Source organism: Lutra lutra, chromosome 9, assembly GCF_902655055.1.
Source record: "Lutra lutra chromosome 9, mLutLut1.2, whole genome shotgun sequence".
In the NCBI taxonomy this organism is placed as follows: Eukaryota; Metazoa; Chordata; class Mammalia; order Carnivora; family Mustelidae; genus Lutra; species Lutra lutra.
The window spans coordinates 34,428,811-34,572,989 of NC_062286.1; the positions used below are offsets into that span (position 1 = coordinate 34,428,811).

A 144,179-nucleotide genomic window follows, 5' to 3' on the forward strand; every position below is an offset into this window, starting at 1 on the left:
CCTTTAACCTTTCTTCATGGGCCCGATTTTCCATCCCTTTAATCATCCCTGTCACTTTCTGCTGGATGGCCTCCACTCTCACCACATCCCTCCCCCAGGGTGGAGATTCAAGCCAGCTGGAATAACGGGCCTCCTGACTCACGAGCTGCCCCTTCCCCTCCACACACTCCAGCCCGCCAGGCCGAGTTACTGCCATTCGGGACACAACCGGAGAGCTTCCCTCCTCATGTGGATGTTCCCCCTCGACCAGAACGTCACTAACATCCAAGGGTCTCCTCTGAGGGGTCCCCACAGGTCCCTTCCCCTCCATTCCACTGCCCCACCTCCACCCTGTCTAGACCCCAGCCTATCCTGTGGACCCTGAGAACAGTCCCCCAACCCCCCAACCCCCTACCAGCTTCCCTGCCTCCATTTGGCCCCCCTCCCCGCCAAGACCATTAAAAGCCCACTTTAGAAGTAATTTTTTTAAATCACATGTCATTTTTATCATGTCCCTCCCCTAATCTAGAGCCCTTGGTAGTTAGCTCTCTGTTGCTTTTTGATAGAGCAAATGCAGACATTTGCCAGATTCTGGCAAATTCTCTCCCCACCCCCTTTCGGCCTCTGTAGAGATCCTCATTCAGAAAGCTTTCCCTAGTCAGTCTTCTCACTCTGGCTACACCTTTGCCAGCCAGCCATCCCCACAACATCTTGTTAGATGCTGTTTTGGGTGTATTGATAAATATATTACATATATATGTAATATATGACAGAAAACAACAGAAGCCAACTCTCACTGGTTTAAGGAACAGAAAAGGCTAGTTTGAAAATGACAGCAAAGTTGGCAGAATTAAAGACAAGGCTGGACCACAGGCCTAGGACACGACAGAATCGGGGAGCTCTGAGGTCTTTTCAGAACACTGTCATCAGGTAATCAGCTCCAATTGTCTTCTGTCCTTATTTATCTTTGCTTAACATTCAGAGTTTCAGGACTTAGGATCTAGACAAGCTTTGTGACCAGGGGTGGGGAGCCCTGTGATTGGCTACCCCCAAGACCCACATAGGGTGGGGAGAGTTGCCAGATTTCTCAAATAAAAATATAAAATGCCTGGCTAGGTTTGCATTTCAGATGAACAATGCATAATTGTTGTTATAAATGCAGTATTCCCTGAATTTGTCTTCCCATTCTTGCCCCCCACCAGTCCCGCTCTGCAGCTCCCAGGAAGGTAGGCATCCCCTCGGACCTGTGCCCACCTCCCCTCTAACCGCCACAGTACCCACCTGTACATCACCCCTAACACATTTCTTCAGCCCATCCTCGAGGTGGCTGTGGATTTTACTTCTTTCCCTCTAGTCTTTGTAACCCAGCTGACATCACCTCCAAACTATACATTAACTGAGACAAATAAAAAGGCTAATGTACCCTTTGGCAATCATTATTATTTATTTCCTCTTTACCTCTATCGAGGAAAAAACAACTTTCTTGGCTGTCTCTCTTTTGTCAAATGCTTTGAAAACAGTCCAAATGATATTGAGCATTCTTTATAACTTTTTACAGCTTCCCACACATTTCCACACTCATTATTTTAGTCAGTGTCATAATTGTAATTAGTGAGCTAAGTGGCCAGTTGGCCCCAGGAATACAGTCTCCCATTTCTCAGATGAGACATGAAAACTCTGAAAGGTCCATTATAAAAACAAGTATGGATTCCAAGTTGTGTGATCCGAGGCTTAGGACGACATGTTCCTTCCTTGATATCAGGGGTTAGCAAATAGTAAAGGAGCAGGAGCAGATAGTAAATATGTCAGACTTGTACACCATATGATCTCTGTCACAACCACTCAGCTCTGCCACTGTAACACGAAAGCAGTCACAGTCGATACATAAATGAGTAATGGACGTTCCAGTAAACTGTATTTACAAAAGGTCACCCACCATATTTAGCCCACAAGCTGCAGTTGGCTAACTGATGTCTCCTCTACACAACACAGTAAGCACTCTTTAGTCTTTATGAGTCTATCAAAGTTTGCCTCCAACTGGGATGCCATGACTTTGACCTGTATTAGTATTAGATCATTCTACTAATTTTCTCTCTCTTTACCTCTTACATGTCTGTTTTGTTTGGATGATAACTGACTTGGCCCCCCACTAGCCCCTTGATCCCTCCTACACTGTGGCAAAGTTTTGGACCTTTGTGCTGTGAATATGCCCAGCTAAGCCCATCCTTCCTCTCCTGGATCCTTCTTTACCTGCATGTGAGATCAGTTCTGACAGGCCTTGTGAGGAGGCACCTTTCTGGGACAGAGCTTTCCCTGAGGCCCCCAGGATTAACTAGGATTAACCATCCTTCCAGCTTCCCCTCACTGTGGGTTTCATGTGCCTCCTCCTTTGGTCCTTTTCCAAGTTTGTCCCTAGGAAACGCATGCACTGGAATGGTAACTCCATGACAGGTCTTCCCACAGCCCTCTTCAGCTCTGGTCCATGGAAGACAGAGACTATTTAGTCCATCTTCTGCCTTCAGAGTGGGAAGACTGGTTTAAATGCTCCTCCCAGAGAGAACAGGAACTCCCTAGAGCAAACCAGCTAGTTTGGTTTGTACCCTTCGCAGTTGCAGATCTGGGACCGTGAAAGGTGGTCACACATTTACTGTGTGTAAATAGCATTCTCCCGGGCTTAGGTGAGTGGGGTTGCAAATCCTCAGGTGTGGTAATTGCCCACCTGGAACCAGATTCTGCATTGTAGGAGCCAGTGGGAAGTGACTGATACCTCTCTAAACCATTCGAGGTCTTTAAGCGGGCTTCTAGGTGCATGTGTGCATACACACCAGCTATAATGTCAGAAAAGCTTCTAGAGATCATGTTACCTAAATCCCTCATTTACAAATAAGAAAATTAAGCCCTGAGAAATCACCTTATCATGATGCCAGGGGATAAGGATCCACATTGTCTTTATAAACCATAGCCATAAAAATGGTGATGAACTTGATCAGTGAAACCGAAGTTTATAACTACAAAGCTTTCCTTGAATATCTATATCTATATCTATATCTATATATATTTTTTTAATTTAAATAGGAAGCAGAGAATATGCTCAGCCCAACATAGCCCAAAGCCATGATAAGATCAACTTTTTCAGAAATAGTTGAGATTTGGCTTTCTCAAAGCTTCCATGAGTTCCAAAGGTGGAGTTTCCCTGGGAGCATCAACAATCTCCTCCAACTTTCTTCATAATGTCTTCTAAAGAGTCAAGAGAAGTAACAAAGGGTAGAGAGTACAAGTAACACTTGGGATCTGAATGTCCTGGCTCCACCATTTAGAGGTTGTGTGACCTTGAGCAAATAATTTATTTTTGTAAGCCTTGTTTCTCATCTGTAAAAGAGATATAACAATAGCACTTACCTCAAGGAGATGAGGTAATAATTACATGAGATAATGGATACAGAGTGTCTGGCATAGGTTGACTTAATAGTATCTATTCAAGAAATATTCACTATTATTGCAATGTTGACACCTCAGGTTTTTTGCCTAAAACCCAACTCCGATTTTGAGTTGACCACTCTGCCTACTTTTCCAACTATGAAATAGGCATAATAATTTAGCAGGAGAGATGGATAACTGGAAGTTAGTTATGACCGGGTGAAACACATTTGCCTCCTTTCCCAGACCACAGTCTGGCCCAAATGACCTCAAGGCTAAGAGACAAGGTGCCTTTCTGAGCTGAGTCTCCTCTGAGGAGAGTGGCCTCCAAGCCAGGACTCAGAATCCCTGGAAGAAGAAGTAAGGCAGAGAAGTTCAGAGAGACAGGGAAATGTGAACAAAGCTAATGCACAGCTTTCTTTGTGGATGATCTTTCTGGCATGATTTTTGAGTCAAACTGTCATCCTCATCCTTTGGATGAGGGCAAGGAAAACTAGGGGATTCCTACAACAAAAAGATGAAGGGTCAGGATAAATCTTGGATAAAAGTCATGCTTCAGGACTACTTCAATAGACCAGACTGTAGTATTTGCAGCATCTCCAAAACTATTTAAAAAAAAAGGAAAAGAAAAGAAAAAAAAAAAAAGCAGACCACCTAGAACTTCATTTTTCTGGTGATAGAAGAAAGGTGCTAGACAAAACAACACTTTCTCCTTTTCCCTGGATTACTTGGCAGGAGCAGAAAACTCTTTTTTTTTTTTTTAAGATTTTATTTATTTATTTGACAGAGAGAGATCACAAGCAGGCAGAGAGGCAGGTAGAGAGAGAGGAGGAAGCAGGCTCCCTGCTGAGAGGAGAGCCCGATGCGGGGCTCGATCCCAGGACCCTGAGATCATGACCTGAGCCGAAGGCAGCGGCTTAACCCACTGAGCCACCCAGGCGCCTCCAAGGAGCAGAAAACTCTTGACAAGAAGTTCCAGAAGGGCTCGATATTGGGTTTGAAAAGTACAAATTCCCACAACAATCAGGGACTAAAGTATCAATATTTTAGCCTTTCACAGGAATCTGGTTATTATTACCATTAATGCCAAGTATCTTGTTTCTATTCTTTTTGATTTAAGGTAATTTTCTTTGTAAAAGGCCTGCTTTGTTAAGCCCTACACAGTTACATTGGCTTTGGGAGAAAGAGAAGTGGGCATGGTGGGAAAGTATCATGTTATACTGAAACTTTAGAGGGCCCGGTTGTGAAGACTCCCTTTGTTTCTGCTCTGAACCTGATGCAGTTCTCCAGTCTTCGTGTTCTAGTCCAGGGCACGAATTTCAACATTGCCTACTCTGATGATGGTATCTCTACTTGAACATGATCATTTCCAAGGAAGATCTCCAAAAGGCTGTACCTACCTCATCAGGCCTGGCTGTGACCTGGGCAAAGGAGACCCAGGTCAATGTTCATGTCTAGAAAGTGACCCTATGACTCAGGGTCCATCTTGTAGACAATGAAGAAGGACAGATATCAGAAAGTAAAATGTCTAGCTCAGTGCTAATTTTGCCCTCCTGGGGATATTCAACAATGTCTGGAGACAATAACAACTTTGGGGGATGAGGGAGTCCTCCTGGTATCTAGGGGATGGGGGCCAGAGATGCTACTAAACATCCCACAAAACACAGGACAAGACCCACAAAGACTTATCCAGCCCCAAATGTCAATAGTGCTGATACTGAGAAATGCTGAGACAGAAACCACACAGAACCCTGCATGGGCTGGGCCCTGCCTACCTCCCTCTCCATATTTTGCCCCATTCCCACTCACTCCGTGAACACCAGGCACACAAACAACTTCCAGTCCCTTGCTGCACTGTGTTCCCTCAACATACTCTGTTCCCTCTGCCTGCCAGGCTGTACCTTCTCATTTTACCTAGTTTAATGCCTTCTCACCCCCTAGATCTTGTCCAATAGATACTTTCTTGGGAAGTCTTTTGAGCAAGACTAAGTCACGTCCCCCATTACATGCTGTCTCCCCTTTATTCTTTCTTTTTCCAAGGGTTTTCAAAGTGTCCTTGTGGTTTTTTTAGAACTCCCCAAGCTCCTTACCTCTTGGTTCTCAAATGTCTGGGCTAACAGTACTAATTGCAGCCAAATGGCTAGTATTTGAGTCCCCACTATGGCATGTTCTAGTTGTAGGACCTTGGACAAGTCACCTACCATGTACTTGAGTCATGCTTACCTCAAATATGAAGCCAATCACTACACCTAGCTTGTGGGGATGCTATAAGGATTAAATGAGAGATTAGAACAGTGAGTTCCATATGGAAGTTTGTTTAGTTATTACTTTAAGAATTGAAAACTGCTTTTCTGAGACTTTGAGCTCTATTAGAGAGAGATGTAGTATTTTCTCTTCCCAGCAGCATGACCCTCACACTATCTTTTCTCTACCAGAGGAATCAGAGCTCAAATCATTTAAGGCGGGGGAGGGGGGTGTCAAAGTCAATGCTTTGTGTTTACAGATAAAGAAACTGAGACCCAGAGGGGTTAAGGGATTTGAAAAAATCACATGGAAGGTTTCTTTCTACCTGATCAATCTTTCAGTCTCTCTCTCTCTCCCTCTCCCGACCCCTCCTTCCCTCCCACCCCTACCAGCCATCTCTCTTCCCCAGCCCCCACCCCCATATGAAGTGATAACTTGTATGATTCCTGATCTACACTAAATGAATATCCCATAGCAACTATCTCCATCAGACTACAGGTCCCCACTCCCCAGTCTTTCTACAAAAGACCTAGGGGTTATAAAATCCAAGCTTATCAGAGCAAAGCACACCAAACAGAACCCTGCAAGGTTTCTAATCAGAGATTTAAGGTGCTTACCCAACAGCCTAAAAAAGAAAATCTAGACCTGACAAAAAAAGAAAAGAAAAAAAAAAAAAAAGAGAGAGAGAGAGCGAGCGGGAGAGAGAGACCAAGGGCAAATAATAACCTAAATAAATTAAGAAAACAGTGAGGCAGTCTCCTGAAGTTTTCAGCCATTACATCATTGATCCTGAGAAGGGGCTGGGGAATGTCTCCCCAGGGCTTCACACGCAGGGCCATATCTCATTTGTTTTAACTCCCTCAAATCCTATTCGATTCTTCGACACCCTCCCAGCCTCTCACAGCTGTTCTTATTGTTGTTCTAGCCTCTACACATTTTTGTAAGTTCGCTCTTTGCCAACCCTACAGTGTTTTTTAGCCCTAACTGTTGCTGGAGCCTTAGACCTCAGGGATAGCAATGTGACGTCTGGCTGTGGAGTGACAATGGCCTCTAACCTTCTGGTCTGGCCACATCTGGGGAACCCAGCTCTGTCAGGGATCCTACTCTTTAGGAAGGACATGAACAAACTGGAACAGCATGAGAGAAAAATTTAGAGGGCAGAGAAGACCTATGAGGGGGCACAAGAGTTTAAACAAACTGAAGGGCCTTTCAGAATGACCTAATGTAAACTTCCGATTCCCTACAAACCCACACTGGTAAAACATAGCAAAAAAAAAAAAAATTATAAATACAGCTAAGCTCAGAAATATAAATCAAAATCTCCAGGTACCAGGAAAGAAGAAAGAAAGAAGGAGGGAAGGAAGGAAAGAGGAAGAAAGAAAGAAAGAAAGAATGAAAGAAGAGGGAGGGAGGGAGAAAGGGAAGAAAGAAGGAAGAGAGGGAGGAAGGGGGGGGAGAGAGAGAGAGAGAAGGAAAAAAAAGAAAGAAGAAAGAAAGGGGGGAAGGAAGGGGGAGGGAGGAGGAAAGGAATGGGACAAAGGGAGGAAGGAGAGGAAGGGAGGAAGGGAAGAAAAAAGGAAAAAAAAGAGAAAAGAAAAGAACAGAACAGAACTTGCAACCAGAGTGGCAAGCTTCAGTTGACACCATGGTCCAGGGAGATACTGATCCAAAAATGGACCCTAATGGCTAGAGGCTGGGGTTGAAATGCACACAAAAGAGCAAAAGATGGAGCTTGAAGGCCCTGAAATGGAGAATCCAGAAGAACGAAGTGGAGACCCCAGGAGGATAGCTGCTTCCTTTAAGCCTTACTCCCAGACCCAGGGAAACCCCAGTGATGTGTGCCTCTTTCCAGAGTTGCAGGTAGAGAAACAAAACTACCCTGAGAAACAAATCCTCAAATCAGCACTGAAGACAGATATGTTCTCCAAATTTATACTCCTTACTTGGTAGATTAGTCAGGGTTCTCCAGAGGAACAAAAATAATAAGGTGTGTATAGACAGAGAGAGATCCATTTGTTTTAAGGAATTGGTTCAGGTAATTGTAAGGATGAGATGTCTGCAATTTACAGGGCAGACCAACAGGTTGGAGGCCCAGGGAAATATTTATGTGGCAGCTTGAGTCAAAGGCAGTCTGGAAGCTGAATTTCTTCTTCCTCAGAGGACATCACATCAGGTTTTTTTTTCTCTTAAGACCTTCAACTGATTGGGCAAGGCCCAGTCCCATTATGGAGAATAAGTGGCTGTATTCAAAGTCTGCTGATTTAAAGGTTAATCTCTTATAAAACTCACAGCAACATCTACACTTCTGTTTGAGGAAAAACTGGGTACCATGGCCTAACCAAATTGGCGCATAAAATTTGGTTTGTGAATTGCCAACCAAAAAATTAATAAAAGAATTGGTCCTGGGCTGCCCCCTGGAGTGGAACAAATGGAAAACTCTTCAGAGAACCCTCCCTATCCCAAAAGGAAAGAAACAGCTGAAGATGTCCTTACAAACAAAAATTACAAACCACCGTAAGGAAGACTGGAAGACAAGTAAGAGGATTATCACCTCAAAAATTTAAAATAAAAGAACAATTGGAAAGAAACCATAACATGTTTAAAATGTTAAATAAAAGCATGACTAGAAACCATAGGGAATAATAAAATATGGTTTTAAAAAAGGTATTTGAAAAAAAACTTCTAGAACTTCTAGAAATAAAAGATACAAAGGATAGAGGAAACAGCAAATTAGACAAAACTGAAGAGAAACTCTTTCAAGAATCAAATCTTAGAAAATTATCCAAATCGCCTCATAACATAACAGAAGACCTTTCTTCATCCTCATTACTTAAGAAATTCCAGGGTTTTAGAAGCTCTGTGACATGGGATGAAAACCAAATATATATTTCTTTTTTTTTTTAAGATTTTATTTATTTATTTGACAGACAGAGATCACAAGTAGGCAGAGAAGCAGGCAGAGAGAGAGGAGGAAGCAGGCTCCCTGCCGAGCAGAGAGCCCAATGTGGGGCTCGATCCCAGGACGCCGGGATCGTGACCTGAGCCGAAGGCAGAGGCTTTAACCCACTGAGCCACCCAGGGGCCCCCAAATATATATTTCTTATTATAAATTGCAATATCATAACTGTCAAATGCAATCCTCAATCCCACATTATGTTAAAAGTTTAATGATAAAAACTAAAATAAGAGAATCTGAATATATATAACTTTTAATACAGTGAAAGAATAAGAATACTCAGTCAATATAATTAAAGGCAGGAAAGAAGTGGTTAAGAAAACAGGACAAAAGGCCCCAAATGCAAATGCTTATGCTAAGCCCCACATCACCAAACCAAGACTCAGTTACAGCTTCGGCTGTCCCAGAAACGGAATCTTAAACTGGTCAGTGAGGAATCCTCTGATCAGCACTAATTAAGTAATCTGCCTGATAGATCCCTGCCATCCCCTACAGGAGGGTAACCTGGCAATAACCAACCACTTTCTTGCCTGGGTATAACTTCCTTTTTCCCCGCTCCCTTCTGACTATAAGAGTCTCTCATTTTGTGCAGCTCCTCGGAGCTCCTTTGTAGGTTGGATGCTGCCTGATTCGAATAGATTTTTGTTCAAATAAATTCTTAAAATATTGGGGACACCTGAGTGGCTCAGTTGATTAAGCATCTGATTTCAGCTCAGGTCATGATCTCAGGGTCCTGGGATCGAGCCCAGGTGGGTGTGCTCCATGTGGAGTCCTGGGTTGTGTCCAGCCCCTCATTGGCCTCTGTGATCAGCAGAGAGTCTGCTTGTTCCTCTGCCCCTCCCCCCTGCTTGTGTACCCAATCTCTCTCTCTCAAATAAATAAACAAAATCTTTTTTAAAAATCCTTAAAATTTTTGAGATGCCTCAGTTTATCTTTTAACTTAATGAGGCAAAGAAGCTAAGAAGTTAAAACAAAACATTAATATATTGATATATACTGGTAATAACTGGATTCCAATAATAATTCATTTATAAATGAAAAGGATTAAAAACACTCATTAAAATATAGAAATGGTAAGATTAAATATGAAATTCAGTATTTTGCTTTATCTGGTAGACACACAGCTTTTTTTTATAAAGATTTTATTTATTTCTTTGAGAGAGAGAGCACAGAGGGAGAGGGAGAAGCAGGCTCCATGCTGAGCAGAGCCCGATGCAGGGCTCAATCCCAGGACCCTGGCATCGTGACTTGAGCCAAAGGCTGATACTTAACTGAGTGAGCCACACAGGTGCCCCTAGACACACAGCTTTTTGCTTTTTCCGTGTTTCTTCTAGAACACAGAAAGATTGGAAACAATGAGATTAGAAAGAAACTACCAAGGAAACACTATCCAAAAGAACAGTTGATGAAGCAATACTAAAGTCAGAAATAATAAAGGAAATGTTTACAAAATAAGAAAAAGAATTCTCCAGGAAAATACAACTTTAAAACTTGGATATACCTAACAACATAGTCGAAAAGTGAAAGAGAGAGAGAAAGAAAGAAAGAAAGAAAGAGAGAGAGGGAGGGAGAGAGGAAGGAAGGAGGGAAGGAAGGAAGGAAAGAATGAATTGCCAAATTCACCATCAGAGGGAGAAATTTTATCTGAAAGCAGTCTGAGGCAAAGAGGAAATTACAGAAAGGAAGGACGTGGACTCAACCTACACAGGAAGTTTTTTTTATTTTCAGAGATGTCCAAAATTGAAATGGGCTGCCTGCAGAGGGAGAGCTCCAAAAACATGGAGGTTTTGCAGAATCTGTATGGCACTGCATGAGGCTATTGCCGGAATTTGCCAACATCAGACACATTGCTTATAAGGGCAGAGACTCTGTTCAAAGCTGTATACCCAATGTCTAGAGCAGAGTCTGGCATAGAACTGGTATCAGTAGGGGGTCTATTGAGTGAATGAATGAATGGTCCAGATAAGACAATGGATAAAATAACGTCTAGAGTGACTTCCAGTTCTAATATTCAATGATTCTTACATACCCATGGCTCTGTTCTTTGTCCTTCCTTCATTCTGAGGCCCAGGGTCACTCCAAACCGGGAGACTTGAGGCTGGCACTGAGAAGCAAGAGCAGGGTTAGGAATGGACAGAAGAGTAACACAGGAGCCCAGAGGGTGGAAGCCAGCTCTGCAAAGAGCTTCCAAGAGTCTTCCTGCCACAGAAATTCCACTTGGCCACAGCAATTACCCTGGCCCTGGGCCTGGAGGAAGGCGGCGGCTGGCCTGCCCAGGGCCGGGCCTTCCGTCAGCACATCTTGTTTGTGCTGCTTACAAGGGTGGAGGAGGAAGAGTGGGAGTAGGTCACTGGGTCGTTCAGGTCCATGAAGCAAGTTTCTCCCACCTACTAAATTCTGGGACACACAGAAGAAAGGGAATAGGGTCCCAGGTCTAGGGATTTCTTAGATCAAAGAGGGAAAAGGTCCCTGTACTTGAGGAAGCTCCAGTCTGATGAGACACGGACCAGCCCTCATGGAACCTGTGGGCTGAATGTTTTGTGTCCCTCCAAGTTTCAAGTGTTAAAATTTCAAGCCCAAATGGGATGGTATTCAGAAGTGGGGCCTTTGCGGGCGATTAGATCATGAGGGTGGAAACCTCATGGATGGGTCAGTGGCCTTAGAAAAGAGACGCCAGAGAGCTCCCTTGCCGCTTCCACAGAAGACAACCATCTGTGAGACGGGAAGAGGGCCCTCACCAGACACCAGCTCTTCCTGCACCTTGACCTTGGGCTTCCAGCTCCAAAACCGTGAGAAACACCTATCTGTTGTTTAGAAGCCCTCTGTTGCTGGTACTTTGTTAGAGCAGCCCAAACAGGGGAAGACAGAGCCACTAGAGTGAACGCTACCGGGAGTCCCTCTCTTCCAGAAGAAAATCAGACCTGATCGAGGATACCTGGCCTCAGCCCTTGTCAGAGCCTGCTGGAGCTCCTGTCCCCCACCCTCCATCCCCATTCCTGCAAGACAGCAAGGGAGGGAAGTGGCAGGCTCAGGGATGGGCCCATTTCTCTGATGAATGGACTGTGAGCAGAGTGCCAACAGGTTGTGGGGGGGGCGGCGGTTAGCACGGGGGCGGGGGGGCATTCCCACAGCCTTGCTGGCAGGGCACCCTTCCCTCCCTCCTCCCCACCATGATTCCTGACCCATCGGAATAAATCCTGAGCCCTGGGCCTGTTTCTAAGACAAGAATTTTGGCCCCTTTGTCACAGCCTGTTTTTACTCTTCTCTGTTTTTGTTCCTTTTCCCACCCTATCTCCCCCTCCCCGACCCCCATTTCCCAAACTTGCTCCTGAGAGACCAGACCCAACAGCCCACTGGTGATCTTGTTTTACATGAGACATTTCCAAAAAAGACCAAAAAATCCTTCTCAGGAAAATGCCATTTTTAAAATTCAGCTCCAGACACAGCGGCAACATTAGGAAAACAAAGGACTTGGCAGAGAGGATTTCTGAATCAGGACTTTCTCTCTAAAATACCTTTTCCAAATTGCCTCCAGTGGGAACAACTCTGAGGGTCAGCCCTGGAGCACCCAGTCAATTCCAGATAGACCGAGTCTCCTGGTTTTTATCCCATCTCAGCCTTTCTTTACCTGGGATCACCCTGAGACCTTCTTCCAGGCTCAAGCAGGGAGCCCCTCTCCAGGGTCGCCAAAGGAGGCAGCGGTCTCTGCAACTTCAGGAAATGCTGCTGCTTCCTCCCTTCAGAGGATACTCCTCAACCCCTCCCTTGCCCCCATCACCAAGCTGGGGGGCCAGGCAGCAGATCTGAGAGACAAACTGAGCTCAGTAGGAGCTGTCTTCTCTCATTACCGAAGTGAGGGAGAGAGATGATTTCCAATGGGGCAGACACAGGGGTATGTACTCTCCTGTTGCACAAACGAAGTATAATCGTATTGATGTTCTAGGTATATAATAGTAATGGCCATTATTTATTAAGTGCTTGCTATGTGTCCATCACTAACCTATTTTTTATATTTACCTACCTCATTTAACCCTCCTAACAACTACTATGTGCTGAATTATATCCCCTTCCCCCACAAAAAAAGAAAATTCCTAGCTCAAAGTCCTAACTCCCAGTGCATCTGAATGTGACTATATTTGGAGATAGGGTCTTTAAAGAAGTAATTAAGTTAAAATGAAGTCTGTAGGGTGGGCCCCAATCCAATATGGCTGGTGTCCTTATAAGAAGAAGAAACATAGACCCAGACACGCGCGCTCACAGAGGAAAGACCACGTGCAGACACAGCGCGGAGGCAGCCATCTACTGAAGGAGGCCTCAGAAGAAAACAAACCTACTGGCGTGCTCATCTTGGACTTCTAGTCTGCAGAATTGTGAGAAAATTAACTTCTGGGTTTTTTTAAGCCCCCCAGTCTCTGGTATTTTGTTATGGCAGTTCTAGCAAACTAATGAAATCACCCATAAGATTAATATGGTTATTATCACCATCTTATAGGGGGCAAAAGAGTCTCAAGATGTTATGAAACTTGCCCAGCAAGCACATAACAGAGCTAAACGTCGAGAGTCAGCTGTCTGACTCCAGAACACATTCCCGCCCACTATGTATGCGCATGTTCCACTTGCTTCTTGCTGCGTAACAAGCAACCTCACAATGTGATGGCTTGACACAGCAACACTTACTTTTTTTTCCCATCCATCAGTAATTTGGGACAGGGCTTGGTGGAGACAGGTCATCCCTGCTTTACTGGGGGTCAGCTGGAGTGGCTCTAAGGCTAGACCAAATCACCTGAAGTCTTGCTCACTCACTTGTCTGGTGACTAATAATGGCTGAGAGTTGAGAGCTTAGCTGGGCCAGCTGGACCAAACACTTCCCATGGCTTCTCCATATGCCCTGAGCTTCTTAACACAGCAGCTGCTTCCAAGAATGAGCATCCCAAGAGACAGAGCTGGACAGAAAGCTGTATCACCTCTTCTAACCCAGCCTGGGACGACTCACAGCACCACTTTCACCCACATTCTCTTCCTTAGAAGCCAGTCCTGAAGTCCAGCCCACGTTCAAGGAAAGAGGAATTTGGTGCTAATTTCTGATGGGAGGCGTGCCAAAGAATTTCCAGATTTGGCTTAAAACCACTACAGTGAATGCAGCATGGACACGGTTGTCCGTAGTTTATGTCAGGTGTTTATTTGCCAGCAGCACCATATATTGAAAGAGCACTGAACTAGGAATCCAAAGCCCTGAGCAAGAGCCATTCAGCTGTAAGGGACCCGGATTCCAAAACCCATGTATGAAAAGAGAAAGACGTGCTTCTGGTTCAGTCACTCTCCTGTGTAGGGGACAGAAGTTATCTAACTCCACTGCAGTCTCTGACATGCTGATCTCCATCAGAAGTAACTTGAGGATGCTGTTCCTCTGATGCTTCCCGTGATTCTCAGTTGTGACAGCCTGAGTCTTGCCTGGTCCCTATGCCTGAGTCACTGTCTTTGGAACACAGCAATCCACGTATTGAGCATCTCCTCAGGGCAGGACACCACCGTTGGTGCTTCATGTTTCTTATTTCATTTAATCATCATCTCAACCCTATGAAGGACGCAATGTTATCTAGCTCCATTTTCCAGATGAAGAGACTGAATCTCAAGGGAGGTAAGTGACTTGCCTAAAAGTGAGCAAAGGCCAGAGCCATAACCATAGGCTGTGCTCTGGCCAGCCCCATCTCCTCCAGAGCCTGGCGTCCTAGCCTTGGATCCTGACCATCATCCAGGGCCTGCATCACCCAACTGCCTGTTAGGACATCTGACATTCTGGATTGTCCATCTCTCTGCTCTGTTCACCTTTTGGAGCCTTGTCCTGCTACCTGTTGGACTTTGGCCAACCTCTCATGAGACTCCTACATGGGGATGGCCACCACCCTGTGTTCACCCTCCTAAACTATGACCCAGCCCTTCACACCTGCCCCAGCCCATCTTGGTGATTGGATGGCACCCTGGCATGGCTAGACAGCAAGACCAAGCAGGACAACCTCGTGAATTTAAAAAAAAGCAGAGACCCTAGAGTCAGACCAACATAGATCCAAGTCCTGACTTCACTGTGTATTACTCATGTGTAAAAATAAGGAGGTCCACGTTGCCTCATTGTGAAGATTCTAGTTGAGTTAATACATGTACAGAGCTTGGCACAGTTCCCTAGTACATAGTAAATGCTTAATAAATATTATCTATCTTCACTGTTGTTATTATCAATAATATTTGTAAAAGATCCACCAGAGAGCCTAGCATATGGTAGGCATTCAAAAACGATAGCTGTTAATCTCATTGTTTAAGTCCTGGAAAAGCTACAGGAATTCAGAGAAGGGCCAGATAACAAGGTAGTGAAGACAGAAAACAGGCTGCCTGAGCAACTGTGCAGATCTGCAGATCTCTGCCTAATCCTAGAGCTTGGGTATGACTGGCCTTGATTAAGTGGAAACACCTCCCTACAGAACTGCCATCTTCATCTGCCTCGATTAGGAGATGACAAGAGCTTCTTGAGCTTGGAAGTGCTTGGGAAAAGGAATTCCAAGAAAGAAAACCAGGAACACACTCTGTCTTTGCTCCTGCCCCATGTGCCCTGCTGTGGCAATGAAAGCCACCGGACACAGATTCCTACCCTGCTTGTCCAGTTGTCCTACAGCTCTGTGGTTTCATGGGCTGAGGCTGTAAGTTCCCGGAGAGTTGGTGAACATGGACAGAATATGTAATAGCTTCCCAGCCTCATGCCCACCCCAAGTTGAGCCGTTAACAAGAATAACAAACAGGTGGACCGAAGATAACTATCAGCTTTATAACAGATGAGCCATCTCACGCCACACACACACACACACACACACACACACACACACACACACACACACACACATCCTCTGAGAATTTGGGAGCTGCAGTATTGCTATTGCCTTCTCCCATCCTATTTTTCCTGCTGCTACTTTCCCAGAATCCTCACAGCCAGATCCACCAGGAGCTCACAGCTCCCAAGCCCGTCTAACCAAGCTTTAGCAGGGGGTTGGGGGAGGGGGCTGCTGGTAATCAAGTCTGAGGAGACCTGATGGCTTAGAATAATGTCACCGGCTCAGTTATAACTGCTTGGCTGCTGTGTTCTTCCTGATTTTCCTTCAAGCCAGATGATCAATGAGGTGACAGCTACTTCCCCCAGACCACTCTCATTTCCCTCTTCCAATCAGACAAGGATCTGGTGCCCTCTGGAATGACCTCTAAGAGCTGACATTACTGCTCATGTTGCCTCTGAGTCTGAGCTCTTCTTTCCCTGCTCCAGGCTTGGTCCACTCTGATACAGCTGGACTTCTGCCTTGGTTCATAGCCCCTAATTGTGCTAGAATCCAGTTCTCCTCTCTATTAGATAGTGTGGTGAAAATACTATGTAATAAACAACACCCCAATTTTCGTGTCTTATAAAAAGTTTTTTTTTCACCCATAGTCTGTGGATTGGGTGGAGTGGCTCTGATCCAGTCTCTAGGTCAGGTACAGGTCAGTTCCTTATGTCATTCACTCTGGGACCAGCAGCTAACAGGCTCTTCTCATTCTAGATGGGGGAAACACGAGATAAGGCTAATGAAAATTTCCTGACTCTTAAGGCCTCAACCCAGAACCAGCCATTGTCAAGTCTACTCCATTCCATTTGCCAAGCCAAGTCAACTGGCCAAGCCTCAAATCAGAGGGATGGGAACATATGTTCCACCCACTCCAGTAGAGTGTGTACAAAGTCATACGGCATAGGGCATGTGGATAGTTCTATTACAGCTAGGGAGTGAAGAACTGGGAGTGATAATCCAATCTCCAACATCTCTTAAATATTTATGTCACCTGCATCTCTTGGTGTGATTTACCCACCTGATGGTTTCTCCTGAATTCTTGGAGAAGTCTACAGGCCTACTTAGCTCCTCAGTCCCTACTATATGCTGGCTTTGGACAGGCTAGAACCAAGAGCTGGAAAGCTAGAAAGCTACTGGGGAACCAAGGCAGCTTCTCCCTTCTTTCACTCCCTCTTGCTGTATGCTTTCTCTCTGTTCTCTCTGCACATGGGCTTCGTTTTTCTCTCTGGACACCGGCTCTCTCTGCTGCTCCACTGACAGGGGGGAATGGAGTCTGTTCCAGCCCTGGGGCTTCAGAAGCTCCCATTTCTAGCACCACTTCCCAGCTGAAGAGTATTCCAGAATCCTACTTCCAAAATCCCAGAGAAAGACCCCAGTCAATCACAGCTGAGGTCACGCACCACATAGTTACTCACTCTTCTACATGGAAGAAAAGAGTGGTGTGGGCTGCCAGACACACACACACACACACACACACACACACAATCCCAAGACTGCAAACTGGAGTCCTCTGGTCTGACTCTGGTGAGACTATGTGTTTAGTTTGGCCATGGGGTTTTTAAATGTTTTGAATTACTTGACAAAATGTGGAAGTTAAGAGTCCATATGTGAATTCAGAGGTTTTTTTCCTTAAAAATGTAAAAGATCTCAACTGGAAGGGAGTGTGAGGGTGCCCTATGGGGCCTGATCGTGTTCTGTTTCTTGAGCTAGCTGCAGGTTATGCCCCATATTCCATTTGTGAAAAGTTCATCAAGCTATACACTTTAAATACATACACCTTCCAAAATATATAAAACATCTTATCTAAATTTTAAAACTTTAGAAGATTGGCAACACTGGAGGCACATTCCAGTGTGAAATATGCCTGAAAGCAGGATGAGTCCACTGGAACTGGGCAGTTTTCCATTTTGCCACACTCCCTGCCTCTCCTTATTCTCTGCCTGTCACTGAGACTGAGGGTCAGTAGTCATTTAACATCTTGAACTGTTTTCTCACAAGAGGGTTAAGAAGAAAGTAACCTTATTTCTTTCACATCCATAACTCTATTAAAAGCAGGGAAATAAAAGAGGCCAGAGAGGGCCATGTGTTTGCAGAAAAAAGGGAAAGGCTTTTGTTTGTTTGTTTGTTTGCTGAAGTTAAAAATATTCTTCCAATTTTGTCAAGCAAATAAAGTGGATTGGTATCCAAAGAATCCAACCAAAAAGGCTGTGACTACTATATAGAAACTTAAGGATCTAAAAACAAAGGACTGAAGTTTCAACACAGTTCATTTTTCAATGCAAATAAAATAAGTGATCCAACTGTGAAATGAAGTTATGGAGTAAAATAGGTGAGAATACTGCTCGGGCACCAGAAACATGAATGGTGGGTTTGTGAAAGAGTATCTACTGAGGACAAAGAAAATTCATGCCTCAAACAAAAAAACAAGTATTTGCAAATGAAAGACTAAACAGAAATGCTCTTGCTCAGCAAGATGACGACATGGCTGAGAACTTACAGGACAGGTTGTGTGAAAAAGTTCAATCATTTGTGGCATTTCCTAGAGAGGCTTATAAGAGCACAGTTAAAATAATACCACCCAGTCAGCCTTATTTATTTATGGTTCCAAAGAGACTTCAGTGTGATTGGAGAACTTTTGGGCATGGTGTCCATCACAGGCACAACTTCAGGAAATGGCTTGGCTTTGTTTGTTGAGAAGTCTTGAAAAATTTAAAACAGACAGGTCAAAATTAATGCGACTGGCTGTGAAACAGAGCTCCTGAAATGGTCAGCACTGACACTGACCTTGTTATCAAGCTTAAATCCAGAGTGGCAAAATTTACGCAATGGAGTAGCTAAATAATTCACCAGGAATTTTGCTGATAAAATAAACAAAATGGAACATATCTTGGGCCTAGTGAATTGGATTCACACCGATGGCTAAAAGCATAGAATTCAATGCTTTGCTTGATGCATTAGACACATGATAGTCATAACATTCATCCTTTCTGATAAATTAAGGGTAGCTGGTGTATAATATTAGAACCTCTTATTTGCAGATGGGAGGAACAGTTGTAAAATAATGAACTGTTCATATCATCTAAAAAACAATACTTACCCCAACTCACCAGCAAAGATTGAATCAAAGAAAATATAAGCAGGGAGCCTGGGTGGCTCAGTCAGTTAAGCATCTGACTCTTGATTTTGGCTCGGGTCATGATCTCAGGGTCGTGAGATGGAGTCCTGTACCAGGCTCCCTGCTCAGTGCAGAGTCTGCTTGAGATTCTCTCTCTCCCTCTGCCTTTCCCCCTGCTCCCGCTTTCTATATCTCTCTATAATAAATAAATAGAATCTTATAAAAGAAAATATCATAAGCCAGCTAACCTATTTGGGTACTTCTCTGCAAGAATCTTTACAACTATGCAAATACGTTATCAAATTTGTTCATTCGTAGTGAAATTATATCTTCAGGAAACTCATTTGGCAAAGAGTAATCTGGCTCACTTTTCCATGCTGAAATCAATTTTCAGAAATGAAAGTGATCATTTAAATGGTTCTCCCAAAATTGTGGGGTTGAAGACAGGATTCCAAAAATGTTTCTAATTTTATGAAAATAAACTTTTGTTATTCAACTCACCTTTCTTTTTTTTATAAGTTTATATTTTTTTAGTGATCACTATCCCCAACGTGGAGCTTGAACTCAAGACCTGAGACCAAGAGTTGCATGCCCCACAGACCAAGCCAGCCAGACGCCCCTCAACTCACCTTTCTTAATTAATACTGTGGCAAATGGAATTTTTGAACCACAATTGAGTCCTCAAAACTAAATTTTGCAACATTAGGATGCCAAAATTCTACAAATATCTTAGGAGTAGTTACCCTAAATATAAAAACCATCATACAAAGATTCTATCCATGTTCAGCTGTGAACAGCTGTTTTCCATTATGAAACTAAATAAAACTATTGCTCTCAGTTAAAGGATTCAAGGCTGAATTCTATACAACACATAGCAACATGAAATGCAAGACCCGACATTGACATGTTGGGGTAAAAGAAAAAGTGTCACATTTCTGGTTATAAAGCAAAGAAGTAATGAGCTACGAAAGAAAAATAATAATAATTAAATATTTCTATTTTTTTAAATGTTATGTTTTTCCATTTTGAACTTAATATATAATCTCCAATACCATACATGTTTGTATTATGTTATGTTGCTTATGCAAGGGTCAAGTAAAAATGAAAGAAAATTTGATTACATTTCTACCAGTTGATTTTTCTTACCCATAGCCCACCTTCACTCACTTTTGTTGCATTTCTAAATTCAGTAGAAATCTAAGTTTGCAACCTTTAGGGTATACTATATATTATGTATTATTTTTTTAATACGTGCTCACTTGCTCAATGGTGAAAATAAAGAAAATCCAAAATAGAAAAACAAGCCCACTTACCACCTTGAGAGTGCTTATTAAAAACAAAAACAAAAACATGTTGGGAGCGCCTGGGTGGCTCAGTGGGTTAAGCCGCTGCCTTCGGCTCAGGTCATGATCCCAGGTCCTGGGTTCGAGCCCCACATCGGGCTTTCTGCTCAGCAGGGAGCCTGCTTCCTCCTCTCTCTCTGCCTGCCTCTCTGCTTACTTGTGATTTCTGTCAAATAAATAAATAAAATCTTTAAAAAAAATGCATGAAATCATACCACAAATAAAATTTTTATCAATTTTCCATATTTTAAGTGTTCTCCAAGTAAGATTTTAATGGCTGCATATTATTCTGTATTTGTAATATGATTATCTTAACATACTTGCTATTATTGCATATTTAAGTCATTTCCCAGTTAAAAAGCATTGGTCTTTTAATACCAATTTTGGTTCCTTCTTTTTCTTAAACATAGCCATGTTTTTATTCATATATCTTAAACCCAGCACCTCAGTTTCCATTTGTAGTTTCCAATGAAGGCTAGAATTGGATCAAATTAGTATTTTGCAATCTTCTGACGAACCTAAAAGTATATTTTAAACTGTGAACTCTTCTTGAGCCTGAAAACCCCTGACATTTCCATTGACCCTCAGCTGCATTTTTCTGAACACTTAGTTGGAGTCTTTTATTTAGAAGTGAGGAACAGTTGTAAAATTGCTAACTTGTTCACATCATCCCCCCCAAAATAAATAATTTATTATTATTATTATTATTTGCTCAGAGGATAATAGTTTTTTTTTTCTTTTTGATTTTATTTATTTATTTGAAAGACGGAGATCACAAGTAGATAGAGAAGCAGGCAGAGAAAGAGGACGAAGCAGAGAACTCGATGTGGGGCCCGATCCCAGGACCCTGGGATCATGACCTGAGCCGAAGGCAGAGGCCTTAACCCACTGAGCCACCCAGGCGCCCCAAGGATAATAGTTTTGTATGATGAGGGGTCTCGGCTTGGTTCATTTGCTTATAGAGACTCCCTTGAAGAGAGCCAGAGCTATTCCAGAAGGATAAAAGCCAAGCCCTCCAAGTCAGGATGCCTAAATATGGTGAGAGACAGCGTCTCTCTGAGGTTAGAACCAACAGCCAGCTGCGAGCCAGCCAGCCCAGATACCACTGCTATTTTTACCTTCTTAGGCTTGTGTCACCTGACTGCCCTTGCCTCCAACCCCACTCCCACCAATCTTTGCATTCATTACTAATGTCCAAAAATCTCACACCTCTTAGTCCTAGAAGAGATATAGGAAGCCTCCAATCTAATCGGGGATGCAGTCCTGTCAATAAGGAAGTCCTGCTTAATTATGAGATCATCATCACATCCCTGGGAATCCCTAGTTTGACAAGGTAACCACCATCAGGAAGCCACTGGCTTGATGAAAGAAACCCAGTTTGCTGCCATGATCAAAGGTTTCCTAGGGCACCTAGCTGACTCAGTCTGGTGGGGCATATGACTCTTGACCTTGGGGTCATGAGTTCAAGACCCATGTTGGGTGTAAAGCTTACTTTAAAAAAAAAAAAAATGTTTCCCAGAGAATGTACATTGAGTGAGCAGTAAAAATAAGCAAGAACTTGCAAAGTTCTTGGGAAAAGACCTTCAGATCACCTGCGTGGGCTGACGCTTCAAGACAGCAGAGTGAGACAAGCAAAAAAGAGTGTATACCTTTTGCAGATGGACAAAGGACATCATGAGCTGACCAGAGAAAGAGTCTCTAGAGTAACTATCTTTGAAAGAAAGATAAAGATATAAATTGAACAGCTTAAGAGTATGTTTTTAAGTAAAAGAAGAATCAAAATTTTCTGGCAAAAAATCACATGCATTCACTTTTTCTCCTCTGTGAGACCCCGTGAAACCAAATTTTTTAAAGATATAAATGCTTAATAAAGAAAAAAACAGGAGGGGTCCTTCAGTGGTTGAAGAATTTCAGCCCATCCCTGGAAATGTTAACAGCAACAGAAAAGAATTCGCTGATGAAGCAAAGCAGGTGGCAGTGTAGTTCTGACCTCTAGAGCCTTCCTGGCCACATTCTGGGAAGGGTCAAGACTTGGAAACATCAGAGAAGGTGGGTGTTTAAAGTGAAAAGTGAGAGATTAACTTATATCCGTCTACAGAATGGTGACTGACACTCGGCTGACAGAATGGCCAGCAACCAAGGCCAGAGAGGGGAAAGGGGGAGGGGCTGGGGGTTGTGGGTGAAGAACAGAGGAGAGAAGAGTTGAGGAGAGCTCTTCTCTAGGGAAATTTCACTGTCTAGGAGAATAAGAGTAGCAAGGGTTGTTGGTGATACCTCAGAGTAAAGAAAGTTCCACCGTCCTAGGATTTCAGAAACCCTCAGCATAACCCTCAGCGCCCATCCCCAGCCTCCATTCTCACTCTGACTAAAGCCTTCCAGCGGCCTCAGGCATACTGTTTAGTCCCTCATTCTGTGATTAAGTGACAATCAAGGATCCCCAGATACTGAGGAAAGCCTGCAACATGAAAGAAAATTAATAGACAGCTAGATCCTCATCCACCATAACCAGAAGTCAAAAGATAATGTCTGAAGTTAATAAATCAAGGAAGAACGGTATAAGCATATTATTTAGAACTAAAAGCAGAAACAGATAAAAGTAGTTTTCTCAGTAGCAAGACAGGAGATAGGGCAGTGAAGTGGGAAGGTTAGGCATCTGTTGCTTTTTATCATAAGCCCTTTGATACTATTTGGCTTGTTTTTTTTTTAACTTTTTAAAAATATTTTTAAGAAAGGGTCAGATTATGAAGCTATTACCATAAAAGGACACATCAAAATAATTCATCGCTATGTAACTTAACTTTTTGCTCTTGAAGTTTCGTTTTTTGCTCATGAATTTATTTTAAGCAACCAATGCAAATGGAGATTCTCTAGCAGTTATTTAATACATGTCCATATCAGGTAGTAAGTACTTTAGGTTTCAGGGAATTGTTACAGAGAAGGAACCAGATTATATTACCCCTAAGTAATTTAATGGAGGGGTTTTGTTTGTTGGTTTGTTTGCCAATTAAATCAAGAAGAAAGAAGAAATAAAGATTTAAAGGATCAGGTCAGAGTCCTCAACCACCCCCAATATTTCTTGAGCACATACTATGTGCCAGGCAATGTTCTAGATGATAGATATGGCATAATGACTGGACAGACAAGGTACTGTCCTAAAACTAACATCCTAGTAGGAGATGGAAGACAAACCACAAAGAAACAAATAAATAAGTGGAGATCTCATTAGATACTGTGAAGAACCATGAAGAGGATTCAAATGGTTTGATGATAAAAAGTGGTTCAGTAGCTACGTTACTGTAGATGATCAGAATGTCATTACCCATATTTGAGGGATGACATTTAAGCTGAAATCTAAATAAAAAGCCTTGTAAAGACTGGGGGCGGGGTGGGAGAGAGGAGAACAACATTCCAAGTAGAAAAGCTCTAAGTGGGAAAAGGATAGAGCTTTAACATGGCATATGTATACATTCTAAGAAAAGAGAGAAGGCCATTCTAGCTGAACTTAGTAGACAAGAAGGATGAGAAGAAAATAACAGGATGATGTAGGAAATGCAGGAACCAGATCATGTTGGCTTTCTAAGTCATAGTAAGGAGTCAGGATGTTACTATAATCATAACATTGCATAAGGAGAGCCTTAGGCAAAGAGAGACTTGATCTGATCCTGGTTTTCAAACCACTTCTGATCCTAACTGCCCAACCTACCCACAGAATAGTGAGAAAGAATACTTTGTTATTTTTAAGTCAGTAGGCTTTGGGAGTGGTTTGTTATACAGCAAAAGCTAACTGATACAAGAATACAGAAAAATCAGTTTACCTCTCACAAGGAAAATATTCTCAAATCACACACTTCGGGCTCAGGGCTATCTCCCTCACTGATAACTTTTGAAAAGTTTCCATCTTTTTCTGCCTAACACATCATACATCTATTGATTCTCTCTTTGGACCCTCACCTATCCCAGGGAACAAAATATTAATGGCCTTGTTCAGGGTAAGAGCTGATCCTGTCAGAGGTGTGTACAAAGGGATCTGAGCAGGCGACAATGGAACCCGTTAAGCATGGGATGACAAAGAGTAGATGCATTGCAAATGCTGGGTGGGACCGACAGGAGTACCAGGGAGGAAATCTTCTTGAGCAGCTCTGCTCTGAACCCTGCCCTATCCAAGAACTTTTCACCCAGCCAAGAGATCCACCACCCAGTGGAGAGTCCACAGGCTTGGTAAGAAAGCGTTTACAGCTTCCTTCCTCAAAAGTCTCCAAGATAAACAGAATAAACACCAGTTGGTCTCAGCTGGTCGCACGTTGGCCTGCCTGGAGGAGGGGGATGCCAGAGATAGCTTCTTGAGGTTGCTTCCAGCCCTGCATTTCTAGGAAATAGACAATTATGAACAACATGGATTTTATTATCGTGACATCTCTAAGGTCTCTGCATAAAGCCTATATTTAAAAATATAAACATGTAAGTGAAAAAAAAATGTCAGGGGAATAAATATTTGTCTTAAAAGAGACCATCTGTTTCAAATTTTTATTTTAAAAAAAAAGCAACATGTGTTTTATTTTAAATTTGTATGTGTGTTGTTATCCTTGGGTTAAGTATTAGGTAAATAGACAGAAGCATTGAGAATCCATTTTCCAGCAAATTTTGGTTAGAAATCCTTGCACACGTGATGCAGGAGATAATTTGGGAGCTAATTGGAGCTTTGTGGGCAGCCAACCCTTTGCAGCCCTCTACCCCACTCAGTCCCTGTGTGATGGGGACGAGGGTTTCTCTGGCACGGCTGTTTGTTTTGGACAAAATGACATTTTACACCTCAGCTGACACAACACATTGCCGGCTGCTCCCGGGACAGCCGGGAGCTTCCAAATGTGGGTGCGGCCGGCATGGCAGAACCGCACAGCTCACTTTTGTTTGGACTTCAGATGCAGCCTCAAATCTCAGTCAATTTGGACGCAAATCCTTTTTGGTTGCTGTAACCAGGCTGGCTTGGTGGGAGAGTGGAGTGTCAAAATGACTGTGAGCCGGTCCTGCCAGGCAGATGGGCAGAAACACGAGAGAGGTCATTTCAGAAAGGGGATACAGCATAGACTTGTGATGGAGTCTGGTATACTTTGGGAAATGGCATCCGTTTGGGGGGGCTGCTGCAGGGTAAGGAGTACAGGGAGATGAAACTGGAGTGGTGGCTGGCAACCGTGAATGTTCGCTTTTTGTCCCCGCCTCGTTCCTTCCTACTAGGAGCTGCCTCTTTCCCCGTTCATTCCGAGTGGTTCTGGGGGTGCTGCCGAGGTCTCCATTCAGAAGATGCCATCACCACCACCACCCCCGGACGCAGCCATTTGCCGAAAAGTGCTCATGGGACCCAGCGAGGGCCAAACAGGGTCCTTTTCAGGGGAACTCATAGAGGTCCATGAGAAAAAGCTCTTTCCTCCTAAGATGCTGGGCTGAAAGGAAGCAAGGCATCTTTCTCGTTTCCCTTGTACAGAGACCTCCTGCTCCTGAATTAAGACCAGCAGAGTGAAAAGGAAAGAGGAGAGAGAGGAAGTTGATTGATGTTATTTCAGCTCCTGGAATTGTTTCCATTTTTAATGAAGAGTGGTCAGTGTTGTGTTTCTGTCTCCTGCAACTAAGAAATTATTGGCTAATCCAGTTGGAATCAGAAGCAAAAATTAAACTGGCAACAAGAAGCAGACAACCCCACCTGATACAGTCAAGAGTCCAGTGGTTCCCTATGGTAGAGAGAGCCAGCTGCCTACCAAAACATTCACTCCCACTCCATCACAGAGGGCTGTTCCTGGGAACGGGATGCCCAGCTAAGATTACATTTCCCAGCTCCTGCTCCTGCCTTGTATCTAGACATGGTGTAAGAGGCCTGGGGCCTGAAGGCACCACAGCACAGAAGGAGTGTGTACCTCTGACACATCACACTGAGAACAGTCACCACCAAAAAGGAGCATCCACTCTGGACAGCTAAAGTCAGTGAGAAATAAATTTCCGAGTTTGAGCCACTAAGTTGTTTGGGATCCTGTTGTTACAGCAGCTCATGTTCCCCTAATTAACATGTCTCCTTCAACATTCTGGAAGTTGCTTGCAGTCCTCAAAGTCTGTGCCTCATTGCTTTACTCATTAGTGCTACTCAGATCAGCGACTACTGAATCTGTCACCACCACATCTGTTAGTTTCACACATTTGCAGAGCACCTACTATGTGCCAGGTCACATACCAACTGTTCAGAGTTACAAAGGTAAATTAGGCCACATTTCATTGACTCTAAGTCTCCCTTGATTGTGAGACTCATCATTTTTCTAGATACCGCTAAAAGAAAGTCTCCACCACAGAGAAAATATATTGCCAATAAAAATATGACATGTCATCAAAAGCTACTCTAATTTCAGAAATGTGATTGAGTGGAATTACAATCACAGAAATGCGATTGAGTTTAATGTGCATCTTTAAAATGAAGAAATGCAGTATTTCTCACCTTCGCAAATGGAAGCTCTTGTGGGGGTGAGGGGCAGATAAGCAAATAAACAGGTACCACGTGATACAAATGCATGAACTGGTATGTAGACCATTCAGCTGGAACTCAAAGAAGCAGGTGACGTAGCCACAGAAATGGGGAAATCTTCACAGAGATGACATTTGAGCTGCATCTTGAAAGAAGAGGAAGGGAAAGGAGTGCCAGGAGTCTCCCCTGGGACAGCCGGGCCAGCAGGTCTTCGAGATGCCTTATCCAAGCCTTGGGAGAGGCTTTCATGATTCTTCAGAGACTACAATGGTTTAGCAGAACCTCAAAATACTGTAGCAGTAAATTCCAATCTGACAGCTTTATTTTCTGGATAAATGGAGGCTTATCCTTGAGGTGCCAAGGCATAATTTTAACTGGATATTTTTTAGTGGAAATCCTTCCAAAATGTACCATAGTAAACCCCTGGCATCTGCAAGGGGTACCACAAGGGGTCTTGGTGAATCTCCAAATTCACAAGGGGTCTTGGTGAATCTCCAAATTCACAAATGCAGCTAAGTCTGGACAGACTCCTGGCTGCTCAAGACTCACATTTATATGAAAAGCCCCAGGCTGCCATGCAGCCTGGCACGGCACATCACCCATGGGCTCACCAGGTTTCCTCTTGCTTGATGAGCAATTATATGTAACCAGTACATGGGGCACGCATGACTTATGATGTAATCAAAACACAATCTTATTCTCGTTTCCCATTATCCCTTTAAACCTGATCCCATGTGGGTAGTCTTCCTGTACAGCCAAATAAAAACTCCTGTGGGTCCACGACTTTTTAGTTCAGCCTTGGGTGGCTGACACACGAAGTCACTTGAAATGACAGACACGGTCCTAATTCAATAACTCCAGTTCCCATTTCTATCTAATAATTAAAGTTAAGAACGTGCCTTCCTCCTTCCCTCCTTGTTCCACTTTGCTTTGGGCCAGAAGCTGTCTTTGGAAGGGAGGGAGTGGATGGTGTCTCTATCTGCTTTGTGCGTCTTTTACAGACACACACACACACACACACTGTGGGGAAAGAGTCCGAGCACTGTAACCACTCTCTCCAGAGAAATCTGCTTTCTGATCTATTCTTCTCTTCACTGCCTCAACCATTTTACATTCTCAAGATGGACAAGATGGTGTCAGCAGTCCCGTTCTCTTTGCAAATTCTGCCAGTGATGAGCTAAATAGGTCATTGTGCATCTATTGTTTCTTGATGTCTCTCATTTTCATTTCTAACACCCTACGGGATATATTATGTTATGGACTGAATGTTTGTGTTTTCCTTCCAAAATTCATGGTTTGAAGCATTATCCTCCAACATAATGGTATTTGGAGATGAGGACTTGGAGAGATAATTAAGGTTTGATGAGGTCATGAAGGCCCTCCCTTCATGGGATTAGTGGCCTTATAAAAAGAGGAAGACCTCTCTCTCTCGCTCTCGCTCTTGCTCTCTCATTGTCTCTCCCCCTCCTCTCTCACTCTTTCCTTCCCCACCTCCCAACAACCCCACTCTGCTATGAGAGGACACAGCAAGATGGTAACTGTCTACAAACCCGGAAGAGGGTTCTTACCAGAACCCAGCCCTGTCAGCACCCTGATCTCAGGTTCCAGCCTCCGGTGAGAAAATAGGTTCCTGTTGTTGAAGCCGCTGGTCTGTGATATTTTGTTATAGTGGCCCAAGATGACCAATACAGTTACTAATCAGAGGGCTCATTGAAATCATTTTACAGACTGCTTTCTCTAGTTTCTGTGTCAGGCACATAATAGAGCTCAAAAATATTTATAAGATGAATGAGTGACAGTCCAGAAGAATGACAGAATCCCTCAATCCAGATGTCCAAGCCACTGTGTCATGTCACATTCCATTCTACATGTGTGTGATTTTTTTGTCTTTTAAATACGCAAATAATACAGGAACACATTCGTGTGTGTGTGTGTGTGTGTGTGTGTGTGTGTGTGTGTGTGTGTGCTAAACAACATACAAATAAGTAGAGGAGAAAGTAGACACTGCCCTTCACCAGTCTCGGCCCCTGCCCATCACTCTTCCCCACTAAGACAGCACGTGCACACCATTAGCGTGACCTGTCTCTTATGGACCTGCCTCTGTGTCCACCTGCCAGGAAACCCACATGGCGTGTGGCATAGTATCACGCATGCAGGTGGTGCTGCAACTTTCTTGTGTATCCAGTAGGCCTCCCTCTGCCAGCATATTCCTTACCCTTTTAAGTGGTGCATCATGTTCCATAGTGGAGACATACCCATGAAAGGTCATTTCAGGTGTTTCTAAGTCTTTCCTCCTACAACGTTGCCAAATACATCCTCTGACATGCCTCTTTAGGCTCAGGTACAAGTGCTTATGTGGGTTAGAGGATTTATGCACTGGAAGTCTGGATTGCCTCTGCCACACTGCTCTCCTCGGGACAGGGTTGACACCCTGGGCCACCAAAAATTTCCCCCACTCACCCAATGCGGAATATTTTAAGCCTTCCCACGTTTTTATCAATCTGATGTTAGAAAAAACATCTCGTTTTTAACCTTTTAATGCAAATTGCCTATTCTTATTCTGTGCCCATTTTTCCATAGGGTGGTTTGCCTTTTAATTGTTATTTTGTGGTTATTAACCCTTTGTTATATATGTTACAAACCCTCTTTCCTAGGCTGTCATTTGTCCTTTAATTTTGTTCATGGTGTCTTTTTTTTGGACAAAATCTTTTATTTTTATGGAGTCAAATATAACAAATATCCCTTTTTGGCTTTCTTTGCTACTTCCAAGATAAGCAAAATATTCACTGATATTTTCTTCAAATATTTTGAAAGTTTTTGTTGTTGTTCTTCGGGTTTTTATTTTGCTTAGCTCCTTATTCCACCTAGAATAGATTTTTATATATGATGGGAAAGGGGGGAGCTAATTTTTTCCTAAATTTGCAATGGTCCCAATCTCATTCATTAAGTAATCTAGCCATTCTCCCCATATTGGCAATGTCACATTCCACTGCTCACTAAATTACTACCCAGGGACATGCACACGTGTGTATGACTGATACTCCACACTAACTTTTCCCAAATATCTCTTTTCCTAAACTTCTTCAGTTCCTTCGCTAGCATCAGGAGTGGGCTTTGGGAAATAGCTCCTTGGCTTTTTCTCATGGGTACACATACATCGAAGATTTTTTTCATGTCCATGATGGAAAACACAATACAAATGTGTGAGACCATTAGGAAGAGGCTCCTTCCCCAGACCAGGTTTGCACGGTCAGCACACCAAATGCATATTTCAGCAAATACTACATTCTAACATGTCAGGGAGCATGCAAGCTATGCAAGCTTCAGATGCAGTTATTCCGTCCCAGCCCACTGTCACACTGTGTCCCTAGGGCAGATCAGATTATGTTCCACTGTTGTTGACCTGGAATGGACCCTGGTCTAAGCTGCTACTTAGGATTTGGACTGTTGATACCAATCTAGAACACCTCTGAATGATGAGAATGACCATCCAGGCAGTGGGATTCTATTTCTGGCTGTAGAAAGTGTGCAGACATGTCATAGAGGGATGTGTTCTGGAATTGTCTCTTTCTAACTTGTTTCCTAGGGATCTCCTGGATATCCAAGATGCCAATCCCAAACTTCCCTGCTTCCATGCCGAGCAATAAGAGGCATTCTTGTAACTTAAATGATGTTTCACTGTCTCAAATTAGAGGCAACCTGAAAATAAATTTGCCATGCCAGGCAATGATTTCCAGAAAGCCCTCAGATCAGCTGTCCTAAAAACTAAACATGTTATCTCTATGAAGCATTCCACATTGTAACCAATTCCCAAATAACAACCCAGTACAAGTTACCTCATTTAGTTACCTTGGCACTAACATAGCATTTGTCTTGGATAGGGTCCTGACAGTAGCGTTGCCCAAAGCCAGGCATGCTCTGGTGTTTTGCCAAGATTCTATTTGGCTGTGGCAAGAGTCTGGTTATACCAGTCTTAAACATTCTTAGCTATGGGCACTACTTCAGCCATGTTCAATGAGGTAGGTTTTGGGGGCCCAGTTTGGCCATTTATTTATGCCCAGGAATGGGCTTGAGGCAACTCTGGAAGAGAGTCCTGGTCTTGCTGGTGGCCAGTGATAGGAGGACTCCGTTTTTCCAAGGGATGCCAACCTCCCCCCACCAATACTCAACTATCAGTTAGGACATGTGGCTAGGTACTCAGAGGATGGCAGAGAAAGCTGCCCTTTAGGTCCAGCTGGGAAGTGCAGTGAGGACACCCCACCACTGAATATTTATTTAAAAGCCCTGCTGAGAAAAAGCACTATCCTGAGAGGATTGCTGGGAGGATAAGCAGCTCATCCATGCTTCCAGATTTTATAAACCAATCCCAGGATCCCTCCAGAGCAACCGCAAGGCAGAGACCTGGAGCCCATCACACTGGCCCCAGCAGAATTGCCTCTGCTGAGCTGTTCTTGGTGTAATGCCATCTACATTTCTTAATGTAATTACAAGAGCTGGTCCCATGAAAAGCACCATTATATTTGGGGTAACAAGGCTGCTGAAGACATTGTTCATTACCTCACATGGGTGTTTTCCTTATTAAGTATCCTCAGGGGTAATTCCATCTGAATCTAGTACTCAGAATAGTGCTTCTCCCAAGCAACTGGTTCACTTGTATGTGGCACGATTTTCTAGAGGGTGCTGTCAGGGATTCTAGGGCAAGGGGCAGTTAACTGGTGTTCCAGGAAAAGGGGGCTCCATAGTTGAAAAAAGAAAAAAAGTACAAATTTCTAGGACAAAATTAGTTGTTTTGTCTTTACCACAGAACTCCTCTGCGTCCCTAATAAGTTAATGTGCTTTATATAATGTTACAAAGCATAACATTCACTTGGTGACTGGTGATCGTAATAACAGGCCAGTCTTGGGTCGGGCTCTGACCATAGAAGCCAATATAGATGTTTAGACACCACAATTACCTTCTCTCACCCACCCCGAGACTTCTGACTCGCACTGCCCAGTGTCCTTTCAGCCTGGTTAGTGGTTCTGAAGTGTGACATGATGACTCTTGGGTCCTCTCACTTGCTCTCTCTCCCTCCACCCCTCCCCACACCTGACTCCACCCCAACACAGGCACACACGCTGGAGAAACTTCTGGGTCCTTGGACGGTCCACTGCTGACCTGCAGGGTGGCTGTTTCTCTGCATGATCACAGACTGTCTCGGTTCCCATGTCACAGGCTGTCTGCTCTTGTCTCTAGTCTCCCCTGCTCTGGCTTGTCAGGGTCTCTCTGTTTCTTTCTTTTCTCTGGTGTCACCCAGCTATTTCTGGCAAATTTGGCAAGACTTTGAGGGAAAATGCTGACATTTTATAGACATCACTAGGTAGTTAAGATTCTGCTGTCCTACTGTGCAAGCAATAGACTCATAGAGGACATAGTTTCCTCTTGGGATACTTTGTCAAAAATTTGTGCTCATGTTTGTTGGAGCTCCAAGGCTGCCACTTTGCAAAGAGGTCGTTTGTTCCTCTCTCCACCACTGTCCATGACCCACCCGCTTTCTGGATTCAAGATTAAGGGAATACCTCAAGATTCTAGAAAACTACATTTTGATTATGACAGACTGTCACTTATCAATTCCCCTCTCCCTTAGCAATAGAACCCCCAAGTTTTAGGTAGCATCTAGCCACCTAGAATAAATAATAGAATTCCCAACCAGTTTTGCAACTAGAAGTGAACATGTGACTAAGTTCTAGGCAGTGAGATGTAAGTAGAACTGACATTTGTAACTTTTAGGACATCTTTAAAGGCTTGCCTTTCCTAATCTAACTCTTCTTTCTGGTAGTTTGAATGTGAATGTGATGGCTGGAACTTTTGCAGCCATCTTAAACTTTGAGGTGACCCACCAAGGAAAACAGAGCAGCAAATGTAAGGAGACTAGGTCCCTGACAATTATGGACCCACCATATAGCCCTACACTCCCTAATTCTAGACTCTTTATGTGAGTGACAAATATTCACCTAGCTTAAGCTTCAGTTATTTTGGGTTTTTCTCTGTCTTAAGCCATACTCTGTCCTAATTAAAACACTGGGTAAGTGCAGTTTTACCAGAATAGGAAAGAGCCTGGGATTCATAGCCAAAACTTAAAAGGACTCTCAAGAAGGAACTTTCTAGTTTTAAAAAAAAAGAGAGTGGGGCGCCTGGGTGGCTCAGTGGTAAAATCCTCTGTCTTCGGCTCAGGTCATGATCCCTGGGTCCTGGGATCAAGCCCTGCATTGGGCTTTCTGCTCGGCGGGGAGCCTGCTTCCTCCTCTCTCTCTCTGCCTGCCTCTCTGCCTACTTGTAATCTCTGTCTGTCAAATAAATAAATAAAAATCTTAAAAAAAAAAAAAAGAGAGCATGTGAACAGAGAGTGAGAGGTAAAGCCACTTTGTCCACAGAGGTAACTGACCAGAGTCGTGCTGGGGGCCTCTGTTACTTCAAGCACAGTTCCTGAATCAGCACCATCAGTATTTTCCAGGAATTTATTAGAAAAGCAGACTCTCAAGCCCACCCCAGACCTATTAAATCCAAATCTGGAGAAGTTCTCTAGGTCGATTCATCTGCACACAGAAGCATGCATAGGGGGACTTTGATTTCACATAGAGACAAAAATCAAGGCCACAGTTCCTATTCATCACAAGGAGCTGAAATTGGAGACACTGGCTGGCCACCCCAGAGTGTGCCCAAGGGGAAAGAAAAGAGTTTATGAATGAAATTGGAGCACTTAGTCTGTAAATGCTAGGATAAAACCTAAAGTCTCACACTTCTTAGCAAGAATAACCAAAGTCAACAAAATAAAGTTAGACTGGTCTAGAAAAGAGAATTCTATCATGCAGAAACTACCCCAGAGGGATATCTCCAAGTCCTAGAGAATACATAGAAGCGGCAGAAGACATTTCCTGCTGAGGATAAGTCAAAAGTTACAAAGCCACAGGGAGATGCAAATGTTAAAAGTGAGAAAAATCAATCCAAATGAATTCCTGAATATAGAGCACTGTGAAAAGGAATTTAAAATAAGTTTGCCTAAAACATTCTAAAGCTAGAAGAAGAATGTAATCTATAAAACAAGCACAGAACAGTATGGTTGGAAAAAGAACTGAAATGAAGTTCTAAAAATGAAAAACATAATGATTCAAATTAGAAAACAACAATTTCTAGGGGCAGGTTACATTGTCCACTGACACAGATGTGGAGAAAATCAGTGACTTGAAACACAGATCCGAGAAAATCATCCAGAATACAACACAAACATAATAAGGAGATTTTTAACATTTGAAAAAGAAAAAAATATATGGAAAAGAAATTGAGAAACATGGAGAATGTGTTTAATGGTCTGTCTCTGGGGCACCTGGGTGGCTCAGTCCGTTAGAAGTCTGCCTTTGGCTTGGGTCATGATCCCAGGATCCTGGGATCAAGTCCCATGTCTAGCTCCCTGCTCAGCATGGAGTCTGCTTTTTTGCCCCTCCCCAGGCTCATGCTCTCTCTCTCTCTCACTCTCTCACTCTCTCACTCACTCCCTCAAATAAATAAAGAAAATCTTAAAAAATAATAATAATATTCTGTAATTGTCAATTGGTGCCATAGACAAAGAGACAACACAGAATAGAGTGAAAGGTAAAAGATTTTAAGACATGAAGGTGAAGGACCTTCCAGATTTGCAAAAGAGGTTCTTAGCCTTGGGTTGGAAAAGCACACAGAGTAAGTAAAAACAAATACACACTTAGACACATGCTTATGAAACCACAGAACATCATGGGAAAAAATAAGACTTTTAAAGATACCAGAGAGTAGAACAAGATTATCTTCAAAGAAATGTCTATCAGATTCATATCATTCTTCCTATTGCCAACAATAGCTGCCAGAGACAGGGGAACAATATCTTAAAAGTGCTAAGGGGGGGGAAGGTCCATCTGCAGCTCTACATTCAGCTGACCCACATCTGAGACGAGGGACAAAGGGAAGATACTTTCAGAAAAAGATTAAGAGTTAACTAAACGCAGATCTTCACAGAAGGACTACTAAAGGAGGACTTCAAAAAATGAAAAGTGAGATGGCATCATAAGAAGCAATTGTGTACAAAAGAAATAATAAGCACATAGGTAAATCTAAATAGGGACATATTCTAAAAATAGTAATAAAGACTAATGGTGAGTAAAAATATGGTGAAACAAAATACTAGACCAGGAAATTTGGGGGCACAATTAAAGAATCTTAAGTTCTATGTCTTACTAAGGAAGAGAATAGAGATATCAATTAACCTAAAATTTGTTCACAAAATATGAAGTAAGTATGGGTGTTAATAATGTTAGGGAAACAACAAAAATAATAGAAATACAACGTGTAGTTCCCACAGTGGAAGAAATACACAGACTTGACATGGACACATACTCATAAAGTGAGTGCAAAATCATGGATTGAAGGAATGCACATTGATTTCATGATAAAGCTTGTCTCCAGATGAGACTGAAAGGCAATTCAAAGAAGATTTTAGCATCATCGGTACCATTTTTTTTTCTTGAAAAACAAAATCTGAGCAAATATCCAAGGCAAAATGTTAATATTCACTTAAACTTAGCAGTGAAATGGTGTCGTCTTGTTCTCTATACCTCTCTGGAATTTAAATTTATTTTTCTCAATTTAAAAAAAAAAATGTTTAAAGGAAGGACATACAAATCCAAAGGGTTTCTTGTATTTGCTTAAGGATGATGAAGGAGGGACTAGAGAGCCCACCTCTGCACTAGAAGAATGATATCTTCTATCCTCTGGGGAGCATCCAGGTGTTACAGGGATGGGAGAGGTTCCTGGGCCCTGTCCCCACTATGCCTTGGTCTTTGCATCTGCTTGGTTTTATATAACTTCCCACAACAGCCTGCGCACACCCTGCATGAAAACAACAGACCTATAGGGCTTACTTCTGGCCCCTGTAGATGGTGTTCAGGGACCTCATGAGATGCAGCAAACTCAGTAGGGGGCAAGAGTTTGTTGGTGTCAATGGAAGGTGGGGTCAGAGAAAGAGGCCTATGCTATGTGCCACATACACCTTTGTATCAATTATCTCATTTCATTAGAACTCATAAACAGCTCTTTAAGACAAGTATTATTGTCTTCACAGAATTACTATTTTCCTGTGGCCTCTCTTCCCCATGAACTGCAGAGTTGGATCTGCAAATAACAACAACAGCAACAACACCAATAATAATAACAAAACAGCAATAATAACGAGCCATGTGCTCTCACTAAGGCCTCCAACTCTGCTGTCAAAGCTTGCTCATGTTCCCTCTGCCTCCCCAATACCCCTGTCCTCTACTTCTAACTCTGAAGGACTTCCTGTCCCCTGCACCCATGTGGCTGGCCGGCCTAAGTCTTCACAGTTGAGCTGCATAATCAGCCCTGGCTGGGCCACCGACCCTTCACCAGCTCGATTTACCTACAACCACCAAGTTGCTTATGTAACCTTGCAATTTACCCAGGCTAGGAGTGGAGCAAGAGAGGTGAAGCCAGGAGGTCCCACATTTATCGCTTCAGTGTGAAAGCAAGTATCTGTAGGACAGAGATGGGACCTAACATCTGCAGCATGTCTGCTCTGTGCATTGCACTGGCAGCTTTGCACATATTTGCTCATCTGACCTTCCCAACAAGCCCACAGAGTATCATTAGCCCCATTTTAGATGTGGAAAGAGAGGCTCATAGAGGTAAGCAACTTCCCAGAATTTAGGAGTTGTTTCCCTGCTGGAAAGAAATGAAGAGACATAGGCTCCAGGATCCTAAATACATGACTCATAACCTTCCATGGCCACCCTTGGGAAGTCCTCCAAGGGTTACAGATGTCCCAGGATGATGAGGAGGATGACGACGATGATGATGACGATGACGACGACATAACAGAAACATTTACTGAGTACTGAACACATATTATGCACATTATATACATTACATTGTGTTAATATCTATAACAGAGTTACCACATAAGTACCATAACGACCCTCATTTCACAGTCAAGAAAACTGGAGGTTGTAATCTTAAGGGTTAAGTCATTTGCCCACACTGAAGCCTATACAGTTATGGGGTGGGATTTCAACCCAGGTTATCTGACTCTAAAAACCAAATGTGTGACCACTGGAATAGTTAGGGTTAGGTCCCGTATGTGAGAGAAAATTCCAACATAACAGTGACTTAAACAAAACAGCTTATTTCTTTCTGAATTAAAAGAATGCTAGAAACTAATGCTCCAAGGCTACTTGGCATTTCCTATCCTCTGGACCCAACTTATCACTCTGCAATGCTATAGTATATCCCCCTGTCCTCATGTTCTAAGGAGGCTGCTAGAGCCCCAGCCATCACATCTGTATTAGCAAGATAGAGGGGGGAAAGCAAAGATCAAATACCATCTGTCTTTTAAGGATGTTTCCTAAAACCCAACCACAGTAGGCTTAGGACAACTTTATTCTAGCTAGGTCTCTAGCCCAGCACTTATTTTGGTGAGCTGGGTGGGACCTAATATAAGCCCCTTTACCAATAGGCTTAATGCCTAGGTTAGGATACAACAGTCCAGTGGCCTCCGTGCATCCTTCTTACATGCTTTATCTTGCCACAGCTGCCACATACAAAACAGTGAGAGAAAACACACCAGTAAACATCCTTGGTTTTATCCTGCCTTGGGGGAAGAGTGAGGAAGAACAGTGTTTAAATGTATCTTCTAGCAACGGTGGCATCACTTTTGGATTTGAGCAAGGATTGAGTGATTCCAACTGCCATGTTCCTTCCACTGTACCCACTTCTTAAAAAAAAAAAAAGAAAAATACTATCCTACAGTAATTATTCAAACAAATAAGTGGGGCCCCTAAGGTTAAGTGGCACAGATGTTTCTAAAGCTAGGGAATCATTCTCAGGGTCTCTGACACTGGAGCCAAGAGCTCCCTGGTACTGCAGGGAGAGCAAGTGTCCTCAGTCACGTGATGATGGAAGGAACTCTAAAGGATGCGACAGACAAGGATGATTCTATGATATGTCCTACCAAAGTCTCACTAGGGTGATGGAACAAAGGAGCCTGCTCACAGGGATCTTTCAAATTCACTGATGTCTACATTTTTCTACTGACTGTGTCCTTCCTGGTAAAGAAATCCCTGACCATGGGATGGTGGCAAATTCTTTTCACTCTTTAAGGGTCTTGTTTCCTCCTGCTCCTGGACCGGGCAGAGACACTGAAACAGGATATTTTGACCCCGCTGCTTGACTCCATTTGTCCAAGGACATTTGCAGTCAAATGTTCTACCTCTGAGCCATATCCCTGTCCAAGGACATTTGAACTCACTCTTGTAAAGATGCCTTTCAGGTTTTGTCCCTCTTCACCTTCTATCTGTCACTCTGTGTTCTCTTTATATCATAGACACCAGAGAAAATCCCCTATGGCAGGAACAGTAACTGATTGTTTCATAGTGATAAAAAAGAAACTGATTAATGAACTCCCTCTTCCTGTAATAGGTGCAGAGAGCTGACTTGATCCCGGTAGGAATCATTTCAATAAAATGAAAATGGAATAAATTAGAAACGCATGAATGGTGGCAGGTATAGAAAAACCATTACAGGAGCAAGAACATATCAGTTCCTTCAGAGCAAGCAAAACTTGTCCCAGCACTTAGCTCTAAGATAAATTTTTCACATGGAAGTGTCACATTCACCTCTGGGGCTCCTTAAACCATTTGAAGTCACTTGACCGTGAATCTGATGACATCTATGAACCCACTCCCCAGGAAAAAAGCACATACAACAATATGATCACATTTTTCTTTCAATTTCTGGAAAGTCACTGTCTGCAGATGCTTATCCATGGACTCTTGTTCAGGAACCCCGGCCTAGGTTCAGGGCATGACAGGGACACCTGCCTCAAGCACTTTACAGGTGAGAAGGGGGCAGAGAAGGGGAGAAGGGGAAGGATTTCCTGTAGCTAGAAGGGACCCACCTTGGAAGATTCTCAAGGTGTGGCCAGGTTGAAATATGGCACTGTGTGCCTTTAAGTCTTACCAAACATTGAGAATTCAAAATTTATAAATTCTTCCAGTGGTTTCTTTTTGTACTTCTCTCCCTTCCTCTACCTTTTTTAAATTAAAGGCCCATTTTAATATAGTTCCCTAAAACCCAGCGGTGAGGACAAAGAGAATTTTGCTTTGATTTAGTTCATAGCAAGAACATTCCCGCTGGCTTTGAGCTAGGGAATGAGGTGAGACCAGAAGGATGAGGCTGGGGGCAGGGCAATAACCCCACAACCAAAGCACTCTACTCCCTGCTTTTCCTGAACTCACAAACCCCTTATACAGAGGAATGAGGAAGGGCTTTGACATTAGACAGACAAGGATTTAAATGTCTCTTTGTCACTGTGTCACTTATGGCTTATATAGCTTGGGCAAGACTATAATACATAATTATATCCAGGCCACAAAGTCAGTGCCTGGCACACTGTAGATCCCAAATAAGCAAGGGTTCCTTGAGAGAACTTAGGCTTTAGAAATAGGTCTTAGTCCATTTGGGCTGCTGTAACAAAAATAGTGCAGTCTATGTGGTTTAAAAACAAACACTGATTTCTCACAATTCTGAAGGCTAGAATTCCAGTATCATGGCTACATAGATTCAGGGTCTGATGAGAGCTCCCTTCCTGGTTCATAGATGGCTATCTTCTTGACCTAATCACCTCCCGAAGGCCCCACCACCTAGTACCATCATAATGGGGATGCTTGGGTAGGCAGGGGCATAAACAAACATTCAGTCCATAGCAGAGTCCCATGAGCAGGAAGACCTCAGAGTCCCAGGGTGATAAGGAGGCAGAATGCCTATCTCCTGCCTGGGGCTGCTAGCCGCCCCTTTCCCACCTGCCCACGTCTTGACCGACCATCCAGAAGCAGTGTCGTCTGGTCTGCATACACAGCAATGACAACAACTGCCACCCAAGGTGAAAAGAGACCAGCCCAGACTTTTTCCTAGATGAGATTACTTCCAGAAAGGAAATCTGCCAAAAGACAAGAGCTACTGAGAATGGGGAGGGGGCATGGCATATTGGGGCCATGTGGGGAAAGCTGATTTCTGGCACTGCCCACAGCCAAAAATAGCAGAGAACTCAAATGTACCAGAAAGGGGCATCTTCCTCCATAGCTTCCATCCCCAAGCATTATTTAGAGAGAGAATATCCGTGTCCTCTGGAACCCTGAGGTGCTGTACTCAGCTGCACGAGTCTCCCTGTGAGGACCCCTAGGAGACAAGGCTAGCCCCAGGCCCACCCTACCTCCTTTGGGCACACTTCTCTCCGCACATCAAATCAGCCTGAGTGTCTAATCCAAAACAAAAGGAAAGACCATGCAAGCAAGAATTCCCAGAGACTCTCCACACTGATTCCCAGCCACCCCAGCGCTCTTCCCAGGCTGGCCCTCTCCTTGGCAGGGCTCAAGGCAGGCTTATTTCCCCCAAGGTTGTCACAGAGCAATTTTCTAAACTGCATGAAAACAGAAAACAAACAGAAAACCAAATCCACCAAAGCCGGCATCTCGAGAACAGCTTGGCAGGCAGGAGCAACGTGCTAACAATTTCATGCTGTTTTAAGAGTTTCTAACGAAGCAACATGCACCAACAACCAGATGTGCCCTGATACCAGAAGGGAACACGGGCTTCTAGACACAGACAAAGATTCATAAAACAGGAAAACACTCATCAAGAAACGTAGCTTCCAAGCGTGCTAGGCCTGGGGTAGCTGGAGGGGAGGCTGTCTCAGTCCGTCTGCCCCTCAGACTCATTCACACAACCATTCATTCAGTCCTGCCAAAGAATTGTGGTCAGCACCTTTGTACCAGTGGACATGCTGGGTACCTGGGATCCCGAGCAAGGGCTTGTAGCCTGCACAGAACAAAAACAAGGAAACAAATATAATTACAGCATAACATGCTATGTCTGAAATGGACGACAGAAGACCAGAAAAAAAGGTCTGATTCAGTCTGGGTGGGAATCAGAACACTTCTTAGAAGGGTGCCTGGGTGGCTCAGTGGGTTAAGCATCTGCCTTTGGCTCTCTATCAAATAAATAGGTAAAATCTTTAAAAATCTTTAAAATCTTTAAAAAAAAAAAAAAGGACACTTTTTAGAGATTTTGATTCAGCGTATTTCAATATAATCCATGGAGCCCTTATACACTGAGGACACAGGAGGGGTAAAAAATCATATGCAGGGGCGCCTGGGTGGCTCAGTGGGTTGGGCCGCTGCCTTCAGCTCGGGTCGTGATCTCGGGGTCCTGGGGTCGAGTCCCGCGTCGGGCTCTCTGCTCAGCGGGGAGCCTGCTTCCCTCTCTCTCTCTCTCTGCCTGCCTCTCCATCTGCTTGTGATCTCTCTGTCAAATAAATAAATAAAATCTTAAAAAAAAAAAAAATCATATGCAGTTTCTGTTTTCTTGGTGCTTACCGTCCAATGTGGAAAGCAGCGGTTGTCTAAGAAGTGAGAGGAAGCACGTTTACTGTGCTTGCAGCCGGTGATCTGAGAGTATTTATTTGGCGCCTACTGTATGCAGCACGGACACACATGGTCCACCAGCCGCACAGGGAAGGAAGCTGGCCTGGCCTCTTATTTACGGATCTGTGGCTTGTGAATGGATCTTAGTTTCCCAGGGGAATGAGGTCATCTCTGAGTCTCTGTCACCAGGGCTCCACCAACTCCAAGATGACTACAGAGCCTGCCATTGCCCAGGGCCCTGGGCTCCAGGCTGCCCCATGGGACCAGATCCTTGGGAGTATGGTGGGGGCTGACCTGGAGACAGACAAATATCCATCAGGCGACTTTCAGTTTCTACCCCATTAGCTTATCTTATCACCTGCCTGCTTGTAGTATACAATGATTAATATTTTTGTTACTGAAATTATTGTGAAATGACTATCATATTGCATTTGGGATTTAAACTTGCTCATCGGATGAATGGAAACATGTAAGTTATAACATGATTTTTGTAATATCCCATTTTGACATTTCTTCTTCATCAAAAACAAAAAAACAAAAAAACTTCCTTTTTCTCAAAAAATTGCTGCTGGCCCTGTCCTCTCCTGGCCTGAGAGGTCACTCCAGGTCAGAAGTCCTCCTGCGCCTTGGGCAGTCCTTGCTCCCTGGCAAAATCCATTAGCTCAGGCTTAATGCTGCCCTAAAGCCAGTGGCCCTCTTTATTAGGGCTGTGTGTCACCTGGAAACTTGTTTATTGCAGCAGCTCTGGCGTGGGGAAGGGAGGGTGGGCGTGAAGGTCACAAGTAGGTGGGAATTGCGCACCTCAGGCCGGAGCCTCCCCTTGGTCATTATTCTCCCAAAATGACCTGTGAGAGTGGGTAGGGGTACCCAGCCCTCCTTGAGCTAACACACGACAAGCCAGCACAAAAGAACTGCAAACAGACCCCTAATTAATGGGTTTGCTTAGAGCTGTTTCCCCATTTAGGGACTTCATCCCAATAATTGCAGGCTCCATAATCATTAATCAGTCACTACTACTTTTCCGGGTGCCGACCACAAGCCCAGCTCTGTTCCAACAACCGTGGGGAGAGAAGAGCGAAGAACAAAACCTTGGGCCTGTGCCAGCTGCTTCATTTGCATGAGCCCTAGGAGCCTCACAAGGAGCCTGAGAGACGCACGTTTCGCCCTCTTTTCAGATGAGGAGACGAGTCACAAAGAAATCAGCTCGCTGGAGCTTATCAGCTCAGCAGCACGTGAGGCAGAATTTGAACCTGGGGCTGGCTGACTCCAAAGCCTGGGCTCTGGGAGGAGGGAACAGATTAACTGCTCAAAACCAGACCGGGGCAGAAGAGCTCACGGTTGGGTGGGGGCCAGGCACACTCTGGACCCTAGGAGCCCAGAGAAGGGGAGAGACACAGGGCCTAGGTCCTGGGAGAAGGCCTTCCAAAGAGCGGCATCAGAGGCTGGGTCTGAAGGATGTTTATGATAAACTGTGCTCAGGCACCTTCTCCAACCACTAAGTCCAGGGTTGGAAAGGACTATGGAATCTGTGCCTCACTTGGGGCCAATAAATGATCAGTCAAATGTCCAAGGAGGCCATGTACACATACACACACATAACACCACCACAGCAGTGCCAAACAGTGCCCGGAACAGGCATGAGAAAAGAGGACCTCACTGGGCAGCCAGACGCTGGCATCAGGCACCGATGGGGATTAGGACAAGGGCCAAGCCGAGAGGAGATGAGGAGCCAGTAAGTCCTGGGATCACCCTGGACCTGGAAGGTTGGCAGCTCCAGAATGTCTCAATTTAGACCTTGCCCCAGAACATGAGAAGGACCAGGGACAGAGGAGAGGCGCCAGGACATGAGGAAGAGCAGGGGCTAACTAGGAGTTGGGCCCTTTCTCCTTTATCAGTCATCCCAGCCGTGTCCCCACTTCTGAGCACTCCCTACCTGAGCCCGGAAACGTACACATGAGCCAGGTGTTCAGACCCCTGGCTCCACGGGAAGTGCACACCACAATCCCAGTCGCATTCTCCCGCGAGTTTCTCCTGGGCCCTGGCTCTTTGCACACTGATGTCTCCACCAGGCAGAAAGAGCCCTCAGGCCAAGCCCGTGTCTGCCAGAGATGGACAAATGGGAGCCAGCTGGCTTTTGACCAGCGAGGCCTGTACCGGCCCATCCCCTAAATGCCAGCCACATAGGAATCCCATGGGACAAACCATTCTTCCCTTCAGCTGAGATGAGAATGTGAGCCTGGCCTCAGTGGTCATCCAAGCCCAATTTCCATGGCTCCACATGGCACCACAGTCCACAGTGTGTCCAACAGTCCACAACACACAGGATTTTGCCAACAGGCTGTTTCTGAATTAGATGCAGAGTGAGATGGTCCATAGGAGCAGGCTAACGCTTCCTCCAGTGGCCAGGCCTCTCAGTCTCCAAGGAAAGTACACTCTGGTCCTAGAAAACAGGCTTGGAGCTAGGACCCAGACCCCGGCCAAGATCTGATAAGCCAAACCCCAAGTAGTCAGCAAGAACCCAGGCCCAGCTCCACTTACCAGTCAGCACAGTTTATCTGGAAAACTACTTCTTGCTCAGATGCTCAGCCTTCAGCAAAATCGGAACTAGGACCGATCCTATATGAGGAGTGGTCCCCGCAAGTGTGAGCTAAGGAGACCTGTCCAATTCTGAAGCAGCTCCCTCCTCTTTCCCTCCCTTCCCTTGGCTTCTCTCCCGATCTTCCACAGACCCTCTGGCTGTTCTGTCCTCAACTAAGGGGCCAGGGAGGGGAATTAAAAAAAAAAAAATTTATCATCTTAGTTTGCCATTAGCCACTGAGGTTTCCCTGGATAGCCTTCCCCATGCCAGGTCCCAGGTGCCTATGGGAGATGTGCTAGAAAGCCCAGCTCTCCACACCGGAGACCATCCAGTAGGAGACAAAAGGACAGCCCAGATTTCCCATGACTTGAATCCCAGAAGAAACACAAAACCAAGTCTGTGACCTTCATTTATACTGCAGTTATTTATTATTCTAGGAAGAAGGTGGCGTCAGGAGGGAGATGGAGAGGATTGCCAACAGAAGTTATTTTACGGGAGCAGCCCTCCTGGGGGGCATGCCAGCTCTCCAGCCTCAGCAAAGTCTGCAGAGTCTGATCGGGGGGTGAGCCTCACCAAGGGGCACCCGCCTTCTGAAGCCCCCAGAGAAAGTGAGCCATGGCCTCCGAACTCAGCCCAGCTTGTTCTGAATCCCGCAGGAGCCCTCCTGGGCTTCTCTTGGGGGCTAGCTGATGGAGAGTCTCAGCTTCAGGGAAGAGACCAGCACCAGCTTAGGTTTGCAGTGGAGCAGGGGAGAGGAGCAAGCAGAGGGCACCCTTCCTGTTCATCCTGCATCTTGCTGAACGTCCCCAGATACCTAACCAGTTCTGTCCTTCCATCCCACCCTCCCTCTCCTCTCTCTCTGGCCCCTCCCCATCCCCCCAGGCCCTCCCCTTCTCTCTCCACACCCCCCATCTCTAGCTTTCATACTGCACATCTCTTGCATGTGTGTGTCTCTTGCTGGCAGCTGGCTTTCCCACTCTGTCCCCCTTAGCCCCCAGTCAAGCCTCAAAGGCCTGGAAGCCAGCAGGGGAGAGGCTGTTTCACAGCTGAATGGAACAGAAAACTCTACTGTTGGCTCTGAATGTGTTTCAGTGGAAACGCTTCTGCTGAAAGCCAGCCACCCTGGGCTCAGACGTGGAAGGGCAGCTTCAGGGACGAGAGCTCTGTCTGGCCCTGAAATGTACTGCCTTCACCCTGCATGTGTCTGAGTCACCTACGCACCACACGGTCACCTCCAGCCCAAGATGTCTTCCAACTCCCTTCTCTTGACGTGGGTAGCCCCACTTGGACAAGTGACTGGGAGAAGAGGGTACCTCTGAGGGCCTCCCAGGAACCACCTCAACAGCAAAAACTGCAGAGAAGCGGTCTGGAGAAGTGAAGTCCGAGAATACTGTCCCCAGAACAGGTTCATCCCCACATATCCTCGCCAGTGCTAGCTTTGGGGCATCAAGCCCTATAGATCCCGGAAGGGTGGACCTCCTAGGGACAGGGCTCAAACACACATACATGGACCTCACCTCAGAAGGCAAGAACCCTCCAGGCCTAAAGGAAAACCTGCCATTCATGAGGGCAGATTTTCCAACGTGAGAATTTAGGGTTGTCGATCAAGTAGGATTGTCAGGCAAAATTCACAATACCCAATTAAAACTGGTTTTCAGGTAAGCAACAAATCATTTTTGAGTATAAGTCTTTTTCAAAGTGCCAGGGACATACTTATGTTCAAAAATAATTCGTTGCTAATCTGAAATTCAAGTTTAGCTGGGCACCCCTTTTTTATTTGCTAACTCTGGCAAGCCCTGCTCTAGAACTGCCTGACTCCATAGTCATGGTGGAAGTGGAGAGGGGGTACTATAGGGCCAAAGGGACAAGAAGCCCCAATCATCTCAACTCTTTCTTGTCCCCAGTGGCATTCCCTCACTCTTCAGCTGGGCCCTGGCCGTCCTGAGGTCTCCATCTCGACCTCTCTTGCCACCATCCCACCTGATTCCTCAGCTCCTTGCTGAGCTCCTAGCTCCTAGCTCCTGTGGCCCAGATGTAGACCAATGCTTTGGCCCCTTCGTTTGGCTGAACTGAAGTTGAATTTTTCAAAACAAACTTTATTAGAAAAGTAAAGGTAAAAAAATAGAAGAAAAGCATACAAATATTTGAACTCATAAAAAAGCATAGTAGTTGTCACACATAAGGAGATCAAATATCAAAGCCCTGCGATCAGATAAGTCCAGACACGGTCTGGTCGCTCTTTCCCTTCAACTGTTCTTGAATCCACTGACTTGCAGCAAAGGTTTTTGACCTGACTGGCCCTTCGGTGAAGCTGGCAGAACATTCTGGAACAGAGGCTCTGGTTGGCTGCATATTAGAATCACCTAGGAAGTTTTTTACAGCCTCCCCCAGACCAATTAAATCAAAATTTCTGAAAATAGGGCTCAAGTATCTGGAGCTTTAAAAGCTCCCCAGATGATTCTAATATGCAGCCAGGGTTGAGAACCCATGCACATCAGAAAACACCTGAGAACCAATAAAAAACTACTGATGCTTGCAACCCACCCTCAGAAATTCTGATTTAATTGGTACGGGTTGGGGTGGGGGGCAGCCTGGGCACTGGGGTTTTTAAAAGCTCCCTAGGTGATTTTAATGTGCAGCAAAGTTTGAGAATCACAGCTCCTCATGCTTTAATAGACTTCAGATCTCCCAGAGACCTTGCTAAAATGCAGATGCTGACTCAGTAGGTCTGGGGTGGGACCTGAGATTCTGCATGTCTAACAAGTCCCAGGGTGACACCACCATGCTGGTCCCTAGGTCGTACTTTGATTTGCAAAGTCCTAGATGTATGATCATTGAGGCTGGATGTCCCTTGGAATCATCTGGGCCACCTTGTCAATTACCTCGGCCCGGGTCCCACCCCCGCGATTCTGATGTAATTGCTATGAGCTGGGACCCCGACACTGGGATTGTAAAACCCTCGCAGGTGATTCTGATATACAGCCAAGGTTGAGAACCTTGGATGGGGACCAACATCTAGACATCATTCTAGAAGTGGCCCTGTGACCCACAGAGGGGAATACCATGCTCTGCAAGCTGTTCTGACTCACCTCTGTTCCCTGTCCTAGCTGGCAGAAGATCCTTTCTTCCTTTCCCTCAGAAGGCCATGCCCTCTAGTAAAAACTCCCTTTCTCCCACTTTAGCCTGAAGAAAGCCTTGAATTCCCAGCTCCATGGCAAAAGAGAAATGATTGACACAGGACCTTGAAACCAATGACTGGCCAGAACCCGCCCACCCGCCTTGCTCTGTCACCAATCCTTCCCTTTGCTCAGGGAGGGGGTCTTCTATCACAATGCCTCTGCCAGAAGAACCCTGGGCCGCCCACCGAAGAGTACACTTCAGCCTTCCAGTAACACACTAAGAAGAGCAGCTCTGCTTTGACCGGACATAATCAATCATGGGTGCTGAGCGGTTTTCATTACGTGGTAGTTCCCAGGCCAGGTTAACACACGGCCTTTCCCCATCCCACTTTATGCTTTTGAAGTGAAGCTGTGGTGACTTGTGCAACTGGAAGTGGCCCACAGAGAACCAAAGGACAACATGCACTTGAGAAAATTATTACTCTCTTTTTGGTGTGACTTCCATGAAATTATTCATGCATCATTTTTGTTTTCCTAGGGGGCTAACCATAAATAGCATCTGTAATGCATCTTCATTAGGAGCTTTCGTCCTCTGACAGGGTCTATGTCTTCTGCTGGGAGCTGGATGCTGCCGGCAGGAATGTGAGCCCACGGCTTGGGGATCCAGCATTTGTGTAAAATATGAACTCTAATGTGTAGAATTTGCAGGTCGCTGAAGTGTCACAGTCTACTGAAATGGGTCTGGAATCAATAAGGTACACATCAAACTCAATTGTGTTTAATTTTCATTGCTACCTAGAGGAAAGCCTCGCATAGCCCTATACAAGTGAAATTAAACATGAAAGCCCGTCTGAAGTGTAGAAACAGTACTTAAAATGACCTGTAAATAGGGTAAAACATGGCAGCCCAGCCCATCACAACATTATCATTCATTTTTCTTTCCATAGTGGAGGTGACGGCCGCCACAAGAAAATCAGAAGAGACATGAGCACATTGGTGATCTAAAGGAGAACAAAGTGTTTTCAGTTACACACCAGCAGGACTTCCCTCTTTGCACACCCTTGGAGTCTCTTCCAAGTGGAAAATCACACTCTGTCCTTCAGGGGAGAGCAAAGGAGGAAGGCAAGTAAAACAAGGCCCTCCTGAACTTGGCCAGCTCCCGGCCCCCCATGCCGCCCCATCCTTGGCCAGTGAGATAATGCAAGTTTCAGCTCTCCCAGTGGACATGGGTGGGGGGCAGACACCCACACTGGGCACTTTCAGCTGACACTGACCTTTCAGTCATGGAAACATTCCCCAGACCGACACTAATCAGGGGCACATCTGGCGCTTGGACCACGTCCAGATGGGGGTTATGTTGGTCGAGTCAGCATGATAACCCGCTGGGGAGGCGGGGGAGGGGGAGCAGAGCCCTGCAGAGAGCAATCAACATCGCTGGCCGGGTGTGTAAGACACGATCATGCTGCGGGCCCAGTGAGTCATAGAATAGAGACGCCCTCATCCCTGTCCACCCACTTTCCCAACCCCCATCAACAGGGGAGAAAACTGGGGAGACCCCAAGAGCCAAAACAACTTCCCCAGGCTCCCACTACTAGTCAGGAGCAGTCTAAAACACCAAGGTCCTGACTCCCACTATCATGCACTTCCCATATTTCTACACTCTCTCAAAGTGTAGTGTAGCACACATTATCTCAAAATAATATGCGGGCCAAAGTGATGAAAAGAACCCAGCTGTTTTTCCTCTGCTAACTTCCCATGACTTGCAAATGTCTAGGACAATTTTCGAAGGCAAGACCCCTTGGTCTCCATCTCCTGTGCACGTCCTATCACCCCAATTCTTCCACTGTAGCTTCTTTTGGGGATATGGAAGGAGAGGCTGCCCTTCCAGACTGGTTGCTGGACTTCTACCAGAAAGGAACACAATACCCTCTCTCTCATCCCCAGGATAAGGGACTACAATGGTGACTAAGACCTCATGGTATTGAAGGTTCAGCCGTACAGGTCAGGAATGACCAAAGATATTGGCCAGTTCTCAGCATCTGCCTTACACAGCCTGACACCTGTCGCAGCCATGAACAGCACTGCTAAAGAGGTAATTAAGCAAACCAAAGCCAGGATAAAAGGGATTATGTCCCCACCCACCCACACAGAAGGCTGTCTCCAGCTGTCAGAAGGAAGTTCTTTCCATGGCCACTGGAGTAAAATCTCCACTCATGTGTACCATGTTTCAAGTCTACCCTGAATGATCCTTCCCTGTATATACCTTCAGGCACAGATAATTATGGAAATCGGGAATCTTTCATCCACCTGCTTAAATCACAAAGAGATTAACAGGATTTTCCAGTATAAAAACTGCCGAGATCTGTTTATCCTTCTCCTCCTATTTGTTATAAATGCCTAAAGACAGGGAAATAACTCAGGTAAAAACAAGACCCATATCAATGATCAGCTTCCCAAAGTAAATTTCTTACCCAGTAATGAATCAGCTTGCCGAACTCCCAAGCACTGTCTCCTCCTTCTACAGCCAGCCTCCATACAAGGGCAGCTATCATCCACCAGCCAGCCAGCTTTGTCCTCTTCTAGAATAATCAGAAAAGAAAATTTTCTTCATCCCAATTAAGGATATGTAACCCCCCACCACCAACCTGAAAATCACCTCTCACTCTCAGACCCTTCACTTCTATTGTCCTGAGAAATAGACTTTATTCACAGGTCACTGAGACAGAAAAATGAGCCTCCTCCTTCTTTATGGGACAGCTTCTGAGTTGCTCCCTCCTCAGGAGGATTTTGTAAGACTCTGCAGGCCCTCCAGGTCTCTGAGAAGAAACTCACAGACACTGTCACTCTACCTAAGCCAGTGGGGGTCTCTGCCCGTGTAAGCCCTTTTCTCCTCACCAATGATTTGGTACAAAGCTATTTCATGTTTCATGCCAAACCAGTAATTCACAACACTCATCAAAATCTGCCTCCATCAACTGACTCAGCATTCCTGCTTTGCAAGCATAGCCAACCTCCCTAACACCCTGACATCCTAGCCTCCAGCTTCACTATTTACATCACATGAGAGCTTTGGGCTTAGAAAGCCCAGTTCCCTTGGGTAAAGTATGCAGATGATTCATCCTCTCATCCTGAGCCTTGATATCCATGCCAAAAAGCTTCTGAGATGGGGGTCAGAGAGGACAGAGTGGGGGAGTCCTGCTGCTATGGAAACTAGTGTGCCAGTTTCTAGAGGAGAAAGACTAGCTGTTCTTGGGACACTGCTTTGCCAGGCTGTCCTGTAGAAATTGAGGAAGCTTCTGGCCTGAAGTGGCTGTGGACACAGCCTGGGATCACCATGGAGCCTCAGGCCAACACTGACACTTGCCTGTCCCTTCCATCTCACCTCCTCTCACACTGAGAGGTCCAACCCACCACAGACACCCCATCTGGCCTCCTGGGCAGTAGCACAGCTCCAAGTGAAAAGTCCACTCTATGTCTGTAGACAAAAGGGTTTTGACTAAATTCTGTGTTTCAGGGAGTTAAATTCCGTTAACGGTGAGGGGGGGATGAGAGGGAAGACAAATAACAACTTGTCTGAACTTTTTACATTTCTCCTCAGTGCCTCAGTGAGGTTCACAACAAAGTCATCAATGATAGGGAGGGAGACCTCCCAGCTGGGCTGTCCCTCAGTGCCTCAGACAAGCTGACAGGACTCAGAGACTGATTCACATGCTAGGAGGAGCATGGAGTGGGGGATATGGGGAGAAGGGGTCAACGTGCCAGAGATAGAATATCCAGGAGGGAGATTGATGGAAGGGTCATCAGATGCCCAAAACGGAAGGGAGGTAGGCAGACAGAGACAGTCTCTATCAGTATAACAGGCATGATAAGCTCCAAAAATGGAGGCTTCAACCATTGGAAGGTCCTGGACCAAGATAATAAAACTAAAAAGAGGCTTTGAGAGCTCACTATGTCGTGGGCCACCTGGGTGGCTCAGTCGATTAGTGTCTGTCTTTGGCTCAGGTCACGATCCCAGAACTCTGGATGGAGCCCTTCCTCAGGCTCCCTACTCAGCAGGGAGTCTGCTTCTCCCTCTCCCCTTCCCCCCTGTTCATTCTCTCTTTCTCGAAAATAAATAAAATCTTAAAAGAAAAAAAGAGGAGGGGGGCGCCTGGATGGCTCATTCGTTAAGCATCTGCCTTTGGCTCAGGTCATGATCCCAGGGTCCTGGGATCAAGCCCCACATCAGGCTCCCTGCTCCATGGGAAGCCTGCTTCTCCCTCTCCCACTCCCCCTGCTCGTGTTCCCTCTCTCGCTGTGTCTTTCTCTGACAAATAAATCTTCAAAAAAAAAAGAAGAAAGAAAGAAAAAGAGCTTACTATACACCAGGCACTCTGTTACATATATTATTATATTTATTACTTTGTATAATTTTTATTATCAGCCCTATGAGAATGAAACCATCACATGCCCATTTTACAGGGGTCAAAACTGAGACTTAGAGAAGCTAGCTAAGGTTACAGAGCTAATAAGTGAAGGAACTAAGATTCAAACCAAGGCCCATCTGGCCAGAGTGCATACCCTTGACCACTACACTAGGGCAACAGGTCCTAGAAATGTCAACCATGTCTAGTAACCAATTAGAGACTAGTGTGTGAATAGTGCTGGAAGGATTTTTAAGATCCCAGAAGACAGCTGTTGGCCTCATTTTGACTAGGATATTAGCCATCTCCTCCACACAGCACCATTTTCAGACAGGGCATATTATGACACTTGTCATAAGTGTTTATAATACTCTATGGCCAGAGAGCCCAGTGTATACCACTGCCTTGCCAACACTCCTTCCAACAAAAATACAGCAGAACATGGTCGGAGGCTGAGCTGAGGCTCCTGAACAGAAGCCCTTCATGTCCCATCTGTCAAGTAGAATACCAATCCTTGATTTGCCACCTTCTAGAGGTCTCCAGGGAGACTGCAGGCTCTCTGAAACACTTGGGGATACAAAGCCAGGAGGGAATGAAGAGGCTCCACCCACCTCTTTCTAGCTCAGGAATTTCTTCAACCTTCCCATATTCTGCCCTGCCCAAATTATCCACCAGAATTAAGGTAAAGGCCTCAGGAGTCAGTCAAGGGACAGGATTGGGGCAGGGGTCAGATTCTCTCTTTCAGTTGATTGTTCTCTGATAACTCTTGGCCAGATTTAGTCAAGCTGAATCCATCACTCTCAGGGGGCTGTGGGTGTCGAGAGGTACACCTTTGAAGTATATCTAGGATGTTTATTTTTTTTTTTAAGATTTTATTTATTTATTTGACAGAGAGAGATCACAAGCAGGCAGAGAGGCAGGCAGAGAGAGAGGAGGAAGCAGGCTCCCTGCTGAGCAGAGAGCCCGATGTGGGGCTCGATCCCAGGACCCTGAGATCATGACCCGAGCCGAAGGCAGTGGCCTAACCCACTGAGCCACCCAGGCGCCCCATCTAGGATGTTTAAAACCTTGGTACAAAAAGAAAGGCACAAGAAGCTAAACCAAAGAAGGAGACACGGTTGCACAAAGTTAGGGGATCTAAAGAGCTCCCTAGGGGACCAGAAGGACCAACACAGTAAGAATTATAAGAGGTGATAAAGGTAACTTACTGTCAAAGGAGGCAGATACGGCTCAAGAGACAAGTGAAATTAATTCCTTTCTCAAGCCATCATAAAGGTGAATGGCTACCAGATGGTCAGATCAAAATACCTGTCCACAAGCTGCCAGAGGGAAAAAAATAAACGCAAGAAGAAATCAGATCCTCACGGAGCAGGTGAGCAGGAAATTAAAATATCTGTACACTGACCACAATGCAGGACCACACACGGTCACAAAGAGGCCGGTAGAAGACAGTGTGCGTGTGAGAAAGAGTCTATCCTCTGTCTGCCAGCTCACACCCAGAGACAGAGTCACAAACCTCACAGCACCTCAGAGGAAAAGTCCTCTGAGAAAACCCAATCATTCCAAGAGGGATGAAGATGAGAGAGCAGAGGCTGGGCCGCCAAAAGGAAAGTAACACACCTCACAGAGCGTGTCACTGCACCCAGTACCAACATCTTTTCCTGAGCACTTACTATGTACCAGACCCTGTGTCCCAGGCAGCTTCTGAAATGACTCTCACTGATTTCTTGCCTCCTGTGTGATCCCTTCCCCTTCAGTGTGGCCTGGACCTGGTGACTTGCTTCTAACGAACAGAATACAGCAAAAGTGATGGGATGTCACTTATATCAAAAAAATCTCCCTGAATGGGTGCTGCCCAGACTCTACTCCAACTGTCAGTGACTTCATCCCCATTCTCTCCTTCAATCATCCTTTCTGTGTCCCTGTTGCTACATTCCTTCTAGATGATAGACACACACACACACACACACACACACACACACCCCAAGACTCCAGAAGTTGGAGGGAGCTCAGCCTCCTCCTGCCATTGTTCAGCTTCTTCCCAATCAATCTCCTGTCAACCACAAATTAGCATTACACAGGCATTTACAGTGCAACCCCCAGGGACAGATAGAAGCTAATCCTTAAGAAGGGGCACTGGTGCAATAGCAGGAGGCCAAAAGCTTCACCCCCACCCATGGGGTGCTCCTTTGCAGCCCTTCCAGCTCTTTTGTGAGCTGTCCAAGTCAACCACAGATGACGAAGTTATGGGGTCCTTGAACAAAGAGAAGACAGTTGGGGTCTCAGGAGCATCATGCTTTGGGAACAGCTGCATGACACATTCCTGAGACTCCATCCCCAGCAGAGGACTACCTCTCAGAGCCTCTAGCTTGGTCCTTGTGGATGCACTCTTCCATTTTCCATTTTTATTGATTAATATTAATGAATGGCTCCAGGTGGGACCAACCCAGAGCAGGAGATGTCCTGGGGCCAGGAGTTAGACCTGCTCTGCCCTCTGGGGAGAGCAACTTGCATTTAAAAAGCCCTGGGGAATTTTCTTTTGGCCTTAAGAAGTATGATTGAACTTCCTAATCCCAAAAGAAGGCAGCCCTGGCTGGGTTCCCAGGATCATTTTTATCTCCCAGTGCTGCCTTTTGGGGGGGTCCTGAAGGCCCCCAGCAAATGTAGCCCCTTCCTCCAGCAGTCCCAAAGGTTGGATCTTGCAGCCACCAGGTCTGACAGCTCCCTGCCCTTATCCCACAGCTGGGTCTGGATTTAAGGGGAGCATGCAAGAGGGGAAGCCTCTTATCACAAACATTTCCTGCCTATTCGCTTCTGACCGTGCATACCACAGTCCTTCCCTGTCTGGTTGGGCCACCAAGGATGGCCACAGCAACCTCTTCACAAAAGACCTGCAACCCAGGGTCCCCAGACCTGTTTCTGGTCCAGATCCTTCCCCGTCCACACCTGTCTCCCTTCTGTGGGGAGCTCATAGGTTCTGACAGGCCACCCAAAACGGCTCGGGCACTGAGAAAATGGAAGGAAGTCAGGTGGAACCAGAAAGAAAGAGGACAAAGGCAGATAAGGTTTTTTAGTTCAAATAGAAAATGTGACTCACAGCTGGAGTTCTGCCCACCTCTATAGGCCAGCTGTCTGTCTCCGAAAAGGAGAGAAACAGAGACAGACGCAAGCACCCTCGAGTCCGGCCTGCGCCTTTCTCGTCCCTACGTTGATGCACATGCGTATGCGTGTGACGTTGAAGCCGTAGGGACGATCGCGAGTTTAGATACTGAAGGATTCGGAGCTGCGGGCCAGGGGGTCTAGGTCCAGCCCAGCCCAGCTGGGCTCAGCAGAGCGCTGAGTTCCTAGGTCCCTCTCCCCGCCCAACACCTGGGCCACCCTAGTCCCACCCCTCTCCGTGGCCTTCCCTGCCTCCTGTCCCCAGCTTGCTGTGTGGTCTGAGCCCTCTGCCATGAGAAGAGGGAGGGAGGGAAGGGTGGGCCAGCATGTTTACACTCAAGCATAACAAACTTTATTTTAAATAAATAAAAGTTTTAGCCTGTTTTCACTTCCCTTTTCTTCCAAAATGTTTTCTCCCTCCTCCTCTTCCTTCTCCTCCTCCTCCTTCTCATCATGCCTGAGCCTTTATCTGTGGGGCCACCCAGGGAGGGGCTGTGGGAGTGGGGAGGAGAAGAGGCCAGGCCGACCCTAGTGCTTAGAGTCTTCTCAGGTCATGTGACATGCCCCTGTCGAATGCCCACGGAGCCCCTGGGGTTCTTGTGAATTCAGGGATGTCTAGGCCTGGGTAATAGAGACTAAACAGGAAGCCTGGGGCCCATCGGCTGCATGTGTCCATCTGTTCTCCCTAGTCACAGGGTTGCCCACCCCATCCCCCACTCCACTATGAAATTGCCATCCATCTGTCTTCCACTGTGGCCTGTCATCTCTGTCTCCCCTATTGGACTCTCATCCATCTGTCCTTCCCACAGGACAACCGTCTCTCAGTGTCTCCTTTGGGTTGCCATAAATCTGCTTCTCCCATGAGATGGTCCATCTGTCCATCACCCTATCGACCTGTCATTCCATCCCACACCCTTGATCATCCCTTTTTGTCCATCTGTCTCCCCTCATTGGATATATTTTTGCCCATCTGTCTCCCTGAATGGGACCAGCAATGGTGGCTCTCTGAGATATGGGAACCATCGGGATTCTACCCTGATTTTTATTCCAGCAACTATAATAGTAGCAACCATTAATCAAGCATCTACTATGTGCCATATATTCCGTGTGTATTATGTCCTTTAACCCTCAACAGCCCTAGGAGTATGTGTTTATTTCCCCCATCTTACCAGTAAGGAAGCAGAGGCTGAGAGAAGTTAAATGTCTTGCCCAAGGTCACACGGATCCTGGTGCAGACACCAGGTCCAGAAATAGTCCTGCCCATACTGAGTGGGAACGAGGACACAGTCTCTTTACTCCTCCACCCCCAGGATGTAAGACTCCCCCGACCCCTGGCCTCTCTGCACATTTAATTTACACTTTGCTGCTGGATGTTTTCAGACTGATGAAGTTTCCTCCCTGCCCTGGCTTTGCACAAAAAAGTGAAGGAAAAAAAGCAGCCAGATGTGAGAGTGATTCGGAGGTCTTTGGGGGGGGGTAGGAGGTGGGGGGTGGAGAGTGATGTTAAATAAACATCCAATGATATTCTTTCTGCAAAATGATCCATTTTCATGGCACCCAGGAGTTCGTCCAGGGGTCTCTGGGTCACCGGGGAAAAGTGTTTCGTGTGTTTTGGCTCCATATTCTTCCATTGGCCACAAAGAGCTAATTCTTCCAATTAATGAAATCAGCACTGCTGATGGAGATGTACTTACAAATTATTTTCAAGACAAATATATTCTCACCGATGGTGGGGCTGATAGGCCTGAAGGATTTGGAGGATACGGAGGGAAGGTCGTCCCCCACCAGCCAGAGACACTGAGGTCATTCATGATGTCCGGGATGTTGGCCACCACCTCAAGGGACACCTTTCTGTGCCCGGAGCCATGGAGGCTGGGCTGGATTGTCTGTGTGGAGGGGCTGCCTATCAATGGGCTTCTGTATGGCCCTGGCAGGTTCCCGGCACCCCTCCCCTCCTCCCCAGTGCTCCAGCCAAGTCCCCTTCAGGGCCTGGTCTGAAGGGCCTATTCAGCATTTCGGATTCCCTGATGGGAAGTGAAAAGGAGACAGACAGATGCTTCCGTGGAGCTGAGGAAAAGCTGGAGGCCTGGAGACAGGAAGGGCAGGCTGAAGCCACAAAGGAGGAGCTCAGTGAGAAGAAAGAAGGAGGCTAGAGGTCCTGTGGGATGAGAAAGAAAGAAGGAAAGGAAGGAGGGGAGGCTGGGGGAGGGGAACCAGAGGTGGGAGGACCAGCTAGGGAGGGGAGGAGGCCGGAAGGAGGCCCCCAGGCAGAGGGAGAGCTCCCTGTTGGGAGACTGAGCAGCGCCAGAAAGCAGTGTGGGATTTTTTTAAAGCCACAGATTTAATTTCCTGATGTTTTTGTCAGGCTGATATTAGCAGCATTTCTCATTCCCTGAGCAAATCTGCCGATTGTGGAAAAGTGATGCAGAATATAGTGGGTGATGCGGCCCAGCCTCTCCCTGGATGGGCCCACAGGACTGCCCAAGACCAAACCGACATCTCATCTCCTTTTTGAAGCCATAGAGAATAGGACAGATTTTTGCTTGGGACCAGTCCTCAAGGAGGGCAGGGAACAGCTCCAAGCAGCCTCAGCAAATCAGTTCTATAATCAGAAGCCAGAGTGAAATTCCCTCCATTAAACTAGTTAGGGTGGTTTCTGTTTTCCTGCCTGAGCCCTCACTGAATCGCTGTTGTGTGTTTTGAGGGTTACAAGTTAGGGGCGAAAGGAAGCAGAGCCCAGAGTATTCTGCAGTGCCACCAAACATCTTTCTAAAGCTTTCTTTACCTGCTTAGAATCTGTCTGTGCGGTCATGGCTTTACCCAATAAAGTCCACAACCACAGAGCCACGAAAGCAAGGCCCTCAAGAGCCTGGATGCTGGGTGCGGTCAAAGCCAGCCACCTTGGCATCCCTGGGGGCCAGCAGCACAGACTGTTAAAGCAGATGCTGCATTTAACCAGACGCATAGGATGCCTGTGTGCCCTTGACAGTAGGAGAACCCCTGCTCCTCGACTACAAACCACTCCAGCTCATCAACTGCCACCTTGGAAAACCACTCCCCCGACAAACTGGAACTATAAAATTCTGCAAGCATACCTTTCATTTTCCCAGTTTGGAGTGCAAGTTCATGCTATCTTTTTCATCTTAAAGATGCTTTCCTTTATGCCCACGTGTGGAAAGCTGGCCCACATTTTGAGAGCCAACTCAAATGCTACCCCTCCAGGGAGCCCTTCCCACCATCCCCTGCCCTTGCCAGAGGTTAGACCTTCCCTGTAGCTTATTTGGATCACCCGTGGAGTGCTTTTCACTTGCTGCCTTGCATTTTGGTTATTCAGCTACTTCTCAAGGGGCAGTTTCGCATAGTAGTGGTTTACAAGACCTTTTAGGCTTAAATCCTTGTCCTACTGCTTCCTAACTTTGACATGCAGCAAGTCCGTGATTTCTTTGGACCTCAGTTTCCTCCTCTGTAAAACGAGGGTAATAGTTATACTCAATCATAGAAGTGTTATAAGGATTTTAAAAATATATTTATTCCTTTGCCAAACAACATGGCTAAATAAATGATTGTTGACCGAATGTAATGATCCAAAGAATGTTCTTTTTTTTTTTTTTTTTAAGATTTTATTTATTTGACAGACAGAGATCACAAGTAGGCAGAGAGAGAGGAAGGGAAGCAGACTCCCTGCTGAGCAGAGAGCCCCATGCGGGGCTAGATCCCAGGGTCCTGGGATCATGACCTGAGCCGAAGGCAAAGGCTTTAACCCACTGAGCCACCCAGGCGCCCCCAAAGAAGAATGTTCTTAACCACACTGGAAATAAGAGATACTATCCATAAAACTCGCAGCCTGTCCAAATGGTACGGTCTTCCCAAGACTGACTGTTTTGTTTCCCTCTGCCTAGAACCATCATTTTTTCCTCAAAAGAATCAGTAAGTATTGGGGCACCTGGGTGGTTCAGTGGGTTAAAGCATCTGCCTTGATCCCAGTGTGCTGGGATTGAACCCCCGCATCAAGCTCTCTGCTCAGTGGGGAGCCTGCTTCCTCCTTTCTGCCTGCCTGTCTGCCTACTTGTGATCTCTGTCAAATAAGTAAATCTTAAAAAAAAAAAAAATCAATAACTGTTGTTGTTATTTTCCTAATAATTACTGGTTAAAAGTCCTGCTTCCTCAGTTTGGTTTCCACATTGTCCCCTTATTGAGTTCTTCCTGCCCCATTCCCTGCTTCCCTTCTGAAAGCTCAGTATTTTCTTTCTTTCTTTTTTTAAACATATCAACTGGTCATAAGTATTTTATTTTCAACTTCTTTGTATAACTTTATTAACTGTCTCATTAACATTCTTCTGACTCCTCCCAAGTGTTTCTTAAAACTCTTATTTTGTGTTTTTATCTCCAAGGGAATATTTTGGCTGGGTTTTCTACCCGGAATGACACAATTTTTTCCACAGCTACGCAGAGGGAGAATTTGAAAACCAAGAGAGTCACATTGCCTTGATCCTATACTCAAAGAATTCCTCAGACACACAAGTCTCCAACTGGCCATATTTCTCCATGCTGTCTCTACCAGAAATGTTCTTTCTGGTTAAATCCTAATGGAAAGTGAAATAAATACTGTAAAAGAATCTCACTCAAGATGGGGGTCATACCAGAGTCCAGTTGCCTTGGATTACAATGGTTCTTAATATATAATACCAGACTCAAGTATGGTATTTTTTATTTCAATCAATAAGTATTTTCAATTTCCTTTCAAAGTCCTATATGGTGACCTGATTTGGTTGAGATACAATTCATATACCATCTGTCTCCCATGGTGCTTCCCATCTACAATTTTCATGTCTTGATCTTTCTTAATATTACCCAGGGGCAAAATATTGATCAATGCAACCAAGCTCTTTCCACTCTAATAGAAAAGGATTTTCCCTCTTCTTGCCACAGTCTCCCTATCCCTAAGAAAGGGGAAAAGAGCCAAGTAAAACCACTTGTTTGAGAGTTCAAGGAACTGGGGGAGAAATGGGAACTCTGGCAAGTTGGAACGTGATCTACATGGGAAATCTCTGAGAGGACACCTGCTCATTCAGAGGTCATTGTCTCCAAGCTCCTGAGGGTCAGCCCCATGGGAGGGGCTTCTTGTCAGAAAAGGAGCAAATAAGCATAGCACAGGCAGGGACCAAGGGCTCTGTCTGTGGGAAAAAGACATCCAGGGAACTTTCAAGCCCAGGCAGTGGAGGTAAGGTTTACAATTTGAGCTAGATGTCTGGAAACTCAATATGGCCCAGAATATCGATTACCTTGCAGACTCAGATCCTCTCCTGCTCCAGAGGGCAGGGGTAGCCGGATGGGTCTCTAACATGAAACTCTCTGTGCACCTTTTAATTAACTCTAAGAAATGTGCATCAGAGTCTCCCAGAAAGGGAGATTATTATGTCTGGGAGAAGGACAGAGGAGTCATCAAGATAGGAATTTGAGTATGACAACAAGAGATTCCCATGTCTGCCTCAGGCTGGGGAATTAAACAACAGTACGTTCACTCTTTAAATCATTGGGTTGGAACCATTGCTCCACACCAAATTCCTGCTCAGGGCCCTTTTTCCAAAGGGAGTCATAAGAACGTCACCCATCCTGCCTGTCTTTTAAGTACCAAATGGTCTTTGGTACTCAAGCAGCAAATTATGGAACCATCAGTTATTGATTCTATATAGGTTGGTAATTCCAGATACATGACTGAGTTACAAAATTCTACTTAACATCTGGGTGTGGACTCTCTCCAATCAATCTGAACTTGCCACTCAACAAACCTTCTCCAAGAATTTATTCGGGTATTCTCCAACAACACTTAGTATGTGCCTACCAATATGCTGCACTAGGTACTTGGGATACAAATAGCCAAGACATGGTCACTGTCCCCAAGGGCTTAACTTTCTAGTAGAGAATATAGAGTGTGAGTTCATTTAGTAGCAGCTACTATTTATTGAACCCTTCTGATATCCCTTTAAAAAATGTTTGTTATTTATTTTTGACAAACAAAAATTGAATATATTTAAAGTATACAGTGTAATGTTTTGACATATGTACACATTGTGAAGTGATTATCATAAATTAGTTAATATACCCATCACCTCCCTTGTTACCACTTTTTTTTTTTTTTAAGATTTTATTTATTTGAGAGAGGGCGAGAGAGCATGAGCAGGGGTAAGGGCCAGAGACAAGCAGACTCCATGCTGAGCCCAGAGTCAAACTCAGGGCTCCATCTCATGACCCTGAGATCATGCCCTGAACGGAAACCAAGAATCAGACACTTAACCAACTGAGCCACCCAGGAGCCCCTAGTTACCACTTTCTGTATGTAGTGACACTTGAGTTTTACTCTCTTAGCAAATTTCAAATTATAATACATTATTATTAACTACAGTCACCATGCTGTACATCAGGTTTCCAGAACTTAGTCATCCTGTAACTGAAAATTTGTACCCTTTGATCAACATCTCCTCTTTTCCCGCACCCCCCTCCTCCAGCCTCTAGTAACCACCGTTCTACTCCCTGTTACCATGCAGCTGACTTTTCTTCTCCCTTTTTCTTAGATTCTATGTATAAGTCATATCATGCAATATTTGTCTTTCTGTGTCTGGTTTATTTCGCTTAGCAAGTGTGTCTTCCAATTTGATCCATGTTGTTGCAAATGGCAGAATTCGCCTTTTTTTTAAGGCTGAATAATATTCTATTGTATATGTCACATTTTCTTTATCCATCTGTCAGTGGACACATAGGTTGTTTCCACCTCATGATATGTTTTGATAAACATAAGACTAATAGACTTCAAGATGGTCCCCAATGACCCTCGCCTCCCAGTGTTCCTGTGCTTGTATAGTCCCCTTCTACATTGCTTCAGGCTTACATGTGGAACTGATAGAATTCGTGGGGGAAGTGGTGTGTGACTTCTGAGGCTAGGCCAAAAATGACATAGCAGCTTCCGCCTTGCTCTCTCTTGGCTCAGTCACCTTCAGGAAATCCAGCCACCATGTAGTGAAGACACTCAAGAAACCCTCTGGAGAGGTCTACATGGAGAAGAACCGAGGCCTCCCACCAATAACCAGTGAGGAACAGAAACCTGCCAACAGCTGTGTGAGTCAGCCATCTTGGAAGCAGAGCCTCCAGTTTCAGACAAACCTTCAGATAACCATAACCTCATGAAAAACCACAAGCCAGACCCACTCAGCTAAGCCATTCTCCAATTCCTGACCCATAGAAACTGTGTGAAACAACATCTATTGTTGGTTTAAGCCACTAAATTTGGCATAATTTGTTATGCAGCAATAGAGAGCCAATCCAGTGTTTTGTATTCATGATCTACTGAGGCCATGAAGATGCCAGTTGTATTGAATATTTATTCTTGCCCCAACTTTACAGATGAGGAAACTGGGAACTTAGGATGAAGCAAGAAGCAAAGTCAGAGGTGAAACCTAACTCCACTGGACTTCAAGGTCTGTGTTCTTTTTTTTTTTTTAAGATTTTATTTATTTATTTGACAGAGAAAGAAAGATCACAAACAGGCAGAGGCAGGCAGAAAGAGAGGGGGATGCAGGCTCCCCGCTGAGCAAAGAGCTGGATGTGGGGCTCGATCTCAGGACTCTGAGATCATGACCTAAGCCAAAGGCAGATGCTTAACCCACTGAGCCACCCACATGCCCCTCAAAGTCTGTGTTCTTAACTGTGTGCAATGAAATAGGTTTTGTGCAAATGCAAACATCTATACAGAGTGACAGGGGGAGAGGTACTGAATTCTACCTGGAAAGTCTGGAATTGGAGGTAAAGTGGTGGCAGGCAAGACTAGTTAGAAGATATAAGACTTGCCGTGGAAATGAAGGATGAGCAGATGTTCACCAGGTGGCAGTTGGAGGAGAAATTCCAGAGGGAACATCACTGGGAGAAGCACGAGACTCCAACACTGTGGGGTGTTCAGAACCTGCCTGCCGCTTCTAGACCCAGAAGAATCATGGTCTTTGTGGCTAGTTTTCCAGGGGAATATCTTGGTTCTAGCCCAATATCTACTCTTGCAGTCCAGGACCCCCAAAATCACTGGACCTATTGCCTTCCCCCCAGACTGCTGCCCCAGTCACTGCTTTTCATTAACTCAAATTCCCTTTTGATCCCCATTTCTTCTCTGGGTCACTTCTCTCTTACAGACTCGGCTCCCTACCACGTCTGAAACACATACCATTTCTTCCTGGCAAGCAACTCTTGCTCCTTACAAAATCATACTTAGGATGTTTACATTTGCATTCATAACATATCTCTTGTCGACTGCAAAATATCACATAAACCTGACTTCCTTCATCAGCAGGGTTACTAGAATGGCAAATCAGGGAGATTTGGAGGACCAACTGGGTTGGATTTCAGAAAGGCATGTACCTTTTCTCATGGCAGGATTCTGGATGCATTGGTAGATTATAAATTAGGGAAGCTCCCTGTGGGAAATTAGTAGCTGTTTTAATAACCACACCCAAAGGTCACTGACTATGGGTCGATGTCAAGTTCTAGGGGAAAACCTGTATTGGTGGGACAGGCGGCTCTGCCCTCAGCCCTCTCCCAGGCAACATCTTTCTAGAGAGCAAGCTTCTGAAATTTCTTAATGGCTGAAACTCAGATAGTAAATCGGTAGGATGGCAGAAATGAAAACTGTATGCCTCTCCAAAGGCTAGCTAGCCTAGCTCAGATCTGCCAGGATGACTTTTACCCAAAATGAAAGGTCCTTTACTTGAATCCCAAGAGTCACACAAGTACGCAAGGGAGATTTCTGAGTCGGTGGTGACTGTAAAAGGAAAAATCGCTGAAGGTTTTTTGCCAAATGGTGAGTTGAATGGGAGCAAAGACCAGCCTGCACTAATCTGGCTTTCTGATGGGGGGGAGGGGCAGTTTGACGGGAAGGTTTACTGCTGAGACTCCACAGCTCCCACCACCCCAGGGCTGTATTTAGTAACTCACACTCTACTCCATTAAATGTGTTTGGGTTCCCAGCCTCCACCCACCGCACTCCCCCTGGACTGAACGAGGGAGCCCTTAGAAGGTAATAAGAACGCCGAGAGCTTGGAGAGTCTGGGAAGAGCTTGGAAAGCTCTCGGTGCCTCTCCCTGCGAGGCCCTATCCCTGCTGATAAGGATGGGAGCGAAGCTGGCTGACAAGTGATTGGAAACAGGAGTTCCCAAAGCCTTTAACCCCTCCCTAGCCTGCCCGGGTGTCTGGAGTCTCTGAATGCTGAGGCCCATCTCCTTGTGGCTTCCTGCTTTCTGTATTAGGGCTCTCTAGCTCCCCTTCCCACCCCCAAACCTCTCCAGCTTCCTCTTCCTTTGTCCCGATGGGTCACTGAATGCCATCCTTCTACCTGGAAGGCGACTACCACCACTGAATGCTAAGACATAGCCCCTCCACCTTCAGGCAGCTGGGATAAGTCAGCCAGGGAATCTCCCTCTGGTCTGGACCCCACCCACCAGCCACCAGACTCCGCACACTGAGCCCACGTGCCTCTCCCAGTCTGGGGCTGCAGTTCAGCAGCAGGAACCTACCAGAAGAATATCGGTCCTGTTTGGTGTTTAGGGTTCTGGGAGCAGAAAGCCCAGTCCCAGCAGCCTGGTCGCAGACCCATTCTCTGCTGCCCTGGCTGGCTGTAGAGCCCTATGGGACCTTGGCGTGTCACCCCCAAACCAGACCTGATTTTTCTGAGTCATCCCAAAGGCCTTCCACCTACCTAGGTGTTGCCTGGTGCATGGGCAGGCCTCATACTGGGACAGATGACTAGAGATCTGTTCCTGGCAGTGGCCAGCAGGGCTCACTCAGAGAGGAAGCTGTGCTTATGATGGCTGGGAATAAATAGGCCCTCAGGAGAAGCCAGGTTCCCTGGCCACAGTAATTAAGTGTAAAGAGCTTCCTTCAGTAGAATGGAATTCAGATAAACTGCCATTATCATGCGAAGCAGCTTTGCACCTTAAAGTCCTTACCCAAACAGGCAGTTTAATTAAATCCCTAATCTCCCCTGGCCTGTTGTGACCCCTTCCCTACCCACCTCCCCCACCCTCCCAATGACTTGAGAGCTTCAAGATTCCATTTAAAACACTTAATCTGTAAAGAAGCAAAACATACCCCCAAATAGTGGGTCTTGCTATGGGGTCCCCTTTGAGGATCTGGTCCCGGTGTCTTAAGGTGTTAGTTCCCTGGGGTGCTGGGTGCGGGTGGCCAGGATGAGCGTGATGATGGGAATACTGGCCAGGACTGTGGTCAACGTGATAGGAGTGGGCATCGCCTTGAACAAGAGGGTGTGTGTATCACACAGCCCCACCAGCCCCCACTCACCCCCAGGAGACTGGTGCCCATTTAGGATCCAATCTCTGCGATGAAACGTCTGCAGCCTCACCACCCAGAGCAAGTGTGTAGTGACCCTATTAGACTTGTTGTAAGGCCCCTGGTGTTAAGCCCAGAAGAGGCAGGAATGAACAAACTGATGTGACGGCGGGTGTCCCCATTTGTGAGACTGCAAAGGCCTCTGCTGGGAACCACAGGGGGGATGACAAGCCCCTCAGTGAGAACCAAATCCTTTGAGGGGAAGCTTAACGCAATAGTTTGGAGTTTAGGTTATAGGTTGGGGGAGAGATTAGGATAAAGCAAGAATGGAATGGGGCAGGAGGACGGTAAGGGTAGGGAAAAGGGTTGGCCCAAGAGCACGGATAGAGAACAACCCAATAGTACCTTCTAGTATCTGCAGAATGCTTTAGGATTCTGCGTCTTCATGTGGGGAAAGAAGGAAAGGAAATCACAAATCACATATCAAACCCACGGCATATGTTATCTCTTCAGTTTCAACCTACAAAGGTAAATCTTATTCTCCACCATCACCACCGCCACCAGAGAAGACAAATGTCCAGTGGGAAGGGGCCAGCCGAGCCAGGGTTCTGACGCTGGCCTGCCATACTGAAAAGTTGATGCTCTCCTGCTAAACCACAGATCAGCCGCAGGGATTACCATGTTGGAGGGGGGATTAACCACCCAAGAATCCTCATGTCTCCCCTCCCTCCTGAAGCAAGAATGTTTCCTTCCTGAAACAATCCGTTTCCTCTGAGCAAGAGCAGGAAGGCCTCAGCAGAGAGGAGGAAATCAGCTCACAGCCCCGAGAAGGTAGCACAAGATGCTGGGCTTGTCAGGAGCTACTTGGGGCTCAAACTCAAGAGGAAGAAGAACCCCAGAGGAGAGTTTTCTTTGCAGGAAAGAAACATCAGAGGCTGTGGTGGGGGAAGGGGCATCTGTAAGTGATATAAGAACCACCAGACCTTACCATTTTATACCTCATTCCTTTGGTGGGGGTGAGCAGAGGAACCGTCTCTATCTGGGAAACAGTGAAACTCACATCACCCTGAACCCTGCACTTTTCCTGTTAATTGCATAGACTGCACTGTGCCTAGAGAACGTGTGGACCTTCTTTTGAGGAAGTTTTATTTCTGGAAATAGGACTCTCTGGATTCATGAAACATCTGTCTTTCTTGGGGGATCCCCTACTTCCTTGTATCGTGGGTTTTCTGCACGAAGAGCAGGAGCTCTTTAGGGAGGTTCCAAGAAATCTTATGAATAAAGGAGTGAAGCTGGGGTGAAGGGAGTTGGGGCAACCCAACAGCCAGCCCCTGAGGGAGGACCCCCGCCCTTCGATCCTTTAGTCCTGAGCGGGGTCTGCCCAGCCGCCCTGGTGTTGGTTGCCTTGCCTCCAAGCCAGGTGTTTCCAAAGGTCATCCACGTGGAAGAACAGGTGCAGCCGTTTTGACTCCAGTAAGACAGCCCAGGACAGAGGAAGCCGCCTTGGCTCCAGGGCTGATGTGGGTGGGTCAAGAAAGTGGGATTTTGGACAAGATCTGTTACAGAGTCCTTTGTCTCTCTAACAGCAAAGACAACAGAGAAGAATGTTAAACGGCTGTCTTGGTCTCCAGAACCCCTCTGGAAGCAGATGGCTTGTCAGCAGGTTCCAGGGCAAGCCCCAGAGGCCCGGGAGCCTTATTGGAATGCAATTACCCTAAGTGCTAGCTGTTAGGGTGAGGAGGCAGGAATGCAATTAGGGAAGGAGCGCCTAGTGAGCTTTCATTGATTAACCTGCCCTGTCTGCTTCCATTCCCCGCTTGTGACTTTGGGGCCCTGAGGGTTGCCCTGTGCCCCAGGGTTATGAGAAAGAAAAACAGTCACTGCAGAAAGCGAATACCAAAAGCAGGGTTCCTGAGCCTCAGGAGGGTTTGTGGACCGGGAAATTGCCTAGGAAATATACTTGCACGATGTGCAAAATGTCCATTTTCTAGGAAGCGTTACTCCACTCCTCACGTGCTTTGAGAGCTCTGCAGCTGTCATAGGTTAAGGACGGGGCCAGAGAAGTGAGAGATCAGCTGGGGAGTTGGAAGGGTCTTCAGTTTTCAATACCCAGGGGCTGTGAACCATCTGGGTGCGATTCTGGCACCCCCACTTATCAGCGAGGTACGGAGCCTCTCTCTGGGCCTGAGGGCCATCTCTAAAATGAAGGTAAAAATACCTACATCCTGAGGTTGGTGAGAGAATTAGATGACATAAAGAATGCAAAGCTTTTAGCCGGACATCTAACCCTTAGTAAGCTTTCAATAAATAGGAGTTGTTTTTATTAAGACTATCTACTAACGTTCGGAAAATAAGGTGGGGCACACACGTGTCCTCTTTTGAGTGACCTTTTGATCCCAAGCTCATCGTCCAGATTCCACGGAAAGCCTTGGGCAAGACCCTCCTCCAAAATGGAGTGGGCCCCTGAGACCCAGGTTCTCTAGACACTGCCTTCTTGAATAAAACACTTCTGCCCTGGAGGGCGGCAGGATGCAGCCACCTTGGGAGACAGGAGCTCCTGGAAGTGGGGGCACATCTGATGTCTGGGTGATGTCATTGCAGTGGCGGGGTTTCTAGGCCTGAGTTGAAGTTATCGCTGGCCTGCCTCATTGAGAGAAGTTTCTGGAAATCTCAGTCAGTGGCATCTTTCTGCCTGTTGGGTTGATACAATCACATACTCAGCCAAAATGGACTTCTCTACCCTAACAGGTCCGAGAATGAGGCTGATCCAAGGCCTAGCATCTGCAGAATGTAGTCTGGTGTCGGACTGGGAAAGGAAAAACAAATCTCTCCACTTTCCCTCTGTAATACGCATGTCTTTTTGTTTGCTGTATTTTTGATGCTTTGATGTGGCCTGCTGACACTGGAGGGACCCCCCCCCCAAGGTTAACCAGTTTCTAGAGATAATAAAAAACTCACCTTCCAGTATACCCCTCATACACAAACCAACCCATCCAGAGTCCATAACCCTAACCATCTCCTTTATTGATTTCTTGTGCTCCAAACCAGTATCCCCCTGCCTTCATCTCCCAGGGCCAGGAAAGAGGGAAGGCCCCTGGGCCCCAGACCTACTGAAAATCCTAAACCTGCCTATCCCTTCTCTTGGGATCTCTGCATATGACACACTACCTTTTTAATGGCAAGTGTCTCCTCGATTGGCCTCACCACATCTGAATAAAACCTACGCTTTAGAGTTGCCTGGGTGGCTCAATCAGAGAAGCGTCTGCCTTTAGCTTGGGTCATGATCTCAGGGTTCTGGGATCGAGTCCCCCATCAGGCTCCCTGCTCAGTGGGGAGCCTGCTTCTCTCTCTGTCTGCTGTTCTCTCTCTCTCTGACAAATAAATAAAATCTTGAAAAAAAATAAAATAAAAACTACCCTTTTAAAATACCTTCCTCCCCCTACACCTTTCCCTCCTCTGAGGTACTCAGAGCTCTCCTCCCTCAAAACTTACAGACCAGCTACCCCCTGCAGCCACAGGGCCCTGCTCCTCAGTCAAAGCCGGCTCTGCCTGTGGGGTCAGAAGCCGTGTGGTCTCAACTCCCGCGGGCAATCCTAGGGTCGAGGGCCATGGGAGGATCTTGACTCCGTGGTTCCCAGGAGAGAAGACACCAAAAGAGCACAGGAGGTGGAGCTGGCCATACACTTGTTTGTTCTTCAATCATTCATTTATTCATTCATCATTCGTCTCCCTCCCCATCAATCATTCATCCGCTTATTTATTCATGCAGCGTGTTTGTACTACTTCCTGGCTCTGGTTCCCGCAGATGTTGGTCCTCTCCTGCTTTGATCTGTCCCCTGTTCCTGCAGCATCCGCACCGTGGAAGCCTTCCAATGTCCCTTTGTCAGTCATGTGGCGGAGAGGGTGGCTCGCTCTCAAAGGAGCCTACGACAATCCAAGGGACAGTGCAGGGTTGTCCCCTGCCTGGAAGTCCCCTTTCGTAGCAGGCTCTGACCTTTTGATGCATGGGTCCATGAGGGGTGGTGGGGAGGCTACAGAGGGGTCTCCCAGGCCCGGCAAAGTATGATGTCTCTGAACATGCCTCCCAGGTGCCAGCAAACCACTCTCCCGGGAGTCAGGAGGTTCCAGCAGACTCTAAAGCTCCAGGCCTGGCTGTAAAGCCTAGGGTCGGCACTTTGGGGGCTCTGGAGAATATGACATGGAGAAACTGGAGCTAGAACATTAGAGGCCTGAGCTGACAGGTCTCCCAGCTTCTATCCACCCCACTGGAAAGACTTCTGTCAGTCAGCAATCGGAGATCCTTCTATGTATGTCAGACCAGATGTACCACTTCTGCTCAAATCCCTGCCATGACTTCCCCTTCACTCAGAACAGATGCCCAGGCCCAGGACAATCAGGTCCCATGCACTGCCCTGCGTTCTCTCTTTCCAGGCGCCTTTGGCCTTGACCTCAACTCACCATCCATACTCTTGCCTGTATCCCAAGGGTGTACCCACAGCTGCCTGATACAGAGCAGGAGCTCAGTAAAAACCTTCCTTGGGGGGGCGCCTGGGTGGCTTAGTGGGTTAAAGCCTCTGCCTTCACCTCAGGTCATGAACCCAGGGTCCTGGGATCATGCCCCATATCAGGCTTTCTGCTCCACAGGAAGCCTCCTTCCTCCTCTCTCTCCCTGCCTGCCTCTCTGCCTACTTGTGATCTCTATCTGTCAAATAAATAAATAAAATCTTAAAACAAAAAAACAAAAAAACAAAAAACCTTCTTTGGGTGAAGGTAGGAATGGGCTCTCGGAAGCTCTGAGGGTGAAGTCGGCAGAGCCACGGGCCGTGAAGTCCAGGGCTTTCTGAGGTGGAGCTGAGGGTGCGCCCAGTGGCCTCCACAGGCTGTGCCTGCCGAGCCAGGAGCCAGGCAGAATCACCGTCTGCCCGCCTTCTCAGGGAGGGAAGGTAGGCAGCCGTGTTGGCGGGAATCGCGCTAACTCAAGATGCCAGCTCCGTGCCGCTCTGGGGCTGGCCAGCGCTCTGGATGTCATTAGCTGATTTGTTCTGCTCTGCAGAATGTACTTTTCATATTTAGGCAGAAAAAACAGCTTTCGGTCCTCGTGCCCTTTCTTCTGTGAGCTATAGCACATGGCCTGCTTATTATGAATTAATCCTCTAAAGAGCATGTTCATTATTCTAATTTAATTGTGCTTCGTTTCAGAAAATAACTAAACCCAGTGCGGAATGAACTCCAACGCTGATCGGTTTTCAAGAAGTTAACCTAAGACAAAATACTGCTAGAGGGGCAGCAGCAATTTGGAATCATTAAAGGCAACCCATGTAAATAATAAAAACAAAACTAAAATGCAGAATTAAATTAAGGAATAGGAAATTAAATTTGTGAATCTGATCTGAAATTGAGGCCCTATATGCACAGGCTTACCCTGGCTTGGCTCTTTGCTCAGGAGTGCTGGGGCCGGAAGGTTCCGCAGAGGTTCCTATTCCCGGGACGTGGCAGGCAGGAGGAAGCTCCCAGGAGGATGCCCAGGAAATGGGGCAGAATGTGGCCGAGCTGCTGGGAGTGGTCAGCCCCAGGCAGAACAGACCCTTCTGCCCTGCCCCTCCCCCCTCCACCGTATCCCCGACGCCTTCCCACAGGTGTCCCAGTTCAGGACAGGGACTGATGACAAGCTTGCTCGGGACCTCTCTACTAACACCGTGGGAACCCTGTTCTAGAAGCCGGAGACCCGGATTCCAATATCAAGATGGGTAGGCTTGTAACAGGCAAGAAGAGGAAGGCTTCCCAGCTTTAATGTGAGTGAGAGTTCTGGGAACCGGAGACAGAGTTCGACCATGGCTCAGAGACCTCCTTCTGTAGTTTCCCGGGAGGTTTAGACCCTGTCCCTGGGGCATTTTATCTCCATACCTACCCCCACCCTCTCTGGGCTCTCCGCCTCTCTTCCCCCACCTCCCCACCCATCCCCCCAGCCTGCACATGTCTTCCTCCTACCTGGTGCTAGGGAAACTCTGTTGCCTTCCTAACCTCAGTGTCCCCATGAGGAGGAGTAGATGCAGTAAATGACCTGGGGAGGAGCCGGTGCTCGGCCATCGCTGCTGGTGCAGTTTCTGCTTCCCAGGCAGGGGCTCACACACACACGCTCTATGTGCAAATACACACCCGTGAACACCTGGGCACATCCAGGCTCCTTCCTCTTTGAAGTCCTTACTTAGGCTGTGTTTCTAGAGCACCACAATTAGTTGAAAATGGTCAATGGACTGCTTGCCTGGATTCCCAAAGGCAAACATTCAAAGAGATGGCCATATCCCAACATCTGAGTGAAGCTGTCCATTTTTTTAAAAAGATTTATTTTTTTATTTGAGAGAGAGAGAGAGATACCATAAGCCGGGGGAGAGGTAGAGGGAGAGACATTCCCAAGCACACTCCACACTGAGCTCAGTGCCCCATATGGGGATCCTAGGACCCCGAGATCATGACCTGAGCCGAAACCAAGGGTCGATGCTTCACCGGCTGTGCCACCCGGGCGCTCCTGAAGTTTTCCATTTTTATCTTCATTTTGGGTTTTACACAGAGTAATGACCTTAGACCCCCCCCCTTTTTTTTTAAGATTTTATTTATTTATTAGACAGACAGAGATCACAAGTAGGCAGAGAGTCAGGCAGAGAGAGAAGGTGGGGAAGGGGGAAGTGGGCTCCCTGCTGACCAGAGAGCCCCATGCGGGGGCTCAATCCCAGGACCCTGGGATCATGACCTGAGCCGAAGGCAGAGGCTTTAACCCACTGAGCCATCCAGGCACCCCCTTAGACCTTTTTTTGAAACAAAGTGGGAGTAGAAACAAGGAAAAATAAAACAAAACAACAGAATGACTTTCTAATTTCTCTTTTCATTCTGAAGTCCTGATTAAAGAAATTATGCCCATAATTTAGGCCACAGTGTTTTGGATTGATCAGTTACTTAGTGATTGCTCCTAAAAATACCAATCGTGGACATAACAAGGACAAAGTGGGCTGAGTTCCCTTGAATTCCCCACCGCTTCCCGTGATCTCACTTGACAAACTGCCCTAGGGAGTTAGTGCCCGATTTCTTGCCCCTCCCACGATTCGTACCTATGAATCGGGGCACGTTGATATACAGCTTATCTCAGCTTTCCCAGGATGAACCCCGAATTCTCTACTAAAATCAAGTTATTCACAACACTTGTTAAAGAGAGTAAAGCAGACTCATTCAGGGAGGGCTACTACCACAGTGGGGTTTTGTAGCAGGGGAGAGAGATTGAACTAAACTCTGAATTCAACAAGGAAATATAGCTAAGGAGCACGGTGGCGGGGGTGGGGGAGTCAAATGACTAAGAGGAAGCATCAGGGGTCGGGGGATTCTGGCTAAACCAATCTCACAGGATTCTTGCTGAAGGTAGGCCTGGATGATCAGACATTCCCTGGTGGTGGGGGATGGGGGGTGGGGGGAAGCCAAGGGACCAGGTCAAATCTGAGAGTGATCGGATTTCAAGAGTAGGGGATTCTGGGGCACCTGGGTGGCTCAGTGGGTTAAAGCCTCTGCCTTGGGCTCAGGTCATGATCCCAGCGTCCTGGGATCGCACCCCGAGTCTCTGCTCAGCAGGGAGTCTGCTTCCTCCTCTCTCTCTCTCTCTCTCTCTCTCTCTCTGCCTGCCTCTCTGCCTACTTGTGATCTGTCTGTCAAATAAATAAATAAAATCTTTAAAAAACAAAAAAAAAGAGTAGAGGATTCTGACCAAACTGACTTAGCAGAATTCTTGCTAAAGTTGGAGAGACAACTATAGAAGCCCAAAAGTCAAGTCCTGGTTGAGAAGAGTTCAGGGGAGCCTGAGTAGCATTTGGTCAAGGAGAGAGTCCTTTGTTACCCTAGACCGCTACATGGCACAGAGTCGAAACTGGCTGAAGATCTACCATTAGTGTCAATGAAAAGGTAAGGACAAGGGACGGGAAAGTCACAGGGGTGGCCTGCTGCCCTCCAATCTAGAGGGTAAATGCTGCAGGATGGCTCCTGGCCTTAAGAGTTCGTTTAAGAAAAAGCCACCAAATCCCTTAGGCACACAAAATGCATGACATAAGAAAGCTTTCAAAGGAGCCTTGCCCCACAGGACCCACCTGAGGGGACTCATTTCTAGGAAGCTGGAGTGAGCTTGGTCAGTTCCAAGTGGTTTCTGTATTTTTGCTCCTGGATGACAACCTTGTATCCAGAGGATGGACTTATCTGCCCAGGAGAGCATCTGGATGGGGACCGCCTCACCGTCTGACCACAAGAACTCAAATCACGTCTACCCAGCAGAAGAGCTTTCAAAGGGGCAGCACCTTATGGTGCCAGCTGGGTTCCTTTCAACCGACCCACCCTTCCACAGAGACTCCATGTTGTTCAGGCTCACACGACCCACCCACACATAAAATCACCCATCGATCCCTTTCTCCATTGGGTAATGTTAATGTGATGGATAATACTAGCAATGATAGCCAACAGTCATTGAGAACTTACTCATTGCCAAATATTTGTTCTAAGTGCTTTGTAAGAATTAGCTCATTTATTACGCACAACAGCCATTTGAGATAGAATGCCCCCATTCTATGGATGAGGAAAGTGAAGTATGGAGAAACTGAGCAACTTGCTTGTTACAACAACAAAACATAGCAGCCCTGGAGTGTGAACCCAGACAGTGTGTCAGACTTTGGAGCCTCTTAAGCATGAGATAGCCCTTCCTGTTGGTCTTCAGCTCCCCTGTCTGCAAATCTATCCAGTGGCCCCAAATCTAGGCCACATGGGAATGAGAGTTCACCAGGCCTTTGGTGACTGGCGTCTGGAAAGGAGGCCCATGTTTTCAAGATGCCTTCATACCACGTTCTCCCCCCGCCCCCGGTCCTGAGGGCTGGGTCATCGTGACCATCCTTGCCTTTCGGGGACTGCTGTGGCCCGGGCTGAGTGGGATGTGTGCTTTTATAGACAAGACATGCTTCATTCTGTCGCATGGGTCAGCTTCTTACGGCCTGTGAGGGCAACACAGGCATGGCATCCCAGAGAACGTTCCTGGAAGAAACAGCTTTGTCAGTAGGCAGGCACTTGTTTACATTCCAGACCCTGGTTTTTTAAGACGCACATCTGCAGTGGGCACATGTATTGCGATAGATGAAAACAGAAATGGTTTTCTATTGTATCTGTATTATTAGATTTGACCCACCATCGAAACAGCAAAGAAAGAGTGGAAAATTAAAGGTGATTTGATATTAGCCTCCTATTCATATTAGAAAAAGTAACTGCTCTTGTGGTTTTCCTCACAGAGGTGTCTTTATTCATTTGACATGCCTTTAATAACTAATTCTAGTTGTCTGGTTGCCAGGAAAGATTTCCTACGGGCAGACTTGAAAGTGACTCGGAACTCTTTGCATGCCCGGCTTCAAATGATCCCAGAACAGCAAACATTCAGCTTCCCTCCAGACTTCTGAAGTATGGGAATAACATGAAAGAATGGACAAGAATCATTCTTCAGCCCGCGTGTGCTCAGAGCGCAGCTGTCTGACAGAGGTGGTGGCTAGGTCCACATGGACCAGGCATAGTGAGATTTGGAAATAATCTCATGAATTCCATCCATGGAGTCAGCCAAACCAAACGATTTATTTCAAGAAAATAAATCGACTTTGGGGCCAGCAGGATCCAGGTCAGTCAGAAAACAGACTGAGGTTTCCTCTGTCTGTGTAGACCTGGAGTGAGCAGAGAAAGACCGGGGAAACCGCCACAACCGCTCTCCTAGGGTCACAACTAAAAAGCACACACTATGAGTATGTATAAATATTCATGGTAGTGATTATTTGTCTCCCTAAATCAGGTTAAGTGGAGGACATACGTGATCTCGTAATCCTCATAATGATCCTACCTAGGAGGTGATGACTCCCATTTTACAAATGTAAAAACTGAGCCTCTGAGATATTAAATGACTTGTTCAGGACATACACTTACGAGGGCAGAGGTTGGCTAGTTGTTTATGAAGCACTTCCCTTTTCCTCCTGGGCACACAGCCGGCTGCCATTCCCAGGCTCCCTTGCAGTTAGTTGCAACCCTAGGACTCAACTCTGACCAATAGAAAGTAGGTGACAGTGGCCTAAGTCCTTTCCAGTGCTGACCCGCAAAGCCTGCCTATACACAGTTCTCTCTTTTCCGACTCATGGGGTGAATGGGAAGGATGTGGAGCATCTCCAGGAGGGTAGACTCTGAATACGGAATTAACTAGGATCCTCACACCTGCTTTGATCAGAGCCTCTCCCTCACCAGTGTTCCCACAGTGGATACTGATGCGAGCTAGAAATAATCTATAGGGCTAAACCGCTGAAATTTGGCAATTGTTGGTCCTACCAGGAAGCCTAAACTGACTAACACAGTCATAAGCTGTTCTAAACACCAAGACTCCAAATCCGTGAATCTTGTGTGAAACTGCCCTGAGTCTGATCAGCCCTCCACAAGGGGAGCATTAGGACCCTCTAACTTTCTTTGAGTCTTATCCTTCTCCAAGCCCTCCCAAGCCTGAGGTGGTGATTTCTTAGCTTTCTGCTTTCCTGTCTACGCAAACACATTCCTGGTTTTCAAAAATCTGATCAAAGCTACTCCTTCTATCCTTGGAATATCCTTGGTTATTCCCTCCCTACATTGGGCTCTGGGCCTCTGATTGTCTTTGATTTCTCCTCTCCCATATGGACACATCTAATCAGTTACTAGTGTCTCTTCCACACTCGCCCTTCTCTCCCTTTCCTCAGCCGGCGCTCTGCTCTGGCCCTCATGATCTTTCACCTGGTGTGATCACAACACCCTCCACACTTGTCTCTTTCCTCCTTCACCTCATCCTGGTGCCTCCAAGCGGACCTTCCTAAAACAGATCTGGTCCCAGCATCCCCTGCGTTGAATTCCCCCCATGAAGCCTATCAATGTGCAAAATGCAAATGCCCTTTGAGGAAGCAATTCCATGTCCATGTCACAATACATTTACAAAGTGACTTACACACTAGGATATCCACTGCATCGTTGTTGGAAGTAGCAAAAGAAGTGCAAACGCTGAATGTCCCCTGAAAGAGTCTTACTAAATAGACTACAGGACACGGTATGCTTCCACCGAAAAATCTCCAAGATCTATGGTTGAGTATAATGAGCAAGGCACAAGTAAGTGTGTACAACATGTGAATATTTGCGCTTAAAAAGCATCGGGAAAATAGATTCACATACGTATTTGTAAAGACGTGGACTATCTGAAAGAATGCACCAGATGCTGATACTCCCCGTTGCTTCTGGAAAGGGAACTGAATGACTGGCAATCAGGAATGGGAGGGAGACTTTTTGCTGAGTACACGTTTGTATTGTTTGAGGATTTTACTCTATGCATCTATTACTTTAAAACATTAAAATAAAACCTGACTTTCGATTATTTGTCTGATAAAGTGGACTCTCCCGGTATGAAAAGAAAGGTTCTCCAGGTTCCGGCTCCAGCATGTTCTCCTGCTGGCTCTGTCACCCTTGTGCACCGTCTCTGAACATTCCTGTACTCCCCCACCTCCGTGTCTTTGTTTTGGTCTCTCTCCTGGAAAGTCCCGTCCCTGCTCCGCAGGAATTCGCCTCATCTGTTATCTCCTTCTTTTCTTTATAACTCTCTATTGTGGCCCTTTATCTCAGTTTGGTGTGTGTGAGAGGCAGGTGTCTTTCTTCCCTACAAGATGGTATGATGTCTTACACAAAGGAAGTGTTCAAAGTACGGGAGTTCTTTGAACCAGATTTCTGCTTCTGTGTCTCAGCCACGGTTTGTGAGAAAGGCAGAAAAGGGGGTAAGGGATGGCTCACGCTCCCTGCCCCCATGTACGGAGCAAGATCTGGAGTCTGCCTCATCAGGCTGGGGGGCTGGATGAGTCAGCAATACATCTCAGCCTGGGACATTCTATTAGAATGGACCTCCTTCCTCTGGTTTATTCTCAAGGTCACTGCCCTCCCCATCCAAGCCCCAAAACCCACCCAGTCAATGGTGTAGTAATGCTCAGAACTGAGCATTGGGTCTGCAGAAACAGGCCGGGTGGGGAAGAGGGGGGGAGAGAGAGAAAGAAAGCGAGAGGGAAGTCCATTACCCTGGGCTTAAACTCAGCTGTCACAATTATTTGGAGCCTATTAAGTTTATTTATGTTCCAAAGCAGGTCCACTAGAGAAGGACCATCATAGTCGTAAATATCAGGGCTGCTGTTCTCCAGACACAGCTGGGGCCATAGGCCCCTCCCCTTCTCAGTTCCGCAGGCCCTGCCTATAGGCCTAAGCCATGCACTGGGATTCAGTGCAATACCCACACCGTGACCGATTCTGTCCATCCAGCCAGCACAACACATGCTTCTACATGTTTTGTGTGGCAGGAGTGTGTCTGAGCAAGATGCTCTGTGAGACGGATGGTGTCTTCCAGTCCTGTTCAAACAAACAGGGTTCAGGAGTCCAGGCTCTCTCCTCAAAGAACCCTGGGGCCCTCAGTATGGGCATTGAGCCTGGGCACATCTGGAGACCCTTCTAACCCAATCTACAAGTCCTTAAAGGACTGCTGGAGATAGCCTCTGGGTTCCCAGCTGTGCAAGGGTTTCACCCATCAGTGTGGGTTAGGAGACCATGCAGTCTTAAGGGCCAGTGTTTTCTGAAGCATATCCCGCTGTACACTGGTCTTGTAGGATTCACTGTGAAAAAGTAAAGGAGATTCTGTGGTCAAAAAAGTTTAAAAAACACTGAATATTAAATCTTCCTCTGGGAGATTAACAATGTACATTTGCATATTAAAGCCCCTGAGAAGTCCTGCAGTGAAGAAGTTTTTTTAACCCAGTGTGCTCTAAACAGACTTGACAAAAGAATCTTCCTTTTGGTGATACCTATAAACGTCTCTCTTGAAAGGAGGGTTACATGGAGTACATTCTGGGAAAAGCTGTCTAGATGTGTATGGCTTCCCCTCCCAGTGAGTGCTTCATAAGGTTTAGCATAGTCTAGGGTAGGGGGCAGGGAGGAACACTTCTATAACTTTCCTCTCCCTGCCTTCAAGCTGTCAAGTCTAGCCCACACACCTGCGCTGTATGTATGCTCTCCCTCTCTGCTTGTTCTCTCGAGACCCTGTCCCAGACCAGGATGCTGGGGGAAGGAAGGCCAGTGACGGTTTCAACTTCAACCAATAGAACCATTCCTCTACCTATCTGTAGTCTGGCCCTCCCTCTGCACCCACTGGCTTTAATTTAATTTTCACTGCACTTATTTTAAAGAGTAAAGTTGAAAAATTGCGATTTGTTCTTTTTCTCAAAGTTTTCTCAGAGTTGACCCCTTCCAGGAAGCCCCACCTCATCAAGAAGCACATGGTCTGTGGATTTATGGCAGTAGTTGTTAAAGTGTGGTCCCTGGATTAGGAGGACCTGGGAACTTGGAGAATCGTCCCCAGCAAGCTGTGTTTCACCAAGCCCTCCAGGAATTCAGATGCAAATCATTAATCTAGGGAGTATTAGAAATCTCTTCTCTGAACAGATCTGTTCTACCTCATTCGTTTTCTGTGCATGTTTTTCTTTATACCTCACCCAGTTCCAAAAAGGAAAGGCTAGATGACAGCCTGTACTAAAATGCTCACGTACCAGCACAATTAAAACACATTTCCAGATAAATACTCTTTTCTCCAGTAACTGCACTCACTTCTTCCTGGGCTCAGAGGCCCTCCCTGACTCTTTCCAAAATGTCAGTCTCTTCCCCCTGCTCCTCCTACTCCCTTTCCTCCCCTATTTTATTTTTTTTTCTTAGCCCTTATTATCGTGTAATATGTTATATAATTTATAGCGGGTTTTTTAATATATTATTTTTCTCATTCCCTCTAAGAATATGAATCCCCAGGTACAGGGCTTTTCATTTATTTTGTTCCCTGCTTTATCCCCAGCACTAGAGAGGCTCCTGTCTCACTACCTATTTGTTCAATAAATTAGCTTTATAAGGAGGCATGAGAGGGCCAGTGCCATGATTCAACATAGAGCTTCACCTGGAGCTTCCTGGCAGACAAGGAGTTAAAAGATCCCTTTGCCTACTAACAGGGCATCTGACTCTGGGAGAAAGGACCCAAGCAGCAGAGACCCTCCTTTTGCCCTGAGGGCTCCTTGGGTGGGTCTCGAGCCAGTCCCATTACCAGATCCTGGGGTCTCTGCCCAGGGAAACCCAGACCAGCTTCCAACACCCAGGATTCAGTCCTCAGTCCCAGGAAAGTTTCTCTTTTCTCTCTGCAGTGAGAAACGGGCAGGCTCCTGCCCAGAGATGTCTGTGCTGAACTCATCTCCTGGCAAGAGAAGCAAAAGGGCACGAATTACAGGAAAATGTCTGCTGTTTCGTCAGTTTTGTGGGTTAAATGTGGCGGGACATGGGGGCAGGCGGGGGTGGAGAGCCTGTGAGTTCTTTTTCCAAGAGGCTGGAAGGGTGGCCCCCACCTCGGAAGAATGTATCCAGCACTGATAAATTTATAAAGTATTTGACCTTGAATCAATCCTAATATTTTCAGTCCACGGAGCCCTTCTTAAACGTCTGCAGTCCTGCCCCTGGACCCCTATTCATCACAATTACTGCTCCGACTGTCGGAGGCAGTGCGGGAACCGCCACACGCTGACGTCCAATATTTTATCACTAATAAAGAGAAACATCCCAAGTATTTGCACAGTTCTGATCCTTTCCAGCCCGAACCCAGGAAAAGGGGGAGCGTGGTGATTTACGCTCACTGCCCGGCATTGTTAACTGGCCTTCTCCGCTGGAGCCCGTGGGGACCACTGCTTTGCTCGGCTGCACAGCCTCGGCCAAGGGCGCGCGGCCGCAGCTGGCACCGCCCGCCCAGCGCAAAGGAGGCTCTCACCGGGCCTCTGGGAAGTAGGGGGGAAGCGCTATAAAGGGCAATTTTTCTTTAAAAAAAAAAAATCGCTATGTGTCCAGTGTTTGCCTTCGCTGGTGATCTATAAACAGATCCGATGTTTATGGGGAATCTTGTTCCCGTCGTTGCCACGGCTGTGATCCGCCTCCAGCGCCCTGTCTCGCCTTCCTGCCTCCCTCCCACCGTCCGCAGGCAGTGTCTCCCGTCCGGCCCCGGCCCTCATCAGCTCCACCGCCCTCCCTCCCGGCCTCGCGCTCCGAGAGAGGCAAGCTCAGTTTCCAACCACAGCGTTCAGACGGCCCACAGGCTGCGTCTACATGGCACCCAAACATCCGGATGAAATGTAAATAAAACAAGCAGATGTTTCTCCTTCGTTACAGCAGGTGCCTTGGCAGAGTCCTCCGCCTTGAGCTATAAGGGAAGGGTTCTCTGGGGTCCCGGTCCGGGGCCAGGGGGTGAGGGAGGTGGGACGGCCGCTCACCACTGCCCTTATCAAGGGCCTCACAGAGAGGAAGGAGCGAAGAAAGCCAGACACCCCTGGAAAAAAGGTGCTGGCAATGGATGATAGCGTCTGTGTGGACAAGATGAGAGGTTTGGGAACCAAGGCAGGAGGAGGGTTAGAGGAAAAGAGGTCCTAATGCAAATCAGTGGAGAAAAGAATCAACCCTAAATCCCTCTTTAATTTTGTTGTTGACAAAGGGTTTTCTGAGCCTCCAATTCCACACCACTGCCTTCCAGGAAAAGGGACTGTTGTGAAGAAACAAGGAGTGGTCTCCTTCTTACCCAGGGGAACTAAGTGCAGGTGGAGGTGGGGGGGTTGGGCTCCAGGGACAGAGGTTGTCCTGGGGCTTAGAAATGGCACAGAACTCCTCCTCTCCCCCCACCTTCCGGCTAACCGTCTAACCCGAGACCAAGGGCCAGTCGCATTTGACTGATAAAGAGGGGTTGGGAACATTGAGGAAGGACAGGGGTTCAGAGGACCAGAGGCAAAAGGAAATTCCTGGTTACTGCTTGCCTACCCTTTACTCCTTCCATCCTCTGTACCCTGATGCCACGTGTCCCACTGACACACTGCTCCAGTCCTGTCCTGCATTCCCCCAGCCTTTTGTGTGACACTGAACACATTCCCCTAGCCCCGTGTCACCCTGACACACTCCCCTGGTCCTACGTGTGACCCCGACACACCCCTCCAGTCTTCTCCACTCCCCAGCCTGTGCATGACACTAAAACCACTCCTCCAGTCCCCTGCCCTCTCCTCCAGTCCTGGGTGTCACACGGACCCACCCTCCTTGTCCTTTCCCCCACTCCCTCAGTCCCTCTGTGTAACACTAAACACACCCGTTTAGCCCTCTCCCTCAAGTCCCCCAGCTCTGTGTGTGACACTAAACACACTGCCTTGGTCCTGACCCCCATTCTCTCAGCCCTCTGGTGAAGCATTGCCCGTGCCCTTCCTTGACACCCCCAGAGCCCCGGTGTGTCAAACTGAACACACTGCCCAGAGCCACCTGCCTCAGAAGCAGCTTTTTTACCCTACTTCCTCCAAAGACACTTTCAGGACCCTACAGGGATCCGTCAGCACCCCCCGCCCAGCACCAAACAAGCATTGTTGGGTGTGGACGTGTGAGCGCGTGTGGACATGTGAGCGCGTGTGGACGTGTGAGCGCGTGTGCGTTGGAGACAGCAGCCATCAGAAGGTTGCCGCTCCCGGCTTCCCCCCAAGCACCCACCATTATTGCATTTTGCACCCAAAGCAAATAATTTCCTTTGAGCTCCGTGTTCTGATCTGTGAAACTGAGCTACAGCTCAACCTCAAGCTATTCAGGACCCGTGGGAAAGGGTCCAGTTCCCACCAGGAGTTGAACATTTAACAAGTGGACTGTGGTAGAACCAGGCGAGGCACGGTTTGGGGGGAGGAAATTGTACTTTGATAGAGAAGTAACTTTTTAGTTTTGTTTTTCTGGCTTTTTCTCCCTCTTTTTTTTCCTTTTCTTTTTACCAAACAGGAAGAGCCAAGCAATGCCCCAAGGCTCCAGGTTTTCCAAGCAAAGACTCTCACCCCTGATAACCACCCCTATAAGAAGTGGAGGGCTTCCTTTTTCATTTTGGGGCAGGGAGTGAGAATCAGACACAAAGGAAACTGGAGTGCATGGGTGATCCAACTCCCCTTCCCCCAAGTAGCCTTGCTTTTTAGCATCATGCGTTAGAAGTTTATAGGAATTCTGGATCCATGGTTTCCTATGGTCGCTTTTACAGATCTTGTTAATTTATTACCCATGGTTACACTTTTAATGGAAATCATGAAGAAATGGCAAAGGAAACATGAGCTAATTTTTTTCCAGTGACACATTTCACTGCTATTTAAATAGCCGTTTTGCCAAACCAAACACAGCGCTTACAGCCAGCGGTGACACATGAAGGAGATCACTGTGGCCGATCCTGCCTGCGGCATCCAGAACAGGCGAGACTTTCTTTCAGCTTCCCCAAGGGCCAGAGGCCAAGGAGGGTGGATTGGGGGGGAGCTGGAGCCTGGGGCGCAGCTGGAGCCCCAGAGCCCTGGTGACTTGCAGCTCCCACCCTCTCTCAGGCAAGGCTACTTTGTTCCTCCTGCCTTGAGGCTCCACCCCGGCTGAGGGGCCCTGGGGGTGACCGTTTGCCCCCAGCAGCCTGGGAGGCCCCCCAGAGCGGGCCACAACCAGGCCACGGGCAGGCACAGCCGGCTCTCCCTGCCAGATGATACGCTCAAGCCTCTAGCTGGGAACCCTACCGCGCTGTGTAAAACCAGAGATCAACTTTGGGGGAAGCCTGGCCAGCTTTGTTCCAGCTCTGTGGTGTCAGTAGCCGTTACGTGACCACACTTGCACAGGGCGCCTTTGTTGGGCAAACTCTGAGCCTCTGACTTCTTCTCAGAAACATTAGCCCTCTGACGTTCTCTTGCTCTCTGGCTCTGGGGCTGTGATGTCACCAAGCATTTATTAACTTCTCAAGAAGCCAATTGAGAGCTGTGGCACTTGGCAAGCAAGAAGCCAGGGCCTGGATGTTGGTGAAGGGGAACAAGCCCACAGAGACGCCCGCAAGAGCTGCTGCAGGGAGCAGTGGAGGGGGAAGCTCGGTCAGAACCCCGCCTGGATTCAACCTTGCAGGGGAATTGAGAGGAGCGAGGCTCTTCGGGGCCAACCTCCAGGGCCTGGACACCTTGGATCGGTTGTCAACCTCAGAGGCCCTGTAAGAGTTCCCTGGCACTGACATTCCCGTGGTGAGCTCCTCTGACAAACACCAGGGTGGGTGATTCCAGAAGGGGGCACGAAATGGGGAGAGAACATCCTGGAGGGAGGAGACCTACCCAGCAGGAAGTTGGGGATTAGGCCCCACCCAGCGCCCCCCCCCCCCCCCCCCCCCCCCCGCTGGATCTTCAGTGAGCTTGGCTCTGCTTCCATTCCCCTCAGCGGGCTGCCCCCAGAGCCCCCTGCGAGTGTCAAGGTGGGCAGAGCAGAGGGGGCTCTGACAGAATTCGGGCAGCAGGCCTGCTGGCACACTGGGAGAAACCACTCTCCCTCCTCCACTTTCCAGAGAGACAACCCACTTTAGTGAGGCTCCGGAGAGAAGTTAACTGTCGTCTTCCCTTTGCCAAAAAGTATATTAAATTCACTGACCACATTTTTCCAAACCCAAGTGTAGAGGACATTAGATGCAATGCACACTGGCTGGGCTCTGGTGCACTGGGCACCCCACACATTTCATTTTGCGTTATTAATATTTAAACCGAAGCAGCTGTTCTCTGCATACGAGCCCAGAGCCTGCCCGAGGCTCCCATGGAGACTTCTCCCTGGAGCCAGTTGCACCAGCGAAGAAGGCCTTTGTTGACCCCCCAGGCCTTGGGCCACCTGGGGCAAATTTCCCCTGAGCGGCCCATTCATTGCTCTGTGATGACTTTTCTGGGACATTTCTGGGCAAGAGGGCTTGGTGGTTTGTTGGCAGGAGCAGATTCTATTGATAAGGCTTAGCAGAGATTCAGTGGGGCCCATCCAGAGCAGATTTTTTTGAGAGGGGTAGAAGGAGCCCTTTGAAACACCAGCCTCCTCTTCTGAGCCCTCGCCATCAGGGTTAGGTACCTGGAGCTTTCAGGTGCTCCCCTAACTTTTTCTCTTTCAATACTACAACTCTCAGACCAAGCTTCCACACCTGGGACCCTGGGGTCCTCCTCCTGTACATTTGCACATGAAAGCCTCATCCCTAAGCCTTGGTGGGGAGTCTCTTGCCTGAGTCTGTGGGCCTTCGTGGTGGACACTACCCTACAGTCAGAGACCCAGAGTCCGCTCACAGCCTGCCTTCACACCTTCATCCTCAGGACCCTATGCTCCAGCCACCTGGGCCTGCTGTTTCCCTGATACACTAAATACTATCCTTCCATAGACCACCTGCTACTCCCATTGCCTTTGATGGCCCAGACCAAATGCCATTTCCTCTCTGCCACCAGCCTTCGCCGTCACCCCAGAATGAACTAATTCCTTACTCCTCTCTCCTCCCGTAAGATTTTATGTCCCCCTGTATTTTAGCATATATCTCATTATATTGTAAACTTTTCTTTCTATACTAATAAAAATGAATATTTGTTGAGCACTTTCTACATGCATCATGCTTTAAGCAGAATTACATACCATGATTTTCACAATAACCTTATGAGACAAGTTCTCTAATTAGCCCCATTTTACAGATGGCATAACTGAGGTTTGGAGATGGTCAGTAACCCAAGTATGCCCAAGGTGACATAACCAGGAAGTGTCTGTTTCCCCCCAGAGACTACAAGATCCTCAATAACAGGACCATGTGTTAGGCATCCAGTTCCTACCTAACACACTGTCCCATTATAGGTGCTCAATCCTTCCTTGTTGAAATGCAAATAAAATTAAATAAAGCCAGCAGTGAGGCACCTGGCTGGCTCAGTCCATAGAGCACGTGACTCTTGATCTTGGAGTCATGGGTCCAAGCCCCATGTTCAGTGCAGAGATTACATGAAATTTTTTTTAATTTTTAAAAATTAAGTAAAACCAGCAGAAGGATTTTTCCAGATCAGAATCTGCTGAGATGTCCCAGTGTCCCCATTTTCTTCAGGGAACTGCCCAGCTCTAGCTCCTAGGGAAAGAGGAGTAACAACTTGGCGGTAAACGAGACCCGGATTCAAATTCCAGTTCCTCCTGAACTTGAACTAGCTGTGTCTCTGTTTGCCCATTTGCAAATTGGTGAAAATAATAATGCCAATGTAATTTAACCCTTACAACAACCAATTCAGTCCTGCCTGAGCTAGACTGGAGAGGGGAGGAGGTTGTCAGGATTATAGGAAGGGATCTGTGGAGACCTCTGCCACATTCCATGTGGCTCTTGCCACATTCCACACACACACACACACACACACACACACACACACACACACTGACATCTCCTTCACACACGGAAGTGCTCGGACAGCAGAGATGTGGACAAGGAGCTGTATTTATATAGGGTTCCATAAGGCACTGCCAAATGCATCTCTTTACCAAACCCTCATGACGATTGTAAGCCAGGCATCACTATTATGATCCTATATGCAGACATCTAGCCCTGCCTGAGTGAGTGATTTCAACCAACATCATACTTCTGTTCACAAATTTGCAAGATGGGCAGGGATCAGTGAGTCTGGCCTTCGATGCTGGCTGTCAGGGGAGACCTCAGCTGGGACACTCAGCCAGAACAGATACATGCGCTCTCCATGTGGCCTGAGCTGCCTCACAGCCTGGGGGTCAAGTTCCAGCATGAGAGAGACAGTCTAGACAGAGACAGAGAGAGAGAGAAAGAGAGCAAGAGTGTGTGTGTCAGCCAGCAGAAGCCACACGCCTTTTATGACCAGCCTAGGAAGTCACACAATGTCATTTCTAACAGCTCCCATTTGTTGTGGCTGTCACAGAGACTTGCCTCAGTTCAAGAGGGAGGGACAGAGACTCTGCCTCTTAATGGAAAGTGGTCAGGTTTTGGAAGGCCATGTGGCCCTGGAAATTCTGCCATGGCCTTTTTCAGAAAATACCCAGAGCCCTGGTTTACAGAGGGGAGCATGGAGATGAGAAGGCCACGTAGTCCCAGCAAGAGCACAGAACCCTTGAGTTGCAGAATCAGAACTTGAACCCAGGCCTTCTGACTCCAAACCCTGGGCTTTCTCCACTGTAACAGTGTGCCTTCCAAACCAGAAAGCCCTAGCCCATTTCCACATAACAAGGCCTTTCAGAGACAACCTGCCCCCCCCCACAGCCACAGCCCATAGTCTGCTTCTTCCCGTAGTCGTTTATCCCACGGGACCTGGTGACGGGATCTCAGTGGGTCAGACCCCACCTTGCTCCTTCACTGCCAGGCCACGCTGAGCCAGGGGACCCAGGCCAGCTAAGGACCAGAGCTGGGGAGTCCTGGTGCTCAGGGGTGACAATGGGAGGAATGACACGGGGCAGTCTGGGATGTGTGATTCCAGCTGACGGCAGGAACTAAGAAGACTGTGGGTAATCTGGGGAATTTTTGGAGAATGTTAAGTGTGATGTCAGCCTCAGTGAAAGAGAGAGAAAAGCTGGGGATGGGGGAGGGTTCATTAGCCAGGAAAGGCAAGGGCCAGTCAAGTTATAATGGGAGTAACAGTTTATTAGTCTAGAAAACTTTAACTTGAAGCTCCCAGCCTACCTCCACGCCTCTGCCCAGCTTGGGCAAATAGCACGGATGTGATTATAACCCATGTTGGTTGGATCCAGAGGAAGAGGTGGGAATGCATTGATTTCTTCACAGATTATTTTTTTTTTAAAGATTTTATTTATTTATTTGTCATAGAGAGAGAAGCGAGAGTGAGCACAGGCAGACAGAGTGGCAGGCAGAGGCAGAGGGAGAAGCAGGCTCCCCGCCAAGCAAGGAGCCCGATGTGGGACTCGATCCCAGGACGCCGGGATCATGACCTGAGCCGAAGGCAGCTGCTTAACCAACTGAGCCACCCAGGCGTCCCTCTTCACAGATTATTAAACAACTGAGCATAAAGCCAGATCTTTGCCCAGCTCAGGGCCGGGGGCATCATAAATCAGCAGCAGCCCTGAGAAATTGCTGCCTGGGTCAGGAGCAGATGGGAGGAGCCCACAGAGGTCAGGGTTGGGGCAGTCCCCCTCTCAAAAGTCCTGGGGAATTTGACTGATGCCTCTGGGAGTGCTTTGATGGATTTGTTAAGAGTCCATTCCCCAGAACTAGGTCCCCTGCTACCCTTCCTGGAGGTGACCGCAGGCCTAAAGAGTCCTGGCCTTTATGCACTGAGCCAGGAAGCATCTAGAACACACTAGGGCAGCATTGTTGTGATGGCAGGGTGCCCGCCCTCCGTAGCCAGACACAGCCAGCCTCATCCGCTGCTACAAGCTGTGTGACCTTGGGCAAGTCACTCAACCTTAGAAGACTCAATGAATGGGGAGCAACAGTATCTACGCCTAAGAGCTGTTGGGAGCCTAAGATCAGATTGCTTGGCTTCCTCCTACCCCAGGGCCTGACCCATAGGATTCAACACCTGGGCACTCTCATCCCTCGCCCTTCTTCTCTTCCATTCTTTTCTGAAGAGAAAATCCAAAACCATGATTCATCCTCAACCTCGTCTCGTGCAGATAAATAGAGCTGAAGAGAGACAAAGCTGATCAAGTGTTGGGGCGCGGCGGGGGGGGGGGAGCCCCGGCCAGAGATTCAGGGTTTTGAATGGCACTTTCCGCCTTTAGGAGTCCTGGTGGAGGAGCCTTTTCAGGACGCTAGGAGCTAAAGCTGAGGTCCCAGGCCCCACTATGGGGAGAGCGCCCTCTGCCATCCCAAACCGCATATTCCTCAAACCCCACATTCCATCAGACTCCAGCCAGGGACCATTGAGAACAATCAGAGCCCAGGAACCAGGAGAGGGGCTGCTTCATCGCTGTCATGGACATATGACACGACGGCATCTTCCTGGGCATCGCCACGCTTCTCTTTTTTCACCCGGAAAATAGAGTCAGACTGATGGTGTCCTACTGGCCTCCTCCATTTCCTCCTCTCCCTCCTCGTCGCCCCTCCCACTCCTTCCCTTCGGGCCTCAGCCCAACAAACCACACTCAGCAAAAGGGAGGAACAAGGCTGTAGGCTGTTCTCTAAAGTCCCTCCTGTGGCTCCGCCTTCTGAGCCCCCCGAATTCCACTTTTCTGAGCCAGCCCTGGGGTTGGATAGGGGGACCACAGCCCTTGACTTCCCTGGAGGGAAGTCTGATGTCATTCACACTCTGGCCCCTCGTGGGTTTCTGTCCCTCTGGGATTCTTGGAAGATCTTAGGCCACCTCGCAAAGTTCCTGGGTTAAAAATACTTTCTCTGGAACCTTAGGAATGACTGAAAAATAAACAGCTTCCAAACTTGTCTTGCAGCTTTATTCTGAGACCGATAACAGCCCGGAAAAATCCTCCCCTTCCCTTTCTCCTCTCCTGGCAGCTCCAGCATCCTCCAATTCAGTCCTGCCTACGCCGGATTAGGGATGGGAGGAGGTTATGGTCCATGGAAGAGTCATACCTTGAACTTTATGGGGTTTGCAATGGCCAGGTGCAGAGCTGGATCCCTCCTTCTCTTGAAAACAGCCAGAGAAACGAAATGCAGGCTCCTGAGAGCACCCGGTTCTGCCAAGGGGCAAATAAAAGGAAGGGGGTTGGGAACACAAACGGGTTTATGAAGATAAAAGGGAGTTTTTGTATAGGCACAGGGGGCAGCCTGTGGGTGAGGGGAAGTAAAGGAGTTGTGGAGAGGTTGGTCATGTCATAACCAACAAGTGACAAGGGATAGGAAGTTTCCATGGATTGACAGAAGGTTACCCACCGTGATAGTAGTTTCCAGGCAGGTATCAGGAAGGAACTGGGTTGAATTTGAGAAGAACCCATGGTCACCTTTCAGGGTTCACAGCTCATGATCCCCAGAGGACTCTGCCCATGATATTCCCTCAGGAATATCTCCCCTAACCTCAGACCTTCCCAAGGGAGCCTCGGGCCAACGGGAGCCTAACATTCCCTGGGCTCTTCCAGCCACGACATTTATCTTAGGGTTATTTTCACTCCTAAGAACAAAGAAGCTTTCTATTCAGCAAGTGCCGAGAACCCACACCTTTGACAAGCCATAGATCACCCTCAGGGAGAGCGGGCGGGACTGGTGGCCAGCACGTGGGGCTGCTTCTCCCTCCTACCCAGACCCTCAGAGGGACCGTCTGGCTTGTGGCCTGCTGTAGGGTCCTGAGCAGAAGGCAGAAACTGTGCAGAACAAACTGGTTCTGTGAGCCAGAGGCCAAGCCGGGTGGGAAGAAGGGGAAGGGGAGGGCACGACTGACTCTCAGGAAGGAGCTCTGAGCAATTCCTGCTTGGGCCCAAACACTCTGGGCTCAGTCTCCTCACATGAGAGATACGAAGACCATCCAGATCACCTGGGGAGCTCTAAAAAAAGAAAGTAACATGTGCCCGTGGTATATAAAAGCTAACATCACAGAAAAGTTATATACTGGATTCAACAACCCCCGTGGCTGTCATTGTGGCTGAATTTTTTTTTTCAATGTTTGAAGGGGAGTTTTAATTTTTATTTTTGTAGCTGAGTTTCTTGTTTCCTTAAATAAATATATTCATATACACTAGGACGTATAGGTATAGACACAGACACATACACACACACATATATATAAACATATGCTTATAAACTATGCATTTTCACACATTTGGTAAGAAATTGAACAGTGATCTTCAACATTCCTTTCACATTTAGCCATACAACTTATTAATCACTCCATGTTTGTGCGATAGACCTACCTCCTTTTTACTGACTTGTTAGTATCCATTGCGTGGCTCTTGATGGATATTTATGTAAGTTCCCATCTTTTCCTGTTATGCATAACACTGCAGTAAGTACCCATGTAACATATCTCTTTGTGCACATCTCTGAGTACGAGTAAGGTATTCCTAGAGGCAGAACTGCCAGGCAGGTCAAAGGGCATGCGTATTATTTTATTTCAATGGATATTGCTAAATTGCCCTTTATAAAAGCTGTAGTTATTTACACAGACACTGACAGGGTACAAGAGTGCCTCACATCTTAAGTCAACACAGTATGTTGTACAACTTTGGGATTTACATTAATGTGATAGATGGGAGGAATAACATTTCATCCTGGTTATAACATGCATTTCACTCAATACAAATAAGGTTGACAAACTTTTAGTGTGTTTCAAAGCCATCTGCACTTAAGGGAGCTTTAAAATATACACATCCCCTGTATCCCACGCTCAACAATCTGATTCAGTGGACCCCAAAACTTATTTTAAAAGGTGATTGGGATAAATGATGATTTCTTAAAGAGAACATTAAAAAAAAAAACACATTATCCATGAAAGAGAAGATTGACACATTTACTTTGAAAGTCCCTTCATTCAAAGAGAATGAAATGGTTGAGCAACAGAGTGGGTAAAAATATTGCAACATAGATATTCTACAAAGAACCCAGACCAAAATATATAAAGAACTCCTACAAATCACCAAGCAAAATTAGAAATCAACAGCCTAATTTTTTTTAGGTGGTAAAAGACATAGATACTTCACAAATGAAGATAAAAGAATGACCAAGAGACACATGAAAAGATGTTTACTCATAACTCATCAGGAAAGGTAAATTAAAACCACAATGAGATATCATCACCAGTCATACACTGGTAAATATTTAACAACCAAATTTCCAGGAATGAAAGCATTTCTTTGGTGTAAATATTCCCACCAGGGCCGATTGAAGCTGCCCAGGTGACTTGGCTGATTGCTTGCATAATTAGGAAGAGATGGATACAGTTGACTCTCAGGAGCCACACAAGCTGGCTCCAACACACCATTTAGACCACAGCACACCTGCCACAAAGGTTAAACTGAAAAACACTGACCATACCAAGTGCTGGAGGAATGTAGAATAAATAGAACTCCAGCAGCTGGCTAGCAGGAGCGTAAATTGGTACGATCACAGTGGGAAACTGACAATATCTCCCCCGGCTAAACCATATTCTGATGCTGTAAGTCTACCCCATAAAAACGCATAGCCTGCAGAAATGAGTATGTATGTGGTGGCTAAGTTTCGGTGTCAACTTGATCAGGCCATGGGGTTCCCAGACATTTGGTCACATATTTTTCCAGGTGTGTCCATAAGAATGTTTCTGGATAAGATTAACTTTTTAATCAGTAGGTTGAGTAAAGCAGATTGCCCTCGCTAATGTGGGTGAGCCTCATCCAATCGGTCAAAGATCTGAGTTAGAATTAAAAGAGTGAATAAGAGGGAGCTCTTCCTGACTGATTACCTTGAATTGGGACATTGGCTTTTTGGGGCCTCCGGACTCAAACTGAAACAGAAGTTCTTTCTGGGTCTCGAGCCTGCGAGCATTCAGACTAGAACTTACACCACTAGGTTCCCACGCATTTGGACTCTGAGCTCACTATTGGTTCACTTCTCCTGGGTCTCCAGCTTGCAAAACACAGCTCCTGGGACTTTTCAACTATAATCACATGAGATGATTCCTTATAATAAATCTCTTCTCTCTCTTTCCACACACACACACACACACACACACACACACAGCATGCACACATACACTACTGGTTCTTTTTTTTCCAGGAAACTCTGAATAATACAGCATATGTCCACCAAAGAAATGTATATGAATGTTCCTAGCAGTTTTATCTGTAATAGTCAAAAACTGGAGACAATCCAAATTTTCCATCCAAAATCCAAATTACCTATCCAAAATCCAGGTCCACCAATAGTGGCATGGATAAGTACCTGGTGCTAGATTTATGCCATGGAGTACTATATCACAATTAAAAAGAACACACTACAGGGACGCCTGGGTGGCTCAGTTGGTTAAGCCGCTGCCTTTGGCTCAGGTCATGATCCCAGCGTCCTGGGATCGAGTCCCACATCGGGCTCCTTGTTCTGTGGGGAGCCTGCTTCTCCCTCTGCCTCTGCCTGCCACTCTGTCTGCCTGTGCTCGCTCTCTCTCTCTCTCTCTCTGACAAATAAATAAATAAAATCTTTAAAAAAAAAAAAAAGAACACACTACAGAGATACACAGCCAAACACGTGAATCTCACAGATAAAATGCTGACATAAAAGAGACAGATACCAAAAAATACTACATATATTTTTTATTATTTATGTATATTTTAAGAAGAGGCAAAATTAATTTATTATGAGATAAATCAAAATACCAGTTACCTTTGTGGAGGTTGATATTGATTTGAAGCAGGCGTGGGGGAGTACTCTGAATATTCAAAATACTCTATATTTCAATAAATGGATGGTAGTTACAAGGGCATGAAAATTTACCCAGCTGTACACTTAAGCTTTGTACCCTTTACTCTTCATGTGTACCCTTTACTCTTCAGTTTTAAATAAAAACTGTTTTTTAAAGCTACCAGGTATTTTTGATGATCAGCCTAGTATAGGAAATTAAACATAGAATCTGAAATTTCTCTTAAAGCCAGGGCTCTGTGAATTTGAGAAGAAACATGTAGAATGGGACCAGGGCAAAGTCAAGAAGAAGGAATTTGGAGTGCCTGGCTGGCTCAGTTGGTAGAGTGCATGGCTCTTGATCTCAGAGTCATGAGTTCAAGCCCCACAATGGATACAGAGCTTACTTGAAAAAAGAAAAAAAAGAAGAAGGAAGCAGAGTGTGGAGGCAAGGGTGGAAAACGGAAAGAAAGGGAGCTATTTTTATAAGATGGTGGCAGCAGTGTGTGGATGTGAGAGCAGAGGCGTCGATTAGCTCCTTGGCAACAAGAAGAAAGAGGCAGAAGTGCAGACAGAAATGTCCTTGGTTGGTAGCAACCTGAACATGTATATGGGCCAGGGGAGAAGGCAAGATGGGGGATACAAAAAGGACAAAGGCTGGAGGATGAAACAAGACACTCATAGTGAAGGGCTTGAAGCCAAGGGTGAGCCAGGTGTCATGACACGGGCCTAAGATTGGTATAACTTGAGAAGCGGGACTCTTGAAGAAAAAGAAGATAAATTCATGAATACAAAATTAGACACAAAAATTTATGTTCACATAAGTGTTAGAATGAGAAAGTCATTCACAAGAAAAATTTTTTAAAATGTTTATTCTGAAAATAAGTCAATCAGAGAAAGACAATTATCATATGATCTCTCTGATATGGGGGGTTTGGGGGGTAGGGAAGGGAAAAAATGAAACAAGATGGGATCAGGAGGGAGACAAACCATAAGAGACTTTTAATCTTACAAAACAAACTGAGGGTTGCTGGGGAGAGGGAGATAGAGAGGGTTGTTGGGTTATGGACATTGGGGAGGGTATGGGCTATGTTTATGGTGAGTGCTGTGAAGTGTGTAAGCCTGATGATTCACAGACCTGTACCCCTGGGGCAAATAATACATTATATGTTAATAAAAATAATTAAAAAATAAAAACTGTTTATGCTGATAAATACCATAGTCACAAAACCCAGAAAAATAACATATGCTTATTAATTAACTACTTGATACATCCCTACAATACTTTTAAGAAAAGAGTGTTTCTTTGTTGTGTACTTTTTTTTATTGATTTCTCTTATATCAAATGTTTTGCAGTATTGTCTTCTGTAGAGAGTACAGAAAAGTAATTTAGTCGTTCCTCCAGCATGGCTAATCAAAATTTGTTTTTTATTATTGATGGTTTAGGAAAAATGTTTCAGCTTCACAACTTTATATTGGCAACGTCACATGAATTTTTAGGATGATTGTCATATTTGGGGAAACCCCTATCAAGATTCTTCCATATATAAGCTATTTCAGGACGTGTCAAGTTTTCTTGTATAGTGACTCATCTTAAATGTCCTTTGAATTGATAATGTTAATGAGCCAGTTTGTTGATGTTCTTACTATAGAGGTTTTTCATGAGTGTTGTATGAACTCACTGATGGCAGTATTAAACAAGAAATCTGAATATTGCTTCTATGATTCAGTGATAAGAATCACAAACATATGACTTTACAGACAAGCATTCTAGCTATTTGTAGCATTGCTGCAAATGTGTGCTCTATAAACACAGGAATCCTGATTAAATCATATTCCTCATAAAAAAAAGAAAAGAAAAATGTACAGTACATTTACAACTGAGCATATGCCTGGCAGGAGAGAATTTTCACTATGACTTGGCCTTGATCATGAGAACCAAATTCTCACAGCATTACCTTTCTGATGAATTAAAAAAAAAAAAAAAAAAAAAACACTTCCTAGCCTAGCTTATGGTTCTGTAGCAAGTTGCCTGGTAGCGCTTCAAAAGATATGCTCCTGTGCTAACCCCCTGAACCTGTGAATTTGACCTTATTTGAAGAAAAGGTCTTTGCAGGTGTGATTAGATTAAAGACCTTGAGATCACCGTGGATTATCCTGGTGCATCCTAAGTCCAATGTAAAGTGTCCTTATCAGCGACGGAAGAGGAGAAGACAGGGATGGACACCAAGAGGAAGGCCATGTGAAGACAGAGGCAGAGAGCAGAGTGATAGAGCCACATGCCAGAGAACACCAGGAGCTGAAAAAGACAAAGAAGACAAAGAAGAATTCTTCCCTAGAGGCTTCGGAGGAAGGGCTAGACATCTGGCCCCCAGAGCTAGGAGAGAACACATTTCTTTTGTTTTAAACTATCCAGCTTGTGGTCGTTTGTTACAGCAGCCCTAGAAAACTAATACAGGTTCCATACATTACAAACGTTTTTTCTCCTCTACGGTGCAAATATTTCTTGTGGGGTTGCCATAAGGCATGTTCACAGTCTCCAGCCGTGCACCTCAAGGTGCTGGTAAGGAACTGCAGAGAAGCCCCTGGGGCCCTCCCCTTGCAGATGGCTGGCAATACTTTAGCTACACATGAGTGACTGGAAGCCTCATAAATACATCTCACTAAACCCAGACTAAACACATCCTGAACTCAGCTTCCCCTTAGCTAGGTCTCAAGAAACCCTCTCACCCGCTCCAAGGCTGCTCAACACAAGCGAAAATGTGAAGGCAAGGAAATCAGAGTAGAAGGAGGTAGACATTTTAGCAGTCATGGTTAAAATACTTGACGCTTGTCACTTTACCAAAACACGTCACCCTGTGGAGGCCCGAGTAAGTTTCCCAACCCTAGGTCCTTGGAAGGAGTTGCATAAGTAGAGGGCTCTGAGCTCAAGCATCTGAGCTTCCTGGTAATTGCATCTTTCCATGGGATCTAAAAATGCACAGCCAACCAGAATACTTTCCAGTGGGCTCAGTTTCTAGAAGGAAAGCAATTGTGACATAGTTGGAGAGTTTTAGGAAGGCAAGAGCACGCAATCCCCAGGAGAGCACAAAGGGCCCCTTTGACTCGGTACAAAGAGCACAAAGAGCACCAAGAACAGGAAGGCAGGTGTGGACCCCCTCTTGAGGATATACTTAGGGCAGGGGAGTGATGTCGATGGCCATGGAAGAAACATGAGTATGGCAAATCCAAATTTACTTTATATTCTAGGCAAGATTTTCAAATAAGAAAGAAGAAATATTTGTAAGTTGGTTTAGAAGCTGAAGTTATGTGAAGAGGTTCTGAAAGTCTGAGTCTTATCTTAATACATCTGTCCGCTCACCTGTAACATCCAGAGACTCCCAAGAACCTGTGGATGAAATCATCCCATAACTTCCATGCAGCACGAAGGCTGGGAGAGATGTTGGATTTCTATAGCTGAAGAGACATAATAGGACTTTTTTCAAACAAAAGAAGTCAATACTGATAATGTAGACTATCCATCTCAGGCAAGATTCTGGCACGGATTTTGAACACACTGTGTGTGTGTGTGTGTGTGCACGCGCGCGCGCGCGCTTGTGTGCATGTGTGTGTGTGTAAATTTCCCAGACAAATTTCCACAAACTAAACTACTGACAAAAGACTTTCTTTGGGAAAAACTTGTTTAGCCCCTGGACTCTTCAAGCCCATTCCTTCCACAGGTGGTGAAACTGAAGAATAGGGAAAGGACTGGCTTGAGTTTGGTTTCTTCCTCAAGTTTTCACTGCCCCACCCCCACTCTTTACATAGCTTTTCCCACAATGCTTCTAACTCCATCTGAAGGTATCAAGAGATGCCCAGAGCTTGGCTACAGTTGCAGGGTGTGATTTATGAGCAATTTGTCCCTTCGTGAGAAGAGACAACAGTGTCTGAGCATAACATTCAAGCCAAAAGGAATCCTTTTAGATTTGGAAATTCCCAGATACTCCTTGGGAAATGAGGACTAGGACTTGAGTGTAATGGGAAAGTCGTGGGAGACAGACCAAAGATGGGATGTCCTTTAAAGAGTATTTAGGGTTCTTGGAAAGAAGACCAGGATCTCTGGGAGTGGGTTCACTAAGGCTCCTCTGTCCTGCCAAGTTGACTTCACTCTTTTTCATAGACTCTCCACCCTGCTAGATTAGCAGAAGGAAGTAGATATGGTTTATCTATAGTTCTTCAAACTCTTGGTGAAATTGCTTATCATAGGCAAGAAGAAATTGTATGGATTGTTTGATGATATAAACATATTTCAGGGTTGATCCTTCTCTCCTTCTATCCAAACTGTATTTTTTTTATTTTTTTAAGGTTTATTTATGTATTTATTTAAGTAATCTCTACTCTCAACATGGGGTTCAAACTCATGACCCCAAGGTCAAGCGTCACATGCTCCACAGGGGCACCTGGGTAGCTGAGCCAGGTGAATGTTCAACTGTTGGTTTCAGCTCAGGTCATGATCTCAGGGCCATGAGATCCAGCCTTATGTCAGGCTCCGTGCTCAGCGGGGAGTCTGCTTGAGATTCTTTCCCTCTCCCTCTGCCCTTCCCCCTGTGCCCCATTTGTATGCACACTCACTCTCAAATAAATAAATCTTAAAAAAAAAAAAAAAAAAGAGTCGCATGTTCCACTAACCGAGTCAACCAGGTGCCCTGTTCAAACTTTTCATTAGTGATGTGCAAGAGAATATTGTTGGCATGCTTACAAAATTTGCAAGCAACATCAAGTTGCAATCATCGGCCTTTCAATCAGCAAACTTCTATCAAAAGCTTCTAAATGAAGAAACCAAGGGGATGAAAGAAATTTTTTCCTGCAAAAGCTCAGGGGCCAGAATCAAAGTAGACAAGTACACAGTTACAATGCACTGTGGCTCTGTCTCCATGAAGAGGGAGGCCTGGCAGAGGGTTGCGGGGAGGGGGTAGGGAGTACAGCAATAGAAGCCAAGAGAATGGGCCCCAAGCCAGGTTGGGATGGCCACAGGGAGATGATGGCTAAGGAGTCTTGAGAACAAGGTAGTAGCTAGCTAAGCAAAGCTGGGAGGGGGATGACCCGCTGGAAGGAAGACATGTACAGAGGCCCAAGTACAAGTGAGCACTGGTCTGTTCAGGAAGGTGCATGGGTTTCAGCATAGCAGGACCACCAAGAATGAAGGGAAACGTCTGGCAACAAGGCCTCAGAGTTAGGGGACAAATCGTGAAGGAACTGGTTAACATTGCTTAAAAATGTGGATTCCTTTGTAGAATGAGGAATCATTTAAAACTATGAAATGGGGTCTCATGGAACCCCCATGTAGCAGGGGACACAGACAAGGTGTTCTTTCTGGGCAGGATGCTGAGTGGTATGCTAGGATCAGCCACAGGGGCCCACAGGGCCCAGGCTCATCCTTGCAGCCACAAGAGCCCCAAAGCCCTGAGAAATCTCTGGCCTTTAGGACTTTCAACTAGCTCCTGCCCCAGCCAGAATGCTTGCCTATCCCCTCCCCTATCCCTAGAGCCTAAGTAAATCCTTTAAGTCTCAGCCCAAATATTACGTTCTTAGAAAAACCTGCCTTGAGTCCCCATTGTTTCTCATAGCACTTTTCTTTGATAGCATTGATGACAATTCATAATCTTCTAAAGTATACATTTATTTGTACGATTGTATAATGCCACCTCTTCCATTAGACTGTGAGCCCCTGCGGGCAGGATTGAATATGTTCTGCTCACGATTGTATTCCTTGTTACTGTATCCAAAAAACCTGTATCAAGCTTATTAAAAAGAAAGGAAGAAAATAAAAAAAAAAAAAGAAAGGAAAGGAAAAGAAAAGAATGGTGGATTACCTACCACTATATAACAAACCATCCCAATATTTAGTAGTTTAAAATAGCAACCATTTTATTTTATCCCCCAATTTTGTGGGTTGGTAATTTGGGAAAGGATCAGTTAGATGATACATCTCTCCTGCATGGATTCATGGATGTCATTCAATGGCATCAGCCAGCGGATGGTCTGGTTTGGAGGGTCCAAGATGGCTTTGCCCACATTTCTGATGCCTTGATGTCTGGGATACTGGACTCAGCCAGGACTATTGATCTAGTAGTGTCACCAGCATGTCGTTCTAAGAGTGACTGGACTTTCTACATGGTGGCTCGGAGAGAGTGTTCCAAGAGACCAAAATGGGAACTTAAGGTAATATATGATCTACCTTGAAAATTCCAGACATTGATTCCCAATGCATGCTGTTGGCCAAACAAGTCACTAGAGTCAGCCCAGATTCAAGGAAAGGGGATTAGACCCCCTTTCTCAATGGGAAGAATGTCAAAGAATTTGCAGTATCTCTAAGCCACCACAATAGGGAGAGGGTCAGGGAAGTAATGTTTATATTTTCACAAAGATAAAGTTGTAGTGTCTGGGAAGGATGAAGATGGATGGAATCCAGGTAGAGAGGAGTTGAAGGTGTTCTATAAAATGGCTTAAATCTTAATAAAATCAGTATAACTCATCAGCCTCATGGCCTGGTCTTCCCAGCTCTTCACTCTTTCAACAAACATTGACTTTTGCATCCACTCTCTTCCAGTCCCTGTGCAAGGTTCTGGGAAGATGGTATGAATAAGACACCATTTCTGTTTTTAAACCATAAATCCATAAATAAGTGCAACATAATATCACGAGGGTTGTACCTTGGAAGATGAGGGGATTCTTTGGGCACATGGAGAGAAGGGCAGGCAAAGGGGAATTCCAGGCAGGTGAGCAGCATGAAGCTATAAAGGCATGTTGGGGTTAGTGTTTCAGGTCATGTCAGCATGACTATAATATGGGATATGGTGGCCTTGGCAAGAGTAAAAAAAAAAAAAAAAAAAAAAAAAAAGGACAACTTTCAGACCCATGATGACATCTGCTGATGGTTAGGCAGAGAGCGTGGGGCAGGTGGATTCTTTACCTGTGTTTGGCCATTACCCTTCCACAGAAATGACCCAAAAAGACACTGGAAGGGTCTGCCTATCACCTTGTGGGGGCAGAGGAATGGAATCAGTGTATTGCCATTCCTGGGTATTTCTTCAAAGTGACTCAAATGGGAGAAAACTGACTGGCTGGATACCAGGTACAAGAGCAGGTAGGATGTGTTTCTGGCCACAGGTGCCCACAGAACCCACTGACTGACTGTGTCTCACGTTCTGAGCCCAAGCCCCACAGTCCTGTCCGAACTGCCTGCAGCGTGAGAGGACAGCCCAACATCAGGGCCCACTGCCCCTGGAGTGGGGGCAGGAGAGATAAACACCAACATTGGGTCTTACCAGGTTTCCCATAGAGTTTGTAGGTGACGTCTCAATACCAAACACTCCTGGGTGGGGAGGGCAGAAGGCCTTATCTTATTCACTCAAAATTTCATAGCAGGACCAAGAGTTTGGTTCCAACAAGCATACAAATTCAGGTGTGGCATGACCCTCAGACACAGGACCCCACCACCAAGCTTCCAAGAGCTCTGCAAAATGGCTGATCCACCGCTGATCCCAATACCAATAGCAAACCACCTAGTTAACCTAAACCCTACCCAATGCTTACCTTCTTTGCTAATGCCACAACTGAATTCCTGCCCAATACTCATCTAACCCCATGCTGACACTAAATAAAATAACTAAAATAACTCAAACATTAGCTCTACCTCCAATTAATGCTATACTGCCCTCAGCCCCCAAACTTTTACTCCAATTCCAACCTCACCCCCAGGTAAAAGGAAAGATGGAAAGGAATAGTCTCGGGGGAGAAAATCACCACTGCCCCACAATCCAGTGGCCTTGACCGACAGCTGTCTACAATCTGTAACTTGAAATGTGCCTTGAACAATTGTCCTTTGGGTTTAAAATCTATAGGAGACTATTGCCATTATTAAAGGATTTAATACACAGAAATCTGTTTGGAAAAAATCAAACCTTGGAAGCCCATAGCTGAGAAATAGAGGCATTTTAGTCCTTTCCTCTGCAAACGGCAGACTGGGATAAAAGTTCTTCTACCCCAATCCCAGGGCTGCCAGGAGTCATCAGGAAATGGAAATTATCTTCAATTTATAAATGTTGAATAATTGCCAGCTTCTAAGGAGAGAGAAGATAAATAGAAGAGTCTGAAGGAGAAGTTAGATTTTTAAAGAAACACCAACATGTTTCATTCTGAGATAATGTCCAGCCTCCTCCCCACACTGGAAGCTGGTTAGGGGTGCCTAGCCTCAGGCCCAGAGGCTCTGGGCTGAATGAGAGGCAGGGAAAGGGGGGCTTCAGAGCATGAAGCCCGAGGTAAGTCCCAGAGCTGTGCTCTGTTGGAGAAGGCAGAGGTCAGTCTGGAAATGTGACTCCAAAGTGGGCTGTCAATCAGGGAAACCAGACACACAACTGAAGCTGGGACACAAAGCCCAAGGCAGGATGGCTAGAGCAGCGAAGGCCGGAACGAGACGCTGCAGGTTGAGGCAGGCCAGCTGGGGTGGGGGGAACAATCTGAAGAAATTCCAGGACCCTGATGCCAGCACCCCAAACAGCTCAGATACCCTAACAGCACAAGTGTGTATGGAAAAGCCAAATTCCTCTTTTAATGCTTCTTTTGATTAAAAAAAAAAAAATGGAGAATATATAGCAAGTATGAAGTTTCTAGAAGTGAATTAAAATGAACTACAAACCCCTTGACTTCAGTTATGGTCATTGAAAGGGGCAGGATGTTACTGGTACTTCATTATTTCAAGAATTCATCCTCTTACCCTCTACGTTCAGCTACTAACATCTAGAAGAAAGCAAGTCCTGCTCTCTGTCTTTGTCCAAGAGGACAAAACCTCCCGACAAGAAAACAAGGCCTGGCTGAGGCTGACAGAGCTGATTCTGTTCCCGCCTGGAGGGGAGGTGGCTGCCGCTCAGAGACTGCATGCTAGTGTCCTGTGTGGCCGTGCTGTGCTGGCCCCTCTGTCTGGATGCAGCCATGTTTTGAAAGGGCTCCCAGTGGCCCCCTGCCCTGTCTGGCCTCCTCAGTATATCACTGACACACGCTCATGTGCACACACTCACATACTCCCACCACAGCATCACGCTCATGCTTCCACACTCCCAACCACATTCGTTGACACCCACAATCACACTGATGGACCCACTTACACACTCGTGTCACACCAATATACATTTACACACTCAAAGACATGTTCACACACACTCTCTCTCTCTCTCACACACACACACACACACACGAGGCAGTTACTTGCTCCTCCTCTCATATTCCCTTGTCCCCTGGAGAAAAGTCAGCAGGTGGCATTTACCACATAGAATATAATTAATTATATAGAATCTCTCCCCCCACCTCTGCCTCAGCCTGGAATCTTCCAAAGCTTGCTCCTGCATCTTCCCTCACAGTGCCTGGCACATGGTAGGTGCTCGACAGGGTTCACTGCATGAACTTTGGATGCCATGACTAAAGACTTTCGTCTCAGGAGCAAGTTGTCCTCTCCCAGACATCGCCTCTCTCTCAGGCTGAAGTTACAACTGAGGGGGAAAAAATCTAAGCGAATTCCTCAGAAAAATGCCAGTTTCTAAGGCAAGGTTCTGCCAGCTCAGCCCTAGCCTCTGACTCTCCTGGGGTAGACACAGACAGACAGCACCCTGGGAGCCTTCCCTGCTCATCCCACATGTGACCTTGTGAGAAGAGCAGAGGGGACTTTGTCAGTTGAAGTGTGTGCCCACAGGTGACATCACCACTGGTCCGACCCCCAGCTTTAGAGAGCCAGAATGTTGACGTCAGCCCTCTGAACACTGACCGATGCCAAGAGACTGAGACGTACTTGTCCGTTTCATGCAGGACATCGGATTAACCGGAGTGGTTGATAAACTCAGAAGAGAAGAGAGCCTGGACAGGATGGGATGAGATGAAACAAGGTGGGCTCTGGAACATTTGCTCCAGCATTTGGCAGAGCAGACAGCAAATGCGCCTCAGGAGAGGCAGACCAAGGCCCACACAGTCACTTCAGCCTTCCTCTTGCTCAGTCAGCCCCAAGCCTCACCCAGGGCCCAGACTGCACACCAGCCTAAGAGCACGTCTCTCTTCCCTTCCCCTTGCCACCATGGCCACACCATACACTGATGGTAGGACAGTCTGTTCTCTATACACACACACACACACACACACACACACACACACACACAGCCTGCAGAGCTAAGGTAGGTCCAGGACATGGCAGTGGGGTAACAGGGCTTGGAACTGGGAGAAGGTAGAGTGGGGGAAGGCTGGGCCACAGGCTCCCTGTGGTCAGAGCACAGGAGCCTCGGGTCAGACAGGGAGACAGGACGCAGTGGGGGGTGGGGGGCAGCGAGGAGGGCATCTCTGGTCAGATTGGGCCATCATCACACATCCCTGGTGCCGTGCTATGCCGTGTGACTCGCCCACCCCTCCAGGGTTCCCCACTGCACAAGAGCAGCCCAGGAGAGCAGGCTCCAAAAACCCCACCACGCAGGGGCTCACCAACGGGGCAAAGCAGGACCTGCCATCCTCCCCACCCTCAGGCACTGAATCTCTCTTCTTCCTTCTGCAGGGCCAGCGCCAGGGCAAGACCTTTGCTCCTTGGTGCTGCTTCCGTCACCTGCGTGGCAAGCCTGCTCTCCACCTTGGGACCCATTAGCATTTTTAAGGTTCTTATTCCAGTACACATCCTGTCCTGGGACTGTCTCTTCCTTGAGGCATTAGCACCTTCCACTTGCCTTTTATCACCCCAGCCCCGCCTGCTTGGGGGTCAGCCTTCAATCCACAAGTGTCTGGGGCAGAGCCAGGAAGCCTGGTCACACTCCCTTCACAAGTCCATCCTTTTCTGTCTGAGGCATGTCCTGAGGTCCCGGGCCCCCTCCCACCTCCTCTCCCTCCCCCCGCTGCAAGAGGTGTTCCCATAATCAGTAGGCATCAGTCAGCTCTAATCAACCCCCTGTTTTGACTATTTTAGCAGCAATAAAAGGGCCATAAAGAGAAAGTCAGTGGGCCCTCTAGGAGCATGGATCCCCTTTGCTGTGATATAATCAAAAACACCAAGTGCTTCCTCAGAGCCTGAGTGACAGCCCTGGCCGCGGAGCCATTGGAGGAAGCCTAATTATGCTATAAATTAAGGGCTTTTTTTTTTTAACCCAACATTATGACCTTTAATAAGATTGTTTTTACAACCGGCTGTCAATAAATCATGCAGGAGCACCAGTAAGAAGCATTCTCTGAGAACTTCTGCGAATTTCATTAGCTGCAGTTTATTTGGTTTGGGCGAGCTATGATGTTTTTTAAATCTCAAATTAAAGGCTCTGAACCATAAAAGCTAATTCAGAAAAGTTCCTGTTTCAGCCTCTGAAAACAAGCTTCCCTAATTGCAGAAATTAGCCGAGATGTGGCCAGGCCAGGAGGTCATTAGTTGGGAAGCAATGACAAGTGGCCGGGACCTCACCAGGCCCAGCAGCCATGAGCCCCGTAGAGGCTGAGGGACCAGTCCCCAGGGCCAGCAGGCCCTACAGGGGCCAGCCCCGGGAGGTCCTCATCCTGAGGACTGCCAACCTCAGGAGGGACAGGCCAGCTCCCCCAATGGGGCTGGAACCACCCCAGCCACCACAGCCAGTGTCCTCAGGCCAACAGATTGGAAATCCACAAAACTGTTTAACCCACCACTCAGAACCTCTCCCCATCCAGCATTCTTGACTTCAGTTCTTGTGCTCCTTGGAACACTAACATCGGCTGTATCCATGTAATAATCTTCCTGAAAGCTGTATAAAGAACAGGATATAAAAGTGGCAAATTCAGGGGTGGCTCAACTGATAGAGCTTCCAACTCTTGGTTTCCACTCAGGTCCTGATCTCATGGGTCATGAGATGGGCCCTGTGTTGGGTTCCATGCTCAGCGGGAGTCTGCTTGGATGTTCTCTCTCTCTGTGCCTTCCCCCGCTCATGCACTCTCTCTCAAATAAATACATAAATCCTTTTTTTTTTTTTAAGTGGCAAATTCAGAGGCATCATATGACAAAGGAGTACAGAGTCAGGAGAGACGTGGCCAACAAAAGCAGAGAAGATGATGTGAGGTCTGCTGCCCACCTCTTAAGAAAGCAGGTGAACTTGCTCTTTGCCACGCCCAGCTGGCTCATGAGTACAAACTGCTATCAGGAGCCCTGAGTTGGAATTCCAGCCCTGCTATGAATTACGGGACCTTGGGAGAAGGGAGTGTACCTTTAAGATTGCAAAACTAGACAGACCTTGTTCAAATACTGGCATCATTAGTTGCTAGCCAAGTGACCTTAGGCAAATTACTTCATCTTTCTGGGTCTCAGTTTCTTCATCTGTAAAATGGGGCTTTTCCAAGTAGACCTCCCAGAGGCTTGCTGTGCACGAAAGGAAGCAGAGGCAGAGCTGTTGTCTGTCAGCTCTTAATAAACACCAGCTGGAGGCAATGGTAAGAGGTGGTAAGAGGAACAATGGTATTTCCTTCTCTGGGTCTCAGCTTCACATTTTACAGAAAGAGAGTAGGACTAAAGGATTTCTGAGGCCACTGCCATCACTGAATGGAACTGATCTAAAGGGACATAAACTTGGTGGTGCCTGGGTGGCTGGTTAAAGCCTCTGCTTTCGGCTCAGGTCATGATCCCAGAGTCCTGGGATTGAGCCTCGCATCGGGCTCTCTGCTCAGCAGGGAGTCTGCTTCCCTTCCTCTCTCTCTGCCTGCCTCTCTGCCTACTTGTGATCTCTGTCAAATAAATAAATAAAATCTTTAAAAAAAAAAAGAGAGAGAGAGAGAGACATAAACTCTCCTGCTCAAACCCCTCAAAGACTTCCCATTACCCACAGAATGAAGTCAAAGCTACTTAGAAGGAGCCTGTGTGGCTGGGTCCCTGCTTCCCTCCCAGGTCCCTCTCCTGCCACTGGCGGTCCCCGCTGCTCAACAGAACTTGCATGCACAATATCCTCTGCCTCTGGGCTCAGGCGCAGTCTCCTCTCTGTCTGGCAGGCGTCCCCCACCAGAGACCTCACCTGGCTCAGTCCTTTGTCCAGACACCCAAAGTGGCTTTTCCCAGGAAGCTCTCTAACCCCTCCTCCCCAGCCCTCCACTCCCACAGGGTCTGCTGTAACACCTGCTACTTCCACCATTACAGACCTGGTCACCCCACACGGACAGTTTTGTCCAACCCCCAACCTCACCAAAGCAGGCAGCAAAGACCACGTTTGTTTGTTTGTGTCGCCAAATCCCAAAACCATCCGTGGCATAGGATAGGCCCTTAAAATATTGGTCACAGAAATGTTCACGACATAGCATTCAGAGACAGAACACCCAGGAAAAAACGATATGCAGAATACATTATTTTATAAACAGATACTTGATTTGTAATGAGGAGTTGGGTTTCTTTATCTGAATAAAGTGCTAATACTGAAGATTGTCACAAAATAAAACTTTAATACCTCTTACCGTGGTCTTACGACCTGGTCATCATCTCCCTTTTCTCAGAGAATGAGGAGGGGAGATAAAGTAAAAATGGGACCTAATACGGTGAGACTGGGTCAGAATCACCTTTGAGAACCAGGAAAAATGGAGGCCGGGTCCTGGGTGGGTTCCATTCTCCACACCCCAATCCTTTCCTCCACACTCCCCCACCTGCCCAACTTCCACAGCCCAGGATTCTTTTCTCCTAGGGCAGAAACATCCGTGGTTCTAAAATTTCTGAATGAAAACTATCCATGAAGTTGTGCGTGGGAAATGAAATGCCAGCACAGGGGCGTCAGTGACTGCGAAGAAATCATGGCATCAACACTGACCTGGGCTCCCTTTGGTCTGCCTCATTAATCAGCTCCCCAGGTCATCGGGGTGTCTCGCCTCAGGCTCACAGGTCTGGTTTTTGTATAATACACATTTCCCCCAGTTTTTATTTCATCTGCTTTTTTCAAGCAGCCTTTCCATTATTTCTGAACATTTGAGTTTAAAAAAATGTAAATTACAGACGCCTGTGGATTGACGTAATGTGAAAAGAAGGCGGCTGTTTCCCCTCCCTCCAAACAGGGACCGTGGTTTTTAAAACTAATAAACCTCCTAAACCTCATGAAGCCCACTTCAACCTTTTTAAATGGCTATTTTCAGAAAGGAAAAGGAAAAAGAAGCAGCCGGGAAACATGTTTGGGACAATGTCTTGGCAGGAGGGAGAATGACCCCAGCCAGTGCAGATGGAGTCTATCCCCTCTCTTGGGTCCAAGGCGGCAGTCCCATGAAGAGCCTGGGAGGGGAAGGCCCCCCCCCACTAGGGGATGAACCTCAGAAGTCCCCACAGAGAGAAGAGACCCCACAGACAGATGCAGGAGACAGGAATTTCATGGTCCAGAGAGGCTCTGGAGAAAGTGGGAGCAGAAGGATCAAGAGGGACACAGGAGGGATCAATCTGACACCCAAGTTGGGATGGTGAGTGGGAGGGCACTGGTAGGAGCAGAGAGTGAGGAAGCTAGCCTCGAAGTGGTCAGCAGTGTCTCCCTTCTCTAGAAACAGGAATTGAATATGGAGGAGACCACAGAGTTGGGGGTTACTGCCAGAGCGAAGATCTGACATTGCTCCAGGGAGACAACAAAAGCCACATGTAAAGACTGATCCAACCTCTAATGGGTGCAAGACTCTCCTGTTTTTGACACCCACAGAAGACGGTCCCACTCCAGAACCATTAGAGATAGAGTTAAGGGTCACTTTCCTTATTCCAGAGGAATGGCTAGCTGTCTACTCAGGCGTTGGGTCTTGTTCTGCCTACAGCCCTGAACCAAATGCCTAGCAGAGAAACACACACAGAAGGCATCCAGCAACATGAATAGAATGAATGAATGAGCTAATACATGGATGGATCAATGAATGAATGAAATGAACATCTTCTCAGCAACTCTAATCCTTCTGGGAAGAAGTAATGTGCCTCTTTTCCGAGAACACCAAAATTATGTCCCAGAATAAGCCTACCGTGTACAGTTACACAGGTACTAAGGATCCAAATAAAAAATTATCCTTTCAAAGTGGCTTGTCACTCAGAAAGCCAGTTTCTAGGAACATTTGAGAAGTTTATCTCTTGCTTTTTCCTCCCTCTTCTAGGGTCATCAGATTGAAATGTCAAAATCAGAGAAGGCAGAAGGAACAGCAAAGTTGATCTGCAAGTGTCAGGGGGAGGCTGGTGTGAGGCACTGCGTTTTCCACATGGGCTGATAATCCCTGCTATTTAGAAGCCTCGAATGGCAGACAGTTCACCCCAGCCTCCTGAGGGATGGTGCCAGCTCTTCCAGTTTCTGAGGCTGAAACATGTCTTTGGAGTTTCTGGTTTTCCCTCCCAGACTCAAGGAGACTTCCAGCAAATCAGCAGTACTTCGCTGCTGGCTGGGCTTGGGTTTGCAAAGAATTTCTCCAAGCCTTCCACCTCCCAAACCATTGAGACTTTAAAAGGTATCTTGCCGAGCCTTTTGCTACCACACCCACATCAGAGGGCACTGCTAAGGTCATCCAGGGGAGAGGCTCGGCAACCCAGGTCCCCGGCACTCACGCCTCCTTCTAGGCAGTTTCAATGGAATGAAGATGGAGATCACACGAGCAGAAAGAGATCCCCGATTCCGCTTCAGCTGAAGTCAAGGAGAGGCGAATGGTTAAAAGGCACATATGTAAGTGCCCCCTATGATTTGAACTGGCTGGGGGAAGCACGAGTTTCCCCACTGTTGTTCTACTCCCTAGTTTATAATCTAGAAACAAGAGGATATACTCTCAAAGAGCTCAAAATCTGGAGCCAAAACTCTTCAAACTAAAAGTAAAATCACTTAAAAAAATATATAACTGCTTATCCACTTTATCCACCTCCTCTTTAGATGTGAAAAATGCTCCAGAGGGAAGTTTCATGAGCAAAGGCCAGAATTTACTGTGTATTTCCCACAAACAGGGCTCACTGGTTTGTTCAGTGAGAAATAAAACCCAGAGGACCCACCCAGCAGGCCCTCTCGGGCAAAAAGGAGTCTAAGCCAGATTAAAAAAATCCACTTCAGGACTTTTTTATTGCTGGGGTGGTTTGGAGAACTGTCAATGGGCAGGAAAATAGCACATCTGGAATGTGGCTCTGTCCCCTCCTTGGCTGGTATAACTCAACGTGTATGTCAGATCTTTTTTTGATTTCGGGTTTTTTTTTTTTAATGGCCAAGATTTATCTGGCTTCTATTCATTTTTTTTTTAAAGTCCAGGGTGAATATGATTGTTAAATTCCACACGTTTACATTTGTGTAAATTAAAAGCCATATTTCACTACCGGGCAGAGCTCTTACTTGCCTTAAAAGTAAAAATGGCAAAACTAAGCGCTATGATCCAAGACACTGATTACCCTTCTCACCCAGAAGATACTAAGAGAGAAAGATCTTGTGATTTTCTTCACTAAAGCTATATCCCCTTTGTGCCTTTATAAAATCTGGTTCTGGAAAGTTGGCGCCAAGATGCTCAAATTGAAAATAGACTTTTGGATTAATTTAGTCAGTCATGTTCTGACCGTGGCAACAAGAGGCTATTAGAGGCCTTTTTTGCAACAAGCAAATTGGTTTGTAAAGTTGATATAGCCATTTTAACTCCTAAAAGGATTTGAGAAGAAAGTGCGTGGACCCTTCTGGAGACAGGGGTCTGTTGCTTTTTGGTCAGGGGCTGATATCAGTTTCGACCATGAGGGGAATGTCTTCTTCATGGAAGTCCACACTCAGCATTTGCTCTTGAGTTAAAAGCAAAAGCAACATAATAAACGTTTGGTAACAACCCCCCACATACTTAGATTTATTGGCTAGTTAAATCTTTAATGGTTAAAGTTAAAAACCTTTTATTTCAATGGCCTGGGGATTTGCACAGCTGGAAGGTTGCATTTTAGTATATTCAAATTGGAATAGAAAAGCCAAAGTGACCAGGACATTGACTGTGTTTCTTGGATACTCCCAAGGTGAGAGTCAGCAGACAATAGGCATGGCCTTGCCCTGGGTCCTCTCTCCTCACCCCAAGCCAAGCCCAAAGGGGGAAGAAGAGAGGAGAGAAGGAGGCATATTGTAGGGACCAGTTTGGGGGGCTCCTCTCCTACTTTCATTCACCTGCTCCTGTTCTCCACCCAAGTAGTTGAGAAACCACAGAGCACCTATTCTCCAGTTTTGTCATGCAACTGATCCATTTTGGTGGGATCACACGCTGCCAGTTTTGATCCTTCTGGAAACTCTCTAGTTTGATGGCCTGGATGGGAAAAGTGCCATGCAACAGCAGTGGCAAAGGGGCTGGGGTAACTGAGTTGATGGGGGTCGATAACATGATGATGGAAGACAGCAGGGAATAGACCATCAAGTCACAAGGACAGTATAGAATCTAAAAGGTAAAAAAGATGGCAGTGACAAGGGTTGGCGTTGGTGACATTTAACCAATGAAAGTGATTTCAAATTGCTTCACAGGAATTATTTCGTGGATTCTTCACTTCAGTACTGTTTTATTGTCCTTTTATAGAAAAGGAAACTGAGGTTTACAGAGATTGTCCAAGATAGGGGCACCTGGCTGGCTCAGTCGATAGAGCATACAACTCTTGATCTCGGGGTTGTGAGTTTGAGCCCCACATTGGATGTAGAGATTATTTAAAAATAAATAAAATTTTAAATTAAAAAAAAAAGTGTTTTGTCCAAGATCATGTTGCTAGAAAGAGATGGGACCAGGATTCAACCCCAGGCAATCTCACTCGAGAGCTTACAGCCCTAATGGATCTCTCAAAAGGGTTAAGGATGGAAATACCCGAGGTCTTGAAAACTAAGGACCGTGAGCGTTAGAGTCACTGGTAAAGCAGAACTGGTCAAGATCATGTCCACTGCTTTCAGGAAACATGCGTGTGAAGAAATTCTCATTCTCACGCACAACTCACAAATGCACACTGCCACTCCACACAGCAGCCCTTAACGAACCTTAATGCACAGAAACACGTTCTGGCAAAGATACGTTATGCACTCATCTACGCCCTTCTTAGGCACTTGCTGCAGAAACACACAAGCATCATGGTACCCAAGTTTTTACATAGAAGCACAAATGTCCAGACTTACATCTTCTGGCCACCACATCCGCACACACATCCGTGCATGCCAAAGGGTATCGAGATGGAGTTATGGCTGGATGGTCCCTTGGGACTCCACAACGCCATTGTTTCTCAAATGACAGTGATCCACCTGGCCCACGGTGGATTCTGAAGGATGAAGGATAAAGCCACCAAGAATATCCGATGATCCAAAGTCCCCTAGGACAAAGTAGAAACACACAGAGTCATCCACCCACCCACCATTTCCAATCCCCATCCTAAAAGCCTTGAGCCGCCACACAGAGAGGGGTCAACCCAGGCTTTGCTAGGGACCTTTGCCAGGCTGAGATTAAAGGTCAAACTTGGGTCTTTAGTCACCAAGAGTTATCTCAACATCCAGGATGAAGGCTGCAGGCAGGGGTTCAATCATTCTTCTTAAGTACACTTAATTGCGGGGTCCCAAGGAGAGGAGACTCCCGATGGAAAATGCCAGGCTCCCAGCGAATTTTCTAGTTCTGAAACACTAATATTTCTCATATGGAGCCTCACAGACCTTCACAGGGTTTTCAATTTCAAGGCCATTTTGGTTTTTTATGGGGTCTGATGTTCTCTGCACAAACATAGGTTTCATAATTGACAGGCTGCCAGGCTGCCCACTTTGGCACTTAGAGGCCTGCGGTGCGGGACAGGGAAGCCACTCAGCTCATACGGCCCACAAAGCCACGACAGTCTACTGGCTGGCACCAAGACCTCGCCAATTGCAGGAAGTTGGGAAATAAAAGAAACGTTTCAAATAAAAAGATGTCAATTTAACAGCCAGGGACCTGGAAACAGATGTTCCTCGCGTAGCCCGAGTGCCGCCCACCCGCCCATCCGTCCTCCGGGTTTTCAAAGTCACTTCTTGTCAGGTGCCCTGGTTAAGAGGGAGAATTAATGAGCTGTGCTCCATTTTACGGCTGCCGTCTGATGTGGGAGCCGTGCGCGGAGCGCTCCGCGGACAGGCCGGCCCGGCCCCCAGCCCTTCCTCCAGCAGCTCAGCCCGGATCAAAGCGGAGAGCAGCGCGGCTTTTATAGCAAAATGATTAAAACCACGTGGGGCTTGTTTCCTCACACGTGACCTCCCGTCAAAGTGCAGAGAGGGGAGCCGAGGAGAGGTGAACCCAGGGGTCTCCAGGCGCAGGGAAGGGTAGGACCCGAGAGGCTGACCCCGTAGGAAGTAAGCACAGCCATGTGCAAGCGTGTGCACACGCTCACAAGGAATGCATTTTCCCCGCAAGTTGAAACCTGGCCCCAGAATGAGCAGCCAGAGGACCTAATTAGCCCAGTTAGCTAGGAACACTTAGCATCATAGATGGATGGATGGGAGGGTGGATGGATGGATAGATGATAGATTTCTAGTTATTCGATTATTCCTAATCCTTGCAGAGAGCACAACGGGGTTGTACTGACAAAGTCTCAAATGTCCCTGCAGCATCTGGACAAAGAATTCCTCATCCATCTGTAGTCTTTGGCAATTCCAGGGCACCTGGCCATCAGAGCTCCTCTGTGGTAGGGAACCCCACTTCTTACAGCCCAGTTCACTTATTCATACGTAACCTCCTCCTCTTAAAGTGAGCAAGGGCTGGATTTGGTGACTTGCTCCTCCCCTGCAGAATGAAGCAGAGGTTACGAGATGTCACTTCCAAGATCACGCTATTAAAAGACTGTGGCTTCCTTCTCAGGCACGCTCTCTCGCCCTGAAGGAAGCCAGCTGTCAGGCTGTGAGCTGAGCCAGGAGGGGGCCACAGGGCAAAACACAGAGAGACATCTCTTGCCGGCAGCCACGAGAGTGAGCTTAAAGGCAGACCCTCTCCACGACAAGTGTGGAGAAAACCGTAGCCCCAGTCACCACGACTGTAGCCACCCTCGGCTGTGCCGGGATCCCCGGCTCACACGAACTCGGGGATAATAAATGCCTCTCGTTTTGAGCTGCTAAGTTTGGGGATCCTTTGTTAGGCAGCCACGGATAACTGATACACCTACCTTGGCTCCAACCCCACACCGAAAAATCACAGCTCCCTCCATCTTTCCACCTACCTGAGATATTCCTGTGTGACCAGGCATAATTTAGAGGAATCTTTATGCGGGGGCTTCTACCATCCGTGCAACTGCTGCCTTTAGTTCTCTGAGCTCATCCCAGCTCTGCTCCCCCCTTGCTGTGCCTTGAACACTCCAGATATGCACCACCTCAGGGCCTTGGAACTTCGGCAGGGCTCGCTCTCCCTCCTCCTCCAAGTCTTTGTTCAAACATCACCTTCTCAGATAGGCTTTTCTCTTCTAATCGGCTTAAAAAGGAAATCCCTTCCATCCCACTCCCAGCGCTCCCTACCCCACTTTCCTGCTTAATTTTTGCCAGTCTTTACCATCATCTGGCATACTACATATCTTACTAATTTTTTTTCCTGTTTGACCCCTGCCTCCCTAAACCGAAGGACAGGGATTTTTGAATTTTTGTCTCTTTTGTTCACTCCCCTGTTCCAAGGGTCTAGAACTCTGCCTTGCCCATTATAAGCATTCAATAAGAATTCTACTGAATAAATGAGTAAATGGGGACATAGTTCTCCCATTTTTCTAAATACCTATGATTATATCTCAAATATGTATTGTCAGTAACCCTCATAACAACTCCACAAGATTGACATTATTGTCTTTCATTTTATAGACTCTAAAACCTGAGACAAGAAAAAAAATAATAAAAAATAAATAAAACCTGAGATTAGAGGTTGCTGTATTATTCAATGTCCCAAAGTTAATATGCGTAAGTGCTGGGATTTGAACCTCCTACATTTGTTTCTCTGTACTTTTTCCATTGCTTTGAGTAACTACTTACAATTAACCAAGTGCTTTCCAAAGTAATGATCTATGGGGCACCTGAGTGGCTCAGTGGGTTAAGCCGCTGCCTTCGGCTCAGGTCATGATCTCAGGGTCGTGGGATCGAGCCCCGCATCAGGCTCTCTGCTCAGCAGGGAGCCTGCATCCTCCTCTCTCTCTGCCTGCCTCTCTACCTGCTTATGATCTCTCTGTCAAATAAATAAATAAAATCTTTAAAAAAAAAAAAAAACAAAGTAATGATCTCCTCTAAACTTTACAATAACCCTGCAAAAAAGGAATTAAAATTATCTCCATTTTGACACAGATGGAAATCAAAGCTCAGAGAGGTTAAGGCATTTACCCTGGTTGACACAGCTGACACAACAGCAGAGCCAGAATTTCTTTGGTTCCTGAAAAAGACATTGAGCAGCTCCCAGGTGCCAGACATTATGACTAATAGAACAGAGTCCTCCCCCTCAAGTCCTCTGGTTCTCCACTCTCCCCAGTCCCATGGGGCTCTGTGTTGGTTGCTACGGTCTGGTGAATATTCACTCAGGGTAAGTGTTGACTTCTGTTGGTCAGACATGGCCTCAAGGAGGCTGAGCTGAAGGGAGACTGACAAGCACTGAGATTTTTGGGAAGGGAACCAGAATAGATTACAGAGAAGGGGACTTTTTAAAAATGGAGTGAGAAGATGCACCAAGTCAAAGAAGGTCGAGGTATCAGAGCTTTCGAAAATCCCACCCCCCCACCGGCAGCCATGTTGATGTGTTTGGTGTATATGTACATTTTGGTTTGCACCTCTGCAAAGTGCTTCATTTTCTTTTGTCCATAAGCCTTTTGAACTTAATGCAAATGGTATTATGTTGTATATCCCCCTGCTTTTTACTTTTCCACTCAGCACCATTTCAAAGATCCATGCATGTACACGAGTATACATCTAATCCATAGAGTGGACTCCTGGCACGCAGGGTACAAATGTCTTCATTCAGTAGTGCCTACTTGCTGCCCTGATACACTCCAACCTGCAGAGCATGCACACTCTTGTCGCCTACACCCCTCCCAGTGCTTGGTGTCATCCAACCTTCCAATTTCTGCCAGTCCTAACCAGCTATAACGCTGATATCTCATTATTTCTTTAATTTGCATTTCTCAGATTATTAGTCAGTTCGAGCAACCCTTCATTTACTTCTTGGCCTTTTAGGTTCTCTGGAGTGAGCTAATCGGATTTAAGTGGAAGACGGAAGATTAGTCCACAAAACTGACCTGGATTCCTGGAAAAGAGGAGATGGTTGCAAGGTCCCCTGGCATAGGAACCAAGACACTCAAGCAACATTTCTGAATGAAAAAGGCTTCCAGGTGAACATTATGGGCCTCAGCTATGGGGTTTTCCTTGAAAGTCATCTTTTTATTTCCCCCAAAACACAGAACAGAACATGGAGAACGGGATGATTCAGAAGGGGAGAATGGAGTCAGCCAGGAAGATAGAAGCTGAATTCAATCAGTCAAAGCATATGTCTTGAAAACTTAAATTGGATTCTATTAAAAGGATTTCTGTTCTTCAAAGGACACAGTTAAGACCCTAAGGCCCCGGGGCGCCTGGGTGGCTCAATTCATTAAGCATCTGCCTTCAGCCCAGGTCATGATTCTAGTGTTCTGGGATAGAGCCCTGCATGGGGGTCCTTGCTCAGTGGGGAGCCTGCTTTTCCCTCTCCCTCTGCCTGTCACTCCCCCAGCTTGTGCGTGCTCTCTCTGTCAAATATATAAATAAAATTTAAAAAAAAAAAAGACCCAAAGACCCATAAACAATTGAATGGGTAAGTAACTGTGGTATATTCACATAATGAAATAATACACAGTGACAAAAATGAAAAAACTGGGGCGTCTAGGTGGCGTAGTTGATTAAGCATCTGACTCTTGATTTCAGCTCCGATCATGATCTCAGGGTCATGAGATAGACCGCGCATTCCCACATCCATCCCGCTTGGGCTCAGCATGGAGTCTGCTTAAGATTCTCTCCCTCTCTCTGCCTCTGGCCCTTCCCCCGATGTGCACGTGCTCTCTCTCTCCCTCTCTCTCTCAAAACAAATAAATAAAATTTTTTTAAAAATGAAAAAACTACTTTGTTTTTTGCAAACATGATGTTCAACTGGGAAGTAGCCAGATACAAAGGAATATATTTATTTGTATATGTTTGCAAAAGGTACAAAAATAGGTGGAATTAATCTATGGGGAAATCAAGATAGTGATCATTCTTGTTTATGGATCAGCTGGGACAGGTGTGGCACATGAGTCTCCTGGAGTTGGGGAGATGTTCTGTTTCTTGATCAGAGTCCTGGTTACTTGGATGGGTTCACCCTGAGAAATTTCATCAAGCTATATTCTTATGATTTGTATTCTTTTCTGTATATATGTTATGCTTCAATAAAAATTTCAAAAAAATCTTCCATGGGTACCTGTTGCCTTGCCCCAGCCCCATCCTGACAAAACAGGGTAGGAGACATCCTGAAGGGGGAGCTGGCAAGAGGCTGTGGAATCATCACGCACATACAGGAACAGGTGCTCCCCCAGCCTTGCTTTGTAAGCAGAGTACAAGTGAGTATACAGCCAAGCCAGGCCCCATGAGATTTCAAAAGAGAACAAGACAGGAGTGTCTGAAATATGGGTAGGGACTTACCAAGAACCAAGCGCTTTTGGTATTTCATCCCATTCATGCCCCTCTGCATGAAGTCAACTGAAATCCCTAAAGGTAACAGACTTGCCTAGGGCCATATTGCCAGGAAATCCTGGAGCTAGATCTAGTCCTGGGGTCTCCTAGCTCAAGTATCCTTCTGTCAGGCCTCGCTGCCGGCTTGATCTCAGCTGGAGCAATCAGGGTAGGCTCCCTGAGGGAGGAACAAATTATACTGGTGTTGGAGGATGGAGGTGATTCGTGAGAGCCGACGATAGAGGAAGCCAGAGTGTGTACTACAGCCCGCAAATGCCAGGACCAGGAGCTTCCCACTTGATCAGGAATTCAGCTTCCTACAGAGGAAGCTGTTGGAAGTACTCTTGGGAGACAGGCAGAAGGAATGGCCAGAGGAGTGCAGCCACTTGCCCCAGCCCTCACTCTTGCCCCTTCTATAAAGCCCTAGGAGTCCCTCCTCCCAATGACTCTCCGTGCCCCCAGATTTATTTTGCTTTCTTTCGCTAAATCAAACTTTATCAGACAGTTTTACTATCAGCCGTTAAACCAAAATGTGTTTGTGCAACAGTAAACACCTTGTTACTGCAGGGAAGGATTACATAAACAACAGTGGAGACGAGGCCTGACTCACTGTACCCAGGAGCCCGTGGCCCTCAGCGGAACAGAGGAAGGCAAATAGGAGGGCCCCTTGGGCCAATTCCAGGGGCGCCTCGGAGCCTGAGGGCAAGGGGAAGGGCCCATACCCTGGCGTGGGGCATCTGCTTTCACCAGAACGGAATGGCGGGCAGCCATCTCTCTAGTCAGAGGCCGGCTGACAGGCATGTCCTCTAGGGATCCCAGAAGGGACTGGAGACCCTCATCAAAGCCCTGGGGGACTGAGCAGACTGGGACGGATGGCAGAAATGCTGGGCAGGGGGCAGAGGTGTTTGGGTTTGGGTTAAAATCTTGTGAGATAGGGCAGGCTGGGGGCTGGGTAGGGTTGGGAATAGACAAAGGCTGGAAGGAGTCAAGAGAGGACAGGGGGAGGGCAAGTTGAGGAGACAAGAGAGGAAGGAAGAACAGGGCCATGGGGCTGCCTGCTTGGGCCTGAACTGTTGGCCATGGACTAGAGAGATTTGGGTGATGGGAGCAGAGGCTTATACCAGCCTTGGCTGAGTGGCAGACAGAGACATCGGGGTATGTGCCCAGAGGTAGTGACCATTCGGCCGTGTAAGCCAGAGAGGCTGCTCCTCTCACTGGGGCTACCCAAGGCCCGCTCTCAGGGCTCCTTTCTCCCTTCTCTCATCCACACCCAAGACCCTCTCCTCAGGGCTGCTCGCAGAGCCATAGTCACACAACAGAAGCTGTATGAGGGACCTTAAGCCTGGATCTAAGGCAGCTCCAAGTGCTGGATGGAACACGGGACAGCTAGAGAGAAGACGAACAAACGGTTTATATTTTTTGACCCTACTGGGCACCAGGCACCATGCTAGGAGCCTCTCTACTCCAGACACTACTTTGAGTCTCACACTCACTCACTCTCTGGAACTGGAATGATTGTCTCCGTACACCACATTAATGGGCCTGTTCCTGTTATCTTATTCTTCCTGTGCCGCTGCTACTAACAGTCATCATTTTATGGAATGCTCACTATGTGGCACGCATTCTGGCTAGATTTTTTCCATTTAATCTTCACCTCTAGTTTATGCGACAGGCACTTTCGTTATTCTTTTTTAGAAATGGCCAAAGCGAGACTCAAAGCGGTTACGTTACTTGGCTGGAGTTCACACACCTAGAAAATAGCCAAGTCAGAATTGGAGCCGAGATCTCTCTAATGTCAAAGCCTGTGCTCTTCTTCTCTGCATCTGTGCTAGGAAGAGAGTCTGCAGGAAGGGGAAGCATAGTGGGGGGTGAGGGGATGGAGGGGAGGGGAAGAGGTGGTACACACAGAAGGGTTTGCCTGGGACACAACGCACGCGGAGGCCCCTACTGAAGAAGAGAGAAAACAGTCATCAGCTCCACTCGTATCCTAGGGCAGTGGGGTGCTCCTGGGCTGGCATGACCCTAACCTCCTTCCTCAGAGACTAGAACATGCCCTTGAGCACCCTGGAAGCCTCTGGCCACTCCAGGCTGAGAGTCTAGGGCACCAGCCCTGGCTTCCTGAAGTCCTGGCCTGAGGCATTTTAACCTTAGAGGCCATATTCCCACTTCCCTCCAAGGTCCAGCTTTCCAGCACCCCTTCACCCCTTTCCATTGGCCTTCTAAGTTACTCTGCAGGACCTCATCTCCCCATCACCACCCAACCACCCTGTACCCCTAGCCCCTAACCACACATTGACCCATCAGCCGGGCCATAACCCCAAAGGCTGAGGCCACACACAAAGGCCTAACACCTGAGGTTGGTGTGACTCCAGAGACTTGGATCGTGGGGGCTACAAATCTCTGAATCACTGCAGGTCCTTTCTGCTCAGGCCACTGGCTTCACTGACAATCCTGTCCCTTCCGAGGAAACCAGGGAATCCAACAAGCTTGGCTCCTGGGGTCCGGACCCATCTGTCTAGGGCCACATATCTCCATTCTCCATTTAGCAGAATCGCAAAATAGAATTCGAGAAGACGGGCCCAAGATCCCATGCTTAGTTTAATGCCCTGTTGTCATTGTCCTGAAGTTATTAATGTTTTGATTTTGGTTTTTTAACAAGGGGCTCTGAATTTTTATTTTGCACTAGGCTCTACAAATTGCATAGCTTGTCATACTCAACAGCCCCAGTATTCCTGTGTCCTAGACCCGCTTTGGGGGTTCCTTGGGCCAATTCTAGATGTAGGAAGCCTGGTGTGGGCAGAAGCCCCCCCCCCCCCCGCAAGATGGACACTGCCCCCCTGGAAGGCAAATCAGGGCTGGCCCAGGGAAGGACACAGTTAGATTGTTCTATGGAGCCCTGGCCTCTGGGACTCTGGGGACAGTGGGAGGGGAGGAAAGAGGTTGTCATTTAGGGAAGAAGGTGAATGAGAGGAGAATAAGGACCCCGAGAAGCTGACACCGGGGGATCTAGGAAAGTGAAAGAGGCAAAGGTCTGGGAGCTCATCTCCAGGGGTCCTGGAACCACAGCAGCCTGGCCAGCAGCAGGCACAGAGCTCCAGGCAGCACACGGGCGAGGTTGCTCAGGGCTCACTTGCACTCAGGACTGATGGTCAGGGTTCCAATCCGACTCTGCCACTCAGTAGGTGGGATGTTGCTACATGCAAGCTTGGTTTCCTCATTTGTAAAGTAAGAATAATACCCATTGTGCGGAGTAAAAACTGGAGACAATGTAAGTAAGGAACCATTTCTCAAATGCCCAGGCTGTATCAGGCATTGTACTGGATACATATCCCCTGGGAAGCCTCTCAGTGTCAGCCAGTGAGGTGGCTATGAAGGCTTGGAGAGCAGACGGTGCCCAAGGGGGCAGAGCAGGTGAGAAGGAGAGCTGAGGTCTGAAGCCAGTTCGTGGTACTCTGAGCCTTGTGGGTGCCAACACCCCTCCCTGTCAGGCAGTAGGGTGCTGAGCTGAGGAAGTGTGTGTGGGATCTGTCAGGGAGAGAAATATTCCCAGAGCAGATGACATAAAGGAGGTTCTTCCATGAACTATCATTTAAAGTCCCTCTTTTGGGAAGAAAAAAATTCCTTTTTCTAAAAAGAAAAGTATAATTAGAGATCATCCATGCTGTCTCCATGGAGCCTGCCCCACCTCCCCACCATCCGCCACCCTGTCTGAGACAGAACTGAACAGAGGCCGCCATCATGTCTGCAGTGAAGGATGCTGGGATGCCGGCAAGTGACCCTGGTCTCTCCCATAATCCCATTGCATGCACTGCTTTTTTTTTCTAATGCTTTATGGACATAAAATTACACACTGGAAGTGCAAAAATTGTTAAGTATGTAGTCTGATGCATTTTCACAAACCAAACATACCCAGGTAAACGAGGTCAAGAAACAGAACATTCCCAGCATTTCAGAAACTCCTCTGCTGTCCCTCTGGAAGGACTATCCCACCCCATACTCCAAAGGCTAACTTCCAACACCACTGGTTAGTTTTACCTATTTTAAAACTTTACATTAATGGAATCAAACAGCCTTCGCGCTGTCTGGCCTTTTCGCTCAACATTATGTTTGTGAGTCATCTGTTTTTTGTTTCCATGCACGTGATGGCAGCTCATTCGTTACATTGGTCTGAAGATGCCACAGTTGCCTCTTCTGGGCATTTGAGTAGTTTTCAAACACTTACAGGTTTTTAATGTCGTGTGATTTTGAGTGGCTAAAGATCAGGCTCTCCAAAAAACTCTGTAAAACATAAGGTTATGTTTCAATACTGATGAATTTTTTTAAATGAGGGTAGTGAAGATTTCTCTGAAGGTAAAGCCTTGCCACCAATCAGCAGTAAAAGAGTGCATAGCCCTGTTGGCTTGGAGTTTGATTCGTGGAACCCTGCCTTCAGCCATCATCCCAGGGCTCACGGGACATTTTGAAGTCATTGAGCTGGAAACCTTTTCTTTCCCCAACTTTGTTATCATTCCAGTGGGCAATATAGAAATATAGCCTCCAAAAAATGACTCCAAATTACAGACATTTGCAGCCATTCAAAACTTAGCATTTGTAAAATGTCTACTTTCCTTCCATTTGAAAACTTCTGAGGGGGGTAAAATCCTTTTGGAAATTTTTCTCCCCAAAAGTGATTACACTGAAATCCCCGGTCTTGTTCTACATGCTGGGTGCATTTTTGGTTCCATTTACATCTGGGAGTAGATTTTTTTTTCTTCCATAACCAAGATCATAGCACAAGTGTGGAGTTTTGTTAACAAATGTTCATCTAAGCAGTCTGAGTTTGCAACAGATGGGGAAAAAATTTCTAAATACTGAAAATTTGCTAAAAATTGTTAGAAACAGGGGCGCCTGGGTGGCTCAGTGGGTTAAGCCGCTGCCTTCGGCTCAGGTCATGATCCCAGGTTCTGGGTTCGAGCCCCGCGTTGGGCTCTCTGCTCAGCAGGGAGCCTGCTTCCTTCTCTCTCTCTGCCTGCCTCTCTGCCTACTTGTGATTTCTCTCTGTCAAGTGAATAAATGAAATCTTTAAAAAAAAAAAATTGTTAGAAACAGTGCTGTGTTTTCATTTGGGGGCCATTAGCAGGGGACAGCCAGGAGGTCTCCTTAGAGTCCCTAGGGATGACTTCACTTCACTCCATCCCACAGGAAAAGAGTCTCAAGGGCCATCCACGTGCAAGGCCCCGGTCCTGCTGCCAGGAGCAGTAATTAGGTTATCTGCTGTTCAGGATGGAAATCAGACGGGCTCCTGTTGGTTTCTCAGCAGCAGACCCAGGTTAACAAAATTGACAGGGACAGAAATAGCAACAAGAGTACCAATTTATGAAATTAACTTGGGGGGTGCCAGGGTGGCTCAGTCAGTAAAGCATCTGTCTTCGGCTTGGGTGGCAATCCCAGGATCCTGGGATAGAGCCCCGCATCAGGCTCCCTGCTGAGTGGGAAGCCTGCTTCTCCCTCTCCTTTTCCCTCTCCCCCTCCACTCATGCTTCTGTGTGCTTTCTCTCCCAAATAAATAGAAAAAGTCTTTAAAAATAAAATAAAATTGACTTGGGACTGATGCCTCACACCCTCACCAGGGACCAGGAGACTCCATCCAAACCCCCCATCCAAAACCCCCATCCAAAACCGCCCCCTGGTATGCAAGTGCAAGGAAGAGAGATTGAACCCCGCTGCCTGGGTGTGAAGCCCAGCTCTCACTACCCATGGGATGCTGGGTAAACGAATTACCCTCTGCGGCCCCATTCTATCATCTGTAATACCCAGATAATAAACCTGCATCATTAGTTGTTGGGAAAATTAAGTGAGCTAATGCTCACAAGGGCTTACAAGAATGTTCTGTTATTGTTCTCCAAGTGCTGAGAAAGAGTGCTCTATTAAGTCAGATCATTCCCCAGAAGGTTGCTTGGAGGGCCCAGAACCAGAACAAGGCGCAGTTGAGGCAACAGCTCCCCTTCACCCAGGAGATGTCAGTGAGACATCCCTCACCTCCCAAGTAATGGGCACTCTGGTCACCAGACTGCTCACGTTCTCCACAATCTGTGTTGATCTCCCCCTGGGCCAAGGCAAAGAAGATTGACGCATCCCGCTTTCCCAAGCCCCTCTTTCTATGTGAATGACCTCTAGTGTGTTGACCCATTTTCTCCTTCTGTTTCAAGTGCAGTAAGATTGTTCTTCCCACAGTCCTGGCAGACATATCTCTACCCCACCCTCACCCAGCCCAGTGTTGATTCAATCAGAACCACTCTCCAAACTCGGGCTGGGGCGCCCAAGGTCAGAGCCCATGTGCAGAAATCACATTACCTTCCCTATGAATCACAGCCCATCATTTCATATTGGTGTCAGCAAGATTTAAATCTTTCAATAACAACTACCCATGCATGTTACAGTTGCATAATTCCTGCTTTTTTTTTAAAAAAAAAAAAGCATAATTCGTTTAGGGCGCATGTAATTTTATCTTAGGTCCCATTACTTTATTTGCCTCTCACAATGGAAAATCTATATGTTTGTGTATTTTTGAACATGACAGATAAATAGACTGAGGTAGTTCATGTTCACTCCTTTGATCTGTCTTCTCACTCAGTTCAAAGTCAAAAACCTCCATTCTGAACATGGTATTTTCAGATCACTGGCTTTGGACACCTCCTGGCTTGGGCATATAACTACTAACTTGACATTTCCCCTCAGATTGCCAAAAACACCTTACATTCAAGGCGCCTAAGACTAAACTCATGATCTTACCTCCCAAACTGGGTCTTCTTCCAGGGTCCATCATCTGAACAACACCTCCATCTATGTATCTGGACAGGCCTGAAACCTGGAACCTGGAACCTAGAACCCATTCTTGATGACTCCTCTCCTTGCCCGCCATAGGCAACTCATCTCAAGTTTCCAGCTCCTTAGCATCGCCCAAACCCATCTACTTCTCAAATGCCTCAATCTGAGTTAAAGCCACCACTGTTTCTGAGCTAGACTATAACCAGAGCCTCACAACTGGTCTCTCTGTGTTCCTTCCTGATTCTCTTACTGATGAAGAAAGCACGTTCTGTTTTCCAGATCGTCTAAGCTGTAATTTCCAACCCCGGTGCACATCAAATCACCAAGCATCCTTGCTAAAAATGCAACATCCCCCTGTGGAGATTCTAATTCATTGAATCTTGGGTTTCATGTGTAATTCCAGGATCTGTATTGAGACAAGTACCTAAAGTGATTCTGATGCAGCTTGGCTGTCTATGAATTAACAATCGGGGATCGTTGGCTCCAGCTCACCAGCACCAGACCTGGCCCATTTTAGACATGACCAAATATGTCTCCAGCATGAATCAAGGGAAGAGTACCCACGTGACATATATTTCTGGAGCCCCTATTGTATGCCAGGTTGTTCAAGCCCTGGGGAGACAGTAGTGAATAACGGACACAAATCCTGTCTTCATGAGGCTTATCTCTTGGAAGGAGGAGACGAACAAAACAAACAAACAAAATAAATGAAATGTTAAATAACAGTAAGAGCCATGGAGGAAAAATTAAGCAAACAAAAGGATGGAGGAGGGGGAAAGGGCTATGGAGAGGGAGCAGGTGGCCATTCAGAACAGGCTAGTCAGGTAAGGCCTCCTTGGGAACAGGGTGACTGAGTAACTTGAAGGAGAAGAGGCAAATAAGCTACTGGGGGATGGCTTTCCTAGATGAACTCCAGAAGGAGCAAGCAACGTTTGCTCCTCTAGTCCCCTTCAGAGGAAAGATATTCCCCACAGATTCCATGTTTGGGCTTCTAAACTCCAAACTGGGGAACTCCAGTTCTCCAAACTGGGGAAAATATTCCCAATAAAATGTGATATTTCTCACCTCACTGTCACTGCCCAAATATCCCCTCTCCCTGAAAGCCTGCTCCAGACCTCTCAGCTCTAAAGCTTTACTAACTCAGCCATTTTATGTCCACTATATCTGGACATCCTTCTATTACAACACCCAAGATAGAGAATTGCTTTGTCTGGTTTACATGCTTGTCTCCCCCCTTCCCCAAGATCAGACTTCAGCCTGTTGCTCTTTATCTACTATGGTATTTTCAGTGCCTAGCACAGAATTGGGCCAGAATAGATTCATCGATTATTTTCTTTCTTTCTTTTTTTTTTTTTTTTTAGAGAGCAAGCATGTGCCCAGGTTGTGGGGAGGCGGAGCAGAGGGAGAGGGAGAGAGAAGATATCTTAAGCAGGCTCCATGCTCCGTGTGGAGCCTGAGCAGGGCTCAGTCCCACAACCGTGAGATTAGGACCTGAGCCAAAAATCAGGAGTCAGATGCTCACCCATCTGAGCCAGCCAGGTGCCCCAGAGTAGGTTCTTGATAAGTGTTAAGGGCAGAAAAGAAAGAAGGAGGGAGATGGAAGGTAAGAACACTTCATGCTAAATGCCAGGATAGGCATTACTGAGAGGTAGATGGGCGTACCGGGACACCTGTCAAGCTGTCCTGCAGAGAGTAATGCACTTGGTCTTCTACCATCCCTCAGCATTCTCTCTGGATTTGCCTTCAGGTGCAGGGGAGTGATCACAAGACGTGCTAATCATAACAGCTGTCACCTGTCAGATGTGTCTCTGTACCAGGCGCTACACTAAGTCCTTTACAAGCATTCCTGCGTTACCTGGCTTAATCCTCACAACATGACGCCCTATGCCGTAGCCGGAGTCATTATCCCCACTTCACACATAAGGTGGCCAGTGTCTTGCTCAAGCTTTCCCAGCTGCTGAGTGATGGAACGAGTATCCAGACCCAGGGAGTGTGACACCAGGGCCCATATGTTTAACTTCTGTCTGAGTCAACTCAGCAGTAACTTGAAGAGAACCCAAGTTCTGGGCTGGGAAGCTGGGGAGGGCAAGTGAAGAAGAAAGGAGGAAGGACAGTAGGGTCCCCATAGAGAGGCCTGGTGTTGGAGAGAGAGGGTAGGTCTGCAGGATAGGCAGAGCACCGGGGCTTCAGATCCCCCACAGGTCTCCCAGAAGCTGAGGGGCTCTGCGACAAAGCTCTACCCAGAGCAGAGGAAATGAGGCTGAGAATCCCCTGAGGGCATTTGGGGAGGGTATCTGGACTTGAGACTTGATTGAACAGGGATCTGGAAATCAGGAAGTTCTGAAGGAGATGTGTCTCTTGAGCTGGCCGCAAATGGACCTGGGGTTGCTTGGCCCTCTAAAGCCACCCTGGGGAGGTCATCAAGGCTGCGCACTGGCCAGGGCCACACTACTGCACAGGTCCAGTGACATCATCCTTACTGGGCCTCAAGAGGAGCTTTTTCTACAAGTAGGACCTGTTTCTACTGGGTCAGCAGGCCTGAAGGGAAGTGGATTTGGTCCTTGTGTCCACAGGACTCCCTCACCCATCCAGAGTTCCATTCAGCCATCTGTCCCCACTCCACCCCTCTCTCATCCTATATGCCCCCTACTCCTGAATAAACCTTCCTTCCACTGGATTCTTCCACCACCTGAAGAACAAAATTTTATTACTAGGAGATTGGGAGGCAGGGTCCTGGGCTGAGGGAGAAAAGACGTGAAAGAGGTGACACAGAGAGAGGTGAGGGGTCCAGCTTGAGCCCAGGCAGGGCCTCTGATTCTAGAAACTCTGTGGAAACTTGACACCAAGGCCAGGTCCCCAGCCAGGGTGGGGGAGGGACTAAACCATCTTCCCAGAGCAGGAAGTGAGGGAGAGAGTGAGAGTGAGCTGGGGCAGTGCTCTGTTTTCTTTGGCCTCTGCCAGCCCCGGGAGGGAGAAAGGCAAGGGAGGAGGATGGGGCTGGTGGAAAGATCCAGCCTTTGTATCCTACCTCCTGCCAGAGGTGGAGGCTGGAGGAAGGTGGGGGTTGGGGTGGGAGATGTGCAAGGGAGTCCAAAGAACCCTGGACTCAGAGGCCTGTAGGTGAGCACATGGGGATCAGGCAGGGGTTGGGGGGCAGAACTTACTTACTGTGTTGGAGCGATGGAACTAACCCAGAAGGCCCCAGTGCGTTCCCTACATTCTCTCCAGCCTTGATCTCCCCAGGGTTCCCAGAAAGGCCCTGGCCTTACGTATTGCTCTCTCCACCCAAGAGAGACTGAGGGGGTAGAGGTCCGCCTGTGAAAACTCTGGGTCTCCACAGGCCAGGGCACCCCCTCAGGAAGCCAGACTGGCAGAGCCCTGCTGTGTCTCCTGAGCACATGCTGCGGGGAGGTAGTCATTCTACTCTTGATAAAAAGGCTTCCTTAAGGGCCACTCCATCCCCAACCCAAATTTTCCAGGGACTTTCATCCCAAACATTGTCCTAACCCCAAGCTCAATTGTAACGCCCATCCCTTATGGGGACCCCAAGCCAGCCTCAACCCAAACACTTTAAAATCAATAAATTCAATCCCACCCTGTATTCTTATCCCAAAGCCTACTGAAGCCCCAGCTCCACATTCTCACCCTGATTTATGTAAATCATAAGCCTCACCCACACAGAGGAGTTAGTGGTAGGATGGGAATTAACAAACAGTAAGAGTTAACACTCTTTGATGAGGCTGAGTTAACACTCTTTGATGAGCATTGATGAGGTAGTAGGCACTGTAATAGGCTTTTTCTCTGTGTAGCTGTATTTAATGAATACCAACCCTATGAGTTAAGCATTCCTCTTACTTCCATCTTACAGATAAGAACCCTGAGGCTCAGAAAGACCAGTCTAGTAACCTAGTAGAGTGCCACCAGTCCTGAATGTGACTGGTGGAATCATGGCTCCCATCAGCAAGATTTCACAGGTTGACCGTAGAGCCTCAGCAGGGATGTCCTCTGTCTGCTCGGAGACCATCACGGTTGCTGCAGAAGCCAAAACACACCCTATCAGATGAGATCCAAATGAGGGGCTCTGCTCCAATAGTGAGTGAGAGTCGGCTCTCGGGTCACAGAGCCTGGAAAGCCACTGCAGAGAATCATAGCAGGGCTGGGAGGCTTCCAATCCCGGAGAACAAGCCCACACCTGGTGAACTCCCAGCAGAATCACTGAGGAATCCACCACGGCCTCCGCCTCTCCACTTTGGGGGTGCACTTCCTGATCAGCCAACCCTAACCTGGGCTCAGCTGGTACTCCAATACATCCTGGGGAACGTGCCAGGCAGACCACCATTCTAAGTCACAAGGTCCCGGAGCCTTGCAGAACACAATGAAGGGAGTCCTCAATCAGGACCAGGATGGCAACTTTCTAAACAAAGTGGTTTATTCCCACCTCCCCTCATGCACATACACACACACAGACACACACACACACAGGCTTGTCCATACTCTTAACATACAGTCCCATCCAAGACCCCTCCAGTTACTTTTCTCTGCCCCAAACCCTAGTTTTCTCTAGGCCAGTGAGGGAGGTCCACAGGGGTCTACCTCCCTCATCCTGGAGGACCTCACTCAGGGGACACTAACCTGCAAAGTTCCCAGGACACTAGCAGCTCCAGGCTAGTCCAGAGGAAATGTACCAGCTCTCTGGAGTCCTCTATCCCTTCCTGAGTCAGACTTTGTTTCAGGGTTTCTATGGCCAGGGTGTTTGTCCAACCACGAAAGACTACATCAAGAATTTTTCAGTACACTGCACCCCACATACACACACACCCCACCACTCTCCTACAGTCTTGAGTGGGCAACCAGGCCAGGGAACTCTGGACACAAAGAAGCCAGATCAGAGGCTGGCTGGAAGACCCAGCCTATAGCCCAAGGTGCTCTGGCTTAAAAGCCAGAAGTCCTCTCATGGGTCCTCCTAGCCTATAAATCCAGAACCTGTTGGCCACACAAGCCTTGCCCCTAGCATTGCATGTTGACATTACCTGGAGCCTTTCTGAACCAATCCAGGGACCCTTGTGATAGCCAGAAGTCACCTGTACCCAGTTCTATCTTGGTCTCCCACGTCCCCTACCCCACATTTATCTCCCTCTCACATGCAGCATGAGTGTGCTTTCTCTTCTCCCACCATCCCATTGGCCATTTGGGAGCCATAGCCTGGACTGAGTAGCAATAATAAATATATTAGCTCATGGAGGAGAGACAAGAGGCATAGATAGAGTAGGACAAGGCGGGGGTTGGGGAGAGGGCCCAGGAGTGAGGTGTGAGGCCCAGAATGAATTGCTCCTAGCTTTCTTTGCCTGGGACCCAAGAGCCAGAATTCCATGACTGCAGAGAGGTGGGAGCCAAGGCCCTCAACTGAAGCCCATCAGAGCAGCTCCTTCGAGCCTAGTGACGTGGGGTCCTCCCCATCTTCCCCTAGAAACTGACAGCATCTGGGGCTGGGAACCCACCCTCCACAGATCGCCTCCAGATTCCACAGATGCAGATAAAAGTCAGAATAGAAATAACCAGCTCTGAGAAGGGCAGATGCAGATGTGGCCATCAGAGCCCCAGATGTGGCCCAGCCAGGGCTGCTGCCAGGGCTGCTGTGACTGGGAACAGGAATGTCGCCCCAGATGGGGATGGGGTGTGGGGGCAGGGTGGGAGGAAGAGACAGTGCACAATTCTGAACAATCTAGGCTCCAGGAGGGGTGCGGCTCTGAGGAGGAGAGCGGTCTAGCGTCTGACTTGGTGAAAAGGCTCAGCCTGATCCTGGGGAAACTAGATTCCTACAAATGAATACTCTGCCTTCATCTATGCAGGATTCCTTATGCTCTCTGCCAAGTCCTGCTGCCCCCGCCCTCCAGGCCTCCAGCCACAGAATCAGCTTCTTTGGGACCCTTCTCCGCTGGTAACCCTGCAGTTCTTCTTGGGCACCTCCTGCTGCAGGGGGCAGAGCAGTAATGTGCCTCTGCCTCCAAAAAATGGAGGTGAAATGCCAGTGTCAACCCTGCAAGTCAACCTCCATCCTAAGCCCCGCTAATACCCAGCATTCCCGGCACCATAAAGATGAAGGGGTCCATGGCCCTCCTTGGGGGCCCCTGTGCATAAACACCCCCAGTGATACGGCTCCCTGCACCATCACTCATGAGGCCCATTTACTTTCCACTTTGTTCTGAATTTTCATCTCAGGAGGTTTGCAAGTCGCTAACAGCAGGAACTTTCCAGAAGTTGCAGAATATAATCGGTGCATTCTCCGCCTTGCCACTCTCAGAGCACGCCAGGCAGCTGCCTACCGGTGAGTGGAGGATGTGGGAGGCTGAGGGCAGCCAGCAGAGTCTAGGCGAGAGGAGGCCACAGAGGACCACCTTGACCAGCCTCCAGTTCTGGGTGAGGGTAGCCTACACCCCAGCCAGCCCCAATCCCGGTCCTATTTGTGAAAATAAATTCAGCCCACACTCAACTATTCTGGGAAGATTAGCTATCACAACACAGAACTTCTCTCCTGGGCAGGAAGTTTTCTTTAAATACACCCGGAACCCCTCCCATTGCAGAATCAACATTGCCTCTGGTCAGGCCTCTGGAAGGGTGGGTGAGAGGCGATGGAGGAAGACAGCTGTCACTGGCCTCTCCTAAGGATCCCAAGCCACACAGGATTGCCAAGTCCCCTAACCATTGCACCTCTCTGGTGCAAATCCTAGGACCAGGTTTCTCAGGGTCACTCTGGCCCTTTGATGATCTCTAGGGATGGCCTATTCCATTCCCACAGGAAACTAAACTTCTTGGAGTAAAAATCACCCCTTTCTTCAGTCTCCTCCAGAGTCAAACTAATACCTTCCAAGCACCTACTATGCGCTTCACAAGCCTTAGCACATCGAATTCCATCTTTATAACCCCACAAGTGTGGAAAAATCACCATCCTTTTAAAACACAACCTAACATGGGCACCTGAGTGGCTCGGTTGCTTAAGTGTCTGCCTTCAGCTCAGGTCATGATCCCAAGGTCCTGGGATCGAGCCCCACATCAGATTCCCTGCTCAGCCAGGAGTCTGCTTCTCCCTCTCCCTTTGCCTGCCGCTCCCTTTGCTTGTGCGTTCTCTCTGTCAAATAAATCAATAAAATCTTGTTAAAAATAAATAAATATGTAAAAATGACATAACAGCCTCAGAGAGGTTAAAGAAATCCCCCTGAGGTCACACCAGGACCAGATCATGACACAACCCAGGGCTGAGTCTTCAACATTTCTCCTCCATGTCCCACTCCACCAGAGAAGACAGGAGTCTGGAAGGGGAAGTGCTCCAGCTGTGACTCACCTGGCTGATTTCCTGACAGGTAAGCACCCACATCTTCCCACAGCGTGGAAGGCCTGGACTTGGGATTCCCGGCAGCCGCCCAAGGCCAAGGAGTAGCCGCCATCATTGCTTCTCCCTCTTCCATCAGAGGAGAGGGAAGAGATTCTAGAGTTCCACCTGGAACCCAATCTCAGGTGGGTTTAAATCAAGGCAGACTCCTGGGAAGAAAGGAGATGGTGGCCAGTTTTAAAAAGAAATGAAATTCTTTGTGCAGAAAGAAGGAAGAAAACCCCAGAGCAGGTTGGAGAAATGGACAGACCACCATGGGGAGTGGGCTGTGGCGGCGGGGGGAGTGGGGAGCCCCAGGAATGACGCGCTCTGTGGGGCTCAGCAGCCATCTGCATTTCTCCCACCCAGAGTTCAGAATCCCAGATCCCGGAGGGGGCTGCAGCAGCCCTCCTCATGCGGTCTACTCCACATTCCTCACATTCTTTACGCTCAATTAAGGAGAAATAATCAGGGGAGCAAGCAAGGCCACGGCAGGGCAGCATCACGTGTGCGGAAACAGCCCCCCTCGGTCCGGCCAGCCCAGGCCTCAGATGAAGGGGCCTTGGGGGAAGAGGGAAGCCAGCAGCCAGGACAAGGGTGTCTCTCTGTGCTCCACAGAGACAAGAGAGTGTGGAGGAGATGCGGAGGGGCTGGGATCAGGAAAGAAGAGATGAGAAGGCCAGGTCAGAACAGAGGGAAGACGTGCAGCCAGAAGTCAGCAGCATCCGCTTCTAAATCATGTTGGTGCTTTACCGAAGTCGCAGCATTGTGTCGCCATTACCATCCTCCATCGTCATCAAATGCCCTTAGAGACCCTCTTGGGTGCTTAGACAGTTCTCACCTTTCTCAGTTTAGTGGCATGTGTTGATTAAGAGAGTCATAGGACTAGCACCTCTCTGCGGAGGTCCAAATATCCCAGCCTGGTCTTCAGGGGGATGCCATTCTTTGCCCCAGTGCAACGTGCTTGTCACTTCCTCCCTTTGGACCAAACAGGCCTGAGCATCCAAGCCAACTCCTACTCCCTCTAGACTCTATCCAAGGGCTGCCTCCACCCCTAACCCCTAACCTCAGCCCCACCAAAGCCTTCCCCGACATCCCCAGCAGACCCAGAGTCTCCCCTGGGCTCCCTTCTTCACCTGGTACCTGTAACCAAGACAGATCTTATGCTGTTTTGTAATTTTTAGATATATATATGGCTATATCCTCCACTCCCAGAATGAGTTAACAACTAAATGAGCTATCATTATTAAATGAACATGTTTGATGTGCCAGGCACTGTGTTAGCATTTGGTATATGAACTCCTTTAATCCTTTTAACATCCCTAGAGATCATTATCATCATTATTCACAATTTACCTATGAGGAAGTCAAGATTTAGAAAGGTTAAGTAACAAATACCTGGTCCAAAGTGACCCAGCTAATAAATCAAGGCAGGGGGTAGGACTTGAACACAGGATCATAAAATGCCAAAACCCATGCTATTAATTGAACAGAGATGTTTGAGGACAGGCCCCTATCTGGCCTTGCTCACCACTGTACTGCAAACAATAGGTGATGGATACAGGATGAATGGATGTACAACGTGGGCTTTGCAGTTTCAGCAGCAGAACTGAGCCAAAAGCTCTCTCTTCCCACCTCCCTTTAAAAACGGATCAGATTTGTGAGATGATTGGTTAGATCGAAGACCCATTCCATGCTCTTTCTCAGGTCTACTGTTAGGACACACCCTGCCGCTACTCTGGGGTCTCAGTCCGTGGTCATAGTCAGAGGTATGGGCCACTTTATTATCAGGGCAGGACTCAGTGTGGGCCTAGCACAGAGGATCAGTCTGGCTGATGTGTGGTGGAGGGAGGTGTGTGTCAGAGGAAGAGAACACCTCTCTGCCAAGCTGACTGGCAGCTGAATAGATAATGGATGGTTCTCGAACCAGAGTGCCTTGCCCTGCACTTATGAGAAGAACTGCGTGGGTGTGTGGGCTAGCGCAGGCTGGAGAGTCCTGGGAACGGGGGTGAGGAGACGCGCCCCCTAAGTGAGTGCCGTGTACGCTTTGTGAATCCCACATATGTGGGAGGGTGTGGTGTGGCACATGTGTGTGCTGTGTGTGGTGGGGCGACAGGGGCTGGGTAGGGTGTGGGAGAGACAAGCACACACACCTGTAATAACATTGGCTTCAGACGCTAGGAGAGAAGAAATTCCCCCAACTGTTTTATCAGAGCCGAAGTTACTAAATTGCGTTGTTGTTTTAAATTTGAGCTTCTCTGCCTACAAACGAGGGGGATCTCAGGTTCACGAGCTTAATGCTTGGCTGGGCCTGGAGCTCCACTTCCCCACCCAACCCGGGCTCCCAGAGCTCCCAGGCCTGAAGAACAAAAGTCTTCTCTCCCAGGGCTTTGAAGTGGAAACACTAACTGCTCCCTTTAATTAGAAAGAAACCCCCTATTGTTCCTGCTTTATTACTGATGGATGAAGACATTGTTGGGGGGAGTTCTGAAGAGCAGGGGTGGGGTGGGGGAGGAGTGGAGGGGACACAAAAATCTCTATTTAGAATAGACAATCTCCACGCTCAGCCTCCATGCACCAAGGCAGACCTCTTTGTCCACACAATCAACCAAGACTTTACAGGGCCTCAGCCTTTGATTAGATGTTATGGGAAACGGGCAAGACAGGGTCTCAGCCCTCAAAGAGTTTATAATCTAGGTAAGGGAGGCAGGCAGGGGGACAAGAAATAAAAGAGAATCAGTACTGCAAAATATAAACAAGAAAAAATAAGGATATAAGGAACGGAGAGATAATCCCATGAGACAACCTCCTAAGAAACTTCTGGGGGATGGTGGCTAGGGTATGGAGAGAATGGAGAGAATTGACAGAAGGAGAAGCTAAAGGAGAAGGGGTTCCCACTCCAAGCAGGGTACATGGGCCCGGGCAAAGGCACAGAAGCAGAAACAGGGACAGCTTCTTTGGAGAACCATATGGAAATGGGTCTCTTGGTAGAGTGGGGTGTGAGCAGGGGGACTATGGGAAATCAGGTGCATAGAGCAGACATAACAGAGGAGTGGAAGACTTTGAAAGCACATAAGGGAGCAGGGCCTTGATGAGATAATTAGTGATCCATTGAGCTTTCTTGAACAGGGGAGTGGCCTGATAAAAAGTGGCCCTTGGGGAGATTAATCTGGCAGCCCCCCATGTAAGCAGTCATGGAGGGGAGGAGAGCAAAGGAGGGAAGCCAGCTGGGGAGCTCCTGGAGGAAGCCCAGTAATGATGGCTTAGACGAAGGTGATGGCAGTAGGATCAGGAAAGAAAAGGTGAGTCTGGGATAGATTTCAAAGGAAGAAGATGTGTTGACAGAATAGATATAAGAGGATAAAGGAGTGGGATGAGTTAAAGACACCTCTAAGATCTCCAGTCTGGGAGACTAGGAGGGTGGTGGAAGGGGAAGAGGGTAGAAACCCTCTAGGGAAAGTGTGGGGCCAGAGGAGTTAATAAACAAAACCCCCAGGAGCTTCATGCTCCCTTCTAGAGCCCAGAGATGTCTGGAACCTGGGCAACAAAAGAGCCCTGTTCCCTGACAATGTGCCCGCCATTAATGAAAACAACAACTTTTATACAAACTTTTTTTCATGCACTTTAAAGTGATTCACACTTGCACCTTATTTGATCCTCAAAACAACCGCAGTCAGTATCATTATCCCCATTTTGCAGATGAAAAAACTGAGGTACAGAAAGACTAAACAACTTTCTCTAAGCCACACAACTAGTTAAGGGCAGAGCTGGAAGCAGAAGCCTTCTGGCTTTCAGCTCAGAACCCCTCCCAGTGCCTGTTGGCAGCCCAGGAGAGGGTGGGGCCTGGAGGGGCAGGTGCCCTGAGTCACTGGGGACAAGGAGTCTGGAGCTCAGAGACAGGGTCCACCCCAGACTTCAACAGCACCTCCAGCCTGCTCCTCACACTCACATAGGGCGTAAGTCGGGAGCCCAGGGTTGGAAATGCCAAGTCTAATCAGACCTCACAAGCCCACAGATGGTTTGAATCAATGTGCTACCTTGATAGGAATAATGAGGAGTCCTGAAGACAGTCTTATGCCAGCTCTATCCGTCTGGACAGAGAACCCTATCTTTCACAAGAATTTCCCCATCCGGGGTCCCATCACCAACCAGGCGGGGCAAATCCTTCAGGAGGATGTCCCCTAGACCCACATCACACCTGCTCCCCGGCCCCCACCAGCAGAACCACCCACAGATTTTCCGAAAACTTTGGCCTCAGGTCTGATTTGACGAACTCTTGACTTCTCAGGCTTTTCTAGAGGCTGAAAATGGTTCCTAGGGAGAAACAGGTGACCACAGGTTACATGGCCGGGCAGGGATTGTGAGGCAATATGGTAGGGTAGATGGACCTAGATCCAGAGAAACGAAGAACCAGAAAAATGTCCCACCCACTTCCTGACAGAAAGAGTATTCCCAACGTGCACTGGTTCATTCAATCAACATGACAAGATGTCACGATGACATTTCCTTTGATGGGATACCTGACCTAGGGCACCCAGATCTCGTGGAGTTAATCAATCTATAAGGTCACAGACTCCCAGCAACAGAACCAGACCTACAATCTAGAAAAACCTCTCCTCTTACTGTGGGAGCCTATCGGAGCCAGGACCCCAGAATGGCAGCAGTGGCCATTCCCCAGGGAAAGCTCAGGCTTAGGATCTCAATCCCCCGCCCCCCAAGGGTGGTCCTGTGGGCAGGGACCTACTTTAATGTAATTTGGTCCTGCCCCACTCCTTGCCTAGCAAAGCTTAATTTGAAGCTTAAAAAACAATGAAGTTAATTTTTTAAAACCTTTCATTGAGTTCCATGAGACCCCTATTAATTTTATTGTTTCAATAAAGCATTTATTTAATTGTCTCCAGAAGGGCCCTGTTAAATGCACAGATGTTACCTGAGTCAGAAGGGAGGGAGCTGGGAGCCTTTTTTCACCCTCTCCCGTTAGCACATTAGCAGGATTCTGTTATTGGATTAACTGATTGTCACCTTAAAAGTCGCAAAGTAGAGCCCTGACGGAATGAGATACAAGGCAGGTAAATTCTGGGGAGCCATTTGGGTCACAGTTGCAGAAAGCAACAAGCCAGGCTCATGGTAAAGAGATTGGGTTTGTTTAAAACAAAAGGAGAGCTTTTTTTTTTTTTTTTTCTCCCTGCTGATGAGGAAACACTTGCTCTTTAGCCACTGGCACAAGGTTGATGACCCTGAAAAAAAAAACAAAACAAAACAAAAAAAGAGAACAAGCACATCAGTAGATGTATGCTATTCAAACCATAGGAGGGGATGCCCTCAGCTTGAGTTGACAGAGGATTGGGGAACGCCACTTTCAGTCCTTCCACAATTATTTACTGAGTACCTACTACATGTCGCCATGCTACAGCAGTGAACAAAACAGAGCCCCTGCTCTCGTGGTGCATACATCCTAATGAGGGAACACATGGACAACAGAAAATATAACAGACATATCTAGATAATTTCAGATGAGGAGTGCTCTGAGGACAAAACAGAGTGATTTTTAGGAGTGGTCAGAAGAGGCCTTTGATAAGACATTTGAGCCAAGACCTGACTATAGGGAGAAGGAGCCAACCACAGGAAGATTATCAAATGACTAAGGAATCAAAGGAGCATTATCTGGGGAGAGACCCAGGAGACCCTCTAATGTAAGAATATGTCAAGAAATAATCTTAGGACAGAGAGTCCTCCATCCGTCTTTGTGTCCCTGGTTATTTGTTTGGTGTCTAGCACGCAACAGGTGATCAATAAAAAAAGGATTGAAAGGGAAAGGAATGAGAGGAAGGGTAAGATTGAACATGTAGAGGGAACTTCATTTAGATTACTTTTTTAGTCAACAACCAATTAAAACAGAAAGAGGAGAGAAAAAACAGCTGAGTCTACACACTAGGTCATTCGTTACCGAGCCAAGAAATGCCCAAGGGAAGGAGTATACAACTGCATCCATCTAGGAGATCAAAATGTAACTGAAGAAACAGTAATAGTAATCACACCTAAAATTATTATAGGCCCTGATTATAGCTTAAGCGATGCTTCTGCAGACATTTCCTGTTTCTCACAGACTCATGAAATAGAAAATAACACTATTAGTCAATGTTTAATGAATTGCCTATAGGCCCTGGCACAGTGCTAAGGGATATACTGGGAACAGAAATCAAACAAGGCCCCACTTTCATGGACTATATAGCCCACACACTTCAACCAAATGACACAAATGAGAGAAATTACAGTCACAATGAGTGTTGCGGTGGATAGGTACAAAGGACTGCAAGCACCCATACATACTGGGGGTGATCAGGAAAGGCTTCTCTGGGGAGGTGTCTTAGGAGCCAAGCTCTAAGGAAGAGTGGAGTCACTAGGTCTTAAAGAGGGCACACAAGAGTGTTCCAAGCAGGGGGAACAGTAAGTGGAAGGAGAGAGCAAGGTGCAAATGAGAAGCAGGGGAGGATAAGTGGGTCCTGAGCAGAGACAGGGAGGCAGGGCACAGTGAAGGGGGTAGCAGGAGTGGATAAGGCTCTAGTAGGGGGGCGGGGCTCAAGACAACACAGAAGAAAGTTTGCCTTTGGCCTACAGGAAATCAGAAACCAATGGAGATTTTAAGGTATCTTCAAAGACTTGAAGGGCTGTCCGGAGAAAGATGGTTTAGATTTATTACGATCAAATAATGTCTTGGTCCCCTGTAAGAGAGTGAGCTGTCCCCATGACAGTGGGGCCGTGGTTGCTATTTAAATGCCAGGGAGAAGTACTGCCTAGGCAGCACCACTGGACTTCAACTTTTTCACCAAGGGTCCCTTTTACTCATCCTGCTGCCCCACAGACTCCAGATTTTTTAGAGTCTACTTCCTAGGATACATTAACATAACAGAATTTCTCATTTTTCTTAATAAACAACGAATGTCATTCAGCAGGACAAGAAGCCCAATGCACGATGCGATTCTGGCCACAAGTAAAGAAATTCAGTGTTTCCTGGAGTGCCTAGGTGGCTCAGTCAGTTAAACAGCTGCCTTTGGCCAGATCATGGTCCCACGGTCCTGGGATCAAGACCCGCATCGGATTTCCTGCTCGGCAGGGAGCCTGCTTCTCCCTCTCCGTGCTGCTCTGCCTATTTGTGCTCTCTCTCTGTTAAATAAATAAATAAAATCTTAAAAAAAAAAAACAAAGAAATTCAATGTTTCCTTTGGGCAAACTTATCACGAAATATGTATAATTTCCTATAGGCTTTCTGAGATATTGACAATAGCTCCCCACTTCCCAGTACACTTACAGACTCTGGGACATCCTTCGGCTCCTGGCTGGGAACTACTATTCTATGGTCCTACCCAAGGTTTCTTCCAACCAGGGTACTCTGAACCACAAGGTATAGCTTCCTTGTGTTCAAGCATTTGGGGAAGCAGCAGTAAATGGGAACTAAAACAATCGAGGAAGGGCTTGCTGAAACAAAGAAAGCCTTGAGATGGGCCTCGAAGGATGCACAAGCTTCGGATAGGTGGGGAAAGAGCGTTGTCAGGCAGGAGCAGCAGAATGTTCTCTAAGATTTGGTGCAGAAACCAGCCAGGCAGCCCCGTGGAGTCAGGAAGTATCTGTGAATACAAGAATAGGAAAAACTCAGTCGCAACTGACTTTAAACGCCAAGCTGAATTATCCTCCAAATGACGGGGAGTCATCAAAGATTTTAGAACAGGAAAATGATGTGTTGGAAGCAATGTTCTTGGCAGATGAATCTGGTGCCCATACATGCTTCAAGGTGGGAGGGGAACTTCGAGGGGACCCAATCAACAGACCAGATGTGAGAAGAAGAGCCTGGCCTGAGGAGGATGGCCGCGAGCAAATAAAGGAGCAAATCCAAGAGACATTTTTTTTTTTAAAGCCCAGGACTTGAATTTGAGTTTAGAAGCAGCAGAGAGACGGTGAGGTGTCTTGGAGCCTGCTGGTACAGAAATGAGACAATCACCAGGGGAAGCTCATGGAACTGGGGGAGATGATAAATGCATGGGCCATTTTAGGGAGTTTTTACCCCATCGTTCATGGCGACTACCTCTATAAGAGGGGTTGGAAGGGCAGGCAAGGTGGCTTTCCCATCTTATGATATATAATCTCCTTTAATGGAGGGATTTTGTATAATTTCTACTTCCTTTTTTGTGCTTTTTGAGATTTCTCAAATAATTATTTTAATTTCATACAGACTCCCAGAGTCTCGTTAACCCTTTGTAACACATCACTTGTGATTTTGTTCCCTCTCCCCTTGTGGGGAAGGGGAAGGACAGAATGATCCACAGAATCTGCCAGGTTCTCTGAAAAACACATTGTCGGGGTTCAATCTCTAGTCCTGAGTCTGTGGGTTTCCCCGTGAGTGAGCGGGGGAGGGCTCTTCAATGTACCTCTTTCTGTGTCTCCCTCCTTCTCTCCTCACCGGCTCAAATAGCATCAGACAGCCGTCTATCCCTGTCAGATAGCAATGCCAGGCTGGGAAAGACTGACCTTGGGATTTTTACAGCTGAGATCAGCCCAGCCCGGCCCAGCCCGGGGACTAAAACAACAGGCAGCAGGACCAAACCTGGAAGAGGACGAGCCTCACACGCACAGGCATCTGTGTCCAAATCCCAGCTCTGTCACCGGTTACCTCACCTCTCAGTACATCAATCTTCTCATCTTGAAAATTGGAGATAATAATAGTATTTATTTCCTAGAGGCATTAAGTGGATCAAAGCATGATGAAAGGCATTTAATAAGCATGCCCTATCATTAGTATTAATATGAACAATAAAATAATAAAACTTTATGACCAAACTCTGTTGCCTGGAGACAAAGATAACCTTAACACACTTCCATCTTGGTTCCCACTGGTGGCATGTATTTGCCTCTCCCCATCTCCATGCCGACTGGAATTTTCTTATCCCAAACCGACAACGAACGGAGAGAAAAACCTAAATCGGGCCCAAGTTGCACAGTGGTCTGCTCTGCCCCTTGAAGTTGTGTGTGACATTAGACAGATTCCTTAACCTCATGAGCCCCAATTCCCTCCTGTATAAAACAGGTATGACCATACTGACCTCACAGTGTGGGTCAAGAAGCCAGATAGTTCCTGGCACACAGCAGGCTTTCAGCTCAAGATGGTTCTCCGTCAGGGCTCCGGGGAGGAGCCGGTTCTTTCCTGCTGGCCCACCCCAGACCCTCTTTGGTGTGAGTCCCTGATGGTTTGGAGGGAATCTTCCCAATTACACCATAAGCTCCTGAGGGCACAAGCAGGGCCCAGGTCTCCTGAAGAGTAAGGAGCCATCTTCTTCCCAGGCCTTGGTCCCAGCCAGCCTCCTGGGGGCAGCCAGGAAGAGGGAGAGGACTGCCAGCCCTCTAGAGGTCCAGAACCAGATGCACAAACTCAACAGCCTCCCTTTCTTCCCCTTTTCTCTCCGCTTTCCAAACCGCAGCCCTGAGGTTGCTTGAAAAGAACTGGTCCTATTTAACAAGGGCCTAGAAGCAAAGTTGGCCCCATGTACCCTCAGGGTGCATTCAGCTTGGTCAAAGAAGGTAAAATGTATCAGATCCAATCACCCAGCTTCTATGCTGCATTCCCATCCCTCTCCAATGCAAAGGCCTCTGGACAAAGGCAAAGGTCTCCCTTCACCACCCCGTGCCACCAGAGTCCATCCATCATCCAGTCGTGATCCAATGGTCAACTCTCCATTCACCTACGAGCCTCTCCAGCTGCCCCAGAACAGAGGTCCTGGAGTTCAGCTCTCACAGAATTTCAGTTCTGGGCTGGGTCCAACACCAAGGCAGGCCCCCCTTGTTCCTTCACCCAAGTAATGGCTCTGAAGAGGTAACTCTCAGCCTTCTCCGTTGTTCCCCCTCCCAGGACACACATCTCAGCCAATGAGGAAAGGGAGAGAAAGGGAAGCCGCAGTGCAGTTCTCTGGGCTGGTGGGTGAGGCTGAGCAGGAGGGGAGGATGGAAAAAGAAAGAGCCCTGCCCAGAAGGGAGACTAGAAGGACACTTGGGACCCCAGACCCAGAGAGAACAGCCTGGGCAGTGAGAGCTCTGAGAGGCTACAAAGCCTTAAGTTTGCTAGGGTCCTGGAGGGCCTCACCCACTGACAGGTTCATGGAGTCATAATGGCTCACGTTTGCATCTTGGGACCCACACAGTGGAACTAAGCTCTTTTCCAGAAACGAGTAGAAAGATCTCTCCTGAGTCACAGCTTTCTGTCTCTTTGTCTGACTATCTTTCTCAGGATTTGAGGCTTTGTCTCTGTCTCCCTGTATCTGCGTCGTGTTGTCTTATCTTGTCTCTTCTCTTTCTCCCTCCCCCCATCTCTGTCTCAGATCTTTTCTTGGGGACTCTGCCTTGGGGCTCCCGCTCTCCAGTGTGTAGGAAACCTGACCTTCATCATCTGTTTTTTATATTTTGGAAAGTCAGCTTCACTTCCTACCTGAGGGAAGTGGGGGTGGGAGAGCCAGCTGCCTGACTCCACCCCTTTCCCTCCCCCCTCCTCTCCTGAATCCATCCCCTCCCCCAGCCTCTTGCCCCAGAGAGGCCTATCCTGCTCTCAGTCACTTTGGCATCAGTCAGGCCCTGATTCCTGGTCTTCTTCCCACAGCTCACTGTGGGGCCGGCAAGGCAGGGAGGGCTCTTCTGATCAATTGACCACTGGTTTGCTGATTTGGAAACAAGTGAAAATTCCAGGCACAGTGAAAGCCCAGGAGGCTGAGGGATTTCACCAGTGGAAGCCAGAATGGAAGTCAAGTCCTTTCTGCCTCTGGGCAGAGTTACAGCCAGCCAGGCAATGTGGTCACAGATGTTTATTTGTTTGATATGACTGTGAATCCTAGCAATAGATCACACATACTGAGAGCCGGGCACTTTACATGTCTTTGCGTTTCATCATTCAACAACTTCACATGGTAGGTACCAGAATTTTCTCCTATTTTCTTTTTCTTCATGAGAAAGCTCGACACAGAGAGGTCAACTATCTTGCCCAAGGTAACTCAGCTAATGAGATTTGAACCCCGGTTTCTCTGATTCCAAGTCCCAAGTTCTTGAATCTACATCAAAGTTTCCGAGACCAGAGAGATGTATTTTGTACATTTCCTTTTAAAGGAAATAAATCCACAGAACTCTGAGGATACACCGTCAAGGTCCCAGGGACCCAGGCACCACTGTTGAAGAAGTGTTATAACTCGCTACTTTCTGGGAGGCCTAGAAGAACCAGCTAGCAAAGACTACACAGAGAGGCTAGAAGAGAGCACTTCAGGAAGGAGGAGCTGGAAGGGCAACCTGGGAAAACACGGAGAATGGCTGCAAGTCAGGACACAGAGCAGGCACTGGGCTGGGGAAGTCTGGCTCTGAGCGGGGAAAAGGGGCCAACAGCACTGGAGGGAGGGCTGGGGAACCTCACAGAGGCCCAGCGGCCCAGTTCAGTGTATCCTCCAAGTTTTCAAGCAGGAGCAGAATACTCCAAAAGAGGTGTTTGAGATCTGGGCTGGACGTTAAAGGGAGATGATGGAGAGGGCTTCGGAGAGGTTGGTATCACAATCCTGGCAGCCTGACAAAACACGCAGTTAGGAGGTATCTAAAAGACATTTCCAGAGAAATCTAGCATTTTGGAGTCTGAACTCTGCCTCCTTCCCAAGGATTGCTCTCCAAGTGAGCCTTTGGGTTGGGTAGGGGTGTGGCGGGCAGAGGGAGAATCAGGAAGACAGGGCCTGTCTGCAGCCCTGAGCCTTCACAAGAGCAGACACTCTGGTCTATGGGTGGCTGTGGCCCTGAGTGACAGCTGGAGGAAGACTCTTGTAAAGATGACATTCAGTGCTCAGAGTTGGACACTGGCCTGAAGAGGAGACTGGCCCTGCCAGGTCTCTGAGAGCAGGGGGCGGGGGGGGGGCGGGGCGGGGGGAGACACACTATAGGTGCCGAGCACAGTATTTTGTGCCTTTTTCAACTCTTTGAAAGGATGGTTCTTCTCCCTGGGTGGCAAAAAAGAAAAAAGAAAAAGAAAAAGCAAACAAGCAGATTTTGGTTAAGAACTCAAGAACGGCCAATTCAGAAACTTTAATCTGTCCAAAAGTGCAATCCCTTTTTTTCAGAGGCCAAAAACCTATTTCCATCAAAGATTGTATATGTCTGTGTGTCTGAGGGCTGGCGGGGAGACAGAGTGGGTGTGAGGAGAGAGCTGAAATGCCTTTGTTCCTGTGTGTGGAGCTACTGCTCCGTGGGCTTCTACATGTGTGTTGTATGTACGTTTGTGCCTGCTTCTCAGGCCCCTGTGTGCACTGAACTTTCAAACCGTGATAGAAACACTGAAGCTTGGCAAAGATATCATAGGAATAATTATCTAATTTCAGAACATGTTATTATAATACCTATTTGATGTGTAACAAACTTAACAATGTTCGCGTTATATGCACCAACTCTAAGTCAGAGACTCACGATGCCAAGTCTTATCTCAGGGGCTTCTCCAAGACCCTAGAGCAGAGCAGGCCCCAAAGAAAGCTCTTAGGAATATCTCCCCGCCCATCCCCCATCCCCCATTCCATGGTGTCCTCCTGGATGTAGAGGTTTGGCTGGGGAGATATGAGGAGATGGCTGGAAGAGAGGCAGAGCCTATCTTGGGAGGCAACCCTGTTCTTCCCAGAATCCCCAGTCTTCACCAGTAGAAGAGAACAGCCTGGAACTGGGAAGAGAACAGCCATTTGGGGGTCACAGAAGCAGAAAGGCTTTCCCTGACTCAGCAGTGGGCACCAGGGGGGCCTCAGGATCTGCAAGCCTCCCTTCTTCTCCAGGGGCTGGGTTAGATTGAGGCTGTGTGAGGAGAATGTTTGCTGTTTGCTGCTGCTCCCTGTTGACTTTAGCCAGTAGCTCTGTTTACAAACCCAGGTTGGTTTTCCCAGCACAGTTAATTAGAACAAAGACATCTGGTGTGAGGGCTGGGGAGGGCATCTGCTCAGAGCATTCCCCCCACCCCCAGCAGCGGTGGGCCAGCAACAGGGCAGAGCAGCTAAACAGGACCAGACCGAACCCACCAAACCCAAGGTTCTCAGGAGAACCGTGGCTTTTCTCACTCTGCCTTTCCCATGCTTGCCAAGTTAGACTGGGCCCCAATGCTCCAGTGTTAGGGGACCCCAAGAGTCAGGCATGGATGCCCCTACGCCGGTAGAATGGCAGACGGGAGCTCAGAGACTCAGTCCTCTCCTGTGCCTTCCATGTCCAAAAGAATCAGGCAGAGATTCCTGTCCCCTCTCTCTTCACAGGGATTCCCCATTCTGTAGGAATGCCAGACCTCTTCAGTCCCCTGGAGGAAAATCTCCCCTCTCTGACACCCCCTCACGGAGGTGTCCTTTTGACACCTCCCTGACTCCTCTCCAGCCAATCTCTGACACTGCGGGGAGGAAGAGATTAACCAGCCTAGAACCAGAGGGTGGCAGGAAGGTGCCCAGGAAGGTGAGACGTTCTGGGTGGACAGTTCCAGGGCGGTGGGGAAGTGGAGGGCTGGGATGGGGAGGGGCAGCGGCTTATCTCTCCCAGGAGGGGGGAGCTCACTCCAAACAGCTAATGCACTGGCGTGTGAAAGCCCCTCAATTAGCACTAATGATGCAATCAGGGAGGGAGGAGGAGGGACCAGAAGTTCTGGCGGAGTCAGCACCAACTTACACACAGGGTACATGCTCCCTTCCTCCGCCACAGTGACCCCTTCAGACACACCAATGCACACACTCCACAGACAGCCCGGACCACGCAAGTCCGTGGGTTACAAATGCACTCTTGCACAAACTACTAGCATGCATATGGTTCGCGATCCGCAGCTCACTGCGGGGACCCCGGGGAAAGGAGCTCGATCTGGGGCTTCAGAGTCAAGGAAAATGAGAAACCAGAAAGACTTGGTGGTTGAGGCTGAATAGGGCATCTTCGATCCTCTGATCCCAGAGTTCCCGACCCACACAGGCTCGCAGGTGCCAGCCTCTCTACGTCCACCTCCCCACATCACCCCCACCCTTTCGCCCCGGGATCCGGGACTGGGCGAGGAGCCTCCATCCCCAACCCCACCGGAGGGAGGTCCTGGGCTCCCGGAGAGAGCTCTGAGATCACACGGACCCCCAGCACCCCAGAGCCAGCTGCTAGTCCCCTCTGGAGCCCGTTACCCGCCGGCCTCGCCCCTTTATCTTCCCCACCCCGCCCGGCCGGCTCCGTTATCCGCCTCCTGGTCCCGCTCTCTGGCAGCCCCGGCCCCGTTATGCGCCCTAGCGCCGGGACCGGAGCTCAGGCGCGTCGCGGGGTCGCCGCCGCCCCCTCCCCCTCTCGCGGCCCGAGCCCGGGGGCGCCCGCGGGCTGGGCAGGGCCGGAGCCGCCTCCGCGCCGCTTCCCAGGCCCGGACGGCTGCGGGAGGAGGTCCCGCTGTCAGTCAGCGGGGAAGGCCGGGCCGGGCGGCCGGAGGGGGCGGTGCCGAGGACGGGCTCCGGCCGGGAGCTGGGAGGCGGAGGCGGAGGGGGCGGGGGCGGGGGCGGCTCCGGGCCTTATAAGCGGCGGGGGCAGGGCGGGAGGGAGGCAAGTGTCAGGCCGATGTGCGGCCCGCGAGGGGCCGGGGTCGGGGCAGCTGGGGCCATGCGCTCGGTCTGGGCAGGGGGCCGGAGGGGCGCAGAGCGGAGCCGCCTCGGAGCCTGAGCCTCCCGGGGCCGGGGCC

The 144,179-nt window shown here is 47.2% G+C and overlaps 1 protein-coding gene across 2 annotated transcripts in view; it reads left to right on the plus strand.

Annotated features, from left to right (window-relative positions):
* Positions 1-144,038: 144,038 nt before the first annotated feature.
* The window catches only part of PKDCC (protein kinase domain containing, cytoplasmic), a 10,345-nt gene continuing 10,204 nt past the window's right edge, over positions 144,039-144,179 (plus strand). For both annotated transcript variants that reach the window (XM_047745605.1, XM_047745606.1), the window contains exon 1: positions 144,039-144,179. This exon is cut by the window's right edge and continues 680 nt beyond it. The gene's annotated coding sequence lies outside the window, so the exon portion shown is untranslated.